This window comes from Pleurodeles waltl, chromosome 9, assembly GCF_031143425.1.
Source record: "Pleurodeles waltl isolate 20211129_DDA chromosome 9, aPleWal1.hap1.20221129, whole genome shotgun sequence".
Classification (NCBI taxonomy): Eukaryota; Metazoa; Chordata; class Amphibia; order Caudata; family Salamandridae; genus Pleurodeles; species Pleurodeles waltl.
In genome coordinates this window covers 83585883-83730061 of record NC_090448.1, presented here as the reverse complement: position 1 = coordinate 83730061, position 144179 = coordinate 83585883, and positions in this window count along the sequence as shown.

Sequence of the window (144179 nt, the reverse complement as noted above, 5' to 3'; positions counted from 1 at the left end):
TAGCGGGAAGTGATCGCTATCCCTTCTTTTATCAATTTTAAAGGTCGCTAGTCTTCCCCATGTATTTATACTATGCAGAATGTAATCTATTTTTGAAGTTGAATTGCCTCTCTGGAAAGTAACCAGATTAAGGCCGCCTTCACCCACTCTGCCATTGCATGCCCTCAGTCCATGATTTAATGTAAGGCCCATGATTTGCAATGCGGCCACTGTGCCTGGGACAGTTTTTTCTATTGTTAGGTAAGGAATTGTTCTCATTCGGTCTTCCTCTTCTGCTAAATGTTCGAATCCAGTTATAGGTTCATAATTACAATTAAGGTCACCCCCTATCATAATTGTCTCACCTACTGGAATTTTTTTGAGCAGGCCGTCTAGTAGAGTTATTTCAGGAGACTCCACGTTTGACTTTCTAGGTCTTATATATACATTGAACAAGTGGGGTATTATCTTATTTTTTTTTCCCATTATCAACCATAAGATGTCCTCCGACTCAGTGGCTTGCATGCGTATCTCAACATTTAATGAGATTTTCGCCCATACAACCAACCCCCCAGACGGTCTCCCTCTGGCAGCTGAAGTTGCACTAATAAAGTAGGTTTTATATCCTACTTTATACGGTGGATCTTTAAGCCACGTCTCTTGGAAGAGACAGACATGGTGTCGATCAATATAGTCCTGCCATTCGGGGTCTATAAGCTTATTTTTTAAGCCAGCTACATTCCATGAGATCATGGTGATAGGACCCCTTCCGTTTAGGCTTGTGGCATTGAAAGTATGGCTCGGATAGGTTGTTAGATCTTTCCTACCATACAAGAGCTCCGCTACGGTCCCTGCCCCTATAGCATGAAGATCATTCCCTTCATGGGGCTCCCCTACTATTGGGTCCCCATTGGGTTCCACTTGTGCCTGATCTATCTGGAAAAGTTGGTGGAGGAGGTCCTACCCCATATGGGCAGCTGTATGGGCACCAGAGGAACATGTGAGTCCAGTGGGCCAGCCATGTGTGCTTGGTTTTGCGTGTGACGTTGAATGGAGCATGTGTACTGGTGAGGGAGTAGATGCATGCAGATAGCATATAGTGAAGGTAGGTGAGCAGAGAGAATGGGTATGTGTGGGCACTTGCTGTGACAGAGATGTAGGGACCATTCCTGTTGGTATGGTGCATGTGCATATGACTTTCTCCTTTTGTCTGTGTCATCCATGCACGTGAACGCCCATCAGGAGAGGGGGATCTTGTGTGCCATCACCAAACAAGTTTGTCCCTGGGGGTCCACAGTCAACAGTGCACCCATTGTCTTAAGCAGTGGGAGGACCTGAGACGCCTGGCCCAGAAGACTGCAGAGGCCCAGCTGCGGATGTACTCCCAAAGAGGAAGGGGTACCCGTCAGACCCTGACCCCCCCTAATGGCCTGCATTTTGGCAGTGGCCTACCCTGAGGTGGATGGACATTTGAGAGCAACACAGCAGCCATAAGAGGGTAAGAACTGACTGTATCCTGGTACTTGGCTCTGGTTGTATGGTGTTTGCTGCCTCACTATAGCTTCTGTGACAATGTAGTAGGGGCTACATATATGTAGACTAATGGAAATCAGTAGTTCCCACCTTGCCTAAGTATTAGATGTAGATGTGGCATCATGGTATGCTATGTGTATGTTTAGAACAGTTGTATCAAGACATCTCTATGACTGCATTTGGAGTTGCTCAAATGGCAATGCCATATGTGTGAGTCCAACCTGCCATTTCTATGGATGTGAGCAGGTGTATCACCCTACCCATTGGGTATCACCTGGCCCATCCATCAGCATATGACTGTTAGTGGCTCCAAGGTGTCTGTCCACTCCCATCTGTGTTGATCACCAGTATTTGTAACAGGGTGACTCAGTTTTTTGGTGTGTGCATGTGTGTGTAGTGCCTGATGTGCTGTATGTGGGTGTGATAGGTGAGTGGTGTATAGAAGTAGATGTTGTGCTGTCTGTGGTGGGTGTGGATGTAATGGATGTGATGGAGTCTCTGGTGATGGTGTGTGCAGTGTGAGTGTGTTTGTATGTGTGTCTGTTTTTTCTTGTGTTTCTGCCTATGTGTGGATGTTGTGCTTGGATCTATTTGGGTATGTGAGTGGAAATGTGGGCCTGGCCCTTTTTTCAGGTTCCTCCCCTTTCTTTTTGTCTCCTTTCTCCTATTTTTTCTGACCATTTTTTGTTGGCTTTAGGATTCTGGGTACTTCACCACTGCTACCCAGTGCTAAAGTTCATATGCTCTCCGTGTAAATTGTATTGGTGATTCGGTTTTCCATAATTGGCATATTTAATTTACTAGTAGGTCCCTAGTAAGGTGTACTAGAGGTGCCCAAAGCCTGTATATCAAATGCTACTAGTGGGCCTGCAGCACTGGTTGTGCCACCCACATGAGTAGCCCTGTAAACATGGCTCAGACCTGCCACTGCAGCATCTGTGTGTGCAGTTTTAAACTGCCAATTTGACTTGCCAAGTGTAACCACTTGCCAGGCCTAAACCTTCCCCTTTTCTACATGTAAGGCACCCCTAAGGTAGGCCCTATGTAGCCCCATGTGCAGGGTGTAGTGTGTGTCAAAGGTGGGACATGTGCTGGTGTGTTGTACATGTTCTAACAGTGAAAGACTGCTAAACTCAGCTTTCACTGTTGCAAGGCCTATCTGTCCCATAAGTTAACAAGGGGGCTGCCTTTAATAATATTTAAGTGCAGGTTTGATCTGCTTTGGGAGCAGATAGAAATATGCTGTTTGCTGTCTCTGAACTCACAATGTAAAAATACATCTAAGTTGTTTTTTAAATTGTCAGTTTGAAAATGCCACTTTTAGAAAGTGGGCATTTTCTTGCTTAAACCATTCTGTGACTCTGCCTGTTAGGGGATTCCCTGTTTGGGTCAGACTGGCAGTTGGGCTGTTTCTGAATCCCCTCTAGACAGTGAGAAAAGGGAAGCTGGGGAGTAGCCTGCATATCCTGATGGGCCATCTGAACTAGAGTGGAGGGAGGAGTGGTCACTTACACCTGAATGGGCTGTGCCTACCCTCACACAATGCAGCCTTGAACCCCCTGGTGTGAGTCTGGAGCCTGGCCTGGGCAAGGCAGGATCTTGCAAACAAGCGAGGCTTCCCTTTGAAGTTTGCCAACTTCAAAGGCAGGAAGGGGTATAAGTATTGAACCCAAACCCCCTGAAAATCAGATTTATTTCAAGAATTCAAAAGGAACCTCTGCCAAGGAGAAGCGCTGAAGAGCTGAAGAGCTGAGGAGAAGTGCTGCCCCTGCCTGTGACTGTGCTTTGTTGGGCTATCCTGCAGTCGCTGCTTCAGCTTGTGAAAGGGGACAAAGACTGGACTTTGTTGTGCATTCCTGCTTGAGAAGAATCTCCATGAGCTTGGGTTGAGCTTGCCTCCTGTTGTTGTAGTCTCAGGGACATCAAAAACTTCCTCTGCCAGCACTTGGACTCTCTGGTGAGACTCCTGCCCTGCCAAGTGGTTCCCCATCCAGTCCCTGGGCCCATGGAAGGTGAAGCTGGTGGATAAGGACTGAAATCCACACAAGCATTGCAGTGCGGAGAAATTTACCTGACACCGTCCGAACACAGCTGATAAACGACACACCGCCATCTTCGCGGCTAAAAATTGATGCTCCTCCTGCATCTCAGCTAGAAGACCGATGCTGGAGAAATGACATGCAACACCCGCTAGCAGCTGCTGATAACGACGCAAATCCCACGCATCGCACTCTCCTAACACTGTGCGACTGGATTTTGAATGCAACATCGCTGGGTGTGAAAACCGATGCAAAGCCTGTCCAGACCTGAGGTGCCTGTCCAGAAATTGACGCATTGCTCTCTTGTGAAGAAATGACGCACGGCCTCAAGGGATCAACGCATCACTGATTTTTCCAGCACACGCTCGCCTGTGCGGCTTTATTTTTGACGCAAAATAGGTACTTTGTGTAACAAAAGCATTCTCACTGTTTGCTAAGGATTAAGGGCCAGATGTTCAAAGCTTTTTGCACGTCGCAAACAGCGAATTTCGCTGTTTGCGACGTGCAAAAAGCACATTGCGATGCCCAATCCCTGTTTTGCGAGTCGGTAACCTGGTTACCGACTCTCAAAACGGGACTGCGAGTCGCAATTAGGAAGGGGTGTCCCCCTTCCTAATTGCGAGTGGCAGCGCAATGCTGTATTGTTTTGTGACCGCGAACGCGGTCGCAAAGCAATTACAGTTACCACCAGTGTCACACTGGTGGTAACCCATTCGCAAAAGGGAAGGGGTCCCCATGGGACCCCTTCCCATTTGTGAATGGCATGAAAAACATGTTTTCAGAGCACTGCCTGCTCTGAAAAAATGAAACGAAAACGTTTCATTTTTTAGTTTTGTAATGCATCTCGTTTTCCTTTAAGGAAAACGCGCTGCATTACAAAAAAAAAATGCTTTATTTAAAAGCAGTCACAGACATGGTGGTCTGCTGTCTCCAGCAGGCCACCATCCCTGTGAGTGCCGCCACTCGCAAGGGGGTCACAAATTGCCCATATTTATACTTTTTTAGCACCGCATTTGCGCCGCTTTTTGACGCAAAAGCGGCACAAACTTACAAGATACAATTGTAAGTTTGCGCCGCTTTTACGTAAAAAATTGACACAAATGCAGCGCTAAAAAAGTATAAATATGTGCCTTATTCTTTTTTAAATTCATATCTTGATTTGTGTATGTTGGATTTTTGTCATTTTGGTCTTGTTTGATTTAGATAAATGTTACCTATTTTTCTAAACTGGTGTAGTGTTTTCACTGTATTACTGTGTGTGTTGGTACAAATACCTTACACATTGCTTCTGAGGTTAGCTGCTAAGGGGGTGAGCGGGGGTTAACCAGGTGTGTTTCTCCTTTAACTTGACTAGAGTGAGGGTCCTTGCTTGGAAGGAGTGCAAACTGAATGCCAATCAGAGACCCCATTTCTAAGAGGAAATGTATGTGTGTATGCTTTGGACAGGCAAAGGAATAGGGTATCAGTATGGCGAAGCGGTGGGGGAGGGACACTAGGTAGTGGATGGGAGGCTGCACAGAGGGAGGAGGCCAGAGTCTGAAAGGATCTCTGTGGGCCACACTGAGCACTATGGCCCGTATTTATACTTTTTGACGCTAAACTGCGCTAACGCAGTTTAGCGTCAAAAAGTTTAGCGCCGGCTAACGCCATTCTGAAGCGCCATGCGGGCGCCGTATTTATTGAATGGCGTTAGCCGGTGCTAGCAGACCGGCGCTGCCTGGTGTGCGTGGAAAAAAACCACGTACACCAGGCAGCGCCGGCGTAGGAAAAAATGGCGTTAGGGCGTCTTAAAATGGTGCAAGTCAGGTTGACGCAAAAAAATCGCCTCCACCCGATTTGCGCCATTTTTAACGACGCCCAGACGCCATTTACATGACTCCTGTCTTAGTAAAGACAGGAGTCATGCCCCCTTGCCCAATGGCCATGCCCAGGGAACTTCTGTCCCCTGGGCATGGTCATTGGGCATTGTGGCATATAGGGGGGCACAAATCAGGCCCCCCTATGCCAAAAAAAAGTATAAAAAATAAAAAAATATATACTTACCTGAACTTACCTGAATGTCCCTGGGATGGGTCCCTCCATCCTTGGGTGTCCTCCTGGGGTGGGCAAGGGTGGCAGGGGGGGTCCCTGGGGGCATGGGAGGGCAGCTGTGGGCTCATTTTGAGCCCACAGGTCCCTTAACGCCTGCCCTGACCCAGGCGTTAAAAAGAGGCGCAAATGCGGGGTTTTTTGCCCCGCCCACTCCCGGGCGTGATTTTTGCCCGGGAGTATAAATACGACGCATTTGCTTCGCAGTCATTTTTTTAGACGGGAACGTATACCTTGCATCTCATTAACGCAAGGAAGGCGTTCACGCAAAAAAATTACGCTCTTTCCTCCTACTTTGGCGCTAGACGCGTCTAACGCCAAAGTATAAATATGGCGTTAGTTTTGCGCCGAATTTGCGTCGAAAAAAACGACGCAAATTTGGCGCAAACGGAGTATAAATATGCCCCTATGAATACCTTCCAGGTAGGTCACCATCTGCTGAAGATGGCTCTCTTGCCCCTAGATGGCATTCAGAATGGCAGTCTGACCCAAAGAGAATGACCTCAGAAGGTCAATAGCCTCCCTGCTCTGTGCAGTAGGTGAGACAGGGGAAGAAGTGCCTAGAGGAAAGGAGATATGCCCTCTCTTAGGAGTGCAGGCTCGGCCAACTGGGTAGGGACCTACAGGGAGAGTACAGATATAACTGGTGGTGGCAGACAAGGTGGTACAGATCATGTGCAGCCACAGACCTGGGCATGGAATGGGATCTCTTTAAAGTTGTGCTTTGTGGGCACTCCATTAAGTTGTTGTATGGCTCCAAATTGACACAACATAGAAAGTGACAAATGTAAAAAGAACAGATGATGGAGGGAATGTGGAACAAATCAAACATTCACCCCCAGTCACAGATCTGGGTTTGATTTATCTTTTTTTTTGCTTGCCTTGCCATTCTAATTTGGTCTCCGCTATATGAAAACTAGTCTTGACCCTTTTCCCAAAGGGAGCAGTCCAGCCCAAACTGCCAGGTCAGGTCCTCCCCTGAAACAAGCATCCTGGGACCGGTTTCAGGGTATCACCCTCCTCAGCCAGGCTAGCTTGAATCTGGTGGCATAGCAAGCACCTGACCCACGTCTGGGCATACCCTTCCCACTTAGGGCGATAAATGCAAAAAGAACAGATGATGGATGGAATGTGGAATGAATCAAACATTCACCCCCAGTCACAGATCTGAGTTTAATCCGTCAGTTTTATTTTGCTTGCATTGCCATTCCAGTTTGGAGACAGGCATAAGCAAATCATCCTTGACCCTATTTCCAATGGGAACAGTCCAGCTCAATCTGCCAGGCCAGGTCATCCCCAGACCAGAAACAAGCATCCTGGGACTGGTTTCAGGGTATCACTCCTCCTCAGTCAGGCTAGCTTGAATCTGGAGGCATAGCAAGCACTGGACCAACGTCTGGACATATCCTTCCCACGTAGGGGGACACATTAAAACAGAACAGATGATGGATGGAATGTGGAACTAATCAAACATTCACCTCCAGTCAAAGATATGGGTTAATCCATCAGCTTTTCCGCTTGCCATGCTATTCCAGTCCGGACCCAGCCATATGCAAATCAGTCTTCACTATGTTCCCAATGGGACCAGTCTAGCCCGAACTGCCAGGCCAGGTCCTCCCTACACCAGAAACAAGCATCCTGGGACCGGTTTCATGGCTATCACCCGTACTCAGCCAGGCGAGCTTGAATCAGGTGGCATAGCAAGCACGAGACCCAGGTCTATGCATACTCTTCCCACTTAGGGCGACAAATGCAAACAGAACAGATGATGGACGGAATGTGGAATGAATCAAACATTCACCCCCAGTCACAGAACTGGGTTTAATCCGTCAGTTTTTTTGCTTGCCATGCCATACTACATAGAGAGCTGCATACTTTAGAATCTGACATCTAGCAGTATGAAAAAAAATGTATTGCTTGACCCGTCGGTGGCTGCCCCTCTAGCAAGTGAGCGATTGACCTACACTACAAGGCTAACACAACTATGCAAAGTAGACTACACCGAATACCGCGCTTGGAAACACGCAGAGGGTGATAAGGTGAGCAGAATTTTGGCCTGGGTGCTTTGCTCTGAGAAACCAAGATCTCCAATCACCACAAAACAGGATAGGATGGGCACTCTCCTTAACACATAAAAGGAAATAAACACTGCATTTCACATTTATTATAAAGACTTATACATAGCATCCAGAGGCAGTGACGCACCCCACATTGGGTCTATTCTGGATACAGTACGACTTCCACAGAGAAATCTCAGAATCGATTTCACAAATAGCGCATGGGAAAACCCCGGGTGCAGACGGCTGGCCTATAGAATCTTATGCTACTTTAAGTGCTAAGCTCGTCCCTTTCCTACTTAAACTGTATAATTCAGCCCTTTCAAAGGGAATCTTCCCTAACTCCCTTCATGAGGATTTGCTAGTGATCTTACTAGACCCACTTCTATCAGGGTAGTATAGGCATCTCTCCCTACTGAATTGAGATTTTAAAATACTGAGGAAGGTGCTGGCCAACAGTCTGATCCCTTTAGCATAAACCCTAGTACACCCTGATCAAAATGGGTTTATACCCAGACACAAAACTTTTCTGAACCTATGCCACCTGTTCATGTTAATGGACTGGGCGTGCTCAATGAACACAAATATATGGGTGGCATCATTAGACATAGAAAAGGCCATTGATCCCTTGGAATGGGATTATATAAAGGCGGTTCTAGTACGAATGGGATTAGGCCACACATTTCTCACATGGATGTCCCTACTCTACAATATGTCACTAGCCCGGGTAAAAACAGGGTGCATGATATCTCAACACCTATTCATAGAGCTTGGCACTCGTCAGGGTTGCCCATTGTCCCGTATTATATTCGCCTTGGCAATGGAGCCTCTCACGTGCACACTTAGAGCTCGTGCCCCACACTGAGGGATACGGGCAGATGGTGATCAGCACATTGTGTTATTATATGCTGATGCTACAATAGTTTATTTGAAAGATGACAAAATGATTTTAACCCAAATAGTTTAGCTATTTCGTCACTTTTGGGATGTCTCCGGACTTAAAGTGAACTGGTGCAAATGGCACCTCTTCCCCATAATTGCTATGTTGGAGACACAACAAGTAGCACTGCCGTCCACACCTCTGACGTAGTCATGACAAACTAATAAATATCTGGGGGTCAGGATATATCACTCAGAAACTGACCTTAGAAAGGGTATTGTGGGCAGAGCCATCGCTGTTGCGAGATTTGCTCTCCCCTTCTGAACGTCGCTACCACTTGCTCTGATGGGCAGAGTGGCTATCTCTAAAATTATTATCCTGCCCAGACTGCTGTAATTGTTTTTCTGCCCTACCAGTGATGGTCCCTTCACGTCTGTTTGCAGACTAAGGCACACTCCTTGTAAGTCTAATATGAGCAAGCAGCAGGAGGCAAGTGGCACTGCCTAAATTATATGCCCCTATAGAGCGGGGTGGTTTGCGAGCACCAAATTACAAACACCACTACGCAGCTGCTCAGCTGCAGTGGCCCATGCGATGGATAGCTGGTCGTAACACAGATGAGCTGGGACATAGGCTCGGGGGCCCCCCTTCCCGCTGGTGTTCCAAAGGCTGTTGGGGTCGGTATTGGAGAACGGAGGCAGTGCCCTTATGCAGGTAGCCCAGAAATGCTGGACTAAATATGTGGTGCACTCTACTACTCACATTCCATATGCACCGGAGCTGTCACTATGGGCACTGCTAGGCTCCTGAGTGCTGCAATCCCGTCTGGAGGCCGTGGCATGGACCACAGTAGGAATAACAAGTTGGGGTGACCTATTGATAGACAAAACTCTGGCTACATTTGAGAGTATGGTGGGTGACTATGGTATTCCACAAGGATCCTTCCTGCTGTAAGCTGCTCTCATGAGACACTTGCACGAGACATGGCATAAAACACACAACGAACCTCAGACCTCCAGGCTACACCAAACGCTGCTGTTACACAGGGTGGAGCATAGAGCGGTGACTCACTTGTACGGTTCTCTCCGATCTGATAGAGAGACTCCACTTGCCCAACTGCCGATCTACTGGGACACTACACTAAATATTGCTCTGACAAACAAACAATGGACTCAGTTTATTGCAATGCCTAAGCTAATCTCCACAAATGCACGCTTAAAATGCACATAGTTCAATTACCTTCACCACACTTACTTAACCCCAAAACACCTGACCCGCATGTACCCAGGGTCACCCAACATCCTGTTCCAGCTGCCAACACACACCAGCAGACTTCTTGTATAAGGTATGGAATTGCCCTCAAATATAATTTGTTTGGGACAAAGTAACATTCTTTCTTATTGAAGAGGTGGACGCACCTGTCCCACAAATAACTGTACATTATATATTGGGACTTACTGCTCACTCTCCTACCAATAAATACCTTCATAAATTCAATGATCTCGCACTGGTGTTGGTGAAATTGCGGATAGCGATGTGTTGGAAGTCCACGACGACCTCCACGCCGTCAGATATGATTAGTCGACCTGAAAACAACATTCTTACAGACTAACACATTCTGGCAACCAGGGCTTTAGCCTGCTCAGCACCAAAGACCCCTCCAAACTGGCAGGCATACTTAGAAAAAGTGGAGACTGCTATGGCCACCATGGCCCCCACATGACTATCTTACCAGAAATCATGTTGCCTAAGACTTGCCTGTGCCTTCGGGAGTTTTTTGTAATGTCCCATGAAGAGGACATCAGTTGTGAAATGTCAGACAAGTGAAAATGTTCATAATAACATTTGTTAAATGTTTTGAGTTGCACAAACAAGGCCTCATGGTAGTTGTACTCGTTTCAAAGTCTACTTGCCAACACTTACGAAATGGTGTAATATTCCTATTTACAAAATGCATTTGGGATGGCCCTTCCAGTTAGCAATTCACACATATAATAGCTCCTAAATAGTAGTTTTTGTGGGACTTCACTTACAGACTCCATTACAGCAAGTGACTTTTCACAGTAATTAATACAGGTGATCCCATCTGCAACATCACACACTGGCAATGATAAGCAAGCTCTTGCTGCTATTTTGTACTTTGCATGATGGAAATTCACAAATTTGCAGATGCTTGATTGGGGGCAGACAGGACATTGAGATTGGGTGACAGTTAGTGAGATGTACCAGAGTTGACTTTCCTAGGGTATTCCTGCCAAGCTTTCAGGATGAGGATGATAGGGTTACTTGGGGGACCACCACCAGTCCTATTAGACTCCATGTGTTGCTTGGAGGCCAGGGAATGCACCTTCCCCCCTCAGGTCATTCCACCTCTTCCTAATTTACTCCTGGGTGTGCAAGGTGGTGCCTACTGCATTCCCCCTGTGAACTATTCTAGACTGAATGTTGTATTTTGAATTTGGGCTCCAAACATTTGTGGCTCTGCTCTTATGATTTCATTCGCCATGACTGTAAACTCTGCCTCAGAAAACCTTTGGTTTTTGGGCCGTGCCATGTCTCCAGGTTAGAGCGACAGTGGAACAATAAAAGTGAACAATCTACACAAGGGGGTGATATAAAAAAAGGGTGCTGGGAAGGTGTGTGATGAGCACTAATGGGGATGGGACTGGAAATAAATGCCTAATTTCTCTCAACAAATTGCGGTGTCAGAATGGCTGTGCTGTGGTGGAGTGCCAAAGGATCATGGTCTGGAATGGGGAGTGTTTTATAGTGTGATTGTCAGGTGTTTCCACCTTGCAGTTGGTCATCAGGTGTGCTGTATTTGTCTCCATGCACTGGCCAATGTTCTGGTGCAATTGTGTGCACGTACTACGCAGTCGACTGCCATCAGCAGTGGCTGCCAGTGCCACTGTGTTTTCGAAATCTGGTCAGCAGGCACACTGCACTGATGGCTATGGAGTACGTCTGGCCAACATTGCAGCCCGCCTCTTCGCTAGCGGTCCACACTCCTTCGCCTTGGTAAGCATTTCTGACTGCATGCTTCGCAACTGGGCATGTAGGAAATCACCAACTCAGGGATGTACTTTGACCGCAGCAGACTGCCTGTCCGACCCCCAAACTTGTAATCGGGTCTCAAGTTTGTCTTCATTTTGTTGGTAAAAAGGGCTTTCTATTCGTACATTGTGGTGGTTAGGTAACTCTGTAACATTGACATAGGCGGGTGCTATAATTGTTTTTTTCAACGTCAAATTGTAGGCCTGTAGCATATTCTACACTTATTGCAGATTGTTGGAGGTTTTTTGCTTTAATAGAAATGATAGTAACAGCCTTGTATGGTTGTGTGGGTTAAAAGTTTTAAAATGATTTGAATCATGGGTTGTTCAAATTCTACAATTATTTCAGTGAGTAGTAGTTTTTTGTTTGATGTTTAAAACGATTCAGGCGGTCATAGTGCTGGTTTGTTCATTTGGTATTGGGCATATATAAAAGGAGAAGTGATATGTGTGTTTTGATATTCACAATATATTGTGTATATCTGAACGAATGGTTTGGGACACATTTTGAAGGTCCCATTCATCATACAAGTTTGTCATTAGCTTAGTTTAGTACATTATCTGCTGTGGAGAATATTAGGATTTGTTTTTTATTGTTTAGGTTGTCATATAAAAAGAAAGGTGGCTCATTATTTGTCATTGGTACATGTTCTTCTATGTCTTGGTATCTTCTAGGGGCAGGAGGAGTATTGCTGGTGGCTTTTTTTGCTTTGTGTAATTAAAAGTTTTAAATTGGGTACAGGTGGCAGTTAGCTTGTGATGTGTTCAGGGACTTTAGGGAGTACATCTTTTAGGATTTTGGTTGTGGCCTCCTGGAAGCTAATGCTTGACTCTCCTATATCCAGCAATACATCCCTTACTTCTATTTCTGTCACATTTTGTGGGCGGTTGTTTTCTCTTACATGAATTACAACATTATCTTTTGTAGTGCCTCTTTTTTATCAGTTATGCCCTTTAAATACATATGCTAATTTATGTTTTATTTACAATGTTTGATATATAGCTTGATAGATTTCAATATAATTTTATATATATATATATATATTTAAGTTGTTTAATAGTTTGCAGTTATTCGAAATTGTGTGTTGTTACATTGTTATTAATATAGTTATATATTTTATTGAGATGAATTGTAAATATTTGTGTGCTGTAATATATTTAATCAAAATAAAAAATGTGTATAAAATGGTTTATGTGTATTTTAAATAATTGTTTTATTTAAAAAATGTTTTAAAATATTTATTAACCCCTTCGCTGCCAGGCCTTTTCCCCCTTGTGTGACAAGCCTTTTTTAGCTATTTGGGTAGTTTGCAATTAGGCTCTCATAACTTTTTGTCCACATAAGCTACCCACACCAAATTTGTGTCCTTTTTTCCTAACATCATAGGGATTCTAGCGGTGCCCAGAATTTGTGGGTTCCCCTGGAGGAGACCAAGAAATTTGCCAAACTACAGCTAAAATTTCATTTTGTTAAAAGAAATATAGGAAAAGGGCTATAGAAGAAAGCATGTGTTTTTTCCCCTGAAAATGGCATCAACAAAGGGTTTATGGTGCTAAAATCACCATCTTCCCAGCATTCAAGAACAGGCAGACTTGAATCAGAAAATTACTCTTTTCAACACTAGTTTGGCATTTTACTGGGACATACCCCATGTTTAACTATTTTTTAGCTTTCAGCCTCCTTCCAGTTATTGACAGAACTGGGTGTGAAACCAATGCAGGATCCTGGGCAGCTAAACAGTTATGAAAAGTAGACAAAATTTTGAATTCATCAAGAGGTCATTTGTACAGATCCTTCAAGGTTTTCCTGTAGAAGGTAACAGCTAAAATAAAAATAAAATGAAATTGAGGTAAAAAAGAGCCATTTCTGTCCATGTTTTCTTCTATAACTTTTTTCAGCTATGGCATATATTCAAAAGAAATATACCAATAGGTCTGCTGGACTCTTCTGGTTGTGGGCATATATAGGGCTTGTAGGTTCATCAAGAACCCTAGTTACCCAGAGACAATAAATGAGCTGCACCTTGCAATGGGTTTTCATTGTATACCGGGTATAAAGCAATTTATTTGGTGAAATATAAAGAGTGAAAAATAGGTATCAAGGAAACCTTTGTATTTCCAAAATGGGCACAAGATAAGGTGTTGAGAAGCAGTGGTTATTTTCACATCTCTGAATTCTGGGGTCTCCATACTAGCATGTGAATTACAGGGCATTTCTCAAATAGAAGTCTTTTTTACAAACTGTCTTACATTTAGCAGGCAAACATGTAGAGAAAGACAAGGGACAATAACACTTGTTCTTCTATTCTGTGTTCCCCTAAGTCACCCGATAAAAATAGTACCTCACTTGTGTGGTTAGGCCTAGTTCCCACAACAGGAAAAGTAACATGGACACATCACATTTTTACATTGAAATCTGCCATGTTTTTTGGAAAGTGCCTAGCTGTGGATTTTGGCCTGTAGTTCAGCCGGCGCCCAGTGAAACCCACCAAACCTGTGCATTTTTAAAAACTAAATACCTAGGGGAATCCAGGATGAGGTGACTTGTGGGGCTCTCACCAGGTTATGTTACCCAGAATCCTTTGCAAGTCTCAGAATTGGGAAAAAAATAACTTTTTCCTCACATTTTAGTGCTGCAATCTGAGAGGAGTCACAAACTTCCTTCCACCCAGCATTCCCCCAAGTCTCCCAATAAAAATGGTACCTCACTTGTGTGGGTAGGCCTAGTGCCCGTGACAGGAAATGTCCCAAAACACAACATGGACACATCACATTTTTCTTAAGAAAACTGACCTGTTTTTTGCAAAGTGCCTTTCTGTGAATTTTGACCTATAGCTCATCTGGCACCTACGAAAACCTAGCAAACCTAGACATTTCTGAAAACTAGACACGTAGAGGAACCTAGAATGTGGTAGCTTGTGGCACTCTCACCAGATTCTGTTACCCAGAATCCTTAGCAAACCTCAAAATTTGGCAAACAAACCACTTTTTCCTTGCATTTCGGTGCTGCAAAGTTCTGGAATCTGAGGGGAGCCACAAACTTCCTTCTACCTAGAATTTCCCCACATCTCCCGATAAAAATGGTACCTCACTTGTGTAGGTAGGCCGAGTGCCCGGGACAGGAAATGCCCCAAAATACTACATGGACACATCAAAATGATCTTTTACAAAACTACCTATTTTTGCGGGGGGTACCTGCGTGTGTGGACTTGGGCACAGCAGCCACCTAGGGAAATCTGCCAAACCCAGACATTTCTGAAAACTAGACACTCAAGGGAGTCCAGGGAGGGGTGACTCACGTGGATCCCCCAGTGTTTTCTTACCCGGAATCCTCAGCAAATCTCGAATGTAGCTAAACAAATCACATTTCCCTGCATTTCTGTGTGGGATCACCGCACCAGCACACATTTCCTACCACCCAATGTTCCCCTCAGTCTCCCAATAAAAATAATACCTCAGTTGTGTAGGTGGGCCAAGCCCCTGTGACAGGAAAGAGACAAAGGGGGTCATTCTTACTTTGGCGGGCGGCGGAGGCCGCCCGCCAAAGTAACCCCGTCAGAACACCGCACCGCGGTCGAAAGACCGCTGCGGTGATTCTGAGATTTGCCCTGGCCGCCCGCCAGCCCAGGGCTAATCAACCTTCCCACGAGGACGCCGGCTCAGAATTGAGCCGGCGTAGTGGAAAGGTGCGACGGGTGCAGTGGCACCCGTTGCGTATTTCAGTGTCTGCATAGTTTGTTAAAAAATGTTTTTAGGCTGACAAGTGGGGCAGAATTTATATCGGTAAAGATGTGACAATGCTGAGTGGTAGGAATTTTGTGGATTCCTGCAGATTCTGGAAGATTTCATCACAAAAATGTGGGGAAAATGTGTGATTTTAAGCACCGTTGGAGGTTTGCAGGGCATTGTGGGTAAGAAAATGGTGTTGGGTGCATGTGAGGAACACCACCCTGGATTCACCCAGATGTTTAGTTTTCAGATGTGTCTAGGTCGCGTAGAGTTTTCTACATGGCAGCATCCCAAAGTCCAAAAAGTGCAGCCCTCACCATTACAAGTGGGACAGTTTTGAGAGTTAGCCAAGCTCTCATGGCCCAAATGTAAAACTAAAACTTAAAATATTCAAATGTCCTCTTGCTTGCCATTGGGAAAAGATCTTTTAGTATGCAAGGGGAGAGCTGAAAGTCTGTTTCCCGCTTCAGCTGGAGTGGGAGGCCCATACTGGTTGGTAGCCACCGCCCCACTATTTTTTTTTTAATTCCATGGTATCTAGTAAGTTTATTCCATGGCATCTAGTAGGTTTTCTTCCCCCCGGGGGAGTGGATCTGGGGTAATTGCCCATCTGCCCACCGGTGGGCAGAACAACTTTGTCCACATTTATTTGGGGTGGGGGAATGGCCATATCCCCACCCTTTAAAAAAAAAAAAATTACTTCCCTGGTGTCTAATGGGCTTTCTGACCCCTTGGGGTCAGATGGGTCTTATAAGAATAGGCCGATCTGCCCCAAAGGGGGGCAGAAATGGCCAACAGTAATGTGCCTCTACAGGGAGCGGCGCTTGTCCAAGGGGTGCTCCCTCAAACAAAACACACACACACCAATTCCTGATGCTTAAGGGGTTTCTGCAACCCTTTGGGGGCAGATGGGCCTAAAAGAAAAAGGCCAATCTGGCTCCAAAGAAGGCAGAAATAGCCTAAAACAATTTTGCCACCCAAGGGGAGCGACCCTTGCCTGAGGGATCGCTCCCCATCTGTAAAAAATAAAATAAAAAATAATCCCTGGTGTCTAGTGGTTTATGCCCCCTTTGGGGGCAGACTGGACTAATAAAAGTAGGCCGATCTGCCCCCAAGGGGGGCAGAAATGGCCTAAAATAAAATTTCCCCAGAAGATCGACCCTTTCCTAAGGGGTTGTTCCCTTTATCAGTAAATACAAAAAAACAACTCCCTGGTGTCTAATGGGCATTTCTGCAGTACGATCGCTTTCCGATCGTGCTGTAGAAATGCTCAGAGAGACATGAACGGAAAGGAAAAGCCTTTCCTTTCCTTTCATGCCTCTCTGATCTCCCCCACCCCTGATAGGAAGAGAAATGCAAGCATTTCTCTCGCGATGGGGGTGACCTCTAATGAGGTCAGCGCATGATCGCACGCTAACGTCATCAGACGTCACTGGGGGGAACCAAGGGGGTAAGGGGTAGAAGGAGCAGCAATTACCCTTTGATCCCTACCCTCGGCCCATGGGGTGAGCACTATTGCTCCCCCCATGGGCAGGTACCAGGACGTAATGGTTACGCCTGTGGCGCCCTAGCACCGCGCCACCTGACGTAACCATTACATCCACGGCGCTGAAGGGGTTAGTGCTAATGTACGTTTTTTGGTAATATTGTTGTTGATATTGTGTGAATTAATATTTTTGACATATTAGATGGTAATTTAAAGTTAGCAATTTTTTTGTTTCTAAAATTTGTGTTTTTGTTAGAAGTGAAAATCAATATTTATAACGATATATGTGTTCTTAATATTTATGGTTTGATTAGTTCAGTGTAGAATGACAATATTTTTGTTAACAATATTTATTTTCCAATATTTGTGAGTTTCGATTTTGTATTCATCAATATTATGCCAATGATCTGTTTCCCTTCCCAACCTGGCAGGTGTCTTACTGCAGCCCTTTCCTGAAATAAAATTTCAACCATTTCAAGGGTGTAGAGTTTGCATAAAAGAATTTGTGAATGCTCACAAACGTACTTGTTTGTAGCATTATCAAACTCCTAAGGTGGATCACACCTTTTAAAACCCTCTTTCTATCCACTAAGAGAGGTTTAGGAGTGTGATGGAGAAACCCACACAAGTAAATGTATACATGCCTGCCAAGAATCCCTTTGTGCCTTCCTGTCAGAGCATAAGAAAAATAAATTTAGGCACATATTAATAGGGAATTGACGTAGGGCACCAACACAGATTTTCTTGCTGTGCTAACCTATGCCAAAGTGAAAGGGCAGGAATGCACCTTATTAATGATGCATTCCTGTCCTTTCCCCTTGCACTGGTTGAAAATTGGCTGCCTTGCACCAATACAGGCACCTTGCACCATGGAGCAAGGGTGACTGCATTGCACGCAGGATTGTTTTTGTGTAGGAAGGGGGACCTTCCTGCACAAAATCCAGAGAGGCATTTTCCTCTCTCTACGTGTGCTGCAGAAATGACATGGAAAGAAGAAAAAATTAGGAGAAATGAACATATTTCTCCTCATTGTGTCTTCTCTGGGGAGGTGTAAGGTTTCAGCGCTGCCCCAGGTTTATGTGATTAAATAAATCTGGGGCAGCATCAAAATCCATGGGTGTTGCATGGGAAAACCCACAGTAACGCCCAGGGAATGCTTCATTAGTGCAGAGTAAGGCAACGCAGTGACCTGAGCTGCTTTATCTTACTCCATATCTATGAGGCCATTCCAAGCCATGCAGAGTAGCTTTGCATGGCCTCATAGATATGGTTGAGGGGGTGGTACTGCCAAAGTATTAAAAAAGTGACGTTCCAGTGGCACAAGTCTCTCATAAATATGCCCCACAGTTTCAAATTTAAGCTTATGCCGAATCGACCATTGTGGATTAGCCTCAGTGATTTTAGGTTTGCAATTGTATTGTCAATGTTAAATAAAAAAACTGATGTATTTGAAAAGGACAGATAAAGCACTAGAGGTTTGTTTTGACTCTGAAAAATATGTATTCACATCACAATTTAGGATTAAGAGACAAATACCAGGTTCCCAATGTATTTGAAATATTTGTACAGTTAAGTTTGTCAGTGAAGTCAATGTTTGGACTTTTGTGTATCAGGGTACTGTAAATACTTTTGTTGCATACTACAACATGTTAGAAAGAAAATGGAAAGTAAAGATATCACCATGTTAAAAATACATTGGTTTATCAGAAATAATTGCCTGGCGTCAGGACAGTCTGTTTAAACATGCTGTAAACGTTCCCTGAAAAAACACAAATCAATGGTCCATTGTAGCGGATTGTCTCTCTGAAATCCAATGGAGTACTTTGATGGAGCGCTTTAATACCCAACTATTTTGCACTCACGTTTGAATCGGAGGCAAAACCTGCCCCCTCCAAACTCCAAGTCTTAGGACTAATAAGCAGGGACCATCTGGCACCAACATTCCAGTGTTGCTTAGAAACCCTATTATACATTCTAAGTTCTCTACAGACTATAACAATACATTGGCATGGCTACAACTCACGGCAGATACCAAACAGACAGGATGCTACACACCTAGCCCATTCTTGTTAGACCATCCAACAGAGATTTGTATCCAAATGTCCTGTAAAACGTCTTCTGCAAGCTGTGTTTTCCATTTTTCCTCACTAATCACTCTATTGGTAACTTCACAGACACTGAAGTCATCTAATTCCCACCAGTCTTCTTTTGAATCAGTCTCAATTTGATTAAAAACAAGATGTGACAAACAGTCAGCTACCTTGTTCTCAGGTCCAGGAATTTACTCAACACTGAAATTGTATTCTTCTAATGCAATCACTCATTTGCTGATACGGAGGAAATGGCATCCAGTCCTTTCTTACAGAAAATCTCTCTCAATGGTTCATGGTCAGACCTTACAACAAACGTTCCACCCAGAGAAATGTCTTGAGTTTCCTAATGGCCCTATAAATACAGAGAGCCTTTTTCTCAATCATGAAGTACTGAATTTAAGGTCCGATTAAAGCTCTATACAGGAACATTATAGTTTCTTCCTAGACATTTGGCACTATCATCTGTGACCAAAATGATACGTCCTCCAATGTCAAAGCTTTGTAAGAAGGGATCATTATGCTAAGCATTCTTGACGTCCTGAAATTCTGATTCACACTGAGTGTACCAAGAGAACTTTATACCTTTCTTAAGAAGCATTCTCATGTAAAAAAGTGTGACTTGCAAACTTGGGCACAAACTTATTATAATATTCAGCCATGATTAGAAAGGTGACTAGATCCTCCCTGCAGCTAGGAGTGGGGAGTCTTTCAATAGTCTCCACCAGTTGGTTCTTTGGCCTAACACCATCTTTCGTAAGACAGGGACCAAGGTACTCAGGGCCATATTTATACTTTTTGACGCAAAACTGCGCTAATGCAGTTTTGCGTAAAAAAAATTAGCGCCGGCTAACGCCATTCTGAAGTGCCATGCGGGCGCCGTATTTATTCAATGACGTTAGCCGGCGTTAGCCGGCGGCGCTGCCTGGTGTGCGTGAAAAAAAATGACGTACACCAGGCAGCGCCGGCGTAGGGGGATATGGAGCTTGGGCGCCAAAAAATGGGGCAAGTCAGACTGAGGCAAATTTTTCGCCTCAACCCGATTTGCGCCATTTTTTTCGACTCCCAACCCCCATTGAAATTACTCCTGTCTTTGCAAAGACAGGAGTCATGCACCCTTGCCCAATGGCCATGCCCAGGGGACTTCTGTCCCCTGGGCATGGTCATTGGGCATAGTGGCATGTAGGGGGGCACAAATCAGGCCCCCCTATGCCACAAAAAAAAATTACAAAAATACTTACCTGAACTTACCTTAATGTCCCTGGGATGGGTCCCTCCAGCCCTGGGTGTCCTCCTGGGGTGGGCAAGGGTGACAGGGGGTGTCCCTGGGGGCATGGGAGGGCACCTCTGGGCTCCTTCCGAGCCCACAGGTCCCTTAACGCCTGCCCTGACCAGGCACTAAAAAACGGCGCAAAAGCGGCTGGACGTCATTTTTTTTGACCCGCCCACTCCCGGGCGTGAATTTTGCCCGGGAGTGTAAATACGGCGCACATGCCTCGGAGTCAATTTTTTAGACGGGAACGCCTACCTTGCATATCATTAACGCAAAGTAGGTGTCCACGCTAAAAAATGACGCAAACTCCATGGACTTTGGCGCTAGACACGTCTAACGCCAAAGTATAAATATGGAGTTAGTTTTGCATCGGAATTGCGTCAAAAAAAACGACGCAATTCCGGCGCAAACAGAGTATAAATATGCCCCTCAGTTTCTGAACATCCACCTTAAGAGGAGATTGAACTGTTTCTTCCTTCTTAGCTCTTTCCTTCAAGTTAATGCAAGGTTTACTACTTGGATCTAATAGGATCTCAAGATCACCTTGATGTATCCAGCTGATGATACTATCTCCTTTACATGAGATATAGATTTTACCTGCAGTTAAATGACCCTTATTCTCCAGGTCACCCCAAAAATATCCTAGCAATTTTATCAGCTGACCACCATAAGTAAGTGGTTTAATAACAGGCTTCACTAACTGGACTTTTCCTTTAAGTTTTTCTAAATAGAATTTTCTTGGCACTAGAGAAATTTGTGTCCCAGAATCAAACAACATCTTAACTGATTAACCATTGACTAATACACTGTCAAGGGGACCTTTGTCTCTGTGAACCATAAATCTGGAATACTACCTTGCCACAATGTACTTCATCATACTCACAATTCCAATCATCACCACCATCAAACCCTACTTCCTTCACAAGTTTAGTTTTTGAAGATGATTTGCAATACTTAGCAAAGTATCCAGTTTTCCCACAACTGTGACACTTGACAGAAAAGTCAGGATAGGATTTGTTATTAGCGAGGTGTACACTACTTCCACAATGAAAGCACTTCTTTCAGTGCACATGTATTTCTCCTCGGTGATGTGCACACCAGGTTGCACGTTTAACTTCTTGGTGATATGCTCATTTTGCTGTTGATGAACCTCTAACATGTCTGCGATTTGCATTCCTTTGCTGTTTAATCAAATCCCTGGTTATTTACTCAACTTTCATGATTTTTCTTTATGTCACATGGTTGTATACTTTTATCTCTCTATTTGATACATATATACTCACATACTCACTTGTTAGTCTTGATTGGTTTATCAATCCTGACTGTGGACTTTAGAGTCACTTTATCTTTTTATTTATACATATATCTTGTTTTTTCAATTCAAAAAATGCAAAATGTCTCATCGCACCTTTTTTTTTTGGACACATTTTATGAGGCAATGTGCAATATACCCACACAGTAACACAATGGAAACACCACAAAAAGACTCCACACAGGTTTAGAAACATAGATGTACGACGCCTTTTTACAGTTGCAAAAGGCGAAAATCGCTGTTTGCGACTGCAAAATGGCCAGTCGCTAGGTACACGGTTACAGACTTGCAAAATAGGTATTGCAACTTGCAATTAGGAAGGGACATCCTGAGGGTGTCCCTTCCTAATTGCGAGCCGCAGTGGTATGTATGATTGTTTTGTGACTGTGAATGCGGTCACAAAACAATCATAGTTAACACCAATTTCATATTGGTGCTCACCCATTTTCAAACGGGAAGGGGGCTCCATGGAACCCCTTCCCCTTTGTGAATGGAAGCAAAAATATTTTTTGGGAGCAGGCAGTGGTCCCACAGACCACTGCCTAATCTGAAAAAAAAACTTTTCATTTTTTTGTTTGAAATGCATCCCATTTTCCTTTAAGGAAAACGGGCTGCAAAAAAAAAAAAAAAAATGCTTAATTTTTAAAAATGTCACAAACATGGTGGTTTGCTATTCCCAGAAGCCCACCATCCCTATGAGTGCGGCCATTAAAAATGGGGTCGCACTTTGAGAACTACCACATGAAAATGAATGAGGTATGTCACTTGCGACCCCTTGGGAATCGCTGGATATGTCTAAGACACATTTGTACATTTAATTTTGGGAGTATCTAGTTGCTATTCGCAATGAATTGCAATTAGAGATCGCAAAATGAAATGGTTGTACATCCTAACACAGAGAGTATTTATCTGAGTAGAATAAGACTATAACAACAAAAATCCAATCAGTCGAAGTCGAGATATGAATTGTTAAAGATTAAACAAAAAATAGTGCTTAGAAGTCACAAGCGGTCAAAAGGTTGCCTGAGGTTGTGAGGGACTGGTGCAAATCCAAAGTTCAGGCTGTCCGCGATGGAGGATAGGCTGGCTTCAGAACCTATGCAGGATCCGCTGAAACAGTACCTTGATTGGGGCAAGGGTTGATGTTGAGGAGCAAATGCAAAGGTGATGGGGTGATATTTTCCTCACAGTCTGGTCACTGCAATCATTGTCGAGCCTCTCATTTGAGTCCTGCATTGACGTACAACCTCAGAGAGATAAATGCAATACGTTGTGGTAGAGAAATGTAGATCGTTGACATTAGGCTGTGCAGACTGTGGAATACGATGTTGTTTAACAGCCTCTGCGTCAGCATAGAAGCGGTGATGCTGCAGTTCCAATTGGCACAGTGGTGGCAATGCATTGGTTTTTGAAGAAATCAACTGCAGAACCCACTTCTGAGGCCCAGGACCTCAGAAGACCAGGGTTCAAGCCAGCAAGCCCTTGGAGTCACTCTGGGTTCAAGTGAGATAGGTACCGTTCTCATCCTCAGCAGGGCACAGATCAGAGGCAGCATTGCAGCTCAGCAAAGCAGAGAAGCAGTCCTTTCAACAGTTAGTCCAGCAAAGAAGCAATCCATATAGCACAGCAGTCTTTACTCCAGCAGAGTTTTTCCCAGGTCCAGTAGTGTTCTGATTTGGTAGGGTAAAAGCCCCATTACTTATACCCAAGAGTGTTGTTGAAGTGGGGTTGACTTCAAAGTAGCTACTTCAAGTGTACAGGTCCCCCTTTAAACCCAGCCCTAGCTCCAGACATTCAGTGTAATCAGCCCTTTGTGTGGGGACAGGCACTTCCCTATTCTAGTATAAGTATCAGCTCCCATCCACCCCTCCTGCCCAGGAACTTCCATCAGAATGCAGAGGAATGCAAACAAGTCCTTTGTCACACACACCCTTCCTTTGTTTGTGGCTGTCTAGAGGGAATGCACAAAATGTAGCTGTCACCTAGTCCAGGAGTATGTTGGAGAAAAGCTGCAAGGCACACAGAGCATTAAGAGCAGAGAAAGGTCCACTTTCTAAAAGTGCCATTTCTAAAATAGAAATGTTAAATCAGACTTTACCAGTGAAGAGGATTTATCATTATCATGCCAAAGATATGAAACATGATAAAGCTACTCCTTTCAGATCAGGAATTACAGCTTTAAGGTATATAAAGGAAATCGCAATGCTGGCCTATGAGAGGAGGTGGCCTCACAGTAGTGAAAAATGACATTGAGTATTTTTCACTGCTAGGATATGTAAAACCTAAAAGTAAATGTCCGGACTTTCACTTACATGGCAGCTTGCCATATGGGCTACCTAGGGCCTAACTTAGGGATGCCATATGCCATAAAAGGGGAGTTTAAGTCTTGGCAAGACGTTTTAAGAGGTTTTTGAAGTGGCAGTGAAATTACACACACATGCCCTGCAATGGCAGATCTGAGACATGCCTAAAGTGCTACTTAAGTGGGTGGCACACTCAGGGGGTTATTCTAACTTTGGAGGAGGTGTTAATCCGTCCCAAAAGTGACGGAAAAGTGACGGATTTACCACCAGCCGTATTACGAGTCCATTATATCCTATGGAACTCGTAATACGGCTGGTGGTATATCCGTCACTTTACCGTCACTTTTGGGACAGATTAACACTCCTCCAAAGTTAGAATAACCCCCTCAGTGTTGCAGGCCTACTAGTAGCCTCTGTTACAGGTCCTGGGTACATGGTATGCCATTTTACAAGGGACTTGCAAGTAAATTAAATATACCAGTTGTGAATACAGCAATGTTACCATATTTAGGGGAGAAGCACATGCACTGTAACACTGGTCAGCAAATGTAAAGTGCTCAGAGTCCTAAGGCCAACAAAAACATACAGCAAAACATGGAGGGTAAAGGCAAAAGTTTTGGCAGTGACCCTGCAGAAAGCACAATTTCTAACAGCATATTAAAAGACAATCTTGAGTTTGGCCCTTCCGGAGCAATATATTATTATTCTCAATTGCTGTTTTTGTACTAGTGCAAAATTATAAAAAGTCAGCTACGCGATGCACTTGTCATCATCCTCTCATCTATTCAGACTAGGCTTGGCTACAGGGCTTCTACTCTCAAGTGGCTTTTCCCCCCAGTATCACTAGCATCTTAAGGGTATATCTTCAATTCACAAACAGTTTCCAGTAAATTGTGTTTCTTCACATACTTAAAAGAGAGAGTGCACCATACCTCAAGACTCTGGATAGAGTGAGGCAGGTTCAAACTTGCAGAGCCTATGCTAAAGGGTCGTCTCACTCAATACAAAAAGAAACGAAACTCAAAGCACGAGGTTCCGTGTAAGGGACGTGTTAACCCTGCATGCAAAATTAGGAAACATTTGCAATGTTCGCTATCATGTATCTCTACTTGCACTGACGTTGCTATGAGTTCAACTAATAGAAGTTTAACTTTTTTCCTCACAGTAGGAAGTACGCCTCTAGGACGGTGGGGTGTCAGACTCCAGAGGATTTGTTCAGAATTTTGCCCTGTACCACTCAGTCTGCCCTATGCCCAGAGTGTCAGTGAGAAATGTAGCATCACCACCCATTTCCTGCCCACTGGAAGTGTCATCATAAGGAGCAGCATATCCATCTGATGGAAACTGAAGATGCCATCCACGTAATAGAAGGGACAAATAGCTGTGCTAAGTGTCAATTGTGACGTGCTCCCACTGCCTTACGTGGGCCATATTTATCAGCCTTTAACAAGAAAATGAAAAGCCTGCTTTGCACTTTATGAAACAGAAGAATTATAAAAGTATGTGTATTTGAGAAATGTTGTAATCTGCACTTTCTAAACCTCTTAATTAGGATTACCATTCCAGAGTACTGGTATGCCTCCTTCAAATGAATTAGGGAATGATCAGTAGAGGTGATGATGAAAACATTACCTAGACCACTAACTCTTGTTCCTTGCAAGACGTGTCGCTTCCACCACCCACTGATTCTACTCTCAGAAACACACCACCATCACTCTAACAGTAGGTCTGTCTTAAATGAATACAGAGAATTGCCAGTAATGTCAGCATTTGCCATGTATTGCAGAGCACTGAACATCAAAACCAGGAGTTCCAGGATAAGCACAATAATGCATCTCTAGTTATGAAGGAAGGATCAGCTACATAGTGTGTCTGAAACTGACTTACACAAAAGTGTCAGTTGTGTGGCTTAGAATATAAACAACACAAGTGGAATACTAGGGCTCTAAATTCTTGAACTAGGTAATTCCCAATCTAAGGGCAGATCCCCAGGCCTGCCTGTCACAGCCCATTCTAAGATGTTGCAAAGATGCATAGGTTGAAGTGGACTTGCTGAAACCTGGCTCTGCTTATTCTTATGTCATCTGTAAGTGGGTGAGGTCCAGTGTGTCACTCCTATTACTGGGGCTTCCAACCCAATTGGACAAGATCAGGGCATCTGATGGGATCCTGAATATCTCATTTTACGAAGCTGCTCCTAGTGGAAATGCAATTAAAAAGAGACTTTGTAAACTTTTTGACCAGATGGATATCACAGATTTCCAACATCTATATTTTCATGAGGGGGAAAAGGTCCTTAGAAGGATACTTGTTACATGGTGATCCATTATAGCTTCCTGTTTTATTTAGTAGATAATGTTTTAATGGGTCTATAATTGAAAAACAAATACCAACTAATAGTAACAAAAATAAGCAGAAACAGCATACTTGTCAACATGTTATTTCAAGGAAAGCCATCATCTTACTATGTTTCCCCAATTTAATTTCTGTGGGCATGGGGTGGTTTCACCTCTCCAGTGTCTGTGACCAACTAAAGAAGCTCACCCCATAGCTCTGTTAGAATGAAATGGAGCTAATCCCAAAAAAACAAGATTTCACATATTATAGATGAAAAGAGGATTAACCATTTTAGAAATGAGGATATCTTGCAATGTTTCTCTGATTTTTATCAAAATCTGTATACGCCCGAATCATCTCCCTCTGAGGCAGCTCTTGAATCTTTTTTTTAATCTCTCCCATCTCGACCACATCAGTCTCAAGACCTTTCTTGTCTAGATAAAGAATATGCAGGATATTAAGGCCCATATTTATACTTTTTTAGCGCCGCATTTGCGCTGCTTTTTGACACAAAAGTGGCGCAAACTTACAAAATACAATTGTATTTTGTACGTTTGTGCCGCTTTTGCGTCAAAAAATTACTCAAATGCAGCACTAAAAAAGTATAAATATGGGCATAAAACTGCTTTGGCCAAATTACCCAAAGTTAAAGCTCTGGGCCCAGATGGCTTTACAGCTGAATTTGTTTTCCGCATTTGCATTCTCTTTACAATAAATTCATTCAGAATGATAGGGCTCAAGGTACGTTTTCTCAAGCAATGCTTTGCCTCATCCCTAAAAAAGATAAGGACCTTTCTCTGTGTGCTAATTATCGGCCAATTTCTCTAATTAATTTAGACTGTAAGATTTTTGCAAAGATATTAGCACTTCGGATCAATCAGATTATACAGGATTTAATTGCCATTGAACAAACTGGCTTCGTTAAAGGTAGATATATTACTGATAATTCCAGAGCCCTAATAAATATTTTACATCTTGCCTCTTCTAGTACTATTCCAATGGCAGCCATTACCTTTGATGCAGAAAAAGCTTTCAATCGTATTAATTGGCTTTTTATGATGCGAGCCCTGAAATGGCATGGTCTTGGACCTGTAATTTTAAAATACATTAAAATATTATATTCTTCCCCATCTACGTCTATCTGTTTAAATGGAGTTGAATCTTCTTATTTTTCCCTTCATCGAGGTACTAGGCAGGTGTGTCCATTATCCCCTCTACTGTTTATTCTATCTTTGGAACATTTTTTATATTGCCTGAAGCAATCTAAATTGTTTACCTGGTTCGTGCGTAAAGATTTGCAAATTAAATTCACTGCCTATGCAGATGATGTTATTTTGTATGTTTCTAATCCGCAGACATCATTACCTGCATTTCTTGATTTATTGAATGCACTAACCTCTCAGGCTAAAAATTAAACTTGAAGAAATCTGAAGTTCTTCCTTTGAATAAATTCAGTTTTAAACATATGTTTGCGGAAACAGACTTTAAAAGTATACCTCTTTAATCCAGGCTACCATTCAGCTTACTTTGACTGATCTTGTTAAAAAAAATATGTAGCATGTCAGACAAATGGTCTCCCCTGTATTTATCCTGGTGGGGCAGGTTGGAATCTATTAAAATGATAATGCTCCCAGTGATTAATTTTTATTTGTCTATGTTACCGGTCAAAATACCTTTGAAATCTTTAAAACTGCTTATTAGCATATTGATAACATTTTTATGGAATGGACACAAAGCACAAATAGCTCTATCCTCAAAGTGCCAACCTAAAGATATAGGCGAAGGTAACTTTCCGAATCTTCGCCAATATCATTCCTCATTTATATTGAAAAAAAAGTTTTACCGTACATCTACTCTCCTCAAGAAGTCCCCCCTTCTATTTGGTATAAATTGGAGGAGGCAATTATTTTTCCTTTTCCATTTCAATCTATATCATATTTTTCGTATTCTCCCAGAGGGTTCTAATCTCCTTGTCTTAAGCACTCCATCTCAAGCGTTTATCCATTCCTTACCAAACCATTATCATCTTTAAATATGTTTCTGGATTCCTCTATTTGGCATAATAGAAATATTAAATTATTTAATCGTACTCTCTTCTGGAAAGAGTGGGTAATTAAAGAAATTTTACACGTCAAACAATTGTTTGTGCATATGCTACCTCTCTCTTTTTCTGAACTCCAAATTAAATTTAAGTTATCAGCCTCCTACATGCCAAAATATCAAAGCTTAATAACCCTTTTGGTACAACAATTAAATATCTTATTGCTAGATCCAACCACCACTCAAATCTTATACAGTTCTCTCCATGCACCCATCTTAAAGCTTCTCACATATATACATACCTACACTATCACTTCCCAAGTCGTGTTAAAAGTAAAATACAACTTACTATTACCTGCCCACCCTCTGGTAGCTTGGCACTGAGCAGTCAGGCTTAACTTAGAAGGCAATGTGTAAAGTATTTTTGCAATAAGTCATGCAATAACACAGTGCAAACACCACAAAAATACACCACACAGGTTTAGAAAAATATAGAATATTTATCTGAGTAGATTAAGGTCAAAACGATCAAGATTAAATACAAGTTGTAATATCACTTTTATAATGATAAATTGAGTCTTTTAGTTCTTAAAAATGACAATGGTATCTTGCAAGCGCAAAGTACCTGGTTTGCGTCTAAATTATCTGCAAGGGATCGCAGAGGAGGAGATGCGTGGAAAGCGGGGATGTGTACGTCGGTTTCGCTGGACGCAGACAGACGATGCGTCAATGCTTTTCATGCAACAAGGGCTTTGTGTTGATTTCCAGCACGCAGGACTGGATCCTCTTCGGTTTGCGGGGTACTTGGACGCCCCGTGATGATGTAGAGAAATCCTGGGTGTGCAGGATGAAGTCACAGGAGCTACGTCAATCCTGTGGGTGATGCAGGACATTTCTATCGCACAGCAAGTGCTGAGTCAATTCACTTGCAGGAGGTCAGGCTGCATCGTTCCGGCTTGATGATGTGTCAATCCAGTGGGCTGTGCTTCGAAGTTCCGGTTGCAACACTGGCACTCTGTCGATCTCCACCCGGGGAGCCGGGCTGCATCGTTCCAGCTCAGCAATGCAGTGATTTTCTCACTATAGGGTAGGCTGTGCGTCGATTCTGGCAGGCTGTGCATCGATTTTTGCTGCACAAGGAGTTATTTACAGAGATTAAGGGCCTGATTACAACTTTGGAAGAGGGTGTTAATCCATCCCAAATGAGACGGATATACCACCCGCCGTAGTACGAGTCCATTATATCCTATGGAACTTGTAATAAGGTGGGCAGGATATCCGTCATATTTGGAACGGATTAACACCCTCCTCCAAAGTTGTAATTAGGCCCTAAGTCTTTTTGGACCTGAGTCTTCAGCAAAAAGTAGGCAAGCTCAATCCAAGCCCTTGGAGAACACTTCTCAGCAGAGCCAGAGGGCAGCAAGGCAGCAGGGCAACAGCAAGGCAGCAGTCCTTTACAGCAAAGCAGTCAGGTGAGTCCTTTGGGCAGCCAGGCAGCTTCTCCTAGCAGGCTGCAGGTTCTGGTTCAAAGTTTCTTTCCCAGTAGGCATTTTGTCAAGAAGTGTCTCAGTTGGTAGGGTCAGAAGCCCGGTTAAAATACCCGAATGTGCTTTTAAAGTCGGGGAGACTTCAAAGAGTGGCTTAGAAGTGCACAAGGTCCCCTTTTAGTTCCATCCTATCTGCCAAGGTCCCAGTAGGGGTCCACTGTCCTTTGACATGTAAGTTTCAGGTCCTCCACCCAGCCCAGGAAGACCCATTTGGTATGCAGATGTGTGCAGGTGTGACTGCGCATCCTGTGTTTGTGGTTTTCTGAGCAAAGTGCACAAGGGAGCTGTCAACCAGCCCAGCCAGACATGGTTTAGAGACAGGCTGTAAGGTACAGAAGGATTTGAGTGTAGAGAAATGCTAACTTTCTAAAGGTGGCATTTCCAGAATAGCAATATTAAATCTAACTTCACCAATATGCAGGTTTTTCTATTACCATTCTGGCCATACTAAATATGACCTGGTTACTCCTTTCAGATCAGAACCTACCACTCAAACAGTATATGAGGGTAGCCCTAATGCTACCGAATTCAGGAGTTTCACACTACCAGGACATTTGAACTACACAGGTACATATCCTGCCTTTTATCTACATAGCACCCTGCCCTGTGGGTTAGATAGGGGCTACCTTAGGGATGACTTATATGTAGAAAAAGGGGAGTTTAAGGCTTGGCAATTACTTTTAAATTCTAAGTCAAAATGGCAGTGAAACTGCACACACAGGCCTTGCAGTGGCAGATCTGAGACATGATTAAGGGCTGCTTATGTAGGTGGCACAACCAGTGCTGAAGGCCCACTAGTAGCATTTAATTTACAGGCCCTGGGTACATGTAGTGCACTTTGCTAGAGACTTACAAGTAAATTAAATGTGCCAAATGGGTATGAGCCAATGTCACCATGTTCTAGGGAGAGAGCATATGCACTTTAGCACTGATTAGCAGTGGTAAAGTGTTCAGAGTCCTATAGGCAGCAAAGATGAGGACAGAAAAAGAGAAGGAGGAAACAAAAAGTTTGGGGGTGACCTTGCAGCAAGGCCATTTCCAACAAGCACCAACACAAATAACAGAAGAATCTGACCCAACCCAGGCAATGGATTGGTTTCAAGTGGTAGGGCTTAGGATGAGTGCAGAGGTGAAGGCAGCAGTGGCCGAGCAAGTGGCAACACAATTGACCATTCAGAGGATGGTCCAAGACTATCTGGATAGCCCAAAAGTGTTCTACCTATACCAAAACCCAGTGGCCTTGTTGTATGGGAAAATGTGCCAATGGCCAGAGCTCAGCAGGCTGGCAATAAACTATCTGGCATGTCCAGCAGCCAGTATGTCTGCTGAGAGTGTGCTCAGTGCAGCTGGAGCATTTATCACAGTCAGAAGGACCAGTCGCTCTCCTCAAAATATGGAGAGACTGACCATGATCAAAATGAACCAATACTTCAACCCACATGATTACAATGTGCCTGAAACTCCACAAGAGGTGGATGAGGGCAATTGGTCAGGCTCAAGTGCATTCACTGACCAACTTCTGGGTGAACCCCCTGAGTTTGAGGATGAGCTCTACTTCCCTGACTGAGTAGGCCACCATAGAGCATTTAGATTTTCATGAAAATGCTTTTTCCCAAACAAATGGACATAGCTAGAGGAACATTATATATTTTGTGCTTGATTTATGCAGCTCCACCATTTATTCACATATATCGCCAGAGTGGAGTCGGGACCAGTGTGCTATGAAGAAGCTTCCCCAACTCCTTAAAGAACAATTCCTGCCTCCGTCCCATGCCTATTCTTTTTTTTTATTTTTTCCTAGCAGTGCTGCTCCAGTAAAGATAATTAATTTACAAGATTGCCATTGTGTTGCTTCCATGGGAACAGAGGAGATACATACAATTTGACCACACTGTACCACCTTGCTTGGATTGGAACAGGTAACTATTACACTAATGAGTTACATATATTAAGTGAGTGTGAGTGATGATGAGTTATGTAGTGGCAGACAGTGCAAGTGTTCAACTAATTTGTAAACTTGATTTGGATGATTTGCAATGTTTGGGGCTGATGGGTGATTTTGCCTGAAGGTGACTGACCCTTTCACACTGAGCTAGATTTACTTATATGGCCCACTCCTTGGTGCTGCTGCATCACACTGACCGCTGCATCACACTGACCACAGCAGCTGATGCTCCTGCAAGGCATGACCCTTGCCGCGCTTGCAGCTGGCATGCAGGCGAGATGGCACTGTACCCCAAAAATGAGTCCTGCCACTTCGGCCATGCTAAAAATTGGGGCAAGGCCACACCTCTGCTCTTCTGCACAACCTGCATAGGTGCTGGTGGCAACCTTTGTGCCTGCTTCTGCCATACAGAGTAGAGAAAGCAAGAGAGTCAGAGAGGATGGCCAACTAAAAACAGGAGTAGGTCAGACATGATAGGTCAGGAAAGGAATAAGGATTTAACAAGGTACAAAACAGTTGACAAAACACAAAATAAACACAAAAATAAACAATGACACAATAAGAATCTTAGTATAAAATTTTTGAGATGGAGCAATGGGAAAGATGGGGTTGAATGGATTGAGATAGAAAAAGTAAAGCAGCTAACAAACAGGTGAACTATCCTTCTTCCAGCTATTTGTGGAGATCCGTGGAATCCTGCAGAGTTTTGTTGTAACTCATCGGAATTCCATAGAGCAAAACTCTGCAAGTTCCACCCAGGCCTAACTTTTAACAAATTTAAATACTTACCATAAGTGAAAAAGGTGTTTTTTTGCACTGGATTATGCAACAATAATGATTCATTTTGCTCTGTATTGATACAGATTTTGAACATATGCTTTTTCCTTTATGAACAGCCATGGCAGTTATTTGTTTTTTGTTTATCTGTAGGACACCTCCATAGTTGCATAGATGTGGAATGTGGGACTGAATAATGTATTTCCCATCTACTCTTGATGCACATCATTTGTTTTTAGGTGATATGTTACTACTAGCAGCCTGCTGTAGGACATTTTCTTAGTCTCTGTAAAATTGCATGGGAAAGTGCCAGTAAAACTAAATTTGTAAAATATATGCAATCTGGGCTGAAGTAGCCAGTGAGGAAATGAAAGACTTGGTACATATTACCCCTATTCTAATTTTGAAATATATGTACTGTGTCATAGCTGAGCTGGAGTATGCTGCAAAGATCATTTGTAAATGTGACTGTGATCAAACCTCATTCATACCATTGTGACTACTGCCTGTCAGCTGCCCTGTCATAATACTGGTCACAGAAATCTAAGAATCAAAATGTGGTCCCTAATGGGAACTGTGACAATGAGTTGGCTCACGGAAGAGATTTCTTTTAACATGTGCTGATCTCCAATGCCAGAAGTGGAGATGGGAAATACAGTAGAGGTGCACACAACTAATACAGGGTATCTGCATTTTAGTTTTTAGGTCGCAGAAAATCAGAGATAATTGTGTTGCTGCAAAGAATATCTACAAGGAAGGAGATGAATCATTGTTCTGCAAACATGGGAATGGGAAACATAGGGATCCTATTAAGATTGTTTAGGTTTTTATCACCAAAAAATTGCTGATTTACCATTTAGAGTACACTGATTTATTTAGTCCAATTTTGGTATTTGCCTAGGTCTGAAGACATGATCCTTCCCTACCTGCACTGAGGTCTACCTACTTGCATGTCTGCCAAAGTGACAAGACCCCTTTTCACCAGCGATGCCTGTTTCTAGCATTTTAGTAAAAGGCTGGGTGTGTCTGTCTCCTGCTGACCCTGAAATGGCCTGGGCCCTGAGAGCTGCCTTTTTGTCCCTAGAGAACTTACCTTTTAAGGATGGAGTCTAGAAAAGGTAATCCTACAGAGGAAGTGAGACATTTCTGCTACTTGTCTCAAAGAAATTCCCCTCTGGGGCTGTGGGTCACACAGGGACATTATGAAAAGTAGTTGTTGCTGGCCATGAGCAATTCAAGATCTACAGAGGATATCTTGAAATTGAACATTTTCCTACAAAGCTGAAAGTAAAGTTTTTGGAACTTTTGTGACGTGATAATGCCTATGGTACCAAGAGTGAGCTTGAAAGTTTGCAGACTTTCCCTCAAGGTTTTTTAAAATGTTTGGTCTTAGAAAACATGTCAGACTTGTAAGTCTGGGACACACAGCCATGTTTACCTGAAAAAATCTTCATCTTAATAGGTTCCCATGTTCTGAACTTTTTGTCATTCTCAAAGTGGACTACCTACCCTACTCATCCGCACTCAAGATGTAATTTCCAGTGACAATCTCTAGACCTGCCCATCTTAAGATTCTTCACACAGAGAGGTTCATTGCGGTCCCCTTGCTTGCACTCCAATGTCCCAGTCACAAGTATGTTCAGTCTGACATTGTTCTCCTGATAACAGAGAATGTCATCCCACCTGATCATCCATCTGCTACCTCCCTGATGTTATAAGGTGCAATGCTAGTTCTGATATGCTTTGGTTTCAAAACTATTCCATGGACTTGTTCTCCTTTGTAATGTAAGTGTCACAGATAAGGCAGAATATTTCATTGTGCAGGCTTACCTTTGCTCAGTGTCTCACTTTCTTCTGGCACCATGATGCTACCCCAGAAGCCAGAACATTCTCTCCAAGAATCTGCCTCTTGCAGATATCACTTTTCTCTTCTAGTTAAGGAGTGAAAGTTTCAGGTGTTTCTTGATCAATGGCATACTTTGTCTGATTGAGGTTCGGTAATGTCACCTAAAGTTACCAGCTGTCACTTTTTTGTTTCAGTAAGGCTTCAATCATCAACTATGTCATGCTAGATATGCCTCCAAACTGGCAGATGCAGCCCAACCAGGTGTTGATAGGGCCCCTTCACTTCTGACAAGTGTTTACTGAATGTTTACTGCATGAAAGGTAGGGCAGGTCTCAGACCCTATTGTTGGACTAGCCCTTAAATCAGTGTGCTTGTTCTGAATGATAGTGGCCTTACAGATGGAGGCTATGAAGCAACCTGTTCAACTTTGAGATAGCCCTAATCATGCAAGACATTCATGCCTCTTTGAGGTACAAGAAATCTAATTTACACTGATGGCATTTAATCCCAGCAAACAACCACATTGGACAGAGTGATTTAAACAGTTTAGAGAAAGGTAGCAGTTATCAATCCTAATATTTATTCTTATATCTATCCTTAAATCCAAGCTGGCATAGATATATAATTTCACTAATTAGGACAGTGGTGTAAGAATGATGCCTTTTCCTCAGTCTTAGCCGAAATTGGATTTTAAGGCATGTTCAAGCTTATTTAAGTTTAAGGTGCAATTTCAAATACACTTACTGTTATTTTCCAAATGGCTATCATGGTTTAGAGGACAGTGAAAGGTGATTAGCACATTCTTATTGATCAGAGTGGAGAATGCCAGAAAACTAGAGCCATAAAATATAAATATAAAAGGATATATAGGGACAGTATGAGAGCAAAGTAGATTCCTTGTACCTACTGAACAAATAAGCTTTATGGAAGGAAGCAGTTAGTAACTAAAAAGTAATGGAGAGTGTGCTGATCACTGAGGCTCCCCATAGGTGGCATTCCTAACAGAAAAGCATAACTGATATTATTTTTTCTTTACCTTCAATCCAATTGTTATGTGCTTCCTACTTTGGTGTTTAGGGCAGCAGAACAGCAAAGTGTGGAAGACTGAGCCTGACCCAAATCCTGGCTAGCTGACATTGCCTCACCCACACTTCCAAACCCATTGAGGTAAAATACAATTATGGCAAACTGAGCATGACACTCTGACTCCCCAGGGAAGCGGTGGAAACAGATCACACCACTTTCACTCATTTGCATACTCATGCCAAGGAGAGACACAAAAATGTGAGATACGTTTTCCATATATTTATTGAAACAATCACAATCTAGCATATAAAGTGTGAGCTGTGATAAATAGGCTGATGAGACAAAGTAAGGTAATCAGCATTACGAACATGGTAAAGAAGATGAACAATCCAACCATGATGTATGTGGTTCTAGATGTCAAACAGGTTCCTACCTAACCATATGTCTATTCTGAGAGCACAGTGGTTGTAACCTTCTGCCTGGCCTGATCTAAGGGATATGTTCTAGCCCACTACCTCGATAAAGGGTCAGGAATCAGCCTGGCTTGTAGATGGCAATCCTTTCTGGGACGTTGCAGATCAGCGCAAGCTGAGCTGCATGTCACACAGCGTGTGTCCCAGGATTGTTGTGACTGGAATGCCCTGAGCCCTCCTTGAGTGAGTGCACAGTTTATATAATAAATCACACCACATTGGGAATACAGTTCTGATGTAATGCTGTGTTTTGATGATAGAAGCTGTCTCCTATATGGGCAACACAAGCTACCATTTTGTGTACCTCGTTCCATAGCCTTGAACGGAAAGTATTGATTATATATGGCGTGCAAAGCCTAAGCTAAACAAGCCACATGTCCCTTGCTTTTCTAGAATAAAAGCAAACTGATAAAATGTGTGAAAGCCTCTCCTTAAAACAACCATGCTAAAATGAATAAAATGTGGATAAATCATGAACTGTAGAACTAAGCTAAAACTCGAATGACCAACCTGGGTCCTAAAGAGTCCTCATGACACAACTATGTACAATATCATCAATCATGTTCTCTTTCAACTTTTCTAACTCAGTTTAATTGTTGAAAGTGCCAAAGTCATAGGTTTATTTTAAATGTGTCTACATGCAAGTTCATGTCCTGAGTCTTTATCTTTATAAGAAGACTTAACATTTTATTTTTATGTTTTACTGTTTAATGAATCTGCAGTGGTACTATTGAAGGCTATGAAGAGATTTAAGAGAAAGAGCCTTTTACCACAACTGCCATACAGGTCTTTTCTTAGGATATTAAGAACTCAATGATACTAAGCAAAGTTCCATATATGGGGCAGAACCTGGATTATCTAGAGTCATACACAGTTGCGGCTCACCAGGTTTACAGGGGGTGGGGCGGCGCATATAAGGGTGGAGAGGGGAATATGAATAAAATAAAAAATAAAAAAATAAACTTATCTCTGCTCCACACTGCACCGCCGCTCTTCCGTCTCCTCAGCAGGCAGGCAGAAGCTCCCAGCCTGCCCTGCAGCCAATCCTGATGCTGATCAGAGCAGTGTTAGGATTGGCTGGGAGCGCCCAGCCAGGGCACTCCCAGGCAGACAGGGAGCCTGTGCGGCTCTCTCCAGCCTGGCAACACAGTGCCTGGTTGGAGAGAGCACAGTGTGCATGTGTGTTTGGCGGGCCTGAGATGGCCAGCCAAACACACATGCACACTGAGAGGAATGCTCTGTGCACTCCCCTCCATGGCTGTCATTCCCAAAGCCCCACTCCTTTTACTACAAAATGATAATAAACATAGTTTATTATCATTTTGTAGTAAAAGGTTTGCAGCTTCTGCTGCTGGCGGGGGGCGAAGCTCCTCTGCCATAGCAGAGGAGCCGCCATTGGTCATACATGTCACATTTTGCTTGTGATGACCATCCTCTACTAGTCTTGGGTAAAGCTGTGACACATTTTAGCTAGATATGCCATTTATAAATGTTCCTATGAACGTGATAATCTGCAAGATTTCTTGAAACACTTGTGTTTTTATTGTACTGTTTATCATAAAAGTAAAGGTCTGTTGAAAGGGAGTACACCAAAGTGTCCCCATAATCTGAGTGAGCGTGACTACTGGTAGGCTGTGAGATGGCTGGTGGTAATGGTGAATCTATAGATTGGGAACATATATTTTTATTTTCCCCCTTGGTGGGTAATTAACTACTAGTTCTCCCATGTATTGGTCAATCTAGTCCCTCAAAATTGCACTTTCTTGAATATAAGTTGTGGGTCATGTATCGCTGCCATGAGTGTATGACATATTTGTGTGTTTTACTGTATGAAGTAAATGGTGATGTCTATTTGGACACCATTTGTCTGTTTGTACAAGAAGTTCCTTAGACAGAACAACCATGAAGATATGCACTCCCTTGTGTGCAGGTCATCATTCCCTAAAATATACTAGATAGATAGAAGTTGCAACCACTTTCCTTTGTTAGAAGAAGGCTTCCCCTGCTACAGTATATTTCACTTCTGGTACCCTTTTCCTGGGCTTCTGGTTGTCTCCTAGCATCAGTCGCCATATGCAGTGCACATTCAGGGGCCATTATATTGATCTACCTAGGCCAATTCCTCCTTATCATTTCTGTTTCACCATGTGCTAAAAACCTGAGAAAACTATGGTTAAAGGCCAAATATGCTCTTTCTGTATTTAGGATAAGATTCCGACATTTAATAAAAGGAAGTACCTGGTTTGGGACAGGCTATCTGCGATTTTGTGACCCTTTGGCTAATAGCTTTCTGCATTACCTAGAGATCCAAAGGATCCTTACAATTGTGTGTCTTTCCACCACTGATGGGAAAGATCACATCCGTGGTGGAAAACACACAGCAGTGAGATGTTCTTCCTGAAGAAGGGCCCAGCCCTTAATTCTTGGAAAACGTTTTTGCTGTAACCTGAGGAAGGAGGGCAAATAGATTTTTCTGAGAGAATAAAATCTGTCCCAGGCCATTTAAAAAAGACACACACACAAACACACACACACACAGTCCATCTTATAGGAGATCTTTATGGAGGATGCTCCAAGCTACCAACACCAGCCAGAAGTTTTGAAGTCCTTGTATACCACCCTGTCTTGATCTAAGATCAAGAGCAGAGATAACAGAAAAGTGTCCCCTCAGCTTTGGAGCTGTAGAGATATGTTGCCTTAACATAATTTGGGAGCTTTTGTGTCACAGTCTGTACCACTGGCCTGCCCATATCTGGCATTTCCCAGAGACTTCCCCAGTGGTTCTATTTTTCATCCGATCCTAGGTGTATGTTTCAGCTCCACTGGCTGGAGCAAGTCACTCTGATTTCAGAAATGTTTGAAACATCACTCCAGCTTTTATAGTCCAGAAGAAGTCAATATGCAGCGGTTTACAGTCCTGATTCTTACCCATAAAATGCGGTTTTCAATTTAGAGCTGATGAAGCTCCCACCATCAGAAAAGCTTCATCATTTTCTAGATTAGAACGTATTAAGTTGGCACCTTGAAGGATGACAAAGACCATGCTAACTCTGAACAACATCTGCTCTACCGTCCACTGAAGACCTATAATCCAGGTGGAAGTTAACTTGTTTCTAAGATTGCCAGTGTCCGGATTGCCCACTAATACAAAATCCACTGTAACTAGTGAACACCAAGGGCCTGATTCACAGAAGAGCTTACATCTGTACCCATAGGCTTATACCTCCATTAGGACGAAGTTTTTTAATTTGTGGAATTCTTAGGGGCATATTTAAGAGCCATAGTGCCTCCTTGCTCCACATTAGCATCATTTTTTAAACGCGAATGTGGCCCAACAAAGCCGAAATCACTGTGCCAAATTTACAAAGTGGCGCAATGCATGCATTGTGCCACTTTGTAATCCTTTGCGCTACATTACGCCTGCCCATTTAGGGGGGCCAAAACAATGGCGCAAAGAAATATTGCAGTCCTTATTTTCAGCACCTTTAATGTCTGCTCAGAGCAGGCGTTAAAAGGAGGCACATCAATAGCCTTTGCAGGATTAGCATTAAAATGTTTGATGCTAATCCTGCAAAGCTCTGAACTAGAGTCAAAAATGTTGACGCTAGTTCCTTAACTACTGCCATAGTGCACTGTATCTTAGGTACGGCGCACACATGGTGATGTTAGGGGGCCCTAAGGTACACAAGAAAAGTGGCGCTGCACTGGGTGCAGCACCACTTTTCTTAAATCTTAGTGTTTCTATGAAAAGTTGTGAAAGCTGTGACAGCTGATGCTTTCCAGTGATACTTCAGCCTTTGAAACTTTGCACCACTGCAGTCCTAAAATGTTGAAGAGTTCCCTACTGATTTCGACCTGGAAAGGCAGATGTTATCATTCTCCTGACATAGGTAATCTCTAACAGTCTAGGGAGTGGGAGTGGGAGTGGGGTGAGAACAACGTTTGTGATGAAGGGTGTTTAAAAAGAAAATCCAGGGCATCCCCGCTATGAAACATATACACCCTCGTAATAGAAGTAGAGTTACTCCACATAAAACTGCACAATACTATGATGTATATATAATATGTGTACGTAAATTGATTTATGGTTGTAAAGGTATGTTTTGGTACTAACAAAATGTTTTACTTTCGGCAATAAATAAAGCCATTTGCCTGTGAAATGTGAACTTACAGGTACAAATTGCTTTGCATATTGGCCAGATTCTACCTATCCCAGACTATCATGCGCTGACATAATTAATGTCGAACATTTATTGCTTGGAAGTGTAGTGTTTGAGTTAATATTTATTGATTACAGCAACCTTGGATAACACTGGCCTTCAGGGTCCATGTGTATGGGAAAATCTGGCACCTAGCATATAAATGAGATAAAATACTTTGGAGCTGTATGTTGGCCGACGAAGGTACTGGCACATTCCGTTCTTGTATGTGTGTCATAACTATAAGTGTTTATATAGTTGCAAATCAAAGTCATGTTCTATTTTGAAGATTGAGTACTGACTTTGGGTTTTGACTTTTATGACCTGTTTTGCAATATGTAAATGTCCATCCCTTGCCACTGCCGACAGTAATCCAGAATCGCTCACCCTTGGAGAGTGAAGTGCCCGAATGTCTTACCTTTGTTATTCAATTGCAGTAATACTATTGGGTGGCCTGGGACTCCAGTGAAAAATTGGAAATACCCACACCAGGATACTGTCCAGTAGTTAGAGACTGACTGTCTGGTGGCACTAAGAATATCTGCCCAAAATCAGATATATTTTCTAAAAATTGTCCATAGGTCATACATTGACATATAAGGATTAGCTCGAGTGTTTTTGAAAAGAGATCTAATTCAAACATGTAGGAAGGATCGAACAAGACTAGACTGCAATGTAAATTATTCCCCTCAGCAGAATCGCTAAATTTGAGATTAGAGTTAATGATCTGAACGATGCTGCAAGGCAGCTGTCAAGAGGCACCCCTGAACATTTAGTGCTGTTAACAGATGTCTCCCCAATAATATACATACATAGATATATACACACACACACACACATATATATATATATATTTTCTCACTCGCCTTTTCTTCTTCAAAAAAGGACTCGGCACTCCACAAATGCTAAAATAAAATACAATTTAAAATATTATAATATTAATATCAGGAAGGAATTAATGAACCTTAGAGATCATTAAGTAATAAGGTATATGAGATGCAGTATTTATTTAATTTCTATTTATTTTTATTTATTGCGATCATGATGGAATTAATATCAATATTATGTAACTATCCATATCGTTATGTTGTCTTGTTTAGGTGGTTTCACGAACGATATCAGAGATGTGGTAAAAGAATTTAAACATTTGGTAAAATAATGTGAGAGATTTAATATTGCTTCACTGATTGTGGAGACTGGCAGATTTGTAAATATATAAGAAAGCAAAAAGAAACAAGTTGATACAAAGAACTGAGCACGTGATATATAAGGGGAACCCAATATGGCAACTGCGAGGTTGACGAAGGCATAAACACTCAAACCCGTTCCTCTGCGTGTCAATAAATTGTATTTTAGCATTTGTGGAGTGCCGAATCCTTATATTAAGAAGAAAAGGCGAGTGCGATTATTTGACGCGTGACAGGCATTCAATACCGGCACCACCGGCGTTCAGGAGTGGAAGAGTTATGCCGTGCGAAGTGACTATATATATATATATATATATATATATATATAAATATATATATATATATATATATATATATATATATCCTAGTGGCTGTTGCCACTGGTTAGTGATAATTAGGACCATGTTTCCTTGAAAAAGCATTTTTTGACTTGCCTATGTCTTTGGCGCCTTTTGACGAATCTTCACAGAATGTTCCAAAAAAAAGTGTTGCAATAATTCTTGCTGCACACAGAAAGTTTCAGGGTGATCTGTCAAGCAGGAGTCGATAGAAAGGGGGTGTCAAAGAAAGTTTTGTTTCCCATGTTAATACCCATAGGACGTTTAGACAAGACTACAGCCTGAACCTCTGAACATCAAATTTGGCAGAAAGCTAGCTTTTGGTACGCAGATTGTGCTTTCACTTATTTGGTGTAAGTCCATTGAGTAGTTTTTGAGAAATCAAAGGGAAAACAAATTTGTATATCTCTGGCCACAGCGCCTTCGTGATTATTTTGCGATTATTTTGTGACAATTTGTGAACTTTTGCGAATGCACATGCCAAAAGAAGTGCTGTAATTGGCTAACCGCAACCTGACTAGAAAGTTGTGGCCACCATTTTATTTCAAGGAACACTGTCCTGGGGGGTTAAAATCCTAATTGAAAGTGGCATAAGGGACCAGGATGAAGGTACCCTGACCTCAGGGGTGTAACACAGGTGTGTTTTAGGGGAAAGTTATGGGCTAAAATAATTTTGTATCGCAATGCACAATATCTAAGAAAATTCACTAATTATTCGCAAATATGAAAAAAAAAGAAAAAAAATACAGATTCATTCATAAACTCATTCACCCATACATACACTCAGAGACTCATGCACCAACTCCCTCTCCCACTCAGACACTCATGTACCCACTCAGCCCCACTCAAACTCACACACTCACTTTCAGACCGACTCAAACACTCATACCCATTCATAGATCCACTGACCGGTCCTGTGGTCAACCTGCATTGCACACTGCCGAAGGACATGCATGCCATGGGGTCGGGTGGTTATAAGTGCCTGGTTGCATGGCCTGGCTGCAGGCCAGGCCTTGCGACCACCCCACAGTGCACGGCCAAAGGCCATGCGCGGCAGGGGTCGGGATAACGTATAGTAATTTCAATTACTTTACATTAAACAAACAGGGTAATTCACTGAATAAACTAAAGATTACAAGAACATTATAGTTAGTTCCGAGTTTACTCATACAAAAACATAGAAATTCAGCAGTTACAGTTACTTGAAAGAACTTCAACTATCAGTGCTGAATTTCTATGGTTTTGTACGAGTAAGTTAAGAACCAAACTATAACTTACCTGTAACCTTTGGTTTTTCAGTGAAAAAAAAAAATATAAATATATCTATATATATATATATTTATCACCTGGTGGCGGTCACCACTAGGTATATATATATATATATATATATATATATATATATATATATTTATCACCTGGTGGCAGGCACCACTAGGTAGCTATATTTAGGAGTAGGACCTAGGCCCTGATTTATACTTTTTGGTGCTAAACTGCACCAATGCAGTTTTGCACCAAAAACGTTTAGCACCGGCTTGCACCATTTCTGAGCACCAGCTGGGCATCATATTTATGGAATGGTGAAAGCTGGTGCAAAGGGTAGGCTAGTGTAAAAAAAAATGACGTTTGCTGGGTGGGGCTGGTGGTATGGAAGAAGGGGGTTTTGCACCAAAAAATGACATTAGGCAGGTTAGAGTAAAATTAAATGACTCTAACCAGCCTAGCGTCATTTTCTGACGCAAAACCATCCATACCACTTTACTCCTGTGTTAGAAAAGACAGGAGTCATGCCCACCACCCCAATGGCCAGCATAGGGGACCAGGGTCCCCTGGGCACGGCCATTGCACCCAGTTCCATGTAGGGGAGCCCACTTCAGGGCCCCCAATGGCACTTAAAAAAAAAAATACTCACCTATACTTACCTGGGATGGGGTTCCCCATCCTCCGCTGTCCCTCTGGTTCGGGTGGGGGTGTCACTGAGTCCTAGGAAGGGCACCTGTTGGCTTATTCAATGGTGTTCCACCATGGAAATAGGCCCACAGGTCCCCCAATGCATACCCTGATCCATCTTTGCACCATTATTTGACCCCTTCACCTCCCAGTGCATGATTTTAGCACGGGAGGATATGTATGGTGCTAAGGCCATAGAGTCATTTTTTGCACGGGAACGCCTACTTTGCATCTCATTGACGCAGAGTAGGTTTCTAAGTCCAAAATATGACTTTAACTCCACAAATTTGGCGATAGACAGGTCTTGCAGTATTACTATGGAGTTAGTTTTTCACCAAATTTGCCTAAAAAAAATGACGCAAATTCAGCGCAAAACAAGTATAGCTCTGCCCCCAGGTTTGTATAGAAAAAGTGTTTTACACTTGCCTATATCTTTGGAGCCAGTTGATGAATCTTCACGAAATTTACAAAACAAATTCAAAGCTCACTTCGGCTGCAATCTGGAAAGTTTTGGGGTGATCCATCAAACAGGGGTAAAAAAAAAGGGGGGTCTTAAAACATTTTTTCCCCCATGTTAATTTCCTTAGGGTTTTTGAACAGGAATATGGCCTTAACCGCTGGACGGAGTTACACCAAATTTGGCAGAAAAGTAGCTCTTGGTCCTTAAAGCACCCTTTTTGTTATTTGGTGTAACTCCATTCAGTAGTTTTTGAGATATTATAGAAAATTAAAATGTGTATATATAGGGATGTGAGGGCTCCACAAACCCTCCCAATCTCATGCTGAGATCAGATTGGTTGCCAACAATTCAGTAAAGAAGTGTTGGCAGTTATCTTGGGACTTAGCTTCAGCTGAGTACCTAAAAAAAAAGGAAAAAAGAAAAAGGGCCAGGATAGGGACACCCTGACCCCTTAGCTCTGGTGCTGGGGTCCCAGAGGTACACCACTAGGGCAAAAAAGCTTTTTTTAAAAATTATTTTGCCAAGAGTCACAGTGGATCCGCAGTTACAGTGAAAGAAAAAAAAAAAAAAAAACAAGCGTGTGCGTCCCTTGTTTTGGAAAAAGCCACTGGGTGGGCCAGGTCCCGTGGGCATTGTTAAAAAAACGGATAGGTGCATGTGGCTCCCCTCCTGGGGTTCATTTAGCTCCGGGGACCACCACCTCCCCTGGGCTAAATATTAGTAGGCAGGGGAGCCGCCCGGACCTCCCAAGCCTCAGTGACCACCACCAGGACCCAGGAATCACCACCTCCCCGTGGCGAAATTAGCTTTTGAGGGTGGGAGATCCCTCATAGGCCATATACCGCCCCAGGAGCCACTGTGTCCCTGGGCATGGCCCTGAAAACAAAAGGAGGCAGACCTCCATCCTGGAACCAATTATAGCACTGGAGGCCGCCACCCCCCAGGCCCGGCTCCTGCTATGTCCTAGGGTGCCCGCTCAGGACATAGCTGCTTGCACTGACTTGGCGAGAGCTTTGACAGCTCCTGCCAAGCCAGCGCAAACACAAGTCTGCTCCCAGCAAGTGAGGTCTGTCAAACAGCTCTTGCTTGCTGGTAACAGAGTTTTCATCTGTTTCTCTGCCTGCAGAGATGCTAGAAGGGAAAAGGATGAAAGGATTGCTCTCACAGACAGGGAGCTGCATGTTTAGAAGCTCCCGGTCTGTCACAGCAATGCCAGCTCCCGCAGGAGATGGCAAGCTGGCTGGGACCGCAGGGGCATTTCCCCTGCTGTCTCTGTGGTGGTGACTGGGTACCCTTGGGGGCACCCAGGTGACATGGCAAGGCCCCGGAGGATCGTCCCAGAGGAGAGGGCCATGCGTCTGCCCTCTTCCAATAATACTTAATATGTTTTAAGGCCGGGGCCCAGGAGGATGGGTTCCCCAGGGCCAAAATCGCCTAGAGGATATAGGCTCCTCTCTCCAAATAAGAAATAATTTAAGGACGTCTTCAGAAAAAAAAAAAAGGATTATGTCATATAGCTATGAGGAAGGAATTTACTTGTACAAATCCATAGTAATTCAGCAGTTATAGTTAGAGTTACTTCAAGGAACTATAAATCGCGCCCTAGGGTAACTATAACTCACGACCTTGCCATGCACTGCTCATTACCCCAGATATTACAGCACTCATGACAACTACTATAAAGTCATAAAAAATATAAAGGAAACATTAGCAGTCAAATAAATTATTGAGTGAAAAACTGTGCATGACAGGGGCACAAGTTGTAGTTAATTGAAATAACTCTAGTTTTACCTGCTGTATTTCCATGGTTTTGTGTGAGTAAATTCAGAACCTAACTTTAACTTCCTTACACCTTTGGTCTTTTTGGTAAATTTTTATGTTTTTTTAATTCTTTTTCCTAACTATAACATCCCTGTAACCTTTTGTTTGGTTAGTGCATCACCACTAGGTAGTTATAGTTAGTTAGGACCTACTTTCAATAAGAAAAAGCAGATTTTTACTTGCAATATCTTTGGTGCCGCTTGACAAATCTGCACAAATGATCCGTAAAGCGAGGGCTGATATAAAGTGGGAGTGAACTTTAGAGCATTTGCAATGTTAATTCCCATAGGAAAAATTGAACAGTGATAGCTCCAAAACCACCAGACGGAATTGCACCAAATTTGGCAGAAAGGTAGCTCGTCATCCAGAAAGAGCTTTTTTAGTTATTTGGCATAAATCCATTCATAAGTTTTTGAGAAAGTAAACAAAATCCAAATGTATACATATAAGACGTGAAGGATTCCCAGCCCCTCCAATCTTGTGCTAAAATCTGATTGGCTGTCAACACTTCAAGAAGGAAGTTTGGTCAGTCATGTTAGGACTCTGCTTCAGCTGAGTCTCTGAAAAAAGGTTAAAAGCAAAAAAAAAAGGGGACAGGGTACAGACATCCTGACCCCTTAGCTCTGGTGGTGAGGTCCCAGAGGGACCCCCCTGGTCTAAAAACCTTGTTTTCTGAATTTACGGCAGGAATCATAGCGGATCCGAAGATCCTCTGATTTTTTTTTTTTTAAACGAAGCGCAGGCTTCAGCCCGGGGGCATTGCTTATTTTTAACCGCGAGGGGTAGCTCAGCCTGCGCTCCACCCCAGGTGACCACCACCTCCCTGGGTGAGCTCCCTCCACCAAGCTTGGAGGGGTCAAAGAATGCCTCCCCTCATCTGGTTTTCTTTGGACTTTTTTCTTGGGGTTTGGCTGAGTCCGAGTCTCAAGATGGCTACCAGCATTACCTGGTTGAAGTATTGGCACCCAATCATATCTTAGCATGAGATTTGTGGAATCCATGCAGGATCCGTGTCCCTAGATATACACATTTTTTTCTTTAATAATGCAAACTCTACTGAATGGATTTAAACCAATTCACAAAAAAGAGATCTTTCAGGACCAAGATTTAGCTTTCTGCCAAATTTGGTGGATTTCTGTGCAGTGGTTGCATGGCGAAAAAGCTTTTTGGGACCCCCACCTTTTCTTCAGCTTCCTCTTGACAAATCACCCCAAAACTTTGAACTCAGCAAAAACTTCAAACACAGCAGCTGAACTGACTGTCATTCTAGTTTTGAAAATTTCATGTAGTTTCATCAAACGGTGCCAAAGTTTTGGGCAAAATGAAGAATGTTTTTCCTATGGAAACTAGGTTCTAACTATCACTACCTACTGGTGACCTCCAGTAGGTCGTATATATATATATATTAACACCAATTCTCTGAAGCTTCCTCTTTGCAGAAATCAGAGTTTGCCTCCTTGGGGCTGGCCCATGTAAACTGAAAGGAGGGTGACTGCATGGTCCCCCTCCTGGAGGCAATAACGGCCCAGGAGAGCGCCACCCCCCCCAGGGCTGGCTCCCTATCTCCCAAAGTGCCTACCCTAGGGAGATAGCACCTTGCTTTTGCTTGACAGGAGCTTTACATGCAAACTGTAAGTCCACTCTCAGTGCCAACACTTCAACCAGGAACTGTTGGCAGCCATTTTGAGTCTCAAAGAAAACAAAATTGAAAATGGGGCAGAGTTCTGTTACCCTACCACTCTAGTCTTGGTGCAGGGATCCTCAGGTACCACCCCTGCCACCTCCAAGCTTTAAAGTATTTTTTTAAATCATGCTGAAAATCTACAAATTTTGGTGTAATTTTGTAATTTTTTTTTTAAAGCATGGTCTCTAGTGGTTCCCTTCTTTTTTTTTGCCCCCTGGGTGTCCAGGTTACGGGGGCATAGCATAAAAGTAGGAGGGTGGCACACGGGCCCCCTTCATACAGCTTAGGAAAGCGCCAGGGACTGCCATATCACCAGGGCACCCCAGGGACTGCCACCTCCCCAGGGCAAATCTTTATAAATTAATGCGGGGTCCACCTCCCTGCTGCACTTGACAATATGCATGCAGGTGGGTCTGCTGGGCCTTTCCACACCCTGGGAATGCCTATTCCCCAGTACAAATCATTTAAAATTAATGCAGGGGGCCTGCACGGCCCTCCTGCAGCCCCGGAGACTTCCACCTCCCCAGGGCAAAACATGTTCTATAAATATAGGGGGGCAGTATGGCACCACTGCAGCCTCAGGAACACCATCATCCCTGGCTAAACATAAAATTAAGGCAAGGGGACCCACACACCCCGATGCCATGGGGGCCACCACCTCCTTGGGACTGAAATAAATTAATGTAGGTGCATCTTGGACCCTCAGCCCCGGGGACCGCCATCCCTCTAGGGTTCAGTACTGTGATGAAGGAGGGCCACACAGCCCCCCACCTGAAGTCATTAATGCCCCTGGGAACTGCCACACCCAGAGCCAGCTCCTGATACCTCCCAAGATGCCCACCTTTGGGAGGCAGCCGTTTGCCAAGTAAAAGCAAACATAACTTTGCTATCTGCAAGTGGGAACTGTCAGACAACTCCTACTTGCAGAAATCAGAGTTTTCATCTGTTTCCCAGCACGCAAATATGCGTGCAGGGAAACAGATAAAAACATTGCTCCTGCAAGCAGGGAGCCGCTATTTAAAGCAGCTCCCTGCTTGCGGGAGCAATGCCTGCTCACGCAGGATGTGGGTAGCTGGCTACGACCGCAGGGGCCATCAGGGTCCCCCGCTATCCTGTCTCACTCTCTCTCTTCCAATTGGATGAATGGGAGAGAGAGAGAGAGAGGTTGCTATTGCAATGGTCCCTCCATACAATAATTACAAAGTATTACGCCTGCAAAATGTTTGTTTCAAACATTAAAGTTATGTTTTGAAAATAAAAACAACACAGAGTCATTTCTGGTCTACTGGTAAAGCTATGGGGTTGTGACTTAGAAGGTTAAGGGTTCAAATCCCTGTATTACTGTATTACATGTGTTATAGTTACTTAAAAGAATTCTAACTATAACTGCTGAATTTCTATGGTTTTGTACAAGTAAATCCAGAACCTAACAATAAGGTCCCTGTAACCGTTCATTTTTTGTGTGAATTTCTATGGTTTTTTAATGTAAAGTAATTTTAATTACTATGTTATTCCAAACTCTGTGGGGGGGGGTCGCAAGGCCAGGCCTGTTGCCAGGCCTTGCAGCCAAGCCCTTATAACCAACCAACCCTGCACCACACATGGCCTTTGGCTGTGCGCAGCACAGGTTGGCCACAGGGCCTGTCTCTCTCAGTGGATCTGTGAGTGGGTGCGTGAGTGTCTGAGTGGGTGTGAAAATGGATGTGTCTGGTTATTTATTAGTGTTTTACCATTAACATTTCTAGTGATGGAACATTTACATATTTTGTCATCAAAATCTTTGGGTTGAATGTCATATGTATGTCTGGAAATTAGATAATAGAAAAGAAACAACGGCACATCGCAGGTTCAAAATGGTATCTTTTAATCCTCTGTGATAAGTCTAGATAAACATTCAACCAAATATGTCCCCAGTGAGTAGATAGCTGAGAAAGATGTCGTCAAGCCAAGACAGTTCTTATGTTTCGTCAATAATGACTTTCTCAAGGCTGTAAACATAATGTTACATATTTAGAATATATCAGTCATATGTTTCCAACTGTCTAACGAATGGTGTTACGTCTAATAATGGAGTAGTGGCATTTCTACAAACACAAAGGCCAGAAATAAATAAGTGAAATAAGAAACCATGTGAGCACACCAAACTATATGTGTGAACTAAAAACTATTAGCACATATATAATAACACAGCTGTGTGTAAAACGTGTGCATAGTGCTGTTTACATGCAGCAAACAGTGATATTGTGTCCCAAGTATATAAGTGCAGAACAGGTCACAGATGATTGGTGTTCCTAAAGCCCAAAAGCACAGGTCGAGAAGATGGTGAAAAAGCCAGAAATCCTGTATGAAAGTCAAAAGATGACATAGGTATATAAAGCGTACCTCTAATGTGTCGATTAATTGACTGGTAGGTTGAAGTTGAGCGAAACAGCGTCAAATTGGACGTTGATTACTATCCTTAATTATTTTGCCCTGGCAGAGAACCAAATGACTCTGAGAGTATGATAAAGTGTTAGCCAAAAAACTTCCAAGGACCATGATACGTCTGAAACAAGGAAATGAGTGAGGTAGTGATAAATAGCTAGAAACACTCAATGTATGATAAAAAAGTAACCATTGATTATAATACAGTATAGTAAAGAGTCAAATGGGTAAGAAAAAGGCCGGAATGGCTCAACTATGATGTTCCTATAGAAAGAAAACCATGCAGGGTGCAGTTATCCTAGTGAATACGCCAGTGAAATAACAGGTATATCGAGGGACCGCACAATCTGAGAAACCGTGCATTTATTATACTGTTGTGTCAAGACGGATGTGGATAAGCGCGGAAAACTGCCACAAATCGTAACAAGGCAGCCGCTTATTGGAAACATGTATAGTAATGAAAGCGCAATCAAGACGAATACCAATAAATCAAGGAAAACCACACTAATAGGGAGGTCGCGCAAAGTCTCTTTCAGTTAATGAGACAAATATGTACAAGCACGAAGACCCGCCAATCGTAACAAGGCAGCCGCATATTGGAAATATGTTTAGTAATGAAAGCGCACGTGAGACGAATACCAATACATCTAGGGAAACCACACTAATAGGGAGGTCGCGCAGAGTCTCTTTCAGTTACTGAGACGAATATGTACAAGCGCGAAGAACCGCCAATTGTAACAAGGCAGCCGCATATTGGAAACATGTATAGTAATGAAAGCGCACGCAAGATGAATACCAATAAATCAAGGAAACACACTAATATGGAGGTCGTGCAAAGTCTCTTTCAGTTACTGAGACGAGTATGTACACCAAAAGTAATAAATAGGTATCAGCATGTTTTCTCCCGATATACAGCTAGTGAGACGTAGGGAGGGTGAAAACTTACCCTGGGGCTCGTAATAAGCAGATCCTAACGATGCAGCATCTGTATAGCGGCGTGTACCCTACTGAGTAGCTACTGATATAATCGGCTCTAGATAATGGAAATGAAAAGCGGACTCGCTGTGAAAAATCACTGCGTTTCGGCCATATTGGATGGGATAGAAGGCACATGAAATTAAAAGAAACACATTATGAAAAGACATGTGGATATGAAGAAAGACAAAGGAATGTGAAGAATAGTAAAGCCCACATCACCATTACTGAATTGTGATCCTAATATCATAATTAAATATTCGCAGTATGCTTTCATAGTCATATATAATAACGGACACACGTGTACATGACACAAATAATCCTTCATGATACATCGAATGATCAATCAAACAAGAGTGTCGAACAGAAAGGGAGTTGCTTGAAAAACGAGCAATGAGCCAAAACAATTCTTATAGTCAAAAACATTGACAGCCACTGATAGTACCATGAATCACGTTGCAACATGGGTTGATATCGAAAATTTTAACTTAAATTATAAACAGAAAGAATACAGCATCCTATTGTCATCCAAATGAATATAGTTACAGACATATATTCAACTAAACTTCACATATAATATGTAAGTGAACCATAAATAACATCTGTACATGGCACTGTGCCCTAGGAAATGTAATAAGGTCTATATTATTGCGTGAAAACGCAAAGTAATATGATAGCAAATGAAATGGGTGAAATCTAGACCCCATCTACAAGACGAAGGTTGGATAACATAATAGTGTGTAGAGATCATGATAGCTACAAACAAAATGTAAATCCTTGTCAGAGTTTAAGCCCTCCTCTACCACCCGTAGCTTGATGATCCACCTACTCTCTAACTGCCTGAGGCGGAGGGTCTTGTTGCCATCTCTCAGACATCCGCCCAGGGTGGCAATACCATGTGTTTTAATATCCAACCTTTCTCTGTGAGGATGTTCCAAGTTGTAATGAACAGCAAAAGGATAATCATTATTGTTATTTTTTATGGCCCTAATATGCTCTTGTAACCTCTCTGTGAAAGGTCTGATGGTGCTTCCTATATAAATTTGTTTGCATGTGCAAACGAGACAGTATATGACAAATCTTGTGTTACAATTAATGAATTGCTTGATGTGATGTGTTATGCCCGAATTATAACAAAAGGATTTAGTTTTGTCCATGGTACATTCACATATGTTGCAACGACCACATTTGAAAAAACCATGGGGATGTTGTGGAATCCAACTGTCATTTACAATTGTTGGTAGGAAACTATGGCACAGTTGGTCTCTCAAGGTACGTCCCCTACTGTATTGTGATTTCTGGTCTGTTCTTGAGACTGCTTTTCAAGATTTCATCCGATAATAAAATGTGCCAGTTCTTTTTCAAGATCTTGTAAATGTCCGAGCTGGCCCAACTGTATGGTATAATAAACGATAAACCAGCCTTCTTATCTGACTTCCTGGGAGTTGGATCAGATATTAAGGATGATCTATTGACTGTCTGTATCCTTATATGAGTATTGTTCCACAGTTTTTTAGAGTATCCTAGATTAAGGAATCGTTGTTCCAATACTTCCAGGTGCGGAAGAAATTCCTGATTATCATAGCAATTATGTCTGATCCTGATAACCTCACCGTAAGGGATAGCTCTGATTTGTGAATGGGGATGAGCACTGGTAGCGTGTAGAATAGAGTTAGAGGCAGTGGGTTTTCGAAACAGTTTGGTGTGGATATGGTTATCGTTGATGTAGAGAGTCAAGTCTAGGAAGTCTACAGTTGGTGAAAGAAATATTGTAACTACTCGTGTTGAGGTGATCAAAAAACACATCCAGAGTGGCAGAGTCACCTGACCAGAATAGAAGAACATAATCAATGTAACGGCCCAAATACATAATGTGTTGAGTGAGTTCTGGTGGGCATTTTACCCAGATATGTTGTTGTTCATAGTAGCCCATATAGAGGTTTGCGAAAGAAGGTGAAAACTTAGCCCCCATCGCAACACCCTGTGTTTGTCTATACCAGATGCCCTCATGCTTCTGCATGAGGACATTGCTGTCCATGACAAGATGAATAAAATCTATTAGCATGTTGGAATATTGGAATAATGTAGCGTCTCTTTTATCCAAAAAATTTTGAATGGCAATAATGCCCTTATATTTAGGTATGCAGGTGTATAGAGAGGCTACATCAAGGGTTGCTAAGATGTGCCCTGCTGTCCATTCATAATCTGCGATCAAGCAAAGAAGATGTTTGGTGTCCCTGATGTATGAAGGGAGATTACACACAAAGGGTTGTAAATACAAGTCAATAAATTCTGAGAGTTTCTCAGTGGGGGAGTTGATACCCAAAATTATGGGTCTGCCTGTGGGGAAATCTGCTGTTTTGTGTACCTTGGGAAGAGTATAGATGCACGGAAAACTAGGTTTTGGATTGAAAAGGTACTTAAATTCTAGGTCTGCTAGAAGACCTTTGTCCCTCCACATACACAATTTCTTTTCTATATCCTTGGTGATTTTACCAGTAGGATTGTTGGTAAGTTTACAGTAAGCCACATTGTCTAATAGCTGTCTATCAATCTCTTTGATATAGTCCTCTCAATTCATTACCACAATGTTCCCCCCTTTATCCGCCTCCTTGATCACTATGTCTTTAGCATCGGCAAGAGTCTGCAAAGCATTACGTTCCTGTGCGTTAATGTTGTGGGGGATTGTCCTGCGTCTAGTCAGGTATTGTTTTTCTAGATGGTATAGATCACTGGTCACTAGTTTGTAAAAAATGTCTATTGTATTGTCTGATGGTAAAGTTGGTATGAATCTTGATCGAGGTTTTAAGCCACTGTTGCAGGTCTCAGATGTCCCTATGCCCAGATCAAATAAAACGTCGTCACAAGAAGGTATGGTTGTAGTATTTGTGATATCCTCTAAGGATAGTAAGTTCTGGATATCTTTTATGTCTCCAATAGATAACTCACAAGATATTATGTCTTCCCTTGCGAGGGATGTCGAATGTTGTTTTGCCTTAAAGTGTTTAAGTAATTTCTATTTACGTATAAATTTGAAAATATTGATGTGCATCTCTGTGATGTCAGGTGGTGATGTGGGTACAAATCCCAATCCCTTATTGAGGACACTCAATTGTTTTTTGTCAAGTACTTTATTGGACAAATTTATAACACACAGATCATTATTACGAGGTACGGAGTTCTGTCCATCAGGGCCTAGCTCTTCAGACTGCGTGTTGCTGATCTTGTGGTCACACCTGTTTTGCCTATTCCTGTGTCTGGTGTTTTTTCTCTTCCCCCTCCTAGTTCTCTTTGGTGAGTAGCCTGCCCCATTCTGTTTTGTTTTTGACCCTTGCGGAACCTCTCCAGTTCCAACAAAAAAGTCGACTTGTCTGGAAACTACATGGCAAAGAGTCACCTGTGGCACAGAGATTAAGGTCTAAGAAGGTCACCCTGAAGGTTAAGGCTTCCAATCTAGGTGGGTCAGTGGTCACATTCCTGCCTTAATTATTTTCCAGATTCAAATAATTAAGATATATACTGAAATGTAATCTCACTCTTTTTACTTGACAAATAAATGTTTCTTTTTAATTTGTTCTACAATATCTCATTCCAAGTATATCATTCATCAAAGTCTAGAAAAACTCTCTGGGTAGTTATAGGGGGTTGGCCTTGCAGACAACCTAGCTGTGCATGGCCGAAAGCTGTGTGTGGCATGGAGTTGGATTTCATAGGGGGCTGGTCAACCTGCAACCAACCCCTGTTGCGCACAGCTGAAGGCAGTGAATGGGGCGTGGTTGGGTGATTATAGGCCAAACCCCGCTACGCACAACTGAAGGCCTTGTGCAGGGGTGGTTGGATTAATGTATAGTTAAGTTATAGTTACCTTAGGGTGCGAGTTATAGTTACTTGAAATACCGCTTAGCTATAACTGCTGATTTTTTATGGTATTGTGCGAGTAAATGGAGAACCGAACAGCAACGTCCCTTTATCCTTCATTTTTTTTTAAGTGAATACATATATGTCTGCTTGACAGAGGTGAATATTGTAGTCAGAAAGAATCATGTTCCTAAGTGCAATACTATCAGCATTGACAATGGTTTATGTGGGCACTAGTCCCTTTATTATATTTGTGAAGGTAGAAGTGTAACATCATCAGTACTGTTACTTGCTTACGTTGGCACCAGTCTCTTTATTGCACCTTCACTATGAGCGTCTGTTTGACAGAGGTGAATAACATACTCAGATAGAATCATGTTATTAGGCACAATACTGCTAGCACTAACAATGGTTTACGTAGACACTGGCCACTTTATTATATTTAAGTGCAACACGACCAGTACTGACAAAGGTTTATGTAGGCACTAGTCACTTTATTATATTTGTGCAGATGGAATTATGCTATTAAGTGCAATATCATCAGTACTGTTACTGGATTACGTAGGCACCAGTCGCTTTATAAAATCTATGCATTTCACTAATGCTCAACATGATGACATAAAGGCATTCTTCCTCTTATGGGTATCTGTTTGACATTTGAAAATACTTTGGGTAGTCATGAGGATGATAATACGGTATTCATGAACATGATAGTTCTTAGTACTGTTATTGGTTTACGTAGGCCCTGGTCACTTTATTAATATTTCGCACATGAATATTGTCCTAGAAGAAAAGTTAATAGTACTTTAACTATGGGATTGCAAGCCCATGAGGAGCAGCGACCATACCTCTGGATGGATATAACTAAATTTGTGCTAATGCGTTTATTACAGATTTAAGAGCACTTCTAATATGATTGACACTATTGAAAATCAGTCCTATATTCTACTGATAACTGCAATGATGTTACCAAATGCAACAATAATTGCTTTGTTATCAACTTTTATAGGCATTAGTTGCTTGTATCACATTACGATGCAGCTAGCTCATTGAAGTTTGCCACTGTTACCTCGCTCTAAAGGCACTCTCGAGACGGCGAAGCAACATATAATATTAACCATGCTCTGATGTGTCATTTATGAAGGGGAGGGGCGGTCAGCTTCTTTTTTAACACACTTATATATATATAACTTGCACGTAATAAGTTTCACGGGGAGTCGAAGGCTGCAACCGAAACGTTTCGCCATGTATTTTTGGATGGCATTACTCGCAGACTTTTGTAATAAAAGGCTTAAAACTGCACCTGACTATGCTGCTTTTTCTCTTCTAAGTCTCTTCAGGCCTGTGGAGGTATGGATGGGCCAGGGAGTAATGACTGAAGCAGGAAGACTATTTTTTATATATATATATAAAGAATGTGATAGTCGAAACGTGTTGGTGGTGATGATGGGTTGTTTTGGAATACATTAAAGAATTATACGAAGTCTTTTGGAGTGCTGCGCATTGTTTTTGGAAGACAATTAAATGCAGGGAAATGGTCCATCCCTGATGCAAGCACCAGCTGTGGAGCATGCCATGATAGGACTGTTCTGTTCGGAGATATCCAAAGGTTACAGGGACATTATAATTAGGTTTTGAATTTACTCATACAAAACCATAGAAATTCAGCAGTTATAGAGTTCTTTCAAGTAACTATAACTCACACCCTAAGGTAACTATAGCTCACGCCCTTGCCATGCATAGTTTTCTTATCAATAATTTTATTGCAAATGTTGCAGTGATAATATCAAGGATTCCATACAAGATCTCATCAATGATATAATATGTGGAATATTGAGCTGTGCATGGTGAAGGGGTGAGTTATAGTTACTTTAGGGCATGAGTTATAGTTAGTTAAAAGAACTCTAACTATAACTGCTCCATTTCTATGGTTTTGTACGAGTAAATTCAGAATTTAACAATAACGACCTTTGTTTTTTTTCAGTGAATTTCTATGTAATGTAAAGTATTTTTAATTACTATATATTATTCCAACCCCCGGGGGTTGGTTGCATGGCCAGGGATGCCACCGGGCCTTGCAGCCAAGCCCTTACAACCACCCAACCCTTCGCCATGCATGGCCTTTGGTAGGTTGGCCACAGGGCCTGTCTCTCTAAGTGGATCTGTGAGTGGGTGCGTGAGTGTTTGAGCTGGTCTGAAAGTGGGTGTGTACGTCTATGAGCAGGTCTGAGTGGGAGCATGAGTCTCAGAGTGCAGGTATGAGAGAATAAATCAGTGTATGCATGAGTCTGTGGTTTTTGTTTCAAATGTTTTCAAATTTGCAAATATTTTGCATATAGTATGCCGAAATATGTGAAATTTCACGAATTTTCATGAATATCGCACATAGTGATGGAAAGTTATTTAAAACCCATAATTTGCCCCTCAGACACACCTATATCACACCCCTGGGGTCAGAGTACCTTCACCCTGACCTCTTATGACACTTTCAATTAGGATTTTCACCCCTGAGTACCGTGTCCCGTGAAATAAAATGTCAGCCACAGCGTTCTTGTCAGATTGCGGTCAGCCAATTACAGTGCTTCTTTTCACACGTGTATTCACGAAAAGTTTTGAATTTTCGTGATTTTTTTACAAAGGCTCTGCACCCCTAGACATACAAATGTATTTTCCTTTTAATTTCTCAAAACTACTGAACTGATTTACACCAGGTAAGCGAAAGCGTGATCTGCGTCCTGGAACCTAGCTTTCTGCCAAATCTCGTGTAATTCCTTCCAGCGCTGCAGGCTGTAGTCATGTCTAAAGGTCCTAGGGAAATTAACATAGGAAACACAATGTTTTTTTGGCCCCCCATTTTCTCAGCCCCGCTTGACAGATCACCCTCAAAGTTTCCATACCCAGCAAGAATCACCTTTTTGTAAAGTTTTGTGAAGATTCATCAAACAGTGCCAAACATATAGGCAAGTCAAAAAAGATTTTTTCTATTGAAACATGGTCCTAACTATAACTACCTACTGGGGACCGCCAGTAGGTAATATATATATATATATATATATATATATATATATATATGTATTATATAATATATATATTTTAAGTGTTTTTTGTTTTGCTGAGAGCTCACTTCAGTGTATGTCTGGAAAGTCCGTCAAGCGGAGGCCAAGAAAGAGGGGGGGCAAAATTATTTTTCCTCATTCATTTTTACATAGGGATATTGAACAGGAGTAGTGCAGAAACCACTGGATGGAATTACACCAAATTTGGCAGAAAGCTAGGGCTTGGCCCTTTTTATGATTTGGTGTAAATCCGTTCAGTAGTTTTAGGAAAATTAAAGAAAATCCAAATTTGTTTATAGGGATGCGAAGCTCTGCAAATCGTCTCAATCTCGTGCTGAGATCTGATTGCCTGCCAACACTTTAACCAGGAAGTGTTGACATCCATATTGGGACTTGGCTTCAGCTGAGTCCCAGAAAAAAAGTGTAAAAAACAAAAGGGTCGAGGGTAGAGTCCTTGACCCCTTAGTTCTGGAGCAAAAAAGCATAAAAAAAAAAAAATCACCATGATTTGCAGAAGACCCAGCAAAACATTTTTAAAAAACCAAAGTGCAGGCTCCCGCGCTTCATCATTCTCACGTCCCCAGGTAGGCAAAGTCCATGGGGCACTGTTACTTTTAATGTGGGGGGTACCTGCCCCCGCACCCCCTGGGACAGCCACCTCCCCTGAAATAAAAACATTATGGGGGTGATTCTCACCAGAGTTCCCCCCTCCAAAATACCGCTCTGCGGTCGAAAGACCGCTGAGGGTATTTTGGCTTTTGCCCTGGGCTGGCGGGCGACCGCCAAAAGGCCGGCCGCCAGCCCAGTGCAAAAGACCCTTCCCACGAGGACGCCGGCTCAGAATTGAGCCGGCGGAGTGGGAAGGTGCGACGGGTGCAGTGGCACCCGTCGCGTATTTCAGTGTCTGCAAAGCAGACACTGAAATACAAAGTGGGGCCCTCTTACGGGGGCCCCTGCATGGGCACTGCAGGGGCCCCCAGGGGCCCCACGACAACCCATACCGCCATCCTGTTCATGGCGGGAGAACCGCCAGGAACAGGATGGCGGTATGGGCTGTCAGAATCCCCATGGCGGCGCAGCGAGCTGCGCCGCCATGGAGGATTCTAATGGGCAGCGGAAAACCGGCGGGAGACCGCCGTTTTTCCGCATCTGACCGCGGCCAAACCGCCGCGGTCAGAATGCCCTGCGGGGCACCGCCAGCCTGTTGGCGGTGCTCCCGCCAACCCTGGCCCCGGCGGTCCATGACCGCCGGGGTCAGAATGACCCCCTATGTGTTCGGGGGGCCACCTAGCCCCCTGCAGCCCCGGGACCACCGCCTCCCCGGCACTTAAATGCAGTTTAATGTGGGGGGGCATACTTGTAATAAAAAGGAAGAAGTTACTTGAAGTTTGCAAGAGAATAAATTGTTCTGCCTCCACTTCAGGGCGAAACTAGGAAAAACACAAAAAGTGATAGGTGGAATACTTAATTAATTTCAGCCACTGATAATTGCTTGGAGCGTCTTTCAGGTCTATTGATTTTTGTCCACTTTTTCACTATAGAAAGGGTCATGACATATTGAAATCATACCTGGTTCTGCTCCAAAAGGCGCATCCCCTCCAGACAGGAACATGTGCAACACCACTCATGTTTCAAACTAAAAAATCCAAGCCCACTATTTTGGTCACTTTTAGAAATGCGGTCTTTGGTTGGCAGTCAGGTTACCATCTGTCCAAGCAAGGACCCTCCCTCTAGTCAGGGTAAAAGAGAATCACCCTCAGCTAACCCCTGCTTACCCCCTTGGTAGCTTGGCACATGCAGTAGGCTTAACTTCAGAGTGCTAGGTGTAAAGTATTTGTACCAACACACACAGTAACTTAATGAAATCAATACATAATGACACAACACAGGTTTAGAAAAATAGGAAATATTTATCTAAACAACACAAGACCAAAATGACAAAATCCACAATATACAAGTCAAGTTATCAATTAAAAAGCAAAAAGAGTTTTCATGTAGTTTTAAACACACACTAACACTGTTAGCGTGAAAATGTACCTTGGGTGCGTCAAAAATAACCTCGCACGGACTAATGTGTATCAAAAAGGGCTTGCAATGCGTCAATTTCACTCACGAGCGGGACCTTGCGTCATTTCTCCTTTCGTCGGGTCGGGCACGTTGTTTCTTCTCTCTGCAGGAGAGCGATGCGTCGATCTGGTCAGCACTCTCGGGTCCGGGCAGGCCTTGCGTTGTTTTTACACGCCCAGCAGTGCTTGCGTCGGAAATCCAGCCGCACGATGATCTGAAAACCACGCAGCGCGGGTTTCGATCTCACCAGCCTCCGTTAGCAATGCTGCGCATTGTTTCTCCAGCTCCGTGTGTCGATCCTTCAGACGCGTTACAGGCGAGCATCGATTTTCAGCTGTGAAGCTGGAGGTGAGTCAATTTCCCAGCCGCAGATCGGAGTTGCATCGATCTTTTCCCTGCGCGGTGTTCTGTGCTTGGATTTCCTCCTTTTAGGCTGCCAGTTTCTCCTTTTAGGGTCCCAGTAACGGGATGGGCACCACAGGGCAGAGTAGGAGTCTCTCCAGAGACTCCAGGTGCTGGCAGAGAGAAGTCTTTGCTGTCCCTGATACTTCAAACAACAGGAGGAAAGCTCTAAATCAAGCCCTTGGAGATCTTCACAAGATGGAAGGCACACAAAGTCCAGTCTTTGCCCTCTTACTATGGCAAAAGCAGCAACTGCAGGATAGCTCCACAAAGTCCAGTCACAGGCAGGGCAGCTCTTCAGCTCTTCTCCAGGCAGAGGTTCCTCTTGTTTCCAGAAGTGTTCTAAAGTCTGTGGTTTTGGATGCCCTTATTATACCCATTTTTCCCTTTGAAGTAGGCCTACTTCAAAGGAAAGTCTCTCTTGATTGTGAAATACTGCCTTGCCCAGGCCAGGCCCCAGACACTCACCATGGGGGTGGAGACTGCATTGTGTAAGGGCAGGCACAGCCCTTTCAGGTGTGAGTGACCACTCTTCCTCTCCCTCCTAGCACAGATGGCTCATCAGGAAATGCAGACTACACCCCAACTCCCTTTGTGTCACTGTCTAGTGGGAGGTGCAACCAGCCCAACTGTCAAACTGACCCAGACAGGGAATCCACAAACAGGCAGAGTCACAGAAATGGTATAAGCAAGCAAATGCTCACTTTCTAAAAGTGGCATTTTCATGCGCACAATCTTAAAATCAACTTTACTAAAAGATGTATTTTAAATTGTGAGCTCAGAGACCCCAAACTCCACATGTCCATCCGCTCCCAAAGGGAATCTACACTTTAATCTGATTTAAAGGTTGCCCCCATGTTAACCTATGAGAGGGACAGGCCTTGCAACAGTGAAAAACGAATTTAGCAATATTTCACTGTCAGGACATATAAAACACTTCGCTATATGTCCTACCTTAACCATACACTGCACCCTGCCCTTGGGGCTACCTAGGGCCTACCTTAGGGGTGTCTTATATGTAAGAAAAGGGAAGGCTTAGGCCTGGCAAGTGGGTACACTTGCCAAATCGAATTTACAGTTAAAACTGTACACACAGACACTACAGAGCTACTTAAGTGGGTGGCACAACCAGTGCTGCAGGCCCAATAGTAGCATTTGATTTACAGGCCCTGGGCACCTCTACTGCACTTTACTAGGGACTTACTAATAAATCAAATAGGCCAATCATGGATATCCCAATCAACCATACAATTTACACAGAGAGCATATGCACTTTAGCACTGGTTAGTAGTGGTAAAGTGCTCAGAGTTCAAAAGCCAACAGCAACAGGTCAGAAAAAAATAGGAGGCAGGAGACAAAAAGATTGGGGATGACCCTGCATAAACTCAAAAGTCTAACAGTCACACAGAATGGATATGAAAATTCCTTGCAGTTTGATGTAATAATGCTCCCGCTTATCCCAATGTCCTTGTTAAAACATGACTAAGGATACATTTTCTTCATACAGTCTGGTCAAAACAAGAAAACACACTTTATTTGATGGATTGCCAGAGACATTGTCAGCCCTATTCAGGGTTTCATCCGACCCATCAGTTCCATTGAGTTTCTTTCAAAATCACTCCAGATGTATGTGGAAAAGAGGGACAACTTCTATAGCATCACCACTTGAGGGCATCAAAGGCGTTCAGACAGAAAGGTGTGAATAATTTTCATCACCATCAAGATTTCAGCTGCTCTTTACACCCAGAGAACAGTGCCTTTTTAGATGATTTATCCTAACAATTAAAGAGGAACTCGTAGACAGGTGGGAGATGCAGATCTTGGTAAGCAGAATAGTTAGCTACAAGTTCTTGCGACAGTTTTATTGAACCTGTTGATTCTCTCCCTTCCAGGTGTTTACAGCTGTAACCGATAGTGACGATTAGGCATTGATTACTTTCAGCACTGGGTCAAGTAGTGGGCCATTGAGGGTTTTGTATAAAGTATCAAAAGCAAAAAAAAAAAAAAAGTAAGTAAGGCACGTGCCTTTGTAAGATTTTGCAGCTTGTGTGGGAAGAATGACCATATACAATCTGTAGTTCATTTATATTCTAGGACCCTGTCGATCTGACAGCTGCTAAATATCATGCCCTCTTTTATTTATTTTTTATTAATTACCATTTTTTTGCTTTGTTTATATTGACTTCAAGTTTATTCTGGACTGTGTAGTCATACAGCTTATTAAGGAGTCATAGAAGGCCGACTTGGGTCTTTCTGATAAGAGCACCGCCATCAGGGTACAGCATATAGGAAATTAGTTTTTACCCAGTTTACGAGGATGTGAGATTATGGATTCCAACTCACTGGAAAGGTCTCCAATATATAGGTTGAATAACAGTGGAGCTAGCACACAACTTGTTTATTCATTGCCACTTGCTGAAATCCAAGGCTGACACAAAGATTTTTGCTGATGCCCATAGACAACTATATTTATCTTATGCAGTAGGGAATAGGGTAGGGCTATCAATGTGATTTCTCTCCATTCTATGATCTCTTCCCAAATTGACACCCAGATGTGCTCCTTTATGATTCCATTTGTAGACGGGCTCTGTGGTCTTCCACATAGAGTTAATAATCTAGTTAAGAATTCTAGGGATCCTGCTTCCACTCTACATGCCCTCCATATCATGCCCCTTTTCCATTGTCATTTTCATGTCAACACAGATTGAAGACATTTTTCAGGGTGAGGAGGCAATGCCAGGTCTACGTTTATTTTTTCTCCACCATTTCTTACCACACAGTTCTAGGAAATGAAGGATCCCGTTTACTTACCTTACAGGGTGGATAAACTGGGAGAGGAGGATTTGAAGAAAAGGTAGATGCCAGCTGTCAGGGTGTTCACTATCATGGTCTATAGTCAGTCAGTCAAACAAACTTTATTCGACTTTCATCAAGTCATAAAAGTATCAGATAAAAAACACATCTATATATGAACACAATAAATAAATAAAAATGATAAAGTAAATAATAAAAAAATAATAGTACACATCCTTAATTTATCCATATACAAATATTTAAAACCTTAATAAATTTAAGCCAATGCGCCCATGAACTTCCTTACAGCTAATCCTGAAGATAAAAAATTTACCAAAAATTCCACACATTTCCATAAAATTAGGCCAATGCGCCCATAGACTTCCTTGCAGTCAGTACTGAACATAGAAAATTTGCCAAAATTCCACACATTTCAAGATAGAAGATAAAACCTGTAGACTAAAATACGCATCACGACACTGGCGCAAGTTAATCAATCTTAGAAAAGTCAATAAAAAACATTTTCTTTGTTTATCATAACATTTACAAAAGAGGACCACATGCATCCTAGATTGGGCTTCCTTCGCATCACAGGGCCATACTCTTAGGGGTGTACTCCAGTCATTCATGATCGGGAAGGTTACTAAACGATGGAAAGTATCTAAACGTAATCTTGCAAGGACAAAACGATGTAGAGGGTTTGTCACGCTTGCTAAATAAGGCTGAATAGCTTCCGTAGACAAGATTAGTTGATTAGACATAACACTAGTTTTTTTTGATTCAGCTTCCCATTGCTGTTCTTCCAAGTGCTTCAATGTCAAGGCCCTCAGTTCTTTCCTGGTTATTTTTCCCAGTAATTCTGGGTTTATGTAATAGCAACCCATGTTTCCAAAAAAGGTCATAATTTATCTTAACCAGGGAACTCTTAGCGAGTGTGTTAGCCTCATACAATCAGATAGAATGGCCTTGTTTAATCCAGTATGCTCAGAGGTCCACACTTTGTGCCATAATAATAATGGCTGTATCTTTATCAAATCGACTACAAAAGTAACCCCTAATTCCACGTGGCTAATATATGATGATGTGCCATTTGGTACCTGAGGTAGCAAGTATCTGAGGAAATCATTCTCCACTGTCTGAAATGAATTACAATTAGTATACCCCAAATACCTGCTCCATGCATAGCAGCCGGGATGCACTTAGCTTTATAGATTTTTACCATATTCGGCGGGGTAATCCCCCCTAGCCTTTTAAAAAAAAATCTTAAAGGCCGCCGTTGTTTTAAAGATCTGATCTTTTTTTGTTTTCACGCAGTGTGCCCAAGAACCCTGTTTATCAAACATTATGCCCAAGTATGAAAAAGTACGAGCTATTTACACTTTGTCCTCATGGATAGTAGTGTTGTAGGTCTTACCCAATTTCCTGCCGCAATTCATTATAAAAGTTTTGGAACGATTGACTGTAAATCCCAAATCTGTCCTGAAAATTATACAAGTGGTTAAAAGTTTTTGGAGGGCTAACGGTGTTCTGGCCATGAGTACTGCATCATCTGCGTAAAGCAGTACAGGGACAGCACGGTTACCTATTTGGGGAAGGTCTTTACATTTGCTTATCAGTTCACGTTCTAAATTATTTATGTATAATGAGAACAAGAGTGGAGCAAGAACGCAACCTTGGAGCGCCCCTCTATATATGCCAAAAGACCTGGTGCATTCCCCTCTCATCCCATACCTTGCTCTTGCTCTACACCCTGTATACAGGTCCCATATAAAATGAACTATTGTTAATTTGACCCCTGTGCTTGTTAAAATGTCCCACAACTTCTCATGTAAAACACCGTCAAATGCTGAGGATAAGTCTATCAAGGCCAGGTACAAGTTACCCTCTATAATCTTTGTATACTTCCCCACTAGAATACTTGAATTCAGGCCCTGTTCCACTGTACCTATTCCTGTGCGAAAGCCGTACTGCACTGGGGATAAGATGTCATTTCCTTCCACCCATGTTTGGAGTCTGTTTAAGATTATTCTCCCCGCTAGTTTAGCTGATGTATCGAGCAGGGAGATTGGCCTATAGCAGGCTGGATTGAGGCGGTCACCTTTTTTGTATATAGGGATGATAATAGAATCTCGCCACGTCGATGGAGGGCCTTGTACACAGAAGGCCCTCAATACCTGCGTCATTAGAGGGCCCCATAGGTGCGTATTTGCTTTGTATAAATCTATTGGGACACCGTCGGGGCCTGGCGCTTTCCCCGCTTTACTTATGTTTATGGCTTCCACTACCTCCTCTAGGCTGAACTGAGGTATTACAGCTAAACGTAGGCCTTCCTGGGAATCTAGGGCCTCTGGGGAGTCCGGAGGGTCTATGTCACTGGATTGGCGATATATCTTGGAAAAATACATGATCCTGTCCTCTTCCGAAATTGCAATTTCTATTCTAGGGATATCTCTCTTCCCTAGCACGGGAGTGTTTATTATTTTCCAGAAGAGGATGTTATCCTTCGCAAGGCTAGCTTTGTGTAGATTTTCCCACAAGTTTCCTCTCAGGGCAGATATCTCCTTTTTAATGGCTGTCTTATATGCCTGTCTACAGATACGTATTAAGGCTTTTTTTAATCTTGTATGTGCTTTTGTGCAATCATGGTCAAACCAGCCGCTTTCCCCTTTTTTTTCCCTGCCCTTCCTGACCTAGTAGTAAGAACTTCTTTCACACCTTGCTTTATCTGCAGAAAAGCACTTAAGCATTTTCCTGGAGCCATGTCCTCACTAAGACAGTCTACGAACGCTTGGTTGTATTCGCATAATAGGTGTTTCAATAGAGCCTGTGGATCTATCTGAGACCATCTCAGTGTATATCCATTACCTGGGGCTAATGCAATATCATTTACCGTCGTGACCTTATCATCTTTAGCCCATGTGACGGAAGTTAGTGAGAGTTCCAGACTCTGAGGGAAGTGGTCGCTTATTGCGAAGTCATGAATTGTATAGTTAGTAAAATAATATGCAAAGTGGGTTGACATTAAAACATGATCAATCACCGTGTCAGCACCCCTTCCATTAAAAGTTGGTTTAAACAGTGGTTCTTTAGAATGTAATTCATTTACAAAAGACAGTTTGTGTTTTTGGGCCACTGAGTTCATCGCATCTCCTTGGATGGTATGTGAAAAGTGAGGCCTTGAGCCAGTGTCTTCAGTGTCCCAGCCGCACACCTTTTCCGAGAGTTCTTTGCAGAGGATGAACGGTAAAATGACTGTCCCACATAATAAAAGTCTTACGTCTATTATTTGCACATATTTTCTCTAGGTCATCTCCAATCTCTGTTAAAATTTTAAGAGCTTCTCTTGGTGGGGCGTTGTTGTAAAAATTGATAACTACTAGCTGAGTATTCTGGTCCAGGTTACTCTCTATCATTTGGTAGTGTGGTCTTGTAATTTGCATTTTTAAATTCTGTAGCCACAACTTATTAGAAATATATGTGCATAAACCTCCTTTTGGCCTACCGTGTTTGTTCTGTACAGCTGGTGTATGAAATGTCTTATAACCGTTTATGTGAACAGGATTTAATGACCAGGTCTCCTGGAGGCATATACAAGAGAAATCTTCAATAAAGTTCACCCAAAGCTCGTTATTAATCTTATTATTTAGGCCTGCCACATTACAGTAGAGTATGACTATTTCCATGTTCTGATGAGGTTGGGAACGCGCCTTCTCTGTGATTGGTGAGGGTATTCCATCGTCTATTGTATAGACTGTTGTTGAAGGGGGATCTCTCTGATTCAAGTGGGTCTCTGCGATGTTCCTATCGGATACCCCTGCGTGCAGTGTATCTCCCCTGTTCATGCTAGGCCCTTCTATATTTGCTACCGGGACCACTTCATCAAAGGAATCTTTCTTATTCATGCTAAGTCAATCCAGATCTTCCAACGTTGTGAGAGGTTGAAATCTATTGCTAGAAAGAATGGGGTCTATATTAATGTGCTTATATATTGTACATTCGCTAGAGAAACATGCAACCTAAACCCTGGGCTAACTATAGTACAAGGAAAACAGGTAAGATGGTTAGAACAAATTGTTTTTAAACCTCTCTTAAATGCACCTATTTTGGTTTAAGCACAAAGAGAGACAGGCAAAGTATTCCAGGCCTTGGCAGCCCTGTCATCAAACAATTAAGCAAAAACGATGGGCTTACTACAGTCGTCTCTTGGGCTTATAAAAGGACAATCTTTTGGTCAGGAATTGTTGACTATGCTGATAGACTGCTCCATGGACAATTGCTATAGCCTTTAAAGAAATTCTGTTTTTAGAGGCAGCCAGTGTAAGTGGCAAAGGGCTGGGGATATATGTTCTATTTTTCCAAAATCTTGCAACGGAGTCTAAACCAGTTGAAGGTTCATGTAATAATATATTTGGGGAAGTCATGTAAACGGCATTCTCACAGTCTAACCTAGACCCTTTCCCCTTTGTGAATGGCCTTGAATTTTTTTTTTCAGGGCAGGCAGTGGTCCTATGCCCTGCCCCACCATGTCTTCCACAAGGCCAGCTAAATCATCGCTCACCAGCTCTGGTCCGTCATTAACAGCTCCTTCGAGACCACCACCTTCCCAGCTATTTGGAAACACGCTGAAGTCAATGCCTTGCTCAAAAAACACAAAGCAGACCCCGAAGACCTCACAAACTACCGACCTATCTCTCTACTCCCCTTCCCTGCGTAGGTCATAGAGAAGGTAGCCAACAAACAACTGTCCTGCTTCCTGGAGGACAACAACATACTCAACTTCTCCCAATCTGGATTCCGCAAAAACCACAGCACTGAGACCGTCCTCATCGCCTGCACTGACGACATCAGGACCAGACTTGACAAGGGTGAAACTGTTGCCATCATCCTTCTCGACCTTTCCGCAGCCTTTGACACCGTATGTCACATAACCCTTTGTACACGCCTCTTCGACGTCGGAATTTGACACAAAGCCCTGGACTGGCTCACCTCCTTCCTCTGCGAAAGAACCCCAAGAGTCTGCCTCCCTCCATTCTGGTCTAAAGCCACCAAGACCATTTGTGGAGTCCCCCAAGGATCCTTACTCAGCCCCACCCTCTTCAATATCTACATGGCTCTGCTCACCAGCATCGTCCGACCCCACGGCCTCAACATAATTTCCTATGCCGACGACACCCAGCTCATCCTCTCCCTCAAGAGGAACCCCTCTACCACCAAGGACAACCTCCACACCAGACTCGCCATCGCTAATTGGATGACAGCAAGCCACCTCAAGCTGAACTCAGGAAAAACCAAGATCATCATTTTCTGACCCAACAAGTCAGCATGGAACGATTAATGGTGGCTGGTCACCCTAGGACCACCCCCGACACCTACCACCCACGCACGCAATCGTGGCTCCATACTAGACTCGTCTCTTTCCATGACTCAGCAAGTCAACGCCATATCATCCTCCTGCTTCAACACCTTATGTATGCGGCGCTAGGCCTTCAAGTGGATTCCAATAGAAACCAGAAGAACTGTCACCCACCCCCTCGTCCGCAGCAGACTGGACTATGGCAACACCCTCTACGCAGGGACCACAGCCAAGCTCCAGAGAAAACTACAGCGCATCCAGAACGTCCCCGCAGGACTCATCCTCAACCTCCCTTGCCACAAGCACATCTCCGCCCACCTCAGAACCCTACACTGGCTGCCCATCAACAAAAGGATCATCTTCAAAATCTTAATCCACGCTCACAAAGCCCTCCATGACACTGGACCGGCCTACCTCAACGAACGACTTAACTTCCACATCCCTTCCTGCCATCTCCGCTTCGCCGACCTCACCCTCACAACAGTCCCCCACATCCAAAGCACCACTTCCGACGGCAGATATTTCTCCCACCTCGCTGCCAAAACATGGAACTCCCTCCCCACCAACCTACACAAGACCAAGGACCTCCTAGCCTTCAGAAAGGGCCTCAAGACATGGCTCTTCGAGCAGTAGCACCCCCCCTCGCCCTCAGTGCCTTGAGACCCTACCGGGTGAGTAGCGAGCTTAACAAATTATTGATTGATTGATTGAGCTGATAATTGTCTAGGTTTCTTCTCAGATCACTACAGAGATATTACAGGACGAGATGGAGGAAGTCTTACGCTTTGAGTCTGAGAATTAATTTGATGGTGCACCCACCATGATCATGAAAGCTTAAGGCATCCTCCGGCTCCTCTAATTTCCACATCTTCAAGATTTTAAACAGGAATATGGTACTCATGAGTGTGAAGAAATAAATGAATGACTCTTTGACATTTCTAAACTCCAGTAGTTTGAAGCTCTGACTTGAACATTTTGAGGATTTTTTTTTCACTCAGGTAATATTGCTAAAATGATCTGTGTGAGGTGGACAATGGTCCTCTACGCTGTAAAATACTTGCCTTATGTTGGTTCCATTTCTACATGCTTTCAATAAAAAATTATTTAAAAAAACACTTAGGCGGTCATTACAACATTGGGGGTAAAAGCCGCATACCGCCGTGCAGAAGACCGCCAACACACCGGCGCGGCCGCGGAATTCCGCCACAGCTATTATGACCCACATTTCGTAATCCACCAAAATTCAGACACCCACACAAGTCCGCCACACCAAAGGTCAGTGATAAACTGGCGAAAACAAAACCTCAACCGTCAAGCCAACAGAAATACGCCCACACTATCACAACACCCGAATCCACGCGGCGGTCTTTCAACGGGGGTATTCCATTGGCGGTACACACCGCTGCGCTCAAAATACACACACTCTTACAAAACACTACCACATTGGGAAATTCAAAATATACACACCTGATACACATACACACACCACTCCCACACAATATAAAACACACACCCACATCACCCACAAACCCCTACGACCACAATTACAGAGAGAAGGCCAGAGAGAGAGCACCAGCAAGAACAACATCATCCACAGGCACACAACACCATCACCCACACAACTTCCACGCACCTCACACAACACAACACTACATATCAGCACACATATCACCACACACTCCACTCCACACATCACCTACACAAACCCATGGCACGGCAAAGACACCCCAGGTTCTCGGAGGAGGAGCTCAGGGTCATGGTGGAGGAAATCTTACGGGTAGAGCCACAGCTATTCGGATCACAGGTGCAGCACACCTCCATTGCAAGGAAGATGGAGCTACGGCGAAGAATAGTGGACAGGATCAACGTAATGGGACAGCACCCAAGAAATCAGGAGGAGATCAGGAAGAGTTGGAACGACCTACGGGGGAAGGTGCGTTCCGTGGTCTCAAGACACCACCTGGCGGTTCAGCGGACTGGTGGCGGACCCCCACCTCCTCCCCTACAACTAACAACATGGGAGGAGCAGGTCTTGGAGATTCTGCATCCTGAGGGCCTCGCAGGAGTAGGTGGAGGAATGGACTCTGATAAGTCAAATCTTAACTATTACAACCCCCACCCTACCTGCATGCTATCACATACCCCCACCCCACCCTCACCCCCAGCATCCCAACTCCTCACATATGTCCCAATATCACAAACCACCCATCCCAACACCAAGCCCTGCACGCAACAACAAAGCATGGACACCCATCACTAAAGCATGCCCACTGCACATACCCATACAACCCCCTAAACCATCCTCACACAGGAATGCAAGCACTGGGGTACATAGTCACCCACCCATTTCATACCATGACACACACAGATGTAATAACCATCCTTTTATACCCCTGCAGGACCCCTACCCAACGTCACCGGACAGGAGGGTCCACATATGTCCACACCACCAACAGAAGAGGCCCACAGTGATGACAGCACCTCTGTCCAACTGGATCTAAATGACCGACCCGGCCCATCTGGGACCTCGGGACAGTTGGTTCCCATCACCCAGTCACAGGCCACTACAGACCTTCCACCCTCTGGAAACACCAGCACAGCACCCACACAGCGGGCCCATACCTCCGTCCCTAGGACACGTCAATCAGCTGTGTGTCCACCACTACAGGGAACCCAGGATAACCCACCACCCCAACAACAACAGGGACCTGGGGGCAGTGGTAGTGGGCACACGGTCCAGGAGACGGAGGCCCAGGAACACAGGGGAACTGGGAGGGCTGCTGTGCGACAGGGGGCAGACAGGCCAAGGGAACCCACTCTCCACGAGGCCCTCTCCTCCATCATGGGAGCCTACCACCACTCCCAGGAGACGATGGCAACGGTACTGGCCAAGTTTTAGGAGACCCAGCGCCTGCAGGAGGAACACTATATGGGCTTCAGGGAGGAACTCAGAACCATCAGCTCCACCCTGGGCACCATCTTAGGGGTGCTGAAGGAACTTGTGAACACCAGGAGGGACACTGTGGCACTACAAGGGGCCCCTGACACTAGCATGGACGATGAACTGCCCACCACCTCCGCCGGCGCTATTGGACAGGAGGCACCGCCACAGGACCACCGCACCAGCACCCCGCCCCCTGCAGACAGAGAACCACCCCGCAAACGGTCCCTGAGATCCAGGACAAAGACAGAGCACGATGCCAAGGCCCCCGCCAAGAAACAAGACCACCCTGATTGTCATCCTACTGTCCCACTTTGTCACCCTGTCCATACTGAAACTGCCCCAGCTCCACTTCCTATGCCCATATAGGCAATGCACCTGTGAGACTAATAGACTGGACTCTGCCATGGACATTCCTCCACCATCACCCCTCACCATTTCACTACCCCCTCCAAAATTGAGCACTTAAATAAACACACTTAAAGCACAAAACAATCTGGAGTCAGTCTGTGATTTCGAAATAATGTATTAGCAATTACAGTGACAAAATGCTCTTTCAAGTTTAATGTCAACATACCTATGTCACACAGCTCTAGTCCATGAGGAATCTCAGCAGATGTCACACAGTGGGACCCACATCTGTAAAATCGTACGGAAAAGTGACAACTCAGTGAGCATACACTGGGTGAAAACGACACACAGTAGAGAGGTTGTAGTGTTAAAGTACATGTAGTAGGCAGCTCTGTATTCTTACCTGTGTCTCACTGGAAATATTGCTGGATCACTGTGTCCCTGTTGTGCATGTCTTCTTCCCCTGCTTCCTCGTCTTCACTGTCCACAGGCCCCAAAGCTGCAACAACACCGCCATCTGGACCATCCTCCTGCAGAAAAGGCACCTATCGTCGCAAAGCCAAGTTATGAAGCATACAGCAGGCCACGATGATCTGGCATACCTTCATTGGTGAGTAGAATAGGGATCCACCTGTCATATGGAGGCACCTGAACCTCGCCTTCAGGAGGCCGAAGGTCCGCTCGATCACCCTCCTAGTTCGCCCATGGGCCTCACTGTAGCGTTCCTCTGCCCTTGTCCTAGGGTTCCTCACTGGGGTCAGTAGCCATGACAGGTTGGGGTAACCAGAGTCACCTGAAAATGGTGAGGGACAACTGTTAGACACGCACTAAACTGGAGGGATTTCCCCAGACCCAGACAACCATTCCCACTGACTTGCTTTCAGGTGCTCACCTAATAGCCACACACGGTGCCTCTGGAGTTGGCCCATCACATAAGGGATGCTGCTATTCCGCAGGATGTAGGTGTCATGCACTGAGCCAGGGAACATGGCATTCACATGGGAGATGTACTGGTCTGCCAAACATACCATCTGTACATTCATAGAATGATAACTCTTCCGGTTTCTGTACACCTGTTCACTCCTGTGGGGGGGGACCAAAGCCACATGGGTCCCATCAATGGCACCTATGATGTTGGGGATGTGTCGCAGGGCATAACAATCACCTTTCACTGTAGGCAAATCCTCCACCTGAGGGAAAACAATGTAGCTCCGCATGTGTTTCAGAAGGGCAGACAACACTCTGGACAATACGTTGGAAAACATAGGCTGGGACATCCCTGATGCCATGGCCACTGTTGTCTGAAAGGAACCACTTGCAAGGAAATGGAGCACTGACAGCACCTGCACTTGAGGGGGGATTCCTGTGGGATGGCGGATTGCTGACATCAGTTCTGGCTCCAACTGGGTACACAGTTCCTGGATTGTGGCATGGTCAAGCCTGTAGGTGATAATCAAATGTCGCTCCTCCATTGTCGACAGGTCCACCAAAGGTCGGTACACCGGAGGATGCCGCCATCTCCTCACATGTCCCAGCGGACGGTGCCTATGAAGGACAACAGCGATCACAGAGTCAAACAACTCAGAGGTACGTACCTACAGTTTACACAGAACACCTATCATACACAAAAGGTGGCCTGTATGTATGTTGAGTCTAGGCCTAGGTATGAGTGACGCAGTTGGAAATGAAGCCATGTGGGCCCCTGAAATGGTGGCTGCCTGACCTGTAAAGTGGGACAATGGGATGCGAGGTACCTGCGCTGGCATTGTACACTGTCGCGGTCGAAGACCGCGGCGCAATGCTGCATTGGTTAACATTGGACCCTATGGGTCCCGGAAGCCAATGACGATGTACGCCGGCGGTGACGGTACGCACCGCCGCGGACGTGACCGCCATTTTCTATCACTTCAATCACTCAATACCTGATCTTTGACAGGAGGGGACCTACACTGCAACTGCTGCTGTGACCTCGGTCTGGAAGAGACAATGGCTTGAGTGTCTGGGGAAAGAGCCCCTGCCTTCACATCGGAGGAGTTGGAGAAACTTGTGGATGGGGTCCTCCCCCAGTACACGCTACTCTACGGTCCTCCAGACAAACAGGTAAGTACACTGGGAGCATGCTGTATGGGCTATGCCTGTGTGGAGAGGTCCTCGATGTAAGAAGGAAGGCAGGAGAGTGCTGCGTGCATGAAAGACGGTGAATGCATCTGCCACATGGCAAGGGTAGGGATGGGGGCCAATCACTTTGACGGTGCAGTTGGTAATAACTTCTCTTTTTCCCCTGCATATTTCATGTAGGTCACCACCCACCAGAAGAAAGATATTTGGCGTGCCATCGCCAAGGACGTCCGGACCCTGGGGGTCTACCACAGACGGAGCACCCACTGCCGGAAAAGATGGGAGGACATTCGCCGCTGGAGCAAGAAGATGGCGGAGGCTCAGCTGGGGATGGCCTCCCAACGTGGGAGGGGTGCCCGTCGCACCATGACCCCCCTGATGTTCAGGATCCTGGCGGTGGCCTACCCAGAGTTGGATGGGCGCTTGAGGGCATCACAGCAGACACAAGGGGGTGAGTACAGTCTCATTCTGCTGACTTTGCGTGCAGTGGAGGTGTCTGGTTTGGGGAGGAGGGCTGTGGGTTTCCCTAGGCCATGTGGCACCCCAGCCCACCTCTGTAGAGTGCCAAGTACAGGTAGTCATGCCCCTGTGTCATCTATGTGTGCAGAGGTCGTCCATAGGCTTGTAGGCCATTTCCCAGAAATTGAACAGTGGAGCCCAAGAGCGCGGCGTAGTGCAGGGGGCTTCGGTGTCTTTTGTGTCCGCCAACAGTAACGGTAATGCATGCACTCAACATGTCTTTCTTCTGTCGTCCCCCCCCCTTTTTGTGGTCTCCCTATTCTTGTGTGCATTAGCATCATCAGGCGGAGGAGCAGTGGCAACGGAGCACGAGGGAGCTGCATCCCACATGGCCCTGGAGGGCAACACTACAGAGTCTGAATTCACCCGTGGGATGGAGGGTGAGGGGAGCTCCACGGCGGGGACAGGAGCTGACACCAGCGACACGGACTCGTCCTCTGATGGGAGCTCCCTTGTGGTGGCGGCAACATCTGTGCCCCCCGCATCTACAGGTACAGCCGCCACCCCCCCTACCAGCTCCGCCCTCCCAGCAGCCTATCAGCCTTTTCCCGTGCCCGCTCACCCAGGAGGGTGGGCATCACCTTCGCCCCAGGCACCTCAGGCCCTGCCCCAGTCACCCCTGCTGCCCTCAGTGAGGAGGCCATTGACCTCCTCAAGTCCCTCACTGTTGGGCAGTCTACCATTTTGAATGCCATCCAGGGTGTAGAGAGGCAGTTGCAACAAACCAATGCATTCCTGGATAGCATTCATTATGGTCAGACGGCCCTTCAGCAAGCTTTTCAGACTCTGGCCTCAGCACTGATGGCAGCCATTGTCCCCGTCTCTAGCCTCCCCCCTCCAACTTCCTCAACCCCGACCCAATCCCCTGCACCTCAGCCTATCCCAAGCACACCAACAGACCAACATGCACACACGTCAACACACAAGGGAAGCTCAGGCAAACATGAGCACCACACATCCCACAGGCACTCATGCAAGCATCACACACATGCAGACACACCAACATCCACTGCCTCCACTGTGTCCCCCTCCTCCTCATCTCCCTCCTCCCTCCCAGTCTCGTCTACACTCACACCTGCATGCACTACCTCTACAGCCACTACGTCCCTCTCCAGCACACCCACCACCACACCCCGCTCACGTGCAGTCACCAGCCCCACTACCATTCACACGTCCCCTGTGTCCTCTCCCAGTGTGTCTGTGACGCCCCCTCCCAAGATACACAAACGCAGGCACACACCCACCAAACAGCCATCCACCTCACGGCAGCCTCCAACGCATGCACCTTCACCCAAAGTCACCAAACTTACACCTCCTATAACCACCACCTCTTCCTCCACTCCCAAACCCCCTCCAGCTACCCGTCCCAGTGTGTCCAAAACACTTTTCCTGTCCACCCTGGACCTCTTTCCTACACCTCCCCCACCCCGTCCGTCTCCTAGGTCCCGAACTAGCACCTCAGCCACAACATCTCCGGGACCAGTGGTGCCTGTAGTCACCGGAATCTAGAGTGCACCGGCAACCAGGGCAGCCAGTGTGGCACGGAGCCACATCACAGACAGTCCCCCACCTGTGAAGCATCAGAAGTTGGCCAGTGCCCGGCGGGAGAGGGTGAAGACTCCAGCCACCAAAGCCACTCCCAGGGGTCCCGTTGGGAGCGTGGAGTCAGCTGTGACACCTTCCAAGGTGGGGAAGGGCCACAAGAAACCCGGCAAGTCTGGAAAGAGCTGAACGGCGGAGAAGACCGCCATCATCCCACCTGCCCATGAAGCCACTGCCAGCACCAGCCCAGCTGCCCAGAAGGCCACCGCCAGCACCAGCCCAGCAGGCCACCGCCAGCACCAACCCAGCTGCCCAGGAGGCCACCGCCAGCACCGGCCCAGCTGCCCAGGAGGCCACAGCCAGCACAAGCCCAGCTGCCCAGGAGGCCACCGCCAGCACAAGCCCAGCTGCCCAGGAGGCCACCGCCAGCACAAGCCCAGCTGGGCCTTGAAGGACCACCAGCAAAAGGCCCGTTGGGCCATGAAGAACCGCCAGCCCCGCTGGGCCATGAAGGACCGCCAGCGCCAGCCCCGCCGGGCCATAAAGGACCGCCAGCAGTTGAGACCCTGCAATGGAGACCGCCATCTGAAGCACCGCTGAACAGGGCGCTGCCATCTGAAGCACCGCTGAACAGGGCACTACCATTTCAAGCTCCACTGAACAGGGCACCGCCATGTCAAGCACCGCTGAACAGGCCACCGCCATCTGAAGCACCACTAGCCCATGAGCGGCAGAGGCACTGACGCAACTGAGTCCGTCACAGGGTGAATGATGCACTCTGGGCACCATGCTCCCTCCAGAACCAGTGGAGACTGACATCCACTACCTCTGTCCTTAACAGGATGAAGCACTCTGGGCCCATGCCCCCTCCAGAACCAGTGGACACTGACATCCACTACCTCTGTCCTTAACAGGATGAAGCACTCTGGGCACCATGCCCCCTCCAGAACCAGTGGAGACTGTCATCCATTTGTGAGAATGTGGCTTTTCACTCCCCAGGATTGAACAGTAGGCAACCCACTGTTAGAAATGGGGTGTTTGGTTGGCAGTCAGGTTACCCTCTGTCCAAGCAAGAACCCTCACTCTAGTCAGGGTAAGTCACACACAATCCAAAATTAGCCTGTGCCCACCCTCTGGTAGCTTGGCACGAGCAGTCAGGCTTATCTTAGAAGGCAATGGGTAAAGTATTTGTGCAATAAATCATACAATACCACCATATAGCACCACAAAAATACACCACACAGTGTTTAGAAAAATATATAATATTCATCAGGATAATTGTAGGTCAAAACGAATAAAGTTGCAATGTGAATTTGTGGAGATATCACTGAAAAGTGATATAAAGGTGGTCATTCTGACCCTGGCGGTCTTTGACCGCCAGGGCGGAGGACCGCGGGAGCACCGCCCACAGGCCGGCGGTGCTCCAATGGGGATTCCGACCGCGGCGGTAAAGCCGCGGTCGGACCGGCACCACTGGCGGGGTCCCGCCAGTGTACCGCCGCCCCATTGAATCCTCCGCGGCGGCGCAGCTTGCTGCACCGCCGCGGGGATTCCGACCCCCCCTACCGCCATCCAGATCCCGGCGGTCGGACCGCCGGGATCCGGATGGCGGTAGGGGGGGTCGCGGGGCCCCTGGGGGCCCCTGCAGTGCCCATGCCACTGGCATGGGCATTGCAGGGGCCCCCGTAAGAGGGCCCCTTCATGTATTTCACTGTCTGCTGCGCAGACAGTGAAATACGCGACGGGTGTAACTGCACCCGTCGCACAGCTTCCACTCCGCCGGCTCGATTCCAAGCCGGCTTCTTCGTGGAAGCCTCTTTCCCGCTGGGCTGGCGGGCGGTCTGAAGGCGACCGCCCGCCAGCCCAGCGGGAAAGTCAGAATTACCGCCGCGGTCTTTCGACCGCGGAACGGTAATCTGACGGCGGGACTTTGGCGGGCGGCCTCCGCCGCCCGCCAAGGTCAGAATGAGGGCCAAAGTGTCTTAAGTCTTTAAAAAGCAAACAAAGACTCTTTCAAGCACAAAGTACCTGGTTTGGAGTGGAAAATCTCCTCAGAGGGCCACAGAAGAAGAGATACGTGGAAAAATGGTGTGGGTGTCGATTTCTCCCCAGCACACACGGACTTGCGTCGTTATTTTCCACGCGGGGAAGTCGGGCGTCGTTTTCCGGCGCACGGACAGTCTCTTTCGGTGGATCGCGGGGATTACCAGATGGCCCGGGTCTGTGTGTGGATTTTCCTGCTTGTTTTCCGGCTGCGCGTCGTTCTGCGGGGCTGCGTGTTGAAGTTTTGCTCTCAGGGCAGGCGTCGCGTCGATTTCTCCTCTGGAGGTCGGGCGGCGTTGTCCTTGCGAGGCCGTGCGTCGAAGTTCCGGTCGTCCCGAAGGCGTCGCGTCGATCAGCGTCGGTGTGCAGCGTTTTTCTCACCGCAGAACAAGCTGTGCGTCAAAAATTTTGCACACGTAGCGTCCAACTGAAAAAAAGAAGTCTTTTTGGTCCTGAGACTTCAAGGAACAGGGGGCAAACTCTATCCAAGCCCTTGGAGAGCACTTTCACAGCCAGACAAGAGTTCAGCAAGGCAGCAGGTCAACAGCAAGGCAGCAGTCCTTTGTAGAAAGCAGACAGGTGACTCCTTTGAGCAGCCAGGCAGTTCTTCTTGGCAGGATGTAGTTTCTGGTTCAGGTTTCTTCTCCAGCAAGTGTCTGATGAGGTAGGGCAGAGGCCCTGTTTTATACCCAAATGTGCCTTTGAAGTGGGGGAGACTTCAAAGAATGGCTAAGAAGTGCACCAGGTCCCCTTTCAGTCCAATCTGTCTGCCAGGGTCCCAGTAGGGGGTATGGCAGTCCTTTGTGTGAGAGCAGGCCCTCCACCCTCCCAGCCCAGGAAGGCCCATTCAAAATGCAGATGTATGCATGTGAGGCTGAGTACCCTGTGTTTGGGGTGTGTCTGAGTGAATGCACAAGGAGCTGTCAACTAAGCCCAGCCAGACGTGGATTGTAAGGCACAGAAAGATTTAAGTGCAAAGAAATGCTCACTTTCTAAAAGTGGCATTTCTAGATTAGTAATATTAAATCCAACTTCACCAGTCAGCAGGATTTTGTATTACCATGCTGGCCATACTAAATATGACCTTCCTACTCCTTTCAGATCAGCAGCTATCACTTCAATACTGTATGAGGGCAGACCCAATGTTAGCCTATGAAGGGAGCAGGCCTCACAGTAGTGCAAAAACAAATTTAGGAGTTTTACACTACCAGGACAAGTAAACTACACAGGTACATGTCCTGCCTTTCACCCACACCGCACCCTGCTCTAGGGGTTACCTATGGCACACATTAGAGGTGACTTATATGTGGAGAATGGGGAGGTTTAGGCTTGGCAAGTACTTTTAAATGCCAAGTCGAGGTGACAGTAAAACTGCACCCACAGGCCTTGCAATGGCAGGCCTGAGACAAGGTAAAGGGCTACTTAAGTGGGTGGCACAACCAGTGCTGCAGGCCCACTAGTAGCATTTAATCTACAGGCCCTTTGGTCTGTCTGAACCCGGAAGCGAGTCCCAAACAGGTAGGGTCTTAGCTTCTTCAGTGCCCAGACCACAGCAAAAGCTTCTCTCTCAATAGCACTCCACCTCTGTTCCCGTGGTAATAGCCTTCTATTAATAAAGACTACTGGTTGGTCTAGGCCCTCCTCATTTAGCTGTGCTAGGACCGCCCCTATGCCATGCTCTGAAGCGTCTGTCTGCACGATAAATTCTTGGGAGTAGTCAGGGGCCTTGAGCACGGGGGCCGTGCACATTGCTTCCTTCAGGGAGTCACAGGCTTTCTGACAAGCCTCTGTCCAATTCACCAACCTAGGTTGTTTCTTGGAAGTGAGTTCTGTCAAGGGTGACACAATGGTACCATAGCCCTTGACAAATCTGTGGTAGTATCCTGTGAGGCCTAAAAAGGCTCTCACCTCAGTCTGAGTTCTAGGTGGTTGCCAGGCCTTGATAGTTTCAATCTTGGCCCGGAGTGGCTTCAACTTGCCCCCACCCACTAGGTGTCCCAAGTACACCACGGAACCCTGCCCAATCTGGAACTTACTAGCCTTGATGGTCAGGCCTGCCTGTTGCAGGGCCTGAAGCACCTCCTTGAGGTGGAGCAGGTGTTCCTCCCAGCTGGAACTGTATACAGCTATGTCATCCAGGTAGGCTGCACAGAAGGCATCATTGCCAGCTAGGACCCCGTTAACCAACCGTTGGAAGGTAGCGGGGGCATTTTTCAATCCAAATGGCATCACCCGGAACTGGTAATGGCCATCATGGGTTGAAAATGTGGATCTCTCTTTAGCCCCCTCAGTCAGGGCGATCTGCCAGTACCCTGAAGTAAGATCAAACGTACTCAGGAACTTGGCAGCACAGAACCACACAGTCCACACAGAACCGGAGTTCTGGCTTCGCACCTGGGGCAGTAGTCTTAGGGACCAACACCACTGGGCTGGCCCAGGAACTACTGGATTTCTCGATAACCCCTAAAGCTAACATCTTGGAGACCTCCTCCTTGATGCTGGCTTTCACCTTATCCGATAACCTGTAAATTTTGTTCTTCACAGGGAGACTGTCACCGGTGTCAATGTCATGAACACAGAGGTGGGTCAGTTCAGGAGTAAGGGAGAACAGGGGGGAGAACTGCTCCAACAGCTCATAGCAGTCTCCTTTCTGGTTTAGAGTCAGGGAGTCAGTGAGAATGACCCCTTTTACTGACCCATCACCTTCTTGGGCAGAGAGGAGGTCGGGGAGAGGTTCACTCTCCTCTTCCATTCCTTCATCTGTGACCAGAAGCATGCTGACCTCAGACCTCTCAAAATGAGCCTTTAGTCGGTTGACATGGAGCATCCTTAGGGGGTTCCTAGGGGTTTGGAGGTCCACTAGGTAAGTGCCCTCCCCTTTCCACTCCTTTACTTCAAATGGGCCAGACCAGCGGTCCTGGAGAGCTCTAGGCTCCACTGGCTCCATTACCCAAACTTTGTCTCCCGGTTGAAACTCTACCAGGGTGGCCATCTGGTCATACCAGCGTTTCATTACCTCTTGACTGGCCTCAAGGTTACTTTGGGCCTCTTTCCAGAAGCGGGTCATCTGGTTGCGGAGGGCCAACATGTAGCTGACCACATCCTGAGGGGGTGCCTTTGGAGCGTTCTCCAACCCCTCCTTGACAATGCTTAAGGGTCCCCTGACAGGGTACCCATAGAGAAGCTCAAAGGGACTGAACCCCACCCCCCTCTGGGGGACCTCTCTGTAAGCAAAGAGAAGGCATGGTAAGAGGACGTCCCACTTACGCCTCATGGCCTCCGGGGAGGCCACCAATCATGCCTTTCAAGGTCTTGTTGAATCTCTCCACAAGACAATTAGATTGGGGGTGATAGGGTATGGTGAACTTGTAGGTTACACCACACGCATCCCACAGAGACTTCATGTATGCAGACATGAAGTTAGTGCCTCTGTCAGACACTATCTCCTTTGGGAATCCCACATGGGTAAATATCCCCATCAGAGTTCTGGCCACCACCTGTGCAGTTACGGTCCTCAGAGGGATTGCCTCTGGGTAGCGGGTGGCATGGTCCACCAAAACTAGGATGAACCTGTTGCCTAGGGCAGTTTTGGGGTCCAAGGGACCAACAATGTCGATGCCCACCCTTTCAAAGGGGGTGCCAATGACAGGAAGTGGAATCAGGGGGGTTTCAACCCTTTTCCCTGCTTTACCACTGGCCTGGCAGGTAGGACAAGATCTACAGAACTTATCTGAGTTTGTCCTCATTCTGGGCCAATAAAAGTGGGTGACAAGCCTGTCAAAAGTCTTGCCTTGCCCCAAATGTCCTGCCAAGGGAATGTCGTGAGCCAGACCCAGTAGGAAGGTTTGGTAAAACTGGGGGACCACCAGCGCACGCGCTGACCCCATGGCCGGAACCTTAGGCTCACTGTAGAGGAGATCATTCTCCCAATATAGGTGGTGATCGCCAGAGGCTTCACCTGCTGCCTGGTCTGAGGCTTGCTTCCTCAGACCCTCTAGAGTGGGACATTCTTTCTGCGCCTTGCAGAATTCCTCCCTGGTGGATCCACCCTCCACTTGCCAGCCAGCAAGCTCAGGTCGGTCACCTAGGGTGGCAATGTCTTCCCCAGTTGGCTCGGGAGCCTCCTCCTCAGGAGCCCCGTCAACCACTGCGGGAACTTCTGGGACTGAATTCCCACGCCCCGTGCCCCTCCTCTTGGCAGTTCTCTGGGCCATTGTTCCAGGCTCCAGACGCCCTTGACTTCCCTCTTGGTCAGCCATGGACCATGTGGTCATGCAGACCCACTCAGGTAACCCTAACATCTCCAGGTGAGATCTGAGCTCTACTTCTTTCCAAGCAGTATGCTCAAGATCATTGCCTAACAGACAATCTACAGGCATGGCAGGACTCACAGCTACTTTCAGAGTACCAGAGAGCCCCCCCCCCACTCAAAGGGAACCAGAGCCACTGGTAGGTGACTCTCACGATTGTCAGCGACTATGACCTGGTGGAATGTTTTAGGGACTATCTGCTCTGTTGACACCAGCTGACTCTTGATAGTGGTCATACTGGCTCCTGTGTCACGCAGAGCCTCCACCTTCTGCCCATCGATGGTGACCCACTGCCTGTACTTGGAAGTATTTTGGGGCATGTGGGCTTTGGGCACCATTTCTCCTTCTCCCAGGGACACTAGGGAAATCTCTACCTGTTCCCCAAAGCTATCTGGGTCCATCTCCCCCCGAGCGCTACACTAGTCAACCCAGGTGTCTGTCCAGTAGTGGACGGTGCCCTCTTGGAGCACTGGGGGTCGCCTTTATAGTGACCATATTGGTAGCACTCTAAACATTTGGGGTTGGATCTTCCTGATTTGTCATAAGTCCCTGGCATTCTCCCAAATCTGGAAAAGAAATGGTTGCCACCCCCTCCCTGGGAATTCTTTTGGGGGCCTTTTGAGAGTTCCTTATCTGTAAGTTTATCTCCCCCCTCTTTCTTCTGTTGGGAACCCTGACCACCTTTGTGGGTGTCCCCCCCAGGTACCTTTTTGGACACTCTGGTGCTAACCCAGAGGTCCGCCTCCTCAGCAAGCTTCCTGGGATCAGTCAGCTTACTATCTACCAAGTGCTGGCGCAACTCTGTATAGGTAACATTGAGTATATGCTCTCTCAGAATCAAGTCATATAGCCCTTTATAATTATCTACTTTGTTGCCCTGCACCCATCCATTCAGTGCCTTACTGGAAAAGTCAAAGAAATCTACCCATGTTTGTGTGGTTTGTTTGGTGCTGTCCCTGAACCTCTGACGGTATCCCTCAGGGGTCAGGCCAAACTTGGCAAGTAAAATGGCTTTCTGAAGTGGGTATGTGTTTTGATCAGGTTGATCCAATGTGAGAAGTGTGTCCCTCCCCAATGGCGGCACATAACCCCACATAGCTCACCCCCCATTGCCCTTCAGGAACCTCATGAGCCCTTAGTGCAACTTCATAAGCAGCTAACCATTTATCTATGTCATCTCCCACCACAAAACTGGGCACCACATTTTTGGGTATACAAACCTTCTTTCTTCCAGCAGGTCCTGTCTGTAAGCTGCCACCATTATTGCTGGATTCAGACTGCCTCGCCTTGATCTCCAGCTCCTTGAGACTCAGTTCATGAGCCAACAATAGTTTCTTTTCAGCCAAAGCTCTCTCAGCTTCCACCTGTTTGGCTGCTCTTTCAGCTTCAGCTTGTTTGGCTGCTCTTTCAGCTTCAATCTGTTTGGCTGCTCTTTCAGCCTAGCTTGCTTGGCTTCTCTCTCAGCCCTTCTTTCCTCCTGTGGAGCCTCAATTTTCAGTTTTGCCATTTGCAATTGGAACTCCCTTTCCTCTCTCCTTTCCTCTGCGGTCAGGCTTTGCACAGAGACACTGCTCCCTGGTCTGGAAGGGGGCACAATTGCAGTGGTAACATCATACACAGATAGCAACAAATCCCCTGAGGGGCCATTTTCTGGCTCCTCTTCCTCATCATCCTCTTCTAAATGGGCTTCTGCCCAGGCCCTCAGCGCCACTTGAAAGTCCTCCTTTTTGGAGGACCCTTGGGTGGATACCCTCATTGCCTTGCAGAGCCCTCTTAGCTGTTTGACCGTATATGTATCCAACAGGACTAGGTCAAAGTCTCCCATTTGAGACCCAGTCAGAGACATGTTGAGTGAGGAATTAGTTTTTGAAAATTGTCAGGAAAAAAAAAACGAATTTTGCAAAAAGTGATAAAAATCAAGTTGACCTTCAACTGTGGGTAGGTAGTGAAATACTTAGCTACTGTATGTCACTGCACAAACACAAGTCCTATCCTCACCGCTGATCACCAATGTTAGAAATGGGGTGTTTGGTTGGCAGTCAGGTTACCCTCTGTCCAAGCAAGAACCCTCACTCTAGTCAGGGTAAGTCACACACAATCCAAAATTAGCCTGTGCCCACCCTCTGATAGCTTGGTATGGCCAGTCAGGCTTAACTTAGAAGGCAATGTGTAAACTATTTGTGCAATAAATCATACAATACCACCATATAGCACCACAAAAATACACCACACAGTGTTTAGAAAAATAAATAATATTTATCAGGATAATTGTAGTTCAAAACAAATAAAGTTGCAATGTGAATTTGTAGAAATATCACTGAAAAGTGATATAAAGTGTCTTAAGTCTTTAAAAAGCAAACAAAGTCTCTTTCAAACACAAAGTACCTGGTTTGGAGTGGAAAATCTCCTCAGAGGGCCACAGAAGAAGAGATACGTGGAAAAATGGTGTGGGCGTCGATTTCTCCCCAGCACACAGGGACTTGCGTCGTTATTTTCCACGCGGGGAAGTCGTGCGCCGTTTTCCGGCGCGCGGACAGTCTCTTTCTGTGGATCACGGGGATTACCAGATGTCCCGGGTCTGTGCGTGGATTTTCCTGCTTGTTTTCCGGCTGCGCGTTGTTCTGCGGGGCTGTGCGTTGAAGTTTCGCTCTCACGGCAGGCGTCGCGTCGATTTCCCCTCTGGAGGTCGGGCGGCGTTGTCCTTGCGAGGCCGTGCGTCGAAGTTCCGGTCGTCCCGAAGGCGTCGCGTCGATCAGCGTCGGTGTGCGGCGTTTTTCCCGCCGCGGAACAAGCTGTGCATCGAAAATTTCAGCGCACGGAGCGTCCAAGTGAAAAAGAGAAGTCTTTTTGGTCCTGAGACTTCAGAGAACAGGAGGCAAGCTCTATCCAAGCCCTTGGAGAGCACTTTCACAGCCAGACAAGAGTTCAGCAAGGCAGCAGGCCAACAGCAAGGCAGCAGTCCTTTGTAGAAAGCAGGCAGGTGAGTCCTTTGAGCAGCCAGGCAGTTCTTCTTGGCAGTATGTAGTTTCTGGTTCAGGTTTCTTCTCCAGCAAGTGTCTGATGAGGTAGGGCAGAAGCCCTGTTTTATATCCAAATGTGCCTTTGAAGTGGGGGAGACTTCAAAGAGTGGCTAAGAAGTGCACCAGGTCCCCTTTCAGTCCAATCCTGTCTGCCAGGGTCCCAGTAGGGGGTGTAGCAGTCCTTTGTGTGAGAGCAGGCCCTCCACCCTCCCAGCCCAGGAAGACCCATTCAAAATGCAGATGTATGCAAGTGAGGCTGAGTACCCTGTGTTTGGGGTGTGTCTGAGTGAATGCACAAGGAGCTGTCAACTAAGCCCAGCCAGACGTGGATTGTAAGGCACAGAAAGATTTAAGTGCAAAGAAATGCTCACTTTCTAAAAGTGGCATTTCTAGAATAGTAATATTAAATCCAACTTCACCAGTCAGCAGGATTTTGTATTACCATTCTGGCCATACTAAATATGACCTTCCTACTCCTTTCAGATCAGCAGCTACCACTTCAATACTGTATGAGGGCAGCCCCAATGTTAGCCTATGAAGGGAGCAGGCGTCACAGTAGTGCAAAAACGAATTTAGGAGTTTTACACTACCAGGACATGTAAACTACACAGGTACATGTCCTGCCTTTCACCCACACCGCACCCTGCTCTAGGGGTTACCTAGGGCACACATTAGAGGTGACTTATATGTGGAGAATGGGGAGGTTTAGGCTTGGCAAGTACTTTTAAATGCCAAGTCGAGGTGACAGTAAAACTGCACCCACAGGCCTTGCAGTGGCAGGCCTGAGACAAGGTAAAGGGCTACTTAAGTGGGTGGCACAACCAGTGCTGCAGGCCCACTAGTAGCATTTAATCTACAGGCCCTAGGCACATATAGTGCACATTACTAGGGACTTATAAGTAAATTAAATAGTCCAATCAGGTATGATCCAAGGTAACCATGTTTAAAGGGAGAGAGCATATGAACTTTAGCACTGGTTAGCAGTGATAAAGTGCACAGAGTCTAAAAGCCAGCAAAAACAGTGTCCAAAAAGTGGAGGGAGGCAGGCAAAAGGTTAGGGGTGACCACCCTAAGGCTGTCAGGTCTAACACCCACCCACTGTCATCCACTTGTGAGACTGTGGCTTTGCACTCCCCAGGATTGAACAGTGGGCAACCCACCCACTGTAGAGACTTGAGAGTCTGTGGCATGGCACTCCCCAGGATGGAACAGTGGGCAACCCACCCACTGTAGAGACTTGTGAGACTGTGGCTTTGCACTCCCCAGGATATGGCAGTGGGCAACCCACCCACTGTAGAGACTTGTGAGACTGTGGCTTTGCACTCCTCAGGATATGGCAGTGGGCAACCCACCCACTTGTGAGACTTGAAAGACTGTGGCTTTGCACTCCCCAGGATTGAACAGTGGGCAGACCACCCACTTGTGAGACTTGAGAGACTGCGGCTTTGCACTCCCCAAGATTGAACAGTGGGCAGACTAGCCACTGTAGAGACTTGAGAGACTGTGGCTTTGCACTCCCCAGGATGGAACAGTGGGCATGTGGCCCCCTTGTGGATTTGGCGTTGTGCACTCAAGCGGCTGAGGTGCCCCCTTTTTCCCTCCCCCTGAGGTGCCTGTTTTGTTGCTCTCTGATGCCCCTGCAGTGTTTTCTCCGTCATGGTCGGGGATCTTGTGTGGGCCTCGCCCATACCGTATGGTCCCAGTGTTCCAAGGACTATCTTCGTGCACTACCTGGACTACTATGCTTGGTATATATTTTGTACATGGTGTATATATATATATATTTCTGCCTACTTGTTTTTAATATATTACAATGGTTACACTAATTTTCTATTGTCTTTGCATTCTTCCGGGGGGTTTGGGTGGTGTAACTGTGATGTATTGATATGCATTTGTGTGTGTTGTAGTGGGTGAGGGTGGGGGTGTTGTGTGTGTGTGTCCCCGTTTTTTTCCTACCCCCTCCCCTGTGTCGTAGGTGCAGTACTCACCATGGTCTTCACCGCCGGTGTTCGTGCTCCTGGTAGAGGAGCAGGAAGACTATCGCAGGGAGAATTTGGAGTTCCGGGTCCATGGTGTCCTCGTTCCTCGTGGGGTGTGTAGAGGTGAGCGTTTTCCCTTCGAAATTCCTGTTTTTGCCGTGTTTTTATCCGCGGAGAATCCGCCCCTGAAAAGGTGGCGGATTGGTAGGTTGTGATACTGTGGGGGGTACATTGTCTCCCGCCTGTCTGTTGGCGGTGACCGCCGCGCTGTTTGTTTGTACCGCCGTGGCGGTCGGAGTGTTAAAGTGGCTGTCTTTGTTGGCGGTTTCCGCCACGGTCGGAATTCCATTTTATTTACCGCCGGCCTGTTGGCGGTTTTACCACCGCTTTAACACCGTCTGCCAGGGTTGTAATGACCACCTTAGGGCCTTATTACCAGGTTGGCAGTCAGGAGACCGCCAGCATCACGGTGGCGTTTGGACTACCGCGTCTGTGGCGGTCCAACCACCACATTACGAGGTTGCCAGGCAGAACTGCCAACCTACTGCCGTCCCTGCCAGGATCAGAGATTCCGATGGTCCTGGTTGTAATCAGCCAGGGCAGCGCTGAATACAACCAGGATTACAACCTTGTTCTCTGCCAGCCTTTTCATTGAGGTCTGACCACAGGGGTCCCTTGGCATGGCATGGGCAGTGCAGGGGTCCCTCGCCCAGCACCCTCGAAATGAACATTGTCTGCTGTGTAGACAGTGTGCTTTTTAAGGGTGCTGGTGTCCCGTGCGTACAGCAGTATTTCCTCTGGCTCAAATATGAGCCAGGAACAATGCTGCTACACCTTACCCACTGGGCTGACCGGCAAAAATCTTGGTTTCTGCTGGTCAGCCCAGTGTAAAAGTCATAGTGGAGCCTGTGAGGAGGTCATCAGCACCATGGCAAACTCCCCGTTGGGAGTTTGGCAAACGGATATTTACATTCATCAAACTCATAATCAGCCCCTAAGTGTTCAAACTCATCTTTAACTGTGATTGTCAAGGAAAAAGTGCTGTGCTTTGTTTCTGCCTTTGTACACATTCTTGTCACATTATTTATGCATGCCTACACCAGCCTCACAAGTGTTTAATTAAATTAATTATTTTCCGTTTTCTGTAGGCATCTTCTCAAAGATGTTTCCTCTTCCCACAAATCTGGCAATCCTATCACTACTGATAATCCTTAAATTGTATGAGCATGACTTTTAACCTGTACACTTTAATATGAACACCCTGATCACAGTAGATATGGCAACAGACTGCTCTAGGGATGCAATTTCAAGAGCTGAGAGTGTGATACAGTACATGGGCAGTAAGTGAATCCCTCTAAAAGTCACCCGAGGAACTACAATAATAGTTCTTGCAATATGTGCATTACGCCAAGGCACTAACTTCAATGATCTTGATGACCAGGCACATGCAAACACACCTTTTGGCACGAGCCATAGTGTACACTGCAGTTGTTTGGAGCCTGGAGTTTTGCTTGAGTCTTGATCAACCTTATTTACTTTAGTAAGCCATGGCTTGCACTAAAGTCTGCAATGGGATCACAAAATTAATTGTAAAAATGGAGTGGTGGCCTCTTCTTTTCTTATATTTTCCCTTCTCCTCCTCCCCCTCCTGCCTCTTTTCTTATTCATCTCTCTCATGAGCAAAGGAAGGAAACCTATGGCTTGTGTGCATGATTTGCATTCATTTGCAATCAAGGATGCGACAGACGTTGTGAGAAAGGACTGCCTGCTGAGACGCAACCTTTCATCTTAGTCAAATATTGATTGCCCAGCCGTAGGATGATAAAGATGCTCTCATTAAGGCAAAATTGAATGCAAACATCTTCATTTAAAGGTAATTTCTTCCTGCTCAATGAAGTAAAGTCACATAGCCCTCAGTAAACTGTTTCACCCTGACTTTGCCAGTAGGTAATATATCCAAAAGTATGTCTAGCAGTGCGTGATACATGCATGCTTATCCTGAGCAAGAGAGAGTGCTATTGTAAGACAAAGAGGATAAAAATAAAAAAGAAGTACCCCTGAGAAGGGCAACTTCACCTGCAAAACAACACTAAAGCCCTCATTAGGAGTTTGGCTGGCAGTAAAGGCCGCCTGCAAAACTCCAGCAGGTCAGGAGACCGCCAGTGCGGTCTCCTTCCTGCTGGCCCTATAATGAGTTTCCTGTTGGCCCAGCAGGAAACACAGACCAACATTAACGCAGGCTCGTAATACAGCAATGTTGTTGTGTGTCAGGTGCACCAGTACCCTTCGCAGAATTTGCATGACGGGGCTGGCCAAGGGGCGCCCAAACTGCCCATGCCAAGTAGAACCACTATGTAAATGCCGGCAGAAAGAGGGGTTGTAATCCCCAGGGCAGCGCTGCCCTGGCAAAGTAGGACTGCCAGGCCGTCTGGTGGCTGAAAAGTGGTGGTGCCAGCGGTCCGACCATGGTGCTTTCACCACAGTCGTAATGTTGTGGTCTAACCACCACTTAGGTCCGACTGCAACCGTGACCCTGGTGGTCTGGTGACCACCAGGGTCATAATGAGGCCCTGAGTCATTTAGAGGAGGAAAGTTCAAGACATAAGCCGAAAATTAGTAGTTGTCCCAAAGCCAAAGCTAAAGTGCGCTGGGTTGCTTGTGTAGGTGTTCCATAATGAGTCTGAAATGGGTACATTTGAGCTACCATCAGGACCACTGGAATTGTGCAATTTTGTAGCCATTGTGTTTTCTGCATAATTATGAGCTTGCCACATGTGCCACATAATCCATTATCTGCTGCATTATCTGCAGATTTTAACTCAAAAAATAGGTTCTAATTTATATGGATCAAAGGCTATTAAAAATGTGGTGGCATGTTGCTGCACAGTGGCTGGCCCATTGAAAAAGTTGAGTTTTTCTTGCTTATTGCCATATTTGCATGTTGAACTGGTAGTAATGAGGTGCTTTCCCAACAGTGTTAACCTACGTAAAAATTATATTGGAAATAATGGAAATAACAGTATCACCAAATTTGCTGCATTACGTCACATAATTTAATCTTTCTTGCTGCAAACTCATCCCTGTTGCATAATTTGGTCCTACCCTGCCACATAGTTCCAGTGGCCCTGGCTATAACATTGGGGTGTCTGTAAACATTGAAGTAGCGTGACACTGGTATATATGGTTTCTGGTTTCCTCTGGATCTGCACAATGCTTTATGGGGCCTATCTCCATGCACCTCCAACTGGGACTGCCTTTGTGGGACTGAGTATTAGAGTGGCCAGGCGAGGGGAAGGAGATAAGATGGGAACAACGGGGATGGAGATCTGCAAAGGAAAATATTAGTGCAGCCCTGCCAAGTACCACGCATCAGGGGTTAGACACGCATTTTGTGTGGTGTCCGCATCACCGCACTAAAATGTATTAATCACGCATTATGAGCGCCCCGAGGGATCACCCCTTACAAGGCGCTCGACAACATGGAGCTGCAATTTTTTAAGCAGCGAGCGCACTTCCAGAGAATGTGCCTTTCTAAACTGCTCTGCGCCTGCTGTCGAGTTACATGTGGGACCTAATACTATCCACACTCGGGGAGGCTGCCGATAACAAAACAACTGTCGTGACGTGAGCCATGAGAGGCTCAGAGAGGACTCTCGCTCCAACAATTATCCTAACATGTAGATGTGTCTTGCCCTTTGTTGTTTTTCTGGCAAGACGACATTACACTGTGTCCAACGCCCATGAGGCTGTGGGCGATAGCTTTGGTTTTCCTTACACAGCCCGTCGCGTCATCTCATCCATGTGAGACCTGTGGGTCACGCAAGGCGCACTCTGGCACACAGGCAGGATATTTTCCTAGCCCTGCCGCCAGTGCACCCCAGCTTCATCGTCTGTCTCTAGACAAACTCGCTGCCGTCCAGGCAAGTTCTAGGAAACAACAGCTTGCCTCCACGTGTTCAGTGGTAAGAGAGGGCTGGGGAGGGCCCGTTGGCACAGAAGGCACTTGTCTGGTCTATGGGAGCCTTGCGCCGGCAGTGGTCAACGTGGAATCGATATTAAAGCATTTTTCTTCTGCAGAGTTTTGAAATGTGTGTTAACAAAGGTGTTTAGATGGCGTTGACAGCAGAGAGAGAAAGGCGGTTCCTTTACTTACCTGCAATAGCTCCGCCAAACAAGACGTGAAGAGGGTGGCGCTCCAGTAGACAGACTCCAAGTTAGGCTATATGAAGTTTAGTTTAGTGCTGTAGAATCAGGGAACAAAGATCATGCCTGTTGGACTGCGTTTGAGGGGGCGAAGTCACATGGCTTAAATGATAAATACTCTACAGCTATTTTGTTTTTTCATCTTCAGTAAACCATTTAAAAGATAACAAGCTTGCGCTTTAGATGACAGAGCATCATTAAATTGATAAAAAATGCGTTATTTTTGTCTTTTGTGTTTACCTTATAAAAAGCTCAGTTGGTTAATGCGATCATTGTAGTGTGTCTGTTTATAACCAGAGAGAAACGGAATTGAGTCCTCCTTGAGGCTATGAAGAATAAGCATTGTGACCATGCAACTGCCCTCCCACAAACCTTCCATTTCAAGGGTTTTGCAACAGTTTCAAGATCTTTTTACACCTTTTCTTTGCTCAAAAGGGGGTCATTCCTGATATTTATGTCTTACTGTGTGCTTCATCGCTTAGTTTTACACGTGCAAAAGTGTCACTCTGTCACACATTTGGCAGTTTAGTGTCACTCATAAGTACACCGAAATCATGAAAATGCCACACATAAGCAGGGGTGAAACTTGGCAGCTATGTTAATGTGCAGCACAAAATACTGTCAGTCCAAAGCTTTATGCGACCTAACATTTAGTATGATTATTCTTAATGTGGTCTTTCAGCTAAAGTGCTCTGTTTGTCAAGGAGGTGGTGTTTTATCAAGAAGTGATGATGGCTCACATCTAGAATATGTTATGTTATTGTGATTTATATGGCGCACAGCTACCTCCAGAGGTTTCCCGGCGCAGGCGGCAGCTGGAGTAGTAGCAGGTTTATTGCTTAAATAGCCACGTCTTCCAGCCCTTCTGGAATCCCAACACAGATGCACATGCTCTGAGACACTCAGAAAGGGAGTTCCCCAATTGTGTCACACTCGTCTCATATCGCACGCATAAAACAAGGTACACATTGATCTGTCTAGCCACTGCTAAATACCTTTGACAGTTTGCATGAAACTTACATGCATGAAACAATGCACACACAAGTGTATTTCGCCATTGCTAAATTCTTTCATTATAAAACACTAGCTCGAGCGCGGGCCATAATTTTTGGAGGCTGCTAATTTTTATCACCATTAACGCAGGCCGAGGATTCGAAGCCGGCACTTCGAATGAGAGCGCGTTCCACACTTGTTTTGCCAGAAAAAAAGGGCTGACTGCACAGGGCCAGGCCCGTATATAATTTAAGATTGGGAGGCAATGCCCGCCAACACTTCTGCACACGAACAGAATGAAGGGGGAGCCGGAAGGTTAGCTTTGAGCCTCTGCAAAACCGTTGTACTTCCAGCGCAATGCTCGCAGCAGGAGGGATGGTGCTCCGAATCACCTATGACAGTGGTCTGCAGAGGAGCTCCTGCTTCAGCAAGAGCAGGCGAATAGAGAGCGTCCCCCATGGGTGGGGTTACTCTTTATGCAGCTCAGTCACATCCAAAATGGCTGCCCCGGACAGCTGGGATCTGTAGTTCTATGTCCAAATGCACTGTAAAGAGAAAACAGTGCATATAAAAGGTGACACAGTGCAATTATGGCTTAACACTCTCTTCATTCAACAAGGCCCATCAATGATTCTGTCAGTGACCAGTGGTCACCACAGTCGGGCAGGACATCACAACCACTAGCCCGCAGTGCCTGGGAAGACGTGACTTTTCCTGTAGGAAAACCACCCACTGCAGCAGACCTTATGAAAGAGACCAACTTATATAGGACTGTGTGTGCACAGTGGATTGTTTTGGAGCAAGCCCTAGCGTGCGCACCGCTGCAGCTCTGACGGGTAAGTGGCAAAAAATAGCACAATGATCCTTATCTCCTTGATAGAGTGGCAGCCACTTGATCAGTGCACAGTCTCACACCAAAAAGTATATCAAGTTATTCAAAACCATGCCAACTACGTTACTGGACACCCATCATGCTGGGATTCAGAGACGCTGATGACAATCTTTGATGATGCAAAGTATTCAAGACTTATTTCATATGAATTATGCCTGCACTTGTCAGCCAATTGAAATATTTAAGTATTGTCCACTGATTGTATATGGGCAAAATTGCCTCATTTATGTTCATTATGGATAGCCAGAAAAACTGACTTATTAAACTGTTTAGTGGGTTGGTTAAGTTCTGTTATTATCAGATTTCAAGATGACTCACCATTCAGCAGCTGAAATTTGGATGAACCTCCAGGTCATGAGTTTGAGACCCAGCAGGTCAACTTAGAAATTCTGCTTTCTGTGTTGAGTACCATTAAGTGGGATAGTGGTATCAACTGTTATTTACCTAACTTTGAATCTCCAAAACCGCAAGAGTACATGCTAGAGGAAAACAAATTATATAATTTGTCAAGTTCTTCATATTGTATGTTAGCAGCCTGTGAAACAATTCTGACTCATTTTCTTTATCTCTTCTTACATCAACTCTCACGCACTCCCCTTTGTGACTGGTAGGTGGTATGTCTTCTTTTCCTGTAATGGAGTGATGGCTACAAAAACGTCATATTACATCTACAGTCAGTAAGCACAATTGATATGGACATCTTTGTTACATTGACCATTCCCTATTAGACATCCACTCTTACAACAGATAGAAGTAGGGTTCTGAGATAGTGCAGCTCATTTCAGTCTTGTTTATTTCACCCAAAATCCCGTCCATCAAATGCAGAGTGCCAAGCTAAATAGTATAACAGTGTGGTGGGACTGAATATCGAGGCTGGAGTGAAGGGTCAAGGCTTTAGGGATGAAGGATGAAGGGTTGAGGGGCGAAGGGTTAATGGCTTAGAGTTGAAACCTGGAGGCTTGAAGGGTGAAGGGTTTAATGTTGAATACTGAAGGATTTAAGAGTGAACTGTGAAGTATTTAGGGGTGAAGTTGATAGGAGTGACTGCTTAACAGGTGAATTTATTGAAAGTGAAGGCTGTAGAGTAAAAGGTTATGAGGTGAATGTTGAAGTTCATAGGGGTGACAAGCTCAGGCTTTAGGAGTGAAGAGATATGGATTTGATTGAGAAGAGTTTACATGTGGTGGGTTTAAAACCAAAAGAGTTAAGGCTGAAGGGGAAGGGTTTAGGGAAAAATAGTGAAAGATTTAATGATGGTGGAATTAAGGCTGAAAGGTGAACGTTTTGGGTCGAGGGGTTTAAGGATGAAAGAGTTAAAGTTGAAGGCTAATACGTTTTTGGCATGAAATGATTTATGGGTAGATAGTATATGTGGAGGCCATCTTTTAACAGAATATATTAAAATATTACAAATACATTCAAAGATGGATGTAGTTGAAGAGCACATTCATGGCTGCCATTGTGTAATGCATTTGTAATATTTTAAAAAATTAATTCAAAGTTCGCTGTAATGGTTAAACGCACATACACAGCAGTTGTATTTAAATGAGTTTGTTTAAATTATAGAAGCTCATTCCAAGGTCCTGCCGCAGTCACAGGTGGCCATCTTGAAATTTTCAAAAAACATTGTAAGACGGGTAACCGCCGATAGCTCAGTGGGTGACAAAATGTATTAAAAAAGTACATAAAATAAACAATGAATGGGCAGGGATGAAGCATCAAGCGAGAAAGAGCAAGGGATCAACAGTGGAGTATAGGTGAGTAAAGTCTATTAAAAAACAATGAGGAGGGTAGTGATGAGTGGAAGAAGCAACGCACAAGCTGCAAGAGGAAGGGAGAAGAAGCCTAGAGACTGAGGGAGCAGTAGAAATCAAAGTGATAATCAGTGTAAGGTGGAGAGTGCAAAACACACAAATACACTCGAATGGGGTGCTTAATGTAAAAACCGGTCCCCTGAATACTAGCAACGTCAGCAGTGGAAGGATTCAAGTCAATCAATCAGAACACTGTGAAGCCAAAATAATCCTGGGCTTGTCATACACATGAATAAGGAGGAAACTATTGATTCAAGAGGAGCTAAATGATAGCAATGCCTTCCAGTTATTACCAATGCACTGACCTAAAGCACCTTCATGTACACTGGCAACTGTAAGTCTGTAGCTGAGACATAAAAAGTGCTTACTCGCAGTACAACAGAGGAAATAGTAAATGATTAAATAAAATCTTAGACACACAAGATGAGAAAATTGTGTGCATCAGCGGTGGTGGGAGATTTTAGCCTTTAGGCTAAACATTCACAACTATTGGAGGACCAAGCAACAGGAGACTTTCTCACTTTCTGTGTCAATAAACCATTGAACCATAATCCATTTGGGACATGCCATGACTGTCCCTCTGTAATCACACCAGGTGGCCAGTAACGGGGAGTGTCTAAAAAGGGCAAAGACTGCAGCTCCTCATTCACTCCTATCAACTAACAAATCATTCTTTGGAATTTTCAAGACACAGTATGGTTTGTTTACTCAGGGAGGTACAGATAACTTTCTGTAGAGAGAGAGTTCTTGCAACCTATATTTGAGGTAGGACTCCTCACTGTAAGACAAAAGACTGGAAACAAATCAGCAGCAGTCTGACTGATCATTGGTCACTCCAAAGAATCACGTTCTGTGTTCAGGTGTAAGGAATGTGAAAAATATTCACAGCGTTGCTCTTCAAGCCTAAATACCTGAAGTCCTGAAGAGGAGTGCTTGGTATATGCAACTCTACCCTCCCTTCAGTGTAGAAGAAAGAAAGACGTCTCCTGCACAACACAAATTATATCTTGGATACGAAATGAAAGGCACCTGAAACTCAGTGGGGTATAAAGGGCAGGGGCAAACACAGCGGCCCAGCAATAGTGCATTGAGGCCTAATGAAAGCAATGAAATGGGCACCTAAACTCTATTTCCATAGTAAAAGACAGCCACGTGTGTTGTTACTGAAGATGTGAGTGGATTACCTCACTGAAAACTAAACTGTACTAACAGTTTAATGATAAGATTACCTATTTTAAATGTGAGCAGTATTTTACTGCTAAAGAGGGAAAATAGAAATTAAAATACAAAACAGTCCTCTATCACAGTACCATGGGGCCTAATTAAAGGTAACTCTATTGCCTTTTCTGAGAACTATTATAACTGATGTTTGTGTATTGATGGTTAAATAGCTGGTGAGCCAGGTTCGTGCCAGGAAAAGTACTGTGCAGCAATTTCTCCTTGGCAGCATCACCAAAGGGGTACACATCTGCTTTACAATCTGGCTGTGAAGTACCGTGGCTCAAAACGCAATATGGTTTGAACAATCACCTCTAGGAGCATCACTCTTCTCCTAAATAACAAATTCATTGAAGCCTCGCACAAAATTGAATATCGTCAGTAAAGGAGTGGATTGGTAATTCATGTGGACTTCTTAGACAAAGCTTACTGAAAGGTTTGTTGCGATCATAAAAGGCTTCAGCCAGTCATGGTAGCGTCAGACTGCATCATCTCAAGACAACACAAGCCATTAGGGCGGACATTAGAGGGACAGGCTCGCACTTGGGTCCTGACAATGGTTTTAAAATTGTCTGCTGAGGTGAAAATCAAAATATACTTCAGGGAGTGAGGCAGGAGTACCGGGAAAGAAAACAGTGCACTGATATACAAGGTCTGTTGTCAATACTGGAAGGATACATGCCTCCTAATCAAAACACAGTGAGACTAGATTGCTTCTGGGGAGCATTCTTAAGTATAGGGTGGAAATCCATTCATTGAGCAAGGAAAGGACATAGAGATGAAAACCATTCAATCATGAGCAAGGGGCTCACCGAGAGCTTCGATTATGAACTGTTGTTTAATAATACATTTTCATCATCAGAAAGCTAAAGGTTTCTAAAATCGAGAGCTAAAAAGGCTGTTGAGTGTGACCTCAAGGACAGGGTTTCTAGTTGTGGAAAATTATGTTTCTTCTTGATGGGAAAAGTCATAAAGACTCTTGCTTCATCCAAAGTGCTATCTCAGAGGAGCATGAGACAAGATATATTAGAGTTTTATCTGACAATGAATTTTAAGAACTTGAAGCTTAGCTCAACATTCCCTAAAATGTAAGGGTGTTTTTTTCCCGCAGATGTATCTCACCAGTCTACCTTGTCCAGAAAATTAGATGGGCTTTTATGCATGTTTGTTGTGATCTGAACAGAAAGCAAAGGGTAGACGATGAACATGTCAGGTGGGAGGGAGATGTAATTCCCTGTCTTCTACAACACATTTCTCACCAAAGACATGGCGAAAGCTAGGATTTGTCCCAGTGAAGCTGCTGCTCTACTATATGTGTCCACATTATGCTGCTATACTAGTTTAAGTGCGGACATCTGAACATGCCCTACAACAATGATTTGTTTCAATATGATTTGAATATAGATTGTATGATATTTCTGCAGTCGTATATATTGTATGACTTCAGTGATTGACTGGTGATTTTCGTTTTGTTTTCTAAACTAAATGAACTGGTGTCATTTTTTACTTCTCTTTTCCCTTCCACCTAATGAAGACCATTTTGTCAACGTTCACTCACAAAATTATAAAATTAAAGTATAGCAAGTCAATAACTTAACAAAAAACTAGCAACTGTGGCCTTCCCACTGACTGTCACTTATTGTCTCCCGGCTTGATGCTGTACTTTAGCCAGTATTTGTACCTGAACCTGCAGTCCTCCACTGTGCTTTAGTCCTTTAACTGAGCCATGCGAATCTGTCTTGTTCTAAAGCTCTGGCTTTAGCACCTGTTCCCACTGAGCATCCTGTACTCATGATTTCATCCCTCAGTCCTAGCATTGCAATCCTTATTCCTCAGTATATTTGCTTTAACCTGTCCATGCATCGGCTTTTCCTGCTCAGTAACTGTGTCATGGTACCACAATATTGTAGTCAAAATATTGTCTGATGTAAATATTATGGCCCTCATTATAACCCTGGCGGTCTTCTGACCGCCATGGCCATGGTGGCAGTTTCACCGCCGGCAGGCCAGTGTTGAAGACCACCACATTATGAGTGCCTTATCCCTGCCTGTAGATCAGCATCTCCAACCTGTCAGACCAATGAAGACCACCAACGGTATTTCAAGCTGGCTTTCCACCATGGTTTCTGTGGCGGTAGCACCTCTATGAAAACCCTTGAGGAAAGGCTAGCGGTGACAGGAAATTTCATTCATGTCACTGGCAGACGACTCCCCCAACACCCACCTGCATGCTAAATACCACCATGCCCCCCTTCCACACCAGAAGCCCCCACACCCCCTACCAGAACAGTGCCCCCACCCTCTACCCCCTTCTAGTACAGCACCCCCACCCCCTTCTAGTACAGCACCCCACCCTCCCTTCTAGTACAACACACCCAACCCCCTGCATTCACACACAAACACACACACACAGACACCCACACGCACCCCGCATACACTCATTCACCAACACTGACATACACACATTCACTAACAAGCATCCATACATGCATACGCTCAGAAGCATTCATACACACACTCATATCAACATTTATACACACACTCACTTCAACATTCCTACACACATTCAACCTCACATTCACATATACATTCACACACACATTCAACCACACATTCACAGATGCATTCAGTCACATATTCACACATGCATACACACACCCATACACACATGCATACACTCATACATGCACACACGCATACACACACCTATTACACACACAAGCCTACACACATACATGCACACACGCGAACAACACCCACTCACACAGGCACATACAACTCCCGCCTCCATCCCGCCCCCTCCCCTGTCGGATGCCCGACTTACCTTGTCCGGTGAGGAGGTCGCCCGGCAGGGAACGGAAACAGAAGCTTCCACTGCCGGCAGCACCCAACCATCAAGACACTGCCAGGCTGTATTACTGCTCGTAATACGGCTGGTGGAGTCCTTTTGGCAGGGCGGGGCCTGTGGTAGAACTGCACATCCACCTCCTATGGCCAGTGTTGCTAGTGGAGGATTTCCGCACAAAATGTGGCGGAAATCCTTCAGTACTCACTAACTGGTGGGTGGAAGACTTTTTTTTGGAAAAAGACTGCCAAAGTCAAAATGAGAGCCTATGTCTTTTTTTTTCAAGTTTGTGTTTATTGTAAAACAGCAAAAGAAAACATTTTAGTACATAGGATAAAATGCAAAAATTGATAGGGCAAGAAATAGTAAACAATGAATATAATAAGAAGAATTGAAAATATAATGAAATATAATGAAAGAAATGCTGTGCACATATGCTGAATAGTAACAGAATTAGAAAAAGATTAAATGGGAGGGGAATGGGTAAGGAAAGGGGGAATTATCTAATCATGTTGAAAGGATATAACAAAATATACATAAAAAGTGTAAACATTAAAACAAGTTAAGTATAATCATCTATAAACGTGCAATTTTAACATATGAAGATTTCAGTATGAGGGTGGTTTTCTGACCTCAGCTGATAGAGTAATAATTCTACCAATGGGAGTGGAGATTAGGGAAAGATAATTAGTTAGTGGAAGCCATAATAAATCTCTCTTAATAGCCAATGAAACAGGGGAAACATAGTTAGTGCCCAATCTGTGATGGAAACAAATAGCATTCCACCAAGCTCGAAAAGTTACACAACTGGCTAGTTTCCAATTTGATGTAATTAAATGCAAAGCATTATAGCCCTTATATGACCCTGGTGGTCTTCTCACCGCCAGGGCAAAGGTGGCTGTTTCACCGCCAACAGGCCGGCGGTGAAGACCGCCACATTATAAGTGTGTCGGGTTGGCCCTTGCCAACCCCCCACATCTCCGGTGGCGAACCCGCCACATCTCCACTCATACTACCAGGGCGGTCGTACCCACTGGGCCAGAGATGAGCATCCCCGACCCCACGGTCCACAGAAGACTGCTGGCAGTATTAGGAGCTGCCCTTCCACCAGGGTTTCTGCGGCGGTAGCACCGCCACGAAATCCCAGGCGGAAATGTTACTGGTGACAGGGAATTTCTTCCCTGTCACTGGCAGTCGACCCCCCTACCCCCCCAACAAGAACAATTCTCCCCTCCCCCAAACCCCCTCCATGTACAGCACCCCCAACCCCCTCCATGTACAGCACCCCGCATACATGCATACACACACAGACACCCACACACATCCCACATACACTCATTCACCAACACTGGCATACACACATTCACTCACATGCATCCACACACACATTCACTCACATGCATCCATACACGTATTCACCAAAACAGTCATACTCGCATTCAACACAACACTCATACTCGCATTCACCACAACAGTCATAGTCACATACACACACTCATATGCACACGCATGCACACTTACAGTTATACACATGCTCACTTCTTCATTCATACACACATTCAACCATGCACACACACATACATGCACACACGCAGACAACACCCACTCACACATGCTCACCTCCTACCCTCCCACCCTCCTTCCCTGTCAGACAATCAACTTACCTGGTCCGGGAAGAGGTTGTCTGGCAGGGAACAGGCGCTTCCACCTCTGGAACCGCCCCGCCATCAGCACACCTCCAGGCCATATTACAGGTCATAATATGTCTGGCGGAGTCCTTTTGGCGGGGTGGGGCCTGTTGTACCGCCCCAGCACATCCGCCCACCAGCACGACTACTGCTGGATTTCCACCCAAAATGTGTCGAGAAATCCATCAGTACTTGTAATATGGTGGGCGGAAGACCTCCAGCATTGGCGGTCTTGGTGGTCTTCTGGCACCCGTGGCTTTGGCGGTCTTGCAAAATGACCACCAAAGTCATAATGAGGGCCTATGTCTTAGATATTGTCTACAAACATTTTCCTCCATTGGATTTAATAACAGAAATTCCACACCCAAAGATACGTTTGTAAAGGACATTTAGGACATAATATGTGTGTATGAGACTACTTCTATAAGTGATATGCTAATAAAAACACTTGTCAGCACTCTCCAGTGTTTGGTCTGTCTACTGTCTTGCCAACACTAGTGAAAGATGCAGGATGTATTTCTTCGATTGTTCACTGTATTTTCTAGTAGTAACTCTTCTTCTTTACATTCCCATCATCTTGTTTGTCATCTGTAGTGTGTCCTTATTACTGGTGTAGACCTTGATTTGTTTTCAGAGGCAAAGTCAAGTCGTGTCCCATTCCCGGCTGAAACATACAGGCAATAATGTTCTCTAGTATTTTTTGTGTTTGTGCTGTAGGCTCTAGACATTAGTGCCAACGCCTACCCCTGCTGCTCTTTTCCATGATCATGTCAACTGTGAAACTGCAGCAGAAATTATTTGCACACGGTTCTCTTCACCTGCCTCCCTTTATGGAGATATCCCCCCAGCCAGCTGGCAAAGATTAAAAATCTGGGTATACAGTGAGACTCGCTGGTCAAAATGAAGCAGCAAGCCCCCGACACAGGCAGTCATTGCTTCTCAAAACTGAAGATGTTGAAGGTTTTACATTTTCTAGATCCCTGCCTCCACGGAATTATCATCCCAGCCCTAATTTTACTTGGATGTCTCTGAGACACTTACAAAGAGCAAAGAAAACTGTTTCTTGCCTTATTGCTAATATCCCACAATGCCAAGATATCTCAATGGTATTAAGAAACCTGCATTTGGTGCTGGTGAAGCAGCACATACAGTTTTTTCCCTTACTGCACCATAGTTCTCTAAAGAGAATGTCTGTCTTTACCTCGTGCCATGTCACCTAAGACCTAGGGCCAGTTTATTCTCACCATTCGGAAAACATACAAAATGACCGCTGGTGACAAAGCTTTTTCATACTTGACTGCCAAACTGTGAAATAATCTACCAAACTTTTAACCTTCCATAAGAATCTGAAAATCTCCCATATTGTGGCCCAATGGCCTTCCTTCATTGATTTCCTTTCCCACCATTTCTTTTTAATTGCTTTGTGATTCCTTCCAGTTCTGCCATGAAGCTTTGTTATACATCTGCTCTATAAATAAATAATGCATTAATACAATACAATAACAGAAAACATGGAAAGTGCCCACAGGTGCCCTTCCTTGGCCCTGGGGACATAAACCCCCCCACCCCCACCCATTCCAGAGGGACACCACAGGATGGGGGATCCATCCCAGGTAAGTATATGTACTTTTTTGTTGCTCGGATGCCCTGACTTGGGGCCCCCTACATAGCGCTGGACCCCATGGCCATGCCCAGGGGACTTTTGTCCCCTGGGCATGGCCATTGGGGTGGTGGGCATGGCTCCTGTCTTTACTAAGACAAAAGCCATGTCCATGGGGGTTGTGCACCAGAAAATGGTGCTACACTGCTTAGAGGCATCTTTCTGCCTCTAAACAGTGTAGCGCCATAATTCGGCGTACAAGCTCTGGTTTCCCCTATGCCTACCCCGCCCTGTCAGCGTCCTTTCCAAGGACGCTAACAGGGCATTAGCACCAGCTAGCACCATTCCATAAATATGGCACCTGGCCGGCGTCTTGGAATGGCGCTAACCAGCGCTATACTTTTTCATGCACAACTGCCATAACGCAGTTTTGAGTGAAAAAGTATAAATCTGGCCCTAAATTGGTATAGGTTGTCACTGTTAATGCAAAGTTCACACTGTCTGCAATTGTGTCGGCGGACCGGGGGAAATGGCAGTAGTAAGGCAATGTGGAGAGAACTGGCATCACGTGCATTTTCGAACACATTTCTTCTTAGTCAAGTCAACAATAAAACATTCTTGACTAGCAGGCACCAGACATTGATTTTCAATGCAAGAGTATCTGCCTCTGAAGCTGTAAGTGCTGAACCCTGCAATTACATCACATTTTGACATACTGAAAATAATGACCCTTTGAATAAGTAACTGATTGTGCAGTGACTGAACAGACTTGAAAACTCTGATGAAACTATCATTAGAGATGTATGCTTAGGTTGATCCTGTTTTGATCCTATTCATAATGGTACCTGGCACACAAGCTATATCATATGATTGAAAACACATCCATTCATAATGCAGCTGACTTTCTTCCAGGGTAAGCGTCCACCACAGAATACAGTTCTCATGCCAATCCAAGTTAATTTGACTACCACTATTCTTGGAGAAAAACACACAAGAGTGAAAGATAAAAAAATATCTGATCTAAAAAACCTCTATGTATCTGGCTAGACTTGAGTTCTCATGCACAATGAAAGTCTCTTCAATTTTAGGTCTCCACTGAGGCAGTGTATGTACTGTGGCTTGTGAGACATTTTGTAAACTAAAGGGGGGCTTGGAGACTGTCCATTATTTACCATTCAGCGCTTCATTGCCACTTTTATTCTTTAGATCCTGATTGGTCAGTGCATGCTGGTCTAACTTTCTATGAATTTATTCTCCCTTCTGTGGAGCATGGACCAAGTACTGATTGCTTCTTTTGGAGTAGTGGGTTTCTGTTGCATGTGCTAGGATTTAGATACTTCCCTTTTATTATTTCCCCTTTGTTCTTGTTCTTCCTTTCCCCACTCCAGCATCATTGTTTGGCCATTGTTACTTGTCAGTTGCCTACAACATTTCTTGCTCCATCGAATTTGCTTCCCCCTCCTGCATTATTACTTGCTCATTGTTTTTGCTTGCCCTGTGAATCCTACGTCCTTACTTGCCCCTTGACTGGTTGTCCATTGTTGTTTACAATGTTCTTGTTCCTTCCCCGGAGCCCGCCCCGTTGATGCTTGCCCCATGACACCTCCCATCTGTGTTGCTTTCCCCATCCCACAACAAATAAAAATTGACAAAGCAAATTAGCACTTGCATACACGAGAGCTACTTGGATTTATCAATGTGCTTTTATCCATGTTGTACAGCAGTGTGGTTGGTGTGCAGCATGTTTGAAAGTAAAAAGAAAAGTGCTATGATGCAACCAGCTTTGACTACGTCGAGGAAGCTTTATGTTCTTTACTTTCGGCCATGATGCACAACATGCACACTGCTGTTCAACACGGCTACAAAAATACTGGCAAAGCCAATAGATCTCACATTTTGCATAATACTGAACTCTAGAGTGGAACAGATGAAGACATGCCTTTACAAGTGTCAAATAAATAAGTAATATATTTAGGCTGATCTAGTCCTGCTTGGAGACATGTAATAGGTCTCTGTGCAACAGATGCAGCAGCATTAAAGGTAAGTAATATTTCTGTTTGGAAGGAGGCTTCATTTTCAAAGAGGAAAGAGAACAGCTCCTTTCACCCGACCGCTTCTGGAAGGATGCCGGATTTCAGTGTACAAAGGGCTTTTTGTTAGACATCTGTAAATCGAAGCCATCATGTTTCTGCTGTCTCCTCTTCTGGTTATGCCTTCAGTGTTGACATTAGGCCACAGTGCTAACTAGTTCACCTATCAGGCTAACAGTAGGATTTGTTTTTCATTTGGAATAAAAGTTATTATCTTTTGTAAATGTCAGGTGAATGCATGTAAATGAAGCACTTGGCATTAAGGATCATATTGTGCAAATTTACCAGCTGTGACCTTTTCCTCTGCTTTCGCCTTTATCGATGTGCTAGAAAACCTAGCGTGCTTTGTAAAACTGCAAAGCGGATCTGAAGAGAGAAGGCGCTGCAGACGGTATGCCTGCATTGGAGAGGGATAAAGGAGTAATAAAACCTCCACACAATGTGAGAAAAACATACCGAAAGAACGCAAACAGTGAAGTACACTTGGATCTCAAAGCCATCACTGGAAAAGAAAATGCAGCCCTGCTTTGGGAACTTGTTATTGGAAATCAAAAAAATAAGCAAGCGAAAAAACAAACGTGTTGCCTGCTCTGCAAAGTTATCTGCCTTTATCGAATCTGATGTACAGGAGACAGTGAGATCTCGCATAAGCAGGCAGTGAATGATCTTCTGAGCTTCTGGGCTAGCAGGCCTCTTGCCAAATCGTAAATCAAGTCCAACATTTATTGACACATTTGAGGAGAATTTATTTATTTTTGTGAATGTGCCAATAGAGATGTATCTAAACTATTGGGAAGAGCTGCATGAGGCCATCTCTCCAGAATCAAATGCACATTTGTAAAAGGAGTAAAATATATTAGCTGGTCCGTTAAAGGACGAAATACAACCACTGTTCCCAATGCATTTAATGTACTAAGGCCTACCGTGGTCATTGTCCATGGAGTGGTCATTGTCCTTGCTATGGTGAGGGATTAAGGAATCTGTCAAGACTTTAATGCAGTGCATCTGTAATTAAATGAAAACCTGCCACAGAATTTCTGGGTGTTTTCTGTGCTCACTACCATTGTAAAGAGTTTTCTCAGGGTTTTCATAAGCTTTTGGATGAATGAGTTGATCCCTAGAGAACTCGCTGGACCCAAGCCATTTCAGTAGGAGAGTGTCCAAAGAGAACAATATGATATCATCGCCCAAGAGACACAGGCCCCTATTCACAAAGGTATTTTTGTGTTGTAAAGTGACAAGTGCGGAGTTTCTGCAATTGTGGCGGAGTCTTCTCACTCATGACGGAAGCGCTGCACTCTGGGTGGAATCTCAACATGGGGCATGGCAGAGAGTGCACAGTGCAGGGATTCCACCCTGAGTCTGGAGACTCCGCCCTCGAAACTTTACTAGACATAAATACCTTTGTGAATTGGGCCCACAGACTAGTCAGCTGCATTGTGCATTTGTTGACTTCTACCCAACAGTTGACACAATGGAAGAATAGGGTTGGTGAATGCAGGTGCAAGGTTTGGCAGATCCCTATATGACTGATTTATACTTTTAGCAACTTCTGCAGTTAAAACTGTCCAAGAAGTTGAGAATGAGAGGACACTTGTCAACAAATAGAATGCAACAGTAATGCATTATAGTTCTATGTTGTTCACTTATCAGGGATCATGAGAAGGACATTTGTGAAGCAAAATCGATTCCACGCAAATTGGCAGGGCATCAAGACAGAGCAATGCATTACACGCATGCTCAGTCAGCAGTCTAGCACTGGCTTGCTCATTTTCTACTTTAAACATAATTAGTTCAATATTAGTCTTAAAAAGGTTGAACTACTTTTTCTTGGGACTGTCAAATCTGTCAACTTCTGGCTGTATAATGGCAAGTTATTATAGGCAGTTACAACCGATTTATTGTTTTGAATCATAATCGAAAGTTGACTAAATCAGCACTAAAGGAGAAGATTAGGAATGTTGGGCAAGAATATCATGTCAAACACCATTTTCATCACACGATTTGTGGATTATCAGTAGCAGGAGTGAACAGAGGGTTTCATTCAAATCTACCGCTGCACTGGTCGAGATCCTCATACGTGATAATGAAAAAAGGAAAGAAAATGATCTAGGATTACACAATTTAGTTACACAGAGATGCTGAGATTAGTCTAAAATGTTTGGTTTCACATTGTGCAATCCAGACACTTGGTGTATATGCTTTTCTTCCCCCACACCCGTTTAACACCAATCCACGTGTCAACCATTGACCACCCCCCCATGGCATTAATGCAGACCTCGGTCGCATTACAGACTAAACTTTGTGGCTCCTAGGTAAATGTTTGCGAGTACCCATGCCTTAATGAAATAAACTTCGTGGCCCCTGACTAAATGTTTACAAGTATCCATTCCTTAATTAAATGCAATCTTTTCATATGTTCCTTTCTTAAACTTATATAAACCTTTAAATAAATGCTTACCTGATTATTTAGCATCTTTTTAATGTAAGTGCTGAGTCCAGTAAACAGCAGCCCAGTACTGCTGTTGTCGATGGTGCTGCCTCGAGCTGTACTTTGAGTATCACTGCACTAAGGGAACACTGACATAGGAGCACAGTAAAATCAACATGGTAAAGAAAGTGCTGACACAGGAAGGAAGTGGTATTGGGGAGAGGTGTTAGCACTGGAAGACAGTGACATATTACAATATATAATAAACAGAGATTTGAAATTATGAACAGGAAATAATATTCTGAAAAGGGGAGTTGTGCATGGTTTAAAATATTCACAGTCTGATTATTAAAGAGAAAGATTTAGTGCAAAGTGCAAAAAACAACAGTGAGTGAAAAAAGGCATTGTTAATATTTGAAATAAGGAAAGACAAGGAGGTTGTAGAACTTCTTGTTTAGCAGGTGTGCATGTAGAAGCTCATTTTGCATAGTTGCCCAGATAATTAATAACAGGAGACCACATAACTGAACGCTTCAGAACAAGTGATACAGGATGCATAAATACATTATCCAATCTATGATTATGACAGACGGCATATCAACATGTCTGAAAGGACACTTGGCTAAGTCTTTCCAATTTTTTGTGATTCATTGAAATGCAATTGCTAGTAGTAAATCTAATATTTGTATATCAATTGAATATGTGACCCAAGCTTTAGATATGATTCCTAAGAAGATTTTAATAAATGAGAAATGTATTGTAGAATGAAAAATTAAGTTAAGTTGAGTCCATACCTGTGTCCAGAAATCATGAACAACGGGACATGTGAAAAGTAGATGTTTTAAATCAGCATGTTATAAGGAGCAAGTCCAACATGTGGTAGGGAGATCTGGATAAAGCTTGTGCAATGCCACAGGAAATAGGAGAAGTCTGTTATGTATATATAAAGGCATGTTTGTGTGGAGTTTGCTGCTCTGGAGGCTTCACAGATTTTAGTCCAAATTCTTGTCCAAAAATAGACAGACCACTCCATTTTTAAATCAGGTTCCCAAGAAGTCTCACCAATTGTTTTATTTCTATCTAAGGTAGAAGAGTGCAGTCATGAGTAATTGTTAGAGGTTCTGGGATTCATGATTTGAAGAGTGTGTAGACTATTAGGAGGATTAAAAGCAGTAGGAGAAGAAGACCGAAATGGAGTAAAAGTGAAGGACAAGGCCTCTTGTAATAGTTTAAATTTGTGTCTCGAAGAAAGAGGGAAGCCAAAGAGAATCTGAGCTCGTGAAAAGGATATAAGTGTGTTATGGTCAGAAAGCTGATTGACCCAAATTGGAACTTTTTTCACCAGGAATTCCAGTAGATAGGATTGTTATTAATTAGTATGAATCTATTGTGTGAGATAGTAGAAGTGAGAAGGGTGCAAAGGTCTGTGGGATCATAGAATATTATGGGTTTTAGCAACTTACATGAGTATTTAATAAATGAAGTAGAAAGTGTTCATGGTTTGCAAGTGGAAGTTAAACATTCTTGGAAAGAGAAAGGGGAAAGAAAGTCCCTTTCATTTTCAACCCATAGTGACAGTTGATTAAAGGGTCTGTAAGCCAATAAGAAAATCATATTAACATTTTAAAAAAGTCTGGGAACTTTACGCCATCTTCAGATTTTGGGCGTATTAATTTTGACATAGACTTATGTGGTCTATTGTTATTCCACAGAAATGAGGAGAGTATGGAACTAACCTTTTAGAAAAATTGGATTGATATTGGCAGAGGTATGATCGAAATAGTATATAAAATGGCATAAACTAGAATCATCTTAATAGTATCGAGGCAGCCCTACCAAGAGAGGTATAAAGGGTGCCATCTACTGATTAGTGTAGTTAACTGATATATATACTTGTCCATGTTTAGTTATATAGATGATTTGATAGATTGTGTGAACCATATACTAAGGTATTTAGTATGTCAAGAACTCCAAACAAAATTGGATGTTATGAAATCGTGCTTAAAAGTATATTTATTTAGGGGTAATATTTTGCATTTATCATCATGTAATTTATAGTCTGATACCACAGCATATAAATAGGGATGGGCAGAGCATATAGAGTCCCACTACACAGTATTCCGCAAAGTGGTTAAAAACTTTGGCCCATATTTATACATTTTTAGTGCTGCATTTGCGTCATTTTTTGACACAAAAATGGCACAAACTTACAATTGTATTTTGTAAGTTTGAAACACTTTTGTGTCAAAAAATGATGCAAATGTGGCGCTAAAAAAGTATAAATATGGGACTTTGTGTGCTCTGTGGAATTCCTCCAGTGGGAAGAATTGCTTTGTGCAGTATGTTTTTCACATTCAGGATTGCGACACATATTCTCACGTTGAAAATATTGCATGAGCGCCCCCAGGCAGTTCGCGTGGGCTCGACCATTTTGTTGGTCCTGTCTCTCTGTTCATGCTGCTGGGCCTAACATAGATCCACCCTAACTCTTTGCAATCCCACCCTTTTCTTAATTATTCACCCCTCATTTCCTTTATTTCATCAGTGTGTGTCTTTGTGTTTGTGTATTTTACATTTCTGTCATTATTTGTGTCTTTTGTGACCTTTTGAATACTTAATTGTTTTGCTTTTCCCTTTACTTCCTAACATTTTAAATGTGTTCCCTTTACTTCTTTACATTTTTTCCTTTCTTCCATCTGTTTCTTCCAATTCTTTTTTTCCACCCAGCCCATGGCAGAGCAAGGTGGCAGAGAGAGTGGTGGCATTGGGGCAGCTACCAGCTGCTTACCTTGCAGATGTTGGCACAACGAAGGGGTGAAGCCCTTCCCCATTTTTACCGAGGTGAAGGTGGCAGCACTCGTGTTTTTTGTGCAGCGCCCTTCATGATGGCAGCAGATGGCAGGCCTGGGAACAGTTATGTCCTTTGGGGGCGTCAACTGCTGCGAGAGAGGATGGACCGGTTGGTGCATCGGCACGCTGGGGTCCAGCGCACACAGAAGCAGTTGACACACAGTTGGGCAGACATACTGAACCACAAGCATGACCTGATGTACATGTTGGGCATCAAGGTGTCGGGGTTCAGTGAGTAAATGGTTCTTTATTTGTTGTGTGTCTTCCACAAACCTATTTGTTTCTAGTAGCAGCACTGCTGACACTAGGGCGTAAGGTAAGTTTACATTAGAACAAATATTGCGTGATCCAGTTTGAGCTAGCTAGGTGCTCAGTCAGCACTTCCTAATTGGCACTGGTGAACATTTGGACTGATTATTTAAGAAGCCATGCCCAGGTGCGTTGATTTTGGAAATGTTGCTGAGTGTGTGTTTGCTGTATTGCTGGCTCAAACATGAAACTCCACTTTATGTTCTTGCTCTGCCGCTAAGTCTTCCTAGTGCACTCTTGACTCGTTGTGAAGCTTAATTCCAGTACATCGCATGCTCCGGGCCTCCCTGTTACCAGTTCTAACTTATGGTCATGAAGCTTTTCCCGAGCAGTTTACTACAACAGTGGAAAAACTACAACTCAAAGCCTGTAAGAGAGTGTTTAAGTTCCCACATTATATAAGAGGTTGTTTGATCAGATTGGAATCTTGGTCGCACTTATCTATCTAAAGCATTTGGAACCCTTCAATAGACCAGAAGAAACTATGGTTTCCTTTCCCATGCCACGCTTAAAACTATGTTAAAAAAACAGATAAAATCTCTTGCAACAGTGGGATAACTAAGCCAATTGTACTGTTCTTCTTGCTAACTTCTTGCATGCAAACCACAAAAGGAAGATGCATCTGTGTCAGGCATTTGACTAGGCTCCATTTGTTTGCACTCATGGTCACAGCTTTCTCAATTGCATCCCTTCCTCTTTGCATGACATAGTCATTGATCTGTCTGTACTTCTCAAACAGACTTTGCAACATATAAGTCGAGTTCCAATGTGGTGGCACCTCCTATCAGGGTTTTAACTGCTACTGTATTAGCACGCTGTATAATCTGCATCTGTTTCCGGGCTTTTAATGAATGGCTAAAATGAGTGCAGATTCGTCTGAGGGTGATCAGTATGTTGCTGACTCTGTCTTCTGTTTTTTAGAAACTCTTGCACAATCAGGTTGAAGCTATGCATCAGACACAGGGCCCTGAGATAGTCACCATCTAACGTGGCCTTGACTACGTTACTGCCATTGTCTGTGGAAACAAATCCGCAGGGCCCCTAATGCCTAAATTTGCCCATAATAGTAGCCTGGGTTTTATTTTCTTTACTGTGGCCACTGGTGCAGGCAACTTTCAAGAAGTAGGTGTTTGTAGACTCAATGTTTGTCATGCAGCAGTCACTGTATGCTGTAGTGTCTCCATCTGACTCTGAGTCATCTTGTGTCATTGTGAACCACACCAACATCATACCTTAAAATGTCATTAAAAATGAGGCAACACAACATACAGGACAGCTCTTTGCTTGATTTCCTTCTATTTTAAAAAAGACACGTGTGGTAGTTCAACAGATGCATGGGTAATTGGAATAATCCTTAAAAAACCTATGGCGGCAAGGTAGTCCAGGAGAAATTAAAGGGTGTCCAGGAAGAAATGGAATTATACCTAAAAAAAGTAAATGCTGCAGCGCTGCTGTGTTCCTATGGTGGATGGACGGAAGAATCAAGGCAAAATGCAAAAAAATGATAAAAAAATGTAAATAATAAAATTAAAATAAAACCCTGTGGCAAAGGCACACTGACTGGATGCACAGAATGGCTGCCATCCCACATGGTCAAACAACAATATAGAGCAAGGAGGCATGGAGAACAAAGAGCACATGCAAGCCAATGGCAAAGGCACACAGGCTGGATGCACGAAATGGGTACCAGCCGCATGGTCAAACAACAGCAGAGAGCAAGGAGGCATGGAAAACAAAGAACACATGCAAGCCAATGGCAAAAAACACTGGATGGATGCATAAAACGGCTGCTAGTCATAGGGTAAAACAAAACAAAACAACAGCAGCGAGCAAGGAGGCATTGGGAGCAAAGGAAACATTCAGGCCTATGGACATTGACTACACAAAATGACCCCTAGGCCTAATGGCATGGAGAACAAAGACAAATGGTGGCCAATGACAAACACATACACACACAGTGGCCAGAAAATGAGGCATGGTGGTAACTCTGAAGATAACACTGAAGAAAACATTAACATTATTTCAGCCACGCAAAACATGAAAATTAACTGAGCTATAAAAAGTTTACAGCAACACACATCCTCTTATGCCATCAAATATTACACCACATGTACACTTTTTTGAATTAAGAAATTAAAGGCAAACAATAGCCACACTTTAATTTAATAAACCAATGCCATCCCTACGCTAAATGAAGTTTTAAAACCATTTTCCCCTGAAAAATGTATTTCATGTACGGATGACTTGTACTTGGCCTACTGGCTAGATGGCTTTCTTGTTTAATTAATAAAAACCAAAATAAGGATTTATGGAAATATTTTAAATCATACAAGCTCAAAAGTCCACTGCTAGGAATTATTGCTAAGACCACAGAGTGTACAGCAAGTAACTAAAAATTAATTAACTATAAAACAGACATTAAAATACTAGAAAAAACTAACTCAGAGGTTGGTGAATAAAGTGCAAGTGAACAACCTATTGATTTAGGCCTAGCCGATATTTAAAGTGCAGCGTGCGGTAAGTCACCCCGTGCCATGCAAGTTAAACGTTTCTGGGTTTCTTGATGTTGTAATCTGTGATAAGCATTTGGGTGTAGTTAATGGGATTTAGGTTGCTTGTCCTAGTTCGAAGGAGAGCTCTAAGTTCTTTGACTTGTTTGGTGCACCTTGATAAGGATACTGCATCGGTTTGGGAGAAGGAATTTATGGAAGTCATTTTAAGTCATACTTGTTCAAAAGTCCCCTGCTAGAAGTTATTGCTGAGACCACAGAGTGGACTGCAAGTAGTATACTATAAAACAGACATTAAAATGCTAGAAAAATTAAAAGAAAAACAGATTAAGTCAGAGCTGGGTTGATAAAGTGCATGTGAACAACCTGATGATTTAGGCCTACCTTATTTTTTAAGTGCAGCGTGCAGTATGCCACTCCTGTGCATGCAAGTTAAACATTTTTGGGTTTCTTGAAGCTATAATCAGTCATAAGCTTTTGGGTACAGTTAATGGGATTTAGTTTTCTTGTCCAAGTGGAAAGGTTGCACAATCAGCTTGCCCCTTCTTTGTCAGAGGTGATCCAAGCTGAGTAAAAATCTGTAATTGGAAGACTGAGCAACCTCACTTACATGATGTCTCTGCACACACAGCTATTAATGGGCACTGCGAGGTACATTTGGGGTCTCCCCTCCAAGTATGAAGTGCTATGAGAAGGGAGGCTTTCTGAGGTCTTTAGGTAGGTCATATCTTGCTGGAAGGAAATTAGACGCAGCTGCCTGTTAATTACCTTCTTCCAGGTTGAAATTGGGGTCAAGTCCATTGTGAGCGCAGTGACATCTATTTGAAACATTGCCAATGCCCTCTGTAGATGATCGGACCATGGTTCCTGGGGCTCTCAAAGATGCCATTCAGTGTGTTCCCAGGTACCTTCAGTATCCAAGATGTCAGACTTGCAGGTTAGCTCTTGACATGCCAGTCCAAATTCTAGGTGGATTCAAGATCTATGTAGATACCTTGGCAGGCAAAATATTTTCTTCTATCCTGAGGACTGGGCAAGCTCCAGGCTTGGTACACAGGCACCAGGAAATGCCAAGTGCCCGTACTCTAGGCCTGGAAGCAGGGTAGCCTTTATAACTTTAAATATTGAGGACACAGAAGAGCTTTTTGTTTCCGTGTTAAGGCAAGTAAGACCATATGCAATGGCAGCAGTCCTCTTTTTTTAAGGAGCCAATGTGGGTCAGAGGTTTGGAAGAATCTGTGAACTAGACCCCCAAATAATTGTATTTCAATGCCATTTTGATAGTCATTGGACCACTGTGCCAAGTAAGAGATTTCTTGTTCTTTTGACTCCAAAAGGTTACTACTTGGGTCTTATCCTATTTTGCCATTAAATAGTTATTTTTGTTGTATACATGGAGGCTGCTCAGTGTATGCTACATGCTAATTTATTATGGTCCATTATTACAATGTCATCTGCTTATTGAAGAATGTGCACCATTGAGTGGCCTAATCGTGGGGGGGGGGGGGAGGGCGACTGTTCACCAAGACTTTTCCCAGGTCTACTGTGTAAATGTTAAACAGCAAGGGTGCAAGAACACAGCCTTCTTTCAGGCCGCCTCTGGTGGTGATTTTGGAGGTAACGGTGTGTGGCTCAGTTTTTACACAAACCCACGTAGCTGAGTAAAGTGAAATTATTGCCCTCAGGAGGTTTGCAGGAGTGCCCCGCATAATTAACTTTCTTCACAGTGTCAGGTGGGCTACTTTGTCAAAGGCTGCTCTATAGTCAACAAGGAAGCAAAAAAGCGATAGCCGCTTGCTTGAAGCTGCTTGGTGGCTAAGAACGGAGAGTGAGGTGATGTTGTCAATCCTTGATGCTGCTGCACAAAAGCCTACCTTAAAGAATGGAAGAATGTTGTTATCCTGAACCCAGGCCTCTAATTGCTTGAGTAGTAGTTGTGCGTATGATTTAACATCCAGGTCTTATATAGTAATCAGTCGGTAATTGTGTGGCTTCATTGGCTCCCCTTTCTTGAAGTTGAGACACAAGGAAGAGCCCCTCCATGAATCTGGGATTTCAGCAGAGAGGAAGGCTTGATCAAAGAGTGGGTTAGTACCGTTGCCCAATCCTCTGAGGCGCCTTTAAAAATTCTTGCAGGCAGACCTTCAGTACAGGTGCCCCATCGTTCTTCAATGCCTTGATGGTTTTCCGACCTAGGCCAGAGTTGTGAAATCCTGCTGGTTCTGAGTGATCTGGTCTTTGAGCCCCCGTCTCACTGTGTTGTCTCACTCCATTGACCCTAGTTGAATTTTGTTGGAAATGGCCCTTCTGCAGGGTTATCCCCAGACTTTTTGCCTTCCTCCTTCTCTTTTTCTGACCTCATTGTTGCTGGTTTCTAGACTCTGCGCACTTTACCACTGCTATCCAGTGCTAAAGTGCATATGCTCTATCCCTTTAAACATGGTAACGTTAGATCATACCCAATTGGACTATTTAATTTACCTATAAGTCCATAGTAATGTGCACTGTATGTGCCTAGGGCCTGTAGATTAAATGCTACTAGTGGGCCTGCAGCACTGGTTGTGCCACCCACTTAAGTAGCCCCTTTACCTTGTCTCAGGCCTGCCATTACAAGGCCTGTGCGTGCAGTTTCACTGTCACCTCGACTTGGCATCTAAAAGTACTTGCCAAGCCTAAACCATCCCTTTCTCCACATATAAGTCACCTCTAATGTGTGCCCTAGGTAACCCCTAGAGCAGGGTGCTGTGTGGGTGAAAGTCAGGACATGTACCTGTGTAGTTTACATGTCCTGGTAATGTAAAACCTCAAAATTTGTTTTTACACTACTGTGAGGCCTGCTCCCTTCGTAGGCTAACATTGGGGCTGTCCTCATACAGTATTGAAGTGGTAGCTGCTGATCTGAAAGGAGTAGGAAGGTCATATTTAGTATGGCCAGAATGGTAATACCAAGTCCTGCTGACTGGTGAAGTTAGATTTAATATTACTATTCTAGAAATGCCACTTTTAGAAAGTGAGCATTTCTTTGCACTTAAATCTTTCTGTGCCTTACAGTCCACGTCTGGCTGGGCTTAGTTGACAGCTCCCTGTGCATTCACTCAGACACACCCCAAACACAGGGTACTCAGCCTCACTTGCATACATCTGCATTTTGAATGGGTCTTCCTGGGCTGGGAGGGTGGAGGGCCTGCTCTCACACAAGGACTGCCACACCCCCTACTGGGACCCTGGCAGACAGGATTGAACTGAAAGGGGACCTGGTGCACTTCTTAGCCACTCTTTGAAGTCTCCCCCACTTCAAAGGCACATTTGGGTATAAAACAGGGCCTCTGCACTACCTCATCAGACACTTGCTGGAGAAGAAACCTGAACCAGAACCTGCATCCTGCCAAGAAGAACTGCCTGGCTGCCTAAAGGACTCACCTGTCTGCTTTCTACAAAGAACTGCTGCCTTGCTGCTGAAATGCTCTCCAAGGGCTTGGATAGAGCTTGCCTCCTGTTCCCTGAAGTCTCAGGACCAAAAAGACTTCTCTTTTTCATTTGGATGAAAAATTCGACGCGCAGCTTGCTCCGTGGTGAAGAATTCACTGCATGCCAATCCGGAAAGACGCTGCTCAACGCGACGCCTGCGGTGCGACCGGAACTTCGACGCACGGCCTCGTCTGGACAACACCGCCCGACTTCAGAAAGGAAATCGACGCAACGCCTGCCGTGAGGGAGAAGATTCGACGCACAGCCCACCGGGACGACACGCAGATGGAAAACAAGCCTAGGATTCCACACACAGACCCCGGGACATCTGGTAATCCCGCGAACCACAGAAGGAGACTGTCTGCGCACCAGAAAACGACGCACGACTTCCCCGCGTGAAAAATAACGACGCAAGTCCATGTGTGCAGGGGAGAAATCGACGCACACACCATTTTTCCACGTATCTCTTCTTCTGCGGCTCTTTGCAGAGATTTTCCACTTTAAATCAGGTACTTTATGCTTGAAAGAGACTTTGTTTGCTTTTTAAAACTTAAGACACTTTATATCACTTTTCAGTAATATCTCTACAATTTCATATTGCATCTTTTTTCGTTTTGACCTGAAAAAATCCAGGTAAATATTATATATTTTTCTAAACACTGTAAGGTGTATTTTTGTGGTGCTATATTGTGTCATTGTATGATTTATTGCACAAATACTTTACACATTGCATTCTAAGTTAAGCCTGACTGCTCATGCCAAGCTACCGGAGGGTGGGCACAGGATAATTTGGATTGTGTGTGATTTACCCTCACTAGAGTGAGGGTTCTTGCTTGGACAGAGGGTAACCTGACTGCCAACCAAAAACCCCATTTCTAACAAGTTTGGAGCTTTTAATTTGTTAATCTAAATCCAGAATTGGGCTAGGCTTCTTTCCTTGAGCATTTGATGTATCTTTATCCACTTTTCTTCTGAGGCTTTCTTTACCTCCCACACTAGTTTTTTGTGTTTTTCCGCAGTTTAATATCCTCTGTTGCAGTTTTAACTGTGGGGGTAAGCTAGTGGCGATGCAAGGAGTTTCTTAGCGCTCTCCATTACGTGGCAATCACCTGCTTGTTGTGGTGGTTAGGCTGCTGCTTCCCACACAAAGGTTGCACGTAGTCCCCAGTTGCTGCCATAATGGTTGTTAGCGGTGCAGTCAATTTGCCCCACTTAGAAAGGATATCACCACAAGTGGTGTTGCAGTCTGCAATCATTTTGGTATGCCAGTTTGATACCATTGGGGTGTCTGAGGGTCTCCATTTGATCCTCCTAACTAGGTTAGATGCTTACGCACTTGTGGAGGACCCCACAACCTCATACTTGATTACCGCAGGGGCACCTAGATCCACGGTTAGGGTCAGGGGATTATGATCACTTTTACATCTCAAAGCTATTAAGGACTTTCACTAAGGATTTGGAGAAGAAAATGTAATCAATTGTAGAGATTCATTGAAGGTAAGAGGAAACTGGTAGTGGGGATATTTAGCTTTGAATGCTTGTTCATCGAAGGTTAATTTGAAAGTGCTTATAAGTTCATTTATTCTTTTCTTGCTCTTTAACATTCCGGATGCCGGAGGTGGAGTTTCCTAAGTCCCTCATATTAATGTCGCCAGCCAGCCAGCTCCACTTTGTGTGTCGGATGTTCCAGAAAAATGGCTCTAAGACAGTTGCAGAGGTTGTTAATTAGGCATAGTTTCTGAGCATTCTGTGGGTCGTAATAGCAGTTTATCAGAAGTAAAGATGTATTTTTGTGAATGATTGTTAACCCAGAAATTATTGCCATTTGCAAGGTCGGGATGGTTGATTGTATGGCACTATGGTCAATTTTATGGTTTAATGACCATCTCCTAGTCGCCTTGTAGGACTGTGGGAAAGAGTGCCCATGTTTCTTGTAGACAGATTATATCACTACTGTTCAAGAATCCCACCGCTGATTTGTTTGTCAGGATTGTATTTAGGGCCGTCACATTCAATGACGTAATTGTAAGTTTAGGCACCATTGAAGTGTTCTGAAATTGGTGGCAATCTGAGCGGTTTCCACAGAGATTACCTTACTGGCACCACCCATTAACATTTTTGTTTCTTGTCACACATTGTACCTTTCTTGTATTGCTAGTACATGATATTTCTAAAGAATTCATGCCTTTTAATGCTGTTGTGAATGGCGCCTCAGCCTCCTTTCAGGATACTCACATGGTGCCCGGGGTGCTCCTGCTCCATTTACACATGTGGGCATTTTGGTGCATGTAGCTTTAGCATTTCAATGCCCCATTCCTCAAAGATCCTAGATTCAATGAGGATGACATCTCTTAGTTCGGGTCTGTGCCATGTGGCTATTATGGCATCTAAGGTTCCTTTGTCTGGGAACTGGTAAAATCAGCTGAGGTTAAGTTCTTCAGAGTTGAGATATGTTGGAACAGGTATAGCAAGTTGCCCCTATTTAGTGTGTCATGTGTGCCCCAGGGGTATAATGTGGTATAAATTCCAATGTAAGTGGCTCCATAATTCCCGCGTGTAAGGCATCCCCAAAGGCATAATTGTGATTCCAGTGATCTCTTGATTTGGCAGGATGGAGCCTCATTCAAGTTGTAGGCCAGTTGATCTTGAACGTGGTCCTGACTAGTGGTCCTTCCATTCTGTCTCCAGTCATTGATCATTTGAGCTTGCTTCTGATTGTAGCTGATTGTCATATGCTTAGCTACTCCTGAGTGAGAGGGGTGCATGCCAAGCAGTTGAACCTGCTTCAAGGTGTCATTTGGCTCAGATCATATCCCCACTAGGACTAGGTTGCTCAGCAGGTGATGCTGGCCTGGTGGGCACTTTGACTGATAGTGAAGGCGCTTGCAGGACCTTCGTCAGGAGGTGGACTAATGATTGACTTAATGTGAGAAGAAGTTGTATTAGTGCATGTCTCAGATATTCTCTGATATTTGGACTCTGTGAGGGATGGTATGTGCCAGGGCTGCACCCCTTAGGGCCCAAGAGTGGCTACAGGGGATTTGCTTAAGACTGACAAGGAGGCAACAAATGTGTGCTGGTTTGCCTGGGCTATGTTGGGGTAAGCGTTGTCCACTGCTCTTTCTAGGGTGCAGGCTAGTATGCAGTTGCCTTCCAGGTTCACCTTGTTTGTTGCTGGGCCAGCCACGTGTGCTGGCAGAGGTGAGGCTCCAGCTTTGCAGGTAGTGACCTTTAGGACCAGTGTCACATTAGTTCTTTGATCTCATTTAATGTATTTTCATGGCCGTTGGTGAACATTCACTCCGTTGGCAGTCTTGGGGCGCCGACTGGCATGGGCTCAAGGCAGGTATGGTTACCCAATACTTCTTGTAAGCAATTTGATGAGCTGGTGTCCTTCCACCCCGTGGGTTGTTTACGTGCTGATGTAAATATCGGAAAGAGCTTAGGGGGGTCTTCCCCTTTGGCAACCTGGTAAGTGTATTTGGCCCCTGCATTAACAGTTCTCCGTTGTAAGAGCTGCTGTTTTTTTATTGTCTTTTCAGCTTCTTTTATGCCCTTCTAGAGAGATTGAAGATACTGGATGAAGCTAGTGCTGCTGGATGTACAGAAGATTGCCCTCAACAGAAGCTATTGGAGGAGACAAGTCCTCTATGGTTGTAGGAATGCCAGTTGACTGAATAACCACAGGTTTGGTCCCCTAATCAGTCCCAAAATGGTCCGAAGTTGCTGCATCCAAAGAGCGGTTGTCATTGCAGCCTGTTTATATAGGGTGCAAAGGGTATGTTCAAGGTTACTACAATTGCGTCTCTCTCTGAGGAACGAGTTGTGTTTGTAACACTGTTGACAGAAGACCATAGTATTTATGGTAGAGAGTTTGTCGATTCGTGAAGAACACAAGTAGGGATGATCCACCCTCGCTTGCCCAAGAAGGTTCTCTAGCAATCTTAGGCCCTCATTACAACCCTGGCAGTCGGTGGTAAAGCGTCGTTATACCGCCAACACGCCGTCGGTAAAAAAAAATAGAATCATGACCAGGGCGTAAATCGCCAACACAGACAGCCACTTTAACACTCTGACTGCCACGGCGGTAGTAACAAACACCGTGGCGGTAACCGCCAACAGTCAGGCCAAAGACAAGGTTCCGCCCACTGTATTACAAGAGGCCTATCCGCCACCTTTTCCAGGGCAGTACCAACGCCATCAAAAGCAGGTTGGAAACAGTGTTTTGAAGGGAAACAACTCACCTCTCGACACTCAAGGAAGAACCAGGACGCCATGGAGCCCGAGCTGCACGTCCTTCCCATGCTGGTGTATCTGCTCATATACCAGGAGTACCAACCCCAGCGACGATGACCACGGTGAGTACTGCACCTAGCACACAGGGGAGGGGGAAGGAAAAAGAGAGTGACACACACACACAACACGCAACACCCCCACCCTCACCCCCAACAAACAACATACACACAAACACATGCAACAACATTACATATACACCCCGTAACCCTCTGGAATAACGGAAGGACAAAAGGAATGGAGTCAAATTAGTGTAATATTAGAAATTTAGAGAAATACGTTCATAAATAAATAAACAGTATGTACAATACATACAATATATACAAAATGAGGGACAATGTCCACACAAAAATAGTCAGTGGCACACATAGGCCAAGCCCACACTTGACTCCTGCCTCAAAATGGAGAGAACACTGCAGGGGCATCAGGTCAAAAACACACAGGTACCTCAGGGGGACGGGGAAGGGCGGGTACCTCAGCCAGAAGATGGTACAACGCCACAGCCCATGGAGCGGGCTCCATGCCCACTGCTTGGTCCTGGGGAGTGCAAAGCCACAGTCTCTCAAGTGGGTGGTTTGCTCTCTGCTTGCTCCTGGGGAGTGCAAAGCCACAGTTTCTCTAGTGGGTGGTTTGCCAACTGCTTGGTCCTGGGGAGTGCAAAGTCACAGTCTCTCAAGTTGGTGGTTTGCCCACTGCTTGGTCTTGGGGAGTGCAAGGCCACTATCTTTTTAAGTGGGTTGTTTGCCCACTGCTTGGTCCTGGGGAGTGCAAGGCCACAGTCTCTCAATTGGGTGGTTTGCCCACTGCTTGCCCCTGTGGAGTGCAAAGCCACAGTCTCTCAAGGGGGTGGTTTGCCCACTGCTTGGTCCTGGGGAGTGCAAGTCCACAGTCTCTCAAGTGGGTGGTTCCTACACTGGTTCTGGAGGGGGCCTTGTGCCCAGTGTGTTTCATCCTGCCATGGATAGGGTGAGTGGATGCCATCTTCCACTGGTTCTGGAGGGGGCCTTGTGCCCAGTGTGTTTCATCCTGCCAGGGATAGGGTGAGTGGATGCCATCTTCCACTGGTTCTGGAGGGGACCTTGTGCCCAGTGTGCTTCATCCTGCTAAGGATAGCGTGAGTGGATGCCTTCTTCCACTGGTTCTGGAGGGAGCCTTGTGCCCAATGTGTTTCATCCTGCCAAGGATAGGGTGAGTGGATGCCTTCTTCCACTGGTTCTGGAGGGAGCCTTGTGCCCAATGTGTTTCATCCAGCCAAGGATAGGGTGAGTGGATGCCATCTTCCACTGGTTCTGGAGGGGACCTTGTGCCCAGTGTGCTTCATCCTGCCAAGGATAGTGTGAGTGGATGCCTTCTTCTACTGGTTCTGGAGGGAGCCTTGTGCCCAATGTGCTTCATCCTGCCAAGGATAGGGTGAGTGGATGCCTTCTTCCACTGGTTCTGGAGGGGGCCTTGTGCCCAGTGTGCTTCATCCTGGAAAGGATAAGGTGAGTGGATGCCTTCTTCCACTGGTTCTGGAGGTGGCTTGTGCCCAGTGATGCAGCACTTGGGGGGTGCCAGGTCACAGTCACTCACCTGGGTGTCAGAGCCACGTGATTTGCAGTGGCCAGGGTGCATGATACTCCATGGAGGCAGGACTACAGTCCACCCGCCAGTGGCTATGGCTGCACAGTGGTGGTAGTGCTGGTGCTGGTGGGGGTGCTGCCAGGGTGGGGGGAGGATCCAGCCGTTCCCCTACAGCCTCGGACAGATGCCCACTGGGGCTGCTGATGCTGGCAGTGGTGCTACTGTCAGCGGTGGCGGTGCTTGTGGCGGTGTTTGTGGCGGTGTTGGTGGCGGTGCTGGCTGCAGTGCAGGTGGCAGTGCTGCCAGTGGAGGGGGGAGGCTCCAGCCCTTCTCCTGCAGCCTCGGATGGCTGTCCACTGGGGCTGCTGCTGACAGTAGTGGTACTTGCGGCAGTGCAGGTGGCGCTGATTGCGGTGGTGCAGGTGGCGGTGCTGGTTGCGGTGCTGGCGGTTGTGCTGGTTGCCACCAGGCCTTAACCTGCAGACTCAGACCACTGAAGGGCCTTAGCTGGTGTTTTGTGCCCCTTCCTGCCCTTGGCAGATGGTTGTGTCACCTTGGGACTTGCAGCTAGAGTCTTTGACGTGGCCTTGTTGGGTGGTTGTGGCTCCTTCTCCTTGTTGGATGCTGTCCCCTTCTTGACCTTGCCAGGTGGCGGAATCTTCTTGGCCTTGGCAGGGGTTGGTGGCAAACTGGCTGGGCTGCCGGGTGCCCCTTAGAGCCTCTGACAGCTGCAGAAAGCACAGCGGACATGGACTTGATGGCTGAGGTGCTGGGCTGGGTTCTGGCCACCCTGACCCGAGGTGAGGTGAAGGATGGGGGGGTAGGGGTCCTCTTCTGTTGAGGGTCAGGTAGCAAATGAGTGAATAGATAGAATAGATAGAAAATGGCAGTCACGTCTGCGCCGGTGAGTACCATTGGCTCCTGGAACCCATAGGGCCTAATGTTAACCAATGCGAAGTTGCGCAGCGGTCATTGACCGCTGACCGCTACGGCGCACAACGCCAGCAGAATTACCTCATTTCCACTTGTCCCTCCTCACAGGTCAGGCAGCCGCCATTTCAGGGGGCACAGGCACCTAACTGCGTCACAGTGGACATTGGCACATCAACTGACTCTCGGATTCACATACTGGCTGTAAAGGAAAAGATGCATCATTATTTCAATAGATGTGTGAATATGACCCTCTGCTCACCGTTTTCCTCCCTAGACTTCAACCGCTGAGGATGAATGTGAAATGGAGATATCCTCCAGTGTACAGACCCCTGGTGGACCTGGCGACAATGGAGGACAGACACTTTATCCTGACCTACAGACTTGATAGGGCCACAATCCAAGAACTGTGTGCCCAATTGGAGCCAGACCTGATTTCAGCTATCCGCCAGCCCACAGGTATCCCCCCTCTAGTGCAGGTCTGTCAGTGTTCCATTTCCTGGCAAGTGGTTCCTTCCAAGCGACAGTGGCCATGGCATCAGGGATGTCACGGCCTACGTTCTCCAACGTGTTGACCAGAGTGTTGTCTGTCCTGCTGAAACACATGCACAGCTAGATCATATTCCAACAGGTGGAGGATTTGGCAACAGTGAAAGCTGACTTCTATGCCCTGGGACATATCCCCAATATCATTGGTGCCATTGATGGTACACATGTAGCATTTGTCCCCCCCGGAGGAATGAACAAGTGTTCAGGAATAGGAAAAGCTATCACTCATTGAATGTGCAGATGGTGTGTTTGGCGGACCAGTGCATATCCCATGTGAATGCCAAGTATCCTGGCTCTGTGCATGATGCCTTCATCTTGAGGAATATCAGCATTCCATATGTGATGTCTCAACTCCAGAGGCACAGGGTGTGGCTAATAGGTGAGCCCATGGTCCCCACCCAGTTGATGTAGGTATATGGTGTGGGGTTTTCCCTAAGGGTGAGTGTATGTCTAACAGGTATCCCTCAAATATTTGCAGGTGACTCTGGTTACCCCAACATCTCATGGCTACTGACCCCAGTGAGGAATCCCAGGTCAAGGACAGAGGAACGTTACAATGAGGCACATGGGCGAACAAGGAGGATCATTGAAAGAACCTTTGGCCTCCTGAAGGGAAGGTTCCAGTGCATCCATCTGACAGGTGGATCCCTGTACTACTCACCCAAGAAGGTGTGCCAGATCATCGTTGTATGTTGCATGTTGCACAACCTAGCCTTGAGATGCCAGGTGCCCTTTCTGCAGGAAGATGAGCCTGGAGATGGTCTTGTGGCAGCGGGGAGCCTGTGGACAGTGAGGAAGAGGAGGCAGAGCAAGAAGATGTGGACAACAGAAGATCACTTATACAAACGTATTTCCAGTGACACACAGGTAAGACACTGTAACTTCACTTTCCATTGCAGTTTTGTGTGTGACATAGAACATGGCAGCCTGATTTCCCAATTTCTATGGCCACTTACTGTACCCTTTGGCATCTCTATTTACAGATCTCTGTGCCCCACTCTGGCTCCTGGTGTGTTTACTGCTGCCCACTACAGGTCATACCTATGTATACATGATTGTACAGTTGAATTGCAAAGTTTACAGCTTGTTAAAAGAATACATATTTGAATCAATCGACAGACTCCATACTTGTATTTGTTCCAAGGGTGTTTATTTAAGTGCTGATAAGTGGTATGCAATGGGCTGGGTTGATGATGGAGGAAAGTCCAGGGTAGGGTCCAGTCTGTTGGTATTACAGGTGCATTGTCCAATGGGGCATAGGAGGGGGAGCAATAGCTTTCAAGGTGGACGGGGTGACAGAGTGGGACTGAAGGGTGACAATGAGGAGAGTCTTATTTCCTGGTGGGGGGCTTGGCAATGTTCTCTGGCTTCTGCCTGAATCGCAGGGACCGTTTGCAGGGTGGTTCTCCTTCTGCAGGGGGTAGGGTGCTGGTGTCCTGTTGGTCCAGTGGCAGGGCCTCCTGTCCACTAGCGCCAGCCGAGGTGGAGGGCTGTTCATTGGTGTGGCTGGTGTCAGGGGCCCATTGGTGTGCCACTGCCTCCCTCATGGTGCTGGCCATGTCAGCCAGCACCCCTGCCATGGTGACAAGGATGGTGTGGATGTGTTTGAGGTCCTCCCTGATCCCCAGCTACTGTCCCTCCTGCATCTGCTGGGTCTCCTGCAACTTGTACAGTATCTGAACCAAGGTCTCCAGGGAATGATGGTATGCTGCCAGGATTCCTGCAAGTGCCTCGTGGAGAGTGGGTTGCCTGGGCCTGTCCTCCGCCTGTCGCACAGCAGTCCTCTCAGTGTCCTTGTTTTCCTGTGTCTCTGTCCCCTGTGCCATGTGCCCACTGCCACTGACCTCAGGTCCCTGATCGTCCTGTGTTTGTGGGGTTGCATGGGGTCCCTGTAGTGGTGGCCACACTGTTGTCTGACGTGTCCTGGGGACAGAGGTATGGGCCCGCTTGGTGGGTGCTGGTGTTTCCTGAGGGGGAGGCTCTGTGGTGGTATGGGACTGTGGCAGGGGAACCGACTGTTCAGAGGTCCCTGATGGGCCAGGTTGGTCATCGTGATCCAGGCGTGCAGAGCTGCTGTCATCACTGTGGGCCTTTTCGGGTGGGGGTTGGACTGCATGTGGCTGGCACCTTCTCTCCGGTGACATTGAGTGGGGGTCCTGTGGGGATATAAATGCAGTGTTATTGTATCTGCGTGTGCCATCTTGTGCATGGGTGTGTTTCCCTGTATGGTTGTGATTGCCATATCAGCTTTGCCCTGTGTGAGTGGTGATTTTGTGGCCTAGGTGAGTCTCTCTAATGTGCATGCTTTAGTGATGGGTGTCCATGCAGGTCAGTGATGGGTGTCCATGCATTGGTGTGGCATGCAGGGCTTGGTTTTGGGATGGGTGGTGTTAGACTTTTCATCCTTGGCGTGGTCTCCCTCAACTTTTTGCCTCTGTTTCCCAGGTTATTGATGTATGCTGGACTCTGATTTTGCTGTTTTTATTACTCTGGGCACTTTACCACTGCTAACCAGTGCTAAAGTGCAAGTGCTCCTGCACGACTCCGTGTCCAGCGCCGCTGGTGTCGGCTTGTTGGGAACGACTCCGTCACAACGCTGTGTTAACATCACATCGAAGCATTTTTGTTTCTAAGCGCTATTTTTGAGTTTAATCTTTAAAAATTCACAACTTGACTTGTGTATGTTGGATTTTTGTCGTTTTGGTCTTGTTTGTTTAGATAAATATTTCCTATTTTTCTAAACCTGTGTTGTGTCATTTTGTAGTGTTTTCATTAAGTTACTGTGGGGGTCATTACCGCCAGGGCCGGGGACCGCGGATGCACCGCCAACAGGCTGGCGGTGCATCCAGGCCAATTCTGACCGCGGCGGTAAAGCTGCGGTCAGAAAAGGGAAACCGGCGCTTTCCCGTCGGTTTTCCCCTGGCCTGAAGAATCCTCCATGGCGGCGGTGCAGGCAGCGCCGCCATGGGGATTCCGACCCCCTTCCCGCCAGCCTGGTTCTGGCGGTTTTGACCGCCAGAACCTGGCTGGCGGGAACGGGTGTCGTGGGGCCCCTGGGGGCCCCTGCAGTGCCCATGCCAATAACAGGGCCCCACAAAGATTTTCAGTGTCTGCATAGCAGACACTGAAAATCGCAACGGGTGCAGCTGCACCCGTCGCACCCTTTCCACTCCGCCGGCCCCATTTGGAGCCGGCATCCTCGTGGAAGGGGGTTTCCCGCTGGGCGGGCGGGCGGCCTTCTGGCGGTCGCCCGCCAGCCCAGCGGGAAACTCAGAATGACCGCCGCGGTCTTTTGACCGCGGTACGGTCTTTTGACCGCAGTACGGTCTTCTGGCGGTTCCCACTTGGCGGACGGCTCCCGCCGCCCGCCAAGATTAGAATCACCCCCTGTGTGTGTTGGTACAAATACTTTACACCTAGCACTCTGAAGTTAAGCCTACTGCTCTGCCAACCTACCAAGGGGGTAAGCAGGGGTTGGCTGAGGGTGATTCTCTTTTACCCTGACTAGAGTGAGGGTCCTTGCTTGAACAGGGGGTAACCTGACTGTCAACCAAAGACCCCATTTCTAACAGGTGGGTTGTGATAGTGGGGTATATGTGAGGTGGTGGACTGCTGGGGTTGAGGGTAGGGGTAGGAGTTTGTGATGGCTTGCAGGTAGGGTGGGGGATATTATAGTAAAGATTTGACTTACCAGAGTCCAGTCCTCCTGCTACTCCTGCGAGGCCCTCAGGATGCATTATTGCCAAGACTTGCTCCTCCCATGTTGTTAGTTGTGGGGGAGGAGGTGGGGGTCCACCGCCAGTCCTCTGTACGGCTACCTGGTGTCTTGCAACCATGGAGCGCATCTTCCCCCATAGGTTATTCCACCTCTTCCTTATGTCATTCCTTGTTCTGGGGTGCTGTCCCACGGCTTTGATCCTGTGCACGACTCTCCGCCATAGCTCCATCTTCCTAGCAATGGACGTTTGCTGCACCTGTGATTCGAATAGCTGTGGCTTTACCCGGATGATTTCCTCCACCATGACCCTTAGCTCCTCCTCTAAAAACCTGGGGTGTCTTTGGGCTGCCATTGATGTGGTGTGAGTGGAATGTATGAGGGTGTGAGGGGTGATGTGTTGGGGTGTGTGCTGTGAGGTGCGTGGATGGTGTATGGGTGATGGTGTTCTGTGGCTCAGATTGAGTAAGTGCTCCTGGCTTGTCTCTCTCTCTCTCAGTTAGCAATCTTTTTTTTCATTGAAAGGGTTGTGGGTAATGTGGGTGTGTGTTTTATATTGGATTGGGTGTGTGGTGTGTGTATGTGTGTCAGGTGTGTGTATTTTGAATTGTCCAATGTTAGTGTAGTTTTGTTAGTGTGTGTGTACTTTGAGCGCAACGGTGTGTACCGCCAATGGTTTACCGCGGTTGAAAGACCACAGTGGTGATTCGTGGGTCCTGATACTGTGGGCATATTTCTGTTGGTGTAACGGTATGGGTTTTGGTACCGCCAGTTTATCACTAACCTTTGGTCTGGCGGACTTGTGGGGGTGTCTGTATAGTGGCGGATTTCTCTGTGTGGGTCATAATACCTGTAGTGGAATACCGCCGCAGTCAAGGTATGTTGGCGGCCATCAGCACGGCGTTAGGCGGCATTTACCGCCAATGTTGTAATGAGGGCCTTAGTCTGCAGCCCAGGTCAACTAACTTTGAGGCAATAGATTGGATAAGGTCAATCTGGAACTCCATCTTTTATGATTGCCATAAAAGGGCCCTTGTCATTATGTCTTGCTTGATGCTAATGGAGGACAGAGAGACCAGAGAGGGGCTAAGGAGCCATGTAGAGGGATAGACTGAAGACCATGCTCACATGCAGCTGATGGAACCGTGGTTAAGCTCTTTCCTAAATATGAGGGTTTGACCCAGTGATGCTTCAATTTGGGCTTTCAAGGTTGCAATAAAGCAGTCTGATAGAGTTCCCTGTTCTTGATCCGATATGCTTTCCCTCCTGGGTGTTTCTATGGGGTATTGAGAGGTGTTTGCCTCTCGCATGTATGATGGTGAGTCGGCTTCATGAAGCAGAGTCTGAGACAAAGGGTCAGTCCCACTGTTGTCGGCTTGTGCAGTCACCATGACAGTGCTCAAGCACTGTTGGCTGGAGAGCGATTTTCCTTCGGGCGATGGGGAAGACCCACTGTTGTGTACTTGGACTATGCTTGGGTGCTGTTTACTTGGGTGGCTTCTTCTTCAAAGCCCTGATTGTCTGAAGCCAGCTGGGCCGAGGGTCGTTTATCCCCAGCCCGGTCTATTCTCTCCAAGGCCAGTCCCAGAGGGATAGGTGGAAAGACAATTGGCAAAATCCCTTCACTGCCCTGGATGTAGTCTTGGGCTGGAATTTGACATGAGGATTTTGGGCCCTGTGACTGGCCCTGTGGCACAGTCACAGGAAGGCAGTGGAGGCTTGTTCGGCTCCCACTAGCCCAGTAGGGTAGACGAGAAAAAAACATTCTGCGGGATGTTGTAAAATAATCTTGGATCAACCCTTGTTCTAGTCCTTTGGCCAAGAACCTCTTACAACTAAAAATCAAAGGTTCCGCTTAGGAAGTGCTGAAGCTGTGGCAGTATATGAGCCGTCCTGGCTCTGCCCTGCAGTCCCTTGTTTTCTTACCTTATTGGAAGGACTGGAACCAGACTCAAGTTCATGAAGAGAGGGTGTAAAAGGTATGATAGAAATGTTGCCTGAGAGCTCTGCAGTGTTTTTCCGGGGGAGAGTTTTCCTCTTGGGCATAATGCAGTGAGTTTGTTGAAGTGATAAGTTGTGGTATCCTTGGGGCCTTGAGGTATTAGGAGTGCTTGAGGCGATGTGCTGTATGCGTCATCTGAGTTGGCAAGGAAGGTGTGTATAGCGTCGCCTTATCTCCCTGGTGGTGAACTGGCCCCACAGGTCCAGTTAGGGTGTGGGGGAGAAGCACAAGCATGCTACATGGTTGCTGAAGTTCACTGAAGATGCCCCAAGTTATATTAGTTGGTAGGTTATACAACAGTAGCCCAGTAGCCTTCCTGTGTGTCGTCCTACGTGTCTTCTGTGTAAGTCAGGTAATACAACCCACCCATCCCAACACCAAGCCCTGCATGCAACAACAAAGCATGGACACCCATCAGCAAAGCATGCCCACTGCACATAACCATACACCTCCCTAAACCATCATCACACAAGGTCCTACACAGGAATGCAAGCACTGGGGTATATGGACACTCACCCATTGCACACCCTGGCATGTAATAAACATCCTTTTATACCCCTGCAGGACCCTTACCCAATGTCACCGGACTGGAGGGTCCACACATGTCCACACCACCAACAGAAGAGGCCCACAGTAATGACAGCAGCTCTGTCCAACTGGATCCAGATGACCAGCCCGGCCCATCGGGGACCTCGGGACAGTCGGTTCCCCTCACACAGTCACAGGCCACTACAGACCTTCCCCCCTCTGGAAACACCAGCACAGCACCCACTCAGCGGGCCCATACCTCTGTCCCCAGGACACGTCAATCAGCAGTGTGTCCACCACTACAGGGAACCCAGGCTAACTCACCACCCCAACAACAACAGGGACCTGGGGGAAGTGGTAGTGGGCACACGGTCCAGGGGACGGAGGCCCAGGAACACAGTGGAACTGGGAGGGCTGCTGTGCGACAGGGGGAGGACAGGCCAAGGGAACCCACTCTCCACGAGGCCCTCTCCTCCATCATGGGAGCCTACCACCACTCCCAGGAGACGATGGCAATGGTACTGGCCAAGTTTCAGGAGACCCAGCGCCTGCAGGAGGAACAGTATTTGGGCTTCAGGGAGGAACTCAGAGCCATCAATTCCACCCTGGGCACCACTGTAGGGGTGCTGAAGGAAGTACTCAACACCAGGAGGGACACTGTGGCACAACAAGGGGCCCCTGACACTAGCATGGACAATGAACTACCCACCACCTCTGCCGGCGCTAGTGGACAGGAGGCACTGCCACAGGACCACCACACCAGCACCCCAACCCCTGTAGAGGGAGAACCACCCCGCAAACGGTCCCTGAGATCCAGGACAAAGACAGAGAACGATGCCAAGACCCCCACCAAGAAATGAGACCACCCTGAATGTCATCCTTCTGTCCCACTTTGTCACCCTGTCCATCCTCAAACTGCCCCAACTTCCTATACCAATTTGGGCAACGCACCTGTGAGACTAATAGACTGGACTCTGCCATGGACATTCCTCCACCATCACCCCTCACCATTTTACGACCCCCTCCAATATTGAGCACTTAAATAAACACCCTTGAAGCACAAAACAATCTGGAGTCAGTCTGTGATTTCGGAATAGTCTATTAGCAATTACTGTGGCAAAATGCTCTTTCAATTGTAATGTAAATGTAAAAAAAAAATGTAAATTAGCACTTGTATAGCGCACTACTCACCCGTTAGGGTCTCAAGGCGCTGTACTCATACCGCTATGGAACCCCTCCTGGCTTTTCCCTGTGAGGCGCCCACTCCTGAGCACCCCCAGGGTGAAGCCAGGCATCCAAGCGCTGTTGGGGCCATTGTGGAGATTAAGCAAGCTATTGCCCAGAGTTGCAGAGTGGGACCCATGAATTAGATTAGGCACCGAGGCGAGAATTATCTGGTCAAGGGGAATTGAGCCCAAGACCTGCCGAAGCGGGACTTGAACCCTGGTCTTGAGCCAGATCTCTGCTTCAGGGTCTGCCGCTCTAACCATTGAGCCACACTTCTCCACCTGTCAACATACATATGTCACACAGCTCTAGTCCATGAGGAAACAAAGCAGATGTCACACAGTGGGAAACACATCTGTGAAATCGTAAGGGAAAGTGACAATTTAGTGACCATACACTGGGTGAAAACGACAGACAGTAGAGAGGTAGTAGTGTTAAAGTACATGTAGTAGGCAGGTTTGTATTCTTACCTGTGTCTCAATGGAAATATTGTAGGATCACTGAGTTCCTGTTGTCCATGTCCTCTTCTTCTGCTTCCTCGTCTTCACTGTCCACAGACTCCACAGCTGCAACAACACCGCCATCTGGACCATCCTCCTGCAGAAAAGGCACCTGTCGTCGCAAAGCTAAGTTGTGAAGCATACAGCAGGCCATGATGATCTGGCACACCTTCTTTGGTGAGTAGAATAGGGATCCACCTGTCATATGGAGGCACCTGAACCTGGCCGTCAGAAGGCCGAAGGTCCGCTCTATTATCCGCCGAGTTCACCCATGGGCCTCATTGTAGCATTCCTCTGCCCTTGTCCTGGGATTCCTCACTGGGGTCAGTAGCCAGGCCAGGTTGGGGTAACCAGAGTCACCTGCAAATGGTGAGGGACAACTGTTAGACACACACTAACCTGGAGGGATATCCCCAGACGCAGACAACCATTCCCACTGACTTGCTTCCAGGTGCTCACCTATTAGCCACATACGGTGCCTCTGGAGTTGACCCATCACATAAGTGATGCTGCTATTCCGCAGGATGTAGGCCTCATGCACTGAGCCAGGGAACTTGGCATTCACATGGGAGATGTACTGCTCTGCCAAACACACCATCTGCACATTCATGGAATGATAACTCTTCCGGTTTATGTACACCTGTTCACTCCTGCGGGGGGGGGGGACCCAAGCCACATGGGTCCCATCAATTGCACCTATGATGTTGGGGATTTGTCCAAAGGCATAGAAGTCTCCTTTGACTGTAAGCAAATCCTCCACCTGAGGGAAAACGATGTAGCTCTGCAGGTGTTTCAGCAGGGCAGACAACACTCTGGACAACACGTTGGAAAACATAGGCTGGGACAACCCTGATGCTATGGCCACTGTTGTTTGAAATGACCCACTTGCAAGGAAATGGAGTACTGACAGCACCTGCACTTGAGGGGGATTCCTGTAGGATGGCGGATAGATGACATCAGGTCTGGCTCCAGCTGGGCACACAGTTCTCGGATTGTGGCACGGTCAAGCCTGTAGGTGATGATCACATATCTTTCCTCCATTGTCGACAGGTCCACCAGCGATCTGTACACCGGAGGATGCCGCCATCTCCTCACATGTCCCAGCGGACGGTGCCTATGAAGGACAACAGCGAGCACAGAGTCAAACAACTCAGAGGTACGTACCCACAGCTTACACAGAACACAAATCATAATCCGAAAATTGGCCTGTATGTGTGTTGAGGCTAGGCCTAGGTATGTGTGACACAGTTAAAAATTAAGCCATGTGGGCCCCTGAAATGGCGGCTGCCTGACCTGTAAGGTGGGACAATGGGACGTGAGGTAACTGCGCTTGCGTTGTACACCGTTGCGGTAGGCGGTCGAAGACTGCGGCGCAATGCTGCATTGGTTAACATTGGACCCTATGGATCCCACGAGCCAATGACGATGTACGCCGGCGGTGACGGTACGCACCGCCGCGAACGTGACCGCCATTTTCTATCTGTTCAATCACTCGATACCTGATCTTTGACAGGAGAGGACCTACACTGCAAGTGCTGCTGTGACCTCGGTCTGGAAGAGACAATGGCTTGTGCGACTGGGGAAAGGGCCCCTGCCTTCACATCGGAGGAGTTGGAGAAACTCGTGGATGGGGTCCTCCCCCAGTACACGCTACTCTACGGTCCTCCAGACAAACAGGTAAATACACTGGGAGCATGCTGTATGGGCTATGCCTGTGTGGAGTGGGGTGGATGAAAGTTTGGGGGGGGGAGATTGAGGCGTGCATGAAACGACGGTGATTGCATGTGCATCATGGTAAGGGTAGGGATGGGGGCCAATGACTGTGATGGTGCATTTGGTAATAACTTTTCTTTTCCCCTGTACAATTCATGTAGGTCAGCGCCCACCAGAAAAAAGATATTTGGCGTGCCATCGCCAAGGACGTCTGGACCCTAGGGGTCTACCACAGACAGAGCACCCACTGCCGGAAAAGATGGGAGGACATTCGCCGCTGGAGCAAGAAGACGGCGGAGGCCCAGCTGGGGATGGCCTCCCAACGTGGGAGGGGTGCCCGTCGCACAATGACCCCCCTGATGTTCAGGATCCTGGCGGTGGCGTACCCGGAGTTGGATGGGCGCTTGGGGGCATCACAGCAGCCACAAGGGGGTGAGTACACTCTCATTCTGCTGATTTTGCGTGCAGTGGAGGTGTCTGGGTGGGGGAGGCCAGGACGAGTTTAGGAGGCAAGGTCCCCTTGTTCTGGCAGAGCCTGTGGCACCCCACCCCACCTGTGTACAGTGCCAAGTACACCTAGTCAGGCTCCAGTGTCATCCATGTGCGCAGATGTCGTCCATAGCCTTGTAGGCCATGTCCCAGGGATTGAACAGTGGAGGCCAAGTGCGCGGCGTAGTGCAGGGGGCTTCTGTGTCTGTCGTGTCCGCCAACGGTAGCGGTAATGCATGCACTCAACATGTCTTTCTTCTGTTGTCCCCCCCCTTTTTGTGGTATCCCTGTTCTTGTGTGCATTAGCATCATCAGGCGGAGGAGCAGTGGCAACGGAGCAGGAGGGAGCTGCATCCCACATGGCCCTGGAGGGCGAGACAATGGACTCGGAGTTCACCAGTGGGACGGAGGGAGAGGGGAGCTCTACCGCGGGGACAGGAGCTGACACCAGTTACACAGACTCGTCCTCTGATGGGAGCTCCCTTGTGGTGGCGGCAACATCTGTGCCCCCTGCATCTACAGGTACAGCCACCACCCCCCTACCAGCACTGCCCTCCCAGCAGCCCCTCAGCCTTTACCCCGTGCCCGCTCACCCAGGAGGGTGGGCATCACCTTCGCCCCAGGCACCTCAGGGCCTGCCACAGTAACCCCTGCTGCCCTCAGTGAGGCAGGTCCCTCACTGTTGGGCCATTTTGAATGCCATCCAGGGTGTAGAAAGGCAGTTGTAACAAACAAAAGCATTCCTGGAGGGCATTCATTCTGGTCAGGTGGCCCTTCAGCAAGCTTTTCAGACTCTGGCCTCAGCACTGATGGCAGCCATTGTCCCTGTCTCTAGCCTCCACCCTCCAACTTTCTCCACCCAGACCCAATCCCCTCTACCTCAGCCTATCCCAAGCACACCATCAGACCAGCATGCACACACGTCAACACACAAGGGAAGCGCCGGCAAACATAAGCACCACACATCCCACAGGCACTCACGCAAGCATCACACACATGCAGACACACCAACATCCACTGCCTCCACTGTGTCCCCCCCCTCCTCCTCGTCTCCCTCCTCCCTCCCAGTCTCGTCTCCACTCACACCTGCATGCACTACATCTACAGCCACTACTGCCATCACCAGCACACACACCACCACACCCCGCTCACGTGCAGTCATCAACCCCACTGCCATTCACAAGTCCCCTGTGTCCTCTCCCAGTGTGTCTTTGATGCCACCTCCCAAAATACACAAACGCAGGCACACACCCACCCAACAGCCATCCACCTCACGACAGCCTCCAGCGTATGCACCTTCACCCAAAGTCACCAAACGAACAACTCCTACAACCACAACCTCTTCCTCCACTCCCAAACCCCCTTCAGCTACCCGTCCCAGTGTTTCCCAAAAACTTTTCCTGTCCAACCTTGACCTCTTTCCCACACCTCCCCACCCCGTCCGTCTCCTAGGGCCCGATTCTCCAGGTCCCAACCTAGCAACTCAGCCACAACATCTCCGGGACCAGTGGTGCCTGTAGCCACCGGAATCTGGAGTGCACCGGCCACCAGGGCAGCAAGTGTGGCACAGAGCCACAGCACGGACAGTCCTGCACCTGTGAAGCATCAAAAGTTGGCCAGTGCCCTGCGGGAGAGGGGGAAGACTCCAGCCACCAAAGCCGCTCCCAGGGGTACAGGTGGGAGTGTGGAGTCAGCTGCGACACCTTCCAAGGTGGGGAAGGGCCACAAGAAAGTCAGCAGGTCTGGGAAGAGCAGCACTTCGGAGCAGACCACCATCATCCCCGCTGCCCAGGAGCCCACTGCCATCATCCCCGCTGCCCAAAGAGGCCACCACCAGCACCTGCCCTGCTGCCCAAGAGGCCACCGCCAGCACCTGCCCAGCTGCCCAGGAGGCCACCGCCAGCACCTGCCCTGCTGCCCAAGAGACCACGTCAGCACCTGCCCTGCTGCCCAGGAGGCCACCGCCAGCACCTGCCCTGCTGCCCAAGAGGCCACCGCCAGCACCTGCCCTGCTGCCCAAGAGGCCACCGCCAGCACCAGCACCACTGGGCCAGACAGAACCACCAGCACCAGCCCCGCTGGGCCAGAGAGGACTGCCAGCACCAGCCCCGCTGGGCTAGACAGGACCGCCAGCACCAGCCCCGCTGGGCCAGAGAGGACTGCCAGCACCAGCCCCGCTGGGCCATGAAGGACTGCCAGCAGCTGAGACACTGCAAAGGACACCGCCGCCACAAGCACCGCTGAACAGGGCACCGCCGCCACAAGCACCGCTGAACAGAGCACCGCCGCCACATGCACCGCTGGCCCATGAGCGCCAAGAGCACTGTCGCTACTGAGTCCGTCACGAGCAGGATGAGGCACTCTGGGCACCAAGCCCCCTCCAGAACCAGTGGAGAGATCCATCCACTGCCTCAGTCCTAGGCAGGATGAAGCACTCTGGGCACCATGCCCCCTCCAGAACCAGTGGAGAGATCCATCCACTACCTCAGTCCTTGGCAGGATGAAGCACTCTGGGCACCAAGCCCCCTCCAGAATCAGTGGAGAGATCCACCCACTACCTCAGTCCTTGGCAGGATGACACACCCTGGGCACCAAGCCCCCTCCAGAACCAGTGAGAGACCCATCCACTACCTCAGTCCTTGGCAGGATGAAGCACTCTGGTCACCAAGCCCCCTCCAGAACCAGTGGAGAGATCCATCCACTACCTCAGTCATTGGCAGGATGAAGCACTCTGGGCACCAAGCCCCCTCCAGAACCAGTGGAGAGATCCATCCATTACCTCAGTCCTTGGCAGGACCAGTGGAGACTGTCATTCACTTGAGAGACTGTGGCTTTGCACTCCCCAGGATGCAGCAGTGGGCAACCCACCCACTGTAGAGACTTGAGAGACTGTGGCTTTGCACTCCCCAGGATTGAACAGTGGGCAAACCACCCACTTGGGAGACTTGAGAGACTGTGGCTCTGCTCTCCCCAGGATTGAACAGTGGGCAAACCACCCACTTTTGAGACTTGAGAGATTGAGGATTGAACAGTGGGCGTGTGGCTCCCTTGTGGATTTGGCGTTGTGCACTCAACCGGCTGAGGTGCCCCCTTTTCCCTCCCCCTGAGATGCATGTTTTATTGCTATCTGATGCCCCTGCAGTGTTCTCTCCGTCATGGTCGGGGATCTTGTGTGGGCCTCGCCCATACCATGTGGGCCCAGTGTTCCACGGACTTCAATGGAGCACTACCTGGACTACTATTCTTGGTGTATATTTTGTTTATAGTGTAGATATATATTTTTGCGTGCTTGTTTTTAATATATTACAATGGTTACACAAATTTTCTTTGGTCTTTGCATTCTTCTGGGGGGGTGGGGGGTGTAACTATAATATATCATGATTTATTAGTGTGTGTGTTGTCTTGGGTGAAGGTGGGGGTGGGGGTGTTGTGTGTTGCGTGTGTGTGTCCCTGTTTTTTCCCTCCCCCCTCCCCTGTGTGGTAGGTGCAGTACTCACGTGGTCTTTGTCGCCGGCGTTCGTGCCCCTGGTAAAGGAGCAAGAAGATAAGGGCTGGCAGGATCTGCAGCTCTGGTTCTATGGCGTCCTGGTTCCTCGTGGGGTGGGTAGAGGTGAGCATTTTCCCTTCGAGGTCCTGTTTCCACTGTGTTTTTGTCTGCGGTGAATCCGCCCCGGAAAAGGTTGCGGATTGGTGGGTTGTGATACTGTGGGCGGTACTTTGTCCTCCGTCTGTCGGTTGGCGGTGACCACCAAGCTGTTTGTTTGTACCACCATGGCGGTCGGAGTGTTAAAGTGGCTGTCTTTGTTAGCGGTTTCCGCCACAGTCGTAATTCAAATTTTTTTACCGCCGGCCTGTTGGCGGTCTTACCGCCGCTTTAACACCATCCGCCAGGGTTGTAACGACCACCTAAATGTTTTTAGCACATAGAAACTAAGGCCCAGATTTATAGATTTTGGTGCAAAACTACACTAACGCTTTTTTGCATCATAAACTTTACCCCCGGCTTGGTTAATTCTCAGATGCATGCCGGGCGTCATATTAGTAGAATGGTGGAAGCCGGCGGTAAGGCCCAGCTAGCGTCCTGAAAAACAGTGCTAGCCGGGTGGGGTTGGCGATAGGGAAGGAGGAGGTTGTGCCTCATAAAATTATGCTAGCCTGTTTCAAAGCAGAAAAAAATGCCTCTAACCAGACTAGTGCCTGTTCCTGGGGCACAACCACCAAAAACATGAATCCTGTCTTCTGAAAGACAGGAGTCATGACCCCCACCCCAATGGCCAGCACAGGGGCATGGCCATTGTACCGTGTGCCATGCTGGGGGCCCCAAGTTAGGGCCCCCGATGGCACAATAATGAAAGCATACTTTCCTATACTTACCCTACTTACCTGGGATGGGGTCCCCCATCCTGTGGTGTCCCTCTGGTGTGGGTGGGGTGTTCCTGGGGCTTGGAGTGGGCACCTCTAGACCCATTCCATGGTGTCTGATCATGAAAATGGCTCCACTGTTCTAAGCAAGCTTTGCACCATATTTTACCCCCTCTTCCCACCAGTGCGTAATTTTAGCATGGTGGGTATAAATATGCGGCTATGGGGATAGCACAGTTTTTTAGCTGGGAATGCCTACCTTGCATCTCATTGACGCAAAATAGGGGCATGCACCCAAAAAATGATGCACACCTCTATATTTTAACGTTAGACTTTTCTAACGTCAAAATATAAATATGGAGTTAGGTTTACGCTGGAGTTGCGTAAAAAAAATGACACAAATTTGGTGCAAACGGAGTATAAATATGCCCCTAAAAGCACCAATCTGACATCTGATGGCATTCGACAGGTGCAAATCCAAAATTTGAGGCCGACCGTAATGGAGTCCTGCTTAGCTATAGAGAGTGGGAGGCCTTGGTTAAAGATTTGCCTTCTGATTTAGTCTTTTTAAAAAAAAGATTTTCTTCACAGGGAGACCTCAGTGAAGAATTCTACTTTTGGACTTAGATGATTTTTCGTGATGGAAATGTTTGTCTGGGCCGAACTTGAAATTGGAACCGATCTTCCTGGTGCCCTCTTCGGATACACTGCGTGAGAAACCTCGGTCAACTTTCTACTTTTGGACTTAGAAACCTTTTTGGAGCTTTTTCTCTCTGAGATAGGACGACCCTCCAAACAAAGCCGATTTCAAGTCAACGTCATAGGATTGCTTTTCCAGGAGCCCCGGGTAAAATCCTGTAAGTCTGGGACCCTGGAGCTTTTCAGCGGGATGAACCTGCAAGTCATGCTGGGTCGCCGTCGACGTAATCCGGCTTGACTCATGACGTCTTGTTGGTCCACTTATGGAGCTTTTTCCCAAAAGTTCTCCAAACTTCTGGATCTTCTTCTAAAAGGTCTTTGAAAATTTAGGAGGCCTCAATGCACCCGAAGGTTCTAGAAGCTCTGAGTTGCTCCTTGAGGGTTAGGACTCCAACTCCCAGAATGCACCTGGGTCAAATCGAAAAATGACAACTAGCCACTGGTCAGCTGGTCAGTTTCTTCAGGTTTTGATGCAGGGGACTCTGTCCAGCTATTTTCTACTGGTAGCAAACAGAGTCCCTTCTTGAACCAGTTGATGACAGGCAAAGCCCTTTTTGTGGTGAAGTCAAAGTGTGCAGCTGGTGCAGTCCTTCAGAGTACATGTCCAGGTGCAGGTCAGGTGTCCAGCAAGCCAGTCCTTCTTCTTCTTGTCTTTGTTCCTGGTAGAGATATGAGGTGTTGGTGCATCTCTGCCATATTTATCCTTGCTCCTGGGGTAGAAAGCAGGGGGGGAACTGTCCAATCACAGGCAGGCCACCACCCTCATGGATGAACACTTCCAGGGAGCAACACTCTGCAAAAATCCAACATGGCAGAAATTCAATCCCAGAGATTAGTTCCCTTGACACACTCCTCTACATCCCTTTCCTAATCTAATCAGGGGGCACCTGGCTGTCTGGTTTTGCTGGAAATGGGGGCAGTCCAATTGCAGGAACAAATGTCCTTCCCTCCTTTGAAGTACAGTTTGGCTAATCTCCCTCCTGTTCTCCTGTTTCACCATCTGCTGAGGCAGTTCTCCTCCCTCAGGCACTTACTTTGTGTTCAGCCCAGGCCACTTCACACCTCATCAAGACAGCCTGGCCAGGCTGGCAGAGGCTGGCCAATCAGAGAATGGCACTACACAGTTGAAACTGACAACCTTCCGGTGGAGTTCTAAAACTCTTTCCCAAAGTTAACTATATTAAATTCAACAATGGCAAGTTGTTGGATTTATTATAAAAATATGTTTGATACCAAACTTGAAATATCTAGCTCTCTTGAAACTTTATGATTTAAAAATAAAGTCTCCCCATGTTCTCCTATGGAGCCCATTCACCACAGTGAGAGAAAATAAATTTGGTTATTTTTCCCTCACCAGGTCTTATAAAAAAAACTTTTATAAGGTCCTTATGCCGCACCCAAACCTTGGGGCACCTAGAGCACATCTTAGTAGTGACATATGAAAAACTAGGGTGGTTTAAGACTTTGGAAGTACTTTTAATTCCAAAGTCAAATTTGAAGTTAACTTTCATTTAAAAGTAGCCAGCAAGGCAGGCCTGCCTTCAAAATGACATTGGGCACTACAGCAGTGCACCTATGCGTGCACTAGCTATGCTGGGGCCCCCAACCTTGCATGCCCTACCATATACTCAAGACTTATAGGTAGGTTGGTACAGCCAATTATAATTAGACTCATTTGCATAATCATTTTAATCAGAGCACAAGCCCTGGGACCGGTTAGCAGTGCCCAGGGCACCATCAGAGTCAAGAAAACACTTATGTAAGTGAACATGGGGGCAAAAAGTTGTGGGGGGCTTCTGCAATCAGCCCAGTTTTCCCATAATGCAGGATTTCTTTTTTTTTCCGCAACATAACCTATTATAACATCATGAGTTGAGGCCTTCAAGGCATCCCATATAATGTGAAAAGGTCAATCCACTTTGGTTAAGATACAAGTGTTCATGAAAAAAAAAGTAAAAGAAGTAGTGGAATCTGTGCCTAAAAGAAGTGAATTATAAAAACGCCAGGATCTTTGCATATTAGAATTAGTGAGAATATCTAGGTGTGGAGACAGGGGCTTAATCACATATTAGGATAGATCCTATATTTTCTAAATGTTCATTTTGGGACAAATTATGCCATGTGAAAATATGGTCGATTCTTGATTGAGTGTGATGAACAGAGGAAAAATATGTATAATCTTGTAAAGTGGGATCGCAAAGCCTCCATGCATCTATTAATTCCTTTGTTTGAAAGTTTGGAAAAAGGTTTTTGAGCTTTTTTTGATGTATAGGTGACTGTAAAATTCTGATTAATAAATGGGTCACCTATTTGACTGCAATGTCCTGCAAAGATAAAGTTGCGATCTAGACACTGAGGCCCGTATTTATACTTTTTTTAGCGCCGCATTTGCGTCGTTTTTTGACGCAAAAACGGCGCAAACTTGCAAAATACCATTGTATTTTGTAGGTTTGCGCCGTTAGCCGTCAAAAAGCGGCGCAAATGCGGCGCTAAAAAAAGTATAAATACGGGCCTGAATGAGTTTCTGAGTAAGATGAGACCAAAATTGACAACAATTATTTATGGGTCCATACATATTAAAAAGAGAGATTAGAACGTTCTCAATTAACAACGTGATAAATAACCATCGACCAATAACATCAGAATCTTGGGATAATCATTGAGTACAGAGTGATTTATGACAAAGGGTTACACCTCCATTTCTGTTACCATCTCCTGGTGAAAAGAAAACTTCACCCACCCATCGTTTCTTTAATTTCAAAGGCTCTTTTCCGTGGGATGTGTTTCTTGAAGGAGTGCTATATTGACCCCAATTTTTGATAGATGTGTCAAAACCCATTGTCGTTTATGAAGAATTTAAACCTCTGAAATTCCATGAGACAATTTTCTAATGCATAAAAGTACAATAAAGTAAAATGTGAAACCAGATATATCATATAAGAAACTAAATAATAACCATGTAACATTACGTACATTTGAAATAACTTTAAGGGGAGCAAAGGAAAAAGAAGAGTACAAAAGGAAAGGTACAGGGGTAAAAAAGAAGTCATAAGATATTTGGAAAAGAGAAGAATGGGAAAGATGTAACAACATTAACAAGATCATAAAGAGTGCATAAAGCATACCTAACAATTTCCTAAAAGGGGTTGGGGAGGGTTAGACCACATGGAACAGATGCCACTTCTGGCTTCCAAGGGAAAGGATGTACGGGGACCGCAGCACATCAGACAGAGAACTAGGACAAGCATAGGTAAGGACATTACCTGTAAAAATAGAAAAGTAGTTAGAGAGGCAAATCCTGCAACAACATCTCTAAATTGCATAAAAGCATTATAACTAAGTATCAATATAGTTTGCTAGAGAGATTTGTTATTAAACAGACAAGAACACCAAAGTGATTAATTGAAACAAAATAAATTAAGACTTAGATGCTCCACGTGTACTCATAGGCCCTCATTACAACCCTGATGGTCGGTGTTAAAGCGGCGGTAATACCGCCAACAGGCAGCGGAAAAAAACTGGAATCACGACCATGGCGGAAACCGCCTTTTAAGAACGCAAGGACAAAAGGAAATGAGTTGAACGATTGTAATCATGAAAAAACAGTAGTCAAAACTCGAAATACAGTATATACAATTATGTACACCAACTACACAAGTCTGGATAGGGCACCAATAATTGCCCGTGGACCACTGGACCCAAAATGCATGGGCAAGGCCCACACTCGATACCAGACTTCAAATGGAGAGAACACTGCAGGGGCATCAGATCGAAATGAAACAGGCACCTCAGGGGGAAGGGAAGGGGGGCACCTCAGCCGGATGAGTGCACGATGCCACAGCTCCATGAGGGGGCTCCATGCCCACTGCTTTATTCTGGGGAGTGCAAAGCCACAGTCTCTCAAGTCTCTCCAGTGGGTGGGTTGCCCACTGCTTTATCCTGGGGAGTGCAGAGCCACAGTCTCTCAAGTCTCTTCAGTGTGTGGGTTGCCCACTGCTTTATCCGAGTGCAAAGCCACAGTCTCTCAAGTCTCTCCAGTGGGTGGATTGCCCACTGCTTTATCCTGGGGAGGGCAAAGCCACAGTCACTTAGGAGGATGCCATTCTCCACTGGGTCTGGAGGGGACTTTGTGCCCAGAGTGCTTCATCTGCCAAGGACCGAGGTAGTGGATGCCTTTCTCCACTGGTTCTGGAGGGGGCTTTGTGCCCAGAGTGCTTCATCCTGCCAAGGACTGAGGTAGTGGATGTCTTTCTCCACTGGTTCTGGAGGGGGCTTTGTGCCCAGAGTGCTTCATCCTGCCAAGCACAGAGGTAGTGGATGCCTTTCTCCACTGGTTCTGGAGGGGGCTTTGTGCCCAGAGTGCTTTATCCTGCCAAGGACAGAGGTAGTGGATGCCTTTCTCCACTGGTTCTGGAGGGGGCTTTGTGCCCAGAGTGCTTCATTGCTTCATCCTGCCAAGGACAGAGGTAGTGGATGTGATACTCCACTGGTTCTGGAGGGGGCTTTGTGACCAGAGTGCTTCATCCTACCAAGGACAGAGGTAGTGGATGCCTTTCTCCACCGAAGGTGTTGCATCATGGAAGCTGCACAGGCTCCTTGAGCTGACCACCAGGCTTGGTCGACTGACCACTGGGGATGGCAGCCATGTCTGCGGTGGTGCCACTGGCTCAGAATGTCACGGGGCCTCTGGCGGTGCTTGCGGCGGTGTCAGTAGCGGCGGTGCTTGAGGCGGCCTCTGTGGCATCGGTGCTGGTGGCGGACTCTGTGGCAGTGGTGCTTGCGGCGGCCTCTGTGGCATTGGTGCTGGCGGCGGACTCTGTGACAGCAGTGCTTACGGTGGCCTCTGTGGCATTGGTGCTGGCGGCGGCCTCTGTGGTGGTGGTGCTGGTGGCAGACTCTGTGGCGGTGGTGCTGGTGGCGGTGCTGGTGTCGGGCTCTGTGGTGGCGGTGCTGGTGGCGGGCTCTGTGGCGGTGGTGCTGGTGGCGGGCTCAGTGACTGTGGTGCTGGTGGCGTGCTCAGTGACTGCAGTGCTGGTGGCAGGCTCAGTGACTGCGGTGCTTTTGGCGGTGCATGTGGCGGTGCAGGTGGCGGCCTTCTCCGCCGTACCAGTTGGCGTCGACGTGGACAGAAGGTGTGACACTGGTCCCATAGTCGGTGCCACTATGCCCTCTCCTGACCTGCCCTTGATTTTGTGGCCCTTCCCCAGCTTGGATGGTGGCACAGCTGTCTTGCCATTATCCCCTTTTGTTTTCCCAGAGCCCTTGGTGGCAGGTGTTTTCGCCTTCTCCCTCCGGGATATGGGCAACTTTTTTACTTTTGCAGGTGGCGGAATGTCCTTGCCCTCGCTCCGTGGCACACTGGCTGCCCTGATGCATGCCGCACTCCAAAAGCCCGCTGTTGCTGGTACCACTGTGCCCAGTGATGTGGTGGCTGAGGTGCTGGGTTGGGACTTGGAAAGCCTGGTCCTTGGGGATGGACAGGGGGGGAGATGTAGGGA